The 121722-nt window shown below is 40.5% G+C and overlaps 1 protein-coding gene across 4 annotated transcripts; it reads right to left on the bottom strand.

Annotated features, from left to right (window-relative positions):
• Positions 1–25996: 25996 nt before the first annotated feature.
• On the bottom strand, positions 25997–96928 carry LOC132824914 (ras-related protein Rap-1b). 4 transcript variants are annotated; one of them, XM_060839782.1, is made up of 9 exons: positions 96808–96913; positions 70814–70879; positions 53474–53603; positions 52168–52236; positions 51631–51687; positions 48818–48958; positions 33841–33984; positions 31269–31382; positions 25997–27322 (listed from the first exon to the last, which is right to left on the bottom strand). In XM_060839782.1, exons 3-8 carry the CDS (start codon positions 53528–53530, stop codon positions 31296–31298), a joined length of 555 nt encoding a protein of 184 aa, XP_060695765.1. In that variant the 5' UTR covers positions 53531–53603; positions 70814–70879; positions 96808–96913; the 3' UTR covers positions 25997–27322; positions 31269–31295. The 4 variants fall into 4 exon arrangements, with proteins under 4 accessions (XP_060695765.1, XP_060695764.1, XP_060695768.1 ...); XM_060839781.1 differs by having other exon boundaries at positions 53474–53562; XM_060839785.1 differs by lacking the exon at positions 70814–70879 and having other exon boundaries at positions 53474–53562; positions 96808–96928.
• Positions 96929–121722: the final 24794 nt, after the last annotated feature.

The raw sequence follows: 121722 nt of genomic DNA, 5'->3' as shown, positions 1-121722 counted from the left end.
CAACTATCCCCTGTCTCCTGCGCACTGATATTATACCTTAATGATGCCCAACAATCTCCTTTGTATTGCCACTCTGGAGGCCACAGTGCTGACCACCTCCAACAACCTCCCCATCTGTTGCTTATCATGCCCTTTGAAGCATTTGGGCACATTCCTCATATGTCTTGAGATCACACTCCAGCTATGACTGTCTTTGTCCCCACCTCTTCAAATGCATCTCGCAGCCTTCACTTGCCCCCACCTCAGTTGGATTCACCATTTAAATATAGTGGCTAAACGAGCATGTCAGAGGCTAGGGATCTTGCAACGAGTAACTCAACTCTTGACTCCCCAAAGCTTCTTCACCATCTACAAAGCACAAGTCAGGTGTGTGATGGAATCCACTTGCCTGGATGAGTGCAGCTTCAATGACACTCAAGAAGCTTGGTATCATCCAGGACAAAGCAGCACACTTGATTTGAACCACATCTACAAACATTTACTCCTTCCACCACTGACGTTCAGTAGCAGCAATATGTACTATCTACAAGATGCAAGGCTGAAAATCACCAGGACTTCTAAAACAGCACCTTCCAAACCCATGACTACTTCCATCCAGAAGGACAAAGGCAGCAGGTACATAGGAACAACACAACCTGCAAGTTGACGTCCAAGCTACCCATCATCCTGACTTGGAAATATATTGCTGCTTCTTCAGAGTCTCTGGGTCAAGATCCTATGATTCCTGATGAAGGGCTTTTGCCCGAAACATTGATTTTCCTGCTTCTCAGATGCTGCCTGACCTGTTGTGCTTTTCCAACACCACTCTAATCTAGACCAAGATCCTACAATACTTGCCCTAACAGTATTGTGGGTCTACCTATGGCTCATGGACAGATAGGAGGTTACCAGCACTCAGACCTCCACAGGGGGACTATGAAAGAGATGGGTCGGCATCATTAAAGTAGAATGTAGAATTCCAGTAAAGCATTTTATAAGGTTCCCCAGGGTAGTCTTTTGCACAAAATATGGAGGCATGGGATTGAGGGTGATTTAACGCTTTGGAACAGAAATTGTCTAGCTGATAGAAGACAGAGGGTGGTGGTTGATGGGAAAGGTTCATCCTGGAGTTCAGTTACTAGTCATGTACCGCAAGGATCTGTTTTAGGGGCCACTGCTGTTTGTCATTTTTATAAATGACCTAGATGAGGGTGTAGAAGGATGGGTTAGTAAATTTGTGGATGACACTAAGGTTGGTGGAGTTGTGGATAGTGCTGATGGATGTTGCAGGTTTCAGAGGGACATGGATAAGCTGCAAAGCTGGGCTGAGAGGTGGCAAATAGAGTTTAATGTGAAAAGTGGGAGATGATTCACTTTGGAAGGAGCAACAGGAATAAAGAGTACTGGGCTAATGGTAAGATTCATGGTTTTGGAGATGAGCAGAGAGACCTCAGTGTCCATGTACATAGATTCCTGAAAGTTGCCACCCAGGTTGATAGGGTTGTTAGCTTTTATTGGTAGAGGGATTGAGTTTCAGAACCATGAGGTCACGTTGCAGCACAACAAAGCTCTGGTGTGGCTGCACTTGGAGTATTGAGTACAGTTCTGGTCACCACATTGTAGGAAGGATGTGGAAGCTTTAGAAAGGGTACAGAGGAGACTTACTAGAATGTTGCCTGGTGTGGAGGAATGGGCTTATGAGGAAAGGTTGAGGGACTTGAGGCTGGTTTCGTTAGAGAGACGAAGGTTGAGAGGTGACTTAATAGGGACATATAAGATAATCAGAGAGTTAGATATAGTGGACAGTGAGAGCCTTTTTCCTTGGATGGTGATGGCTAGCACAAAGGGACATAGCCATAAATTGAGGGGTGATAGACATAGGACAGATATCAGAGGTAGTTTCTTTACTCAGAGAGTAGTAGGGGCATGGAATGCACTGCCTGCAACTGTAGTAGACTCACCAACTTTAAGGGCATTTAAATGGTCATTGGATAAACATATGGATGAAAAGGGAATAGTGTAGGCATCAGATCAGTTCCATAGGTCGGCGCAACATTGAAGGCCGAAGGGTCTGTACTGCACTGTATTGTTCTATGTTCTATGTTCTAATGTCAGTGCTCAGGAGGCAAGGAGGACAATTGGACATGAGATGGGATGGGGATGAATGGAAATTGGTTGGGCTAATCAATGTTCAAGAAGGCAGCTCACCACCACCTTCTCAAGGGCAACTAGGAATAAGCATTAAATGCTGGTCCCAGCAGCTCGTACATCCCAAGAGTGAGTAAAACAAAACTCGCTAGACTGTAGTCAGAAATACCTCCTGCCTGTGAGTGGCCTGAGCAGACAGCCAACTGTGGTCCAGGTCCTGGACTAAATGCAGACTGTGCCCATGACTGTGCCCATCTAGTACCCAGTTACAGCACGGTCAATTAGCACATGCTGCAGTGTTAGATTGATATTCAACACCTTGGTGTACTGTAAAGCAAGACATTACCCACTCCTCACCAACAGATTCCTACTGATAAGCAGCATGGTTTTGTGCCTGCATCAAAGAGCATATCAATACAGCATTACTGATGTCCTGCTTGTTGTCAGTGCTAACAGGCAGGACACGGCTAGGCAAGTCAGGCTGAGATGCTGTGAGCATGCAGGTAGGTGCCAAGAGAACAAGTGAGCAGCTCTGCGATGCAGCCTGATCCAATCTGACCATTGGGAGCCAGTCCTTGTGCACAAAGTTGGCTTATAACAGCCTTTTAATCTAGTCGCTGGCATGCCCTGCAATGGAATGGAGAGGTTCCATGATGCTAGTGAGAGGTTGGAAAATGTTGAATATTGTCATTTCTCAACATCTGGCTTGTTTGGCATGTTTGCTGAGAAAGCAAGCTAAATATTAATAAGGTAAGTTGTGGCATTAATAAGGCATTTAACAAGCTAAAATTCCCCTTAATTGGAAACTTGCCACACTGCTCGGCAAAAAGCATAAAGGGTGTAGTTAGCTGCTCACCTCATCATGAAAGGCTTTGCCAGACTTCTCATCTGATTCTGCCACAAATTTTGCCGTATTCCACAATGCTCAGTCCCCTACATGATCCCACCCACAGGAGCTGCCATGTTTGTAGCAAGTAAACTGCAATATCCTTTTGTCTGATTACACAGTTATTCAGTTCTTTTCAAAGATACAATTCTGTGCACACTGTAGGGGAGTCCTACTCAGTAACATAAGATATTTGAGCAGACATTGAAAATCAGAATTGGTGTGCAGTCAGATTTTAATTATGCCAGCAGAATGGATTTGTGAAATAAACCCATATAATGCCATTCACTTGTCATCAGGTATTGCATAATTTATGGAATGTGGCTGTCAAAATTGCTGAATTCCATATACACACTTCCAAAACAAAAGTAGTGGCAACCAAATACAAGTGAATGATAATTACAAATTATTGTCTGTAATTTTCCATCTGTGAAAATATTTATATGCAAAGTAATTGCAACTTGATGTCTCAGTGTCAAGTCACGACATTCCTTCAGATTAGTATTCAGAGCGATTGACCATAAGACCATAAGACATAGAAGTGGAAGTAAGGCCATTTGGCCCATCGAGTCCACTCCGCCATTCAATCATGGCTGATTGGCATTTCAACTCCACTTACCAGCGTTCTCCCCGTAGCCCTTAATTCCTCGAGACAACAAGAATCTATCAATCTTGGCCTTGGAGACATTTAGCGTCCCGGCCTCCACTGCACTCCGTGGCAATGAATTCCACAGGCCCACCACCCTCTGGCTGAAGAAATGTCTCCACATTTCTGTTCTGAATTGACCCCCTCTAATTCTAAGGCTGTGTCCACAGGTCCTAGTCTCCTCACCTAACGGAAACAATTTCCTAGCATCCACCTTTTCCAAGCCATGTATTATCTTGTACGTCTCTATTAAGTCTCCCCTCAATCTTCTAAACTCCAACGAATACAATCCCAGTATCCTCAGCCGTTCCTCATATGTTAGACCTGCCATTCCAGGGATCATCCGCGTGAATCTCCGCTGGACACGTTCCAGTGCCAGTATGTCCTTCCTGAGGTGTGGGGACCAAAACTGGACACAGTACTCCAAATGGGGCCTAACAAGAGCTTTATAGAGTCTCAGTAGCACATCTCTGCTTTTATATTCCAACCCTCTTGAGATTGAGCGCATTATTGCAGGGTAGATAGTTCAAAGAAAGCTATTAGCACATTTCAGTAGTAATGTCAAATTCATCCTGTTGTCTACTTGGTTCAGCTAAGGAATAAATTTGTTCTTTTAAAGGCAATGGTCCTGAGATAGCTTTAACCCTTTGCAGTAACCTACACCGTTACCATTCAATTGTTGCTTCAAGACAGCAAAATTGCTCCAAACCTGATCTCCAATATTCCATTAATGTGGGGCATCCAAGCTGCTGTACATAATCAATGTTCAAACATGGTCTCTATTTAAACTTTAATGTTCTGCTCCACTAGTTTCTACTGTTTGAATTTCACAATTTGAAAGTTTGGGATTGTCTCCTGCAAATTACTTCTCATTAATTCAAAAGAACACATAAAATAGGATGAGCATAGTCATTGAATCAACTTTAGCTTTTTCATCAAAACAGCCATCCATGGTTGCACCTTTTTTGAGAAAAAATCCAAAGCTTTCTCCTCTGCCTAAAGGTCTGTTCCAATTGTTGATAACTCTGTGTCAAGAAGAATTCTCTGAATCTAAGATTAGCTTTTACTAGGTTCATTTCTTTTCATTGTATCTTACACCTATATTTTAATTATTTTGGTTAACTTTCTCAGTTGAGCACGTACTCCTGTAAATCATTGCTCAGGGACTTCTTTCTGTCCTGAAAGATCAAGTGGTCTCTCGTCTTCCCTTGTAACTCAGACCTCCGCATTAGGGTTTGCTCCACTGCCTGCAGCATTTGAAGACTTCCCTTGTTTTGGTCAGATGAAGCTTGCATACTGTGTTCAAGGTACAGCCTATCTAGAGCACTGTAGTTTGTATTGTACTATAATGCCCTGACTTGAATTTAACATTATATTTGGTTTTTAATTGTTGTTTTTGGATTGTTTCTTAGTCCAAAAAATGGACTGGGCTGACTGTTGGTACTAAAATGACAGTCACTGGTCAACCACCAAGTAGATTTTAAAGCATTTACTCACAGGATGTTGGTGTGTCTGGCAAGACTAATATTTAGTGTCTATCCCTAATTGCCCAGAGGGTAATTAAGAGTCAACCACATTGATATGGCCCATGAGGCAAAATGTGTGGTGCTGGAAAAGTACAGCCAGCTTTTTGCTCCAAACATTTTGACTCGATGTCCAGCATCTGCATCCTCACATTCTCCCTGATGTGGTCTGGAGTTACATGTAGGTCAGAGTGGCAGTTTCATTTCCATATTCTTTATCAAACTCAATCATCTGTCATGATGGAATTTGAATCCAGGTCCCCAGAACATTAGCTGAGTTCCTAATTAATAGTTAGCGATAATACCACAAGGCCATTGCCTTGCTGTGCCTCAGCTTTGAGTTTTTCAGGTAAGAAGACTGAAACCATAGGTTTGGCAATGTTTAGCAACAGCTTGCTGATCATGGAATTAATGATTCCAGGGTTTACAGATGGCAGATCAAATTGGAGAATTTCTGTATTATTTCTGTACATCATAGGCACAGAATAAGTCAAAGAGGGCTCTTCCCTTTAGAATTATCAGAAAAGCAAATTTAATATGTATTAGCAGCATGGACCTACTCACTGCAATTGTATTCTGTGCAAAAACCTGCCTCTCTGGGAGGCATTGCTGTTTGGGAGGAATTCTGCCAGTTTAGCAGGAGAAATTCCAAGACATTTAATGAAAATAAGAGCAAGATGATATGAGGTGGATGCTGTGTGTGTATGATTGTAATGAGGTCAGCCAGGTAGACCTCATAGAATAGGAGTTCTTTGATTGGGGCTGTTAATCTGGTCCAATGATGTGGGAGCTGGCTGATCCCATTGTGAATGGCAGTGACCACATCTGTAGCAAGTGTTGGTTGCTGGAAGAACTCCGTATCAGAGTTGATGATCTGGAATCTGAGCTTCAAACACTGCGGCACATCCGGGATGGGGAGAGTTACCTGGACTCTTTGTTTCAGGAGGCAGTCACATCTGGGAGATTAAGTAATTCACATTCAGCTAGTGATCAGGGACATCAGAATGTGACTGTAAGTGAGGCAAGTAGGGGGAACCTGAGTTCAGGAGTGCAGGAGCCTCAGCCCTTGACCTTGTCCAACAGGTATGAGATTCTTGCTCCCTGTACGGATGAGGAAAGGGCTCTGGACAGGATGAGCCAACTGACCAAGGCACCATGGTGCAGAAGGCCATTCAAGTGGAGTGAGCAAATAGACAAGTAGTGGTTATAGGGGATTCTATAATTAGGGGGACAGATAGTATCCTTTGCAAGCTGGATCTGGAGTCTCGCATGATGTGTTGCCTGCCCGGTGCCAGGGTGCGGGACATCTCTGACCGGCTTGAAAGGATATTGGAGCGGGAGGGGGAGGATCCAGTTGTTGTGGTCCACGGTGGTACTAACAACATAGGCAAAACTAGGGTGGAAGACCTGTTTGGGGATTATGAAGCACTAGGAAGGAAATTGAAGTACTCAAGGGTCATAATCTCTGGATTACTGCCCGAGCCATGTGCCAATTGGCATAGGGTTAAGAAAATTAGGGAAGTAAAGACGTGGCTAAGGGATTAGTGTGGGAAAGAGGGATTCCACTTCATGGGGCATTGGCATCAGTTTTGGAACAGGGGGAATCTGTACCGTTGGGACGGTCTCCACCTGAACAGATCAGGTACCAAAGTTCTAGTGAAGAGGATAAATAGGGTGGTCAGTAGGACTTTAAACTGCTGAGTTGGGGGGAAGGGAAAGTGAAAGCGACAGGGAGTATGGAGTTAAATGGAAAGATAAGCAACAGGATAGCATATGTGCAGGTGGATTTAAACTCGAGGCAGACTAGGAATGCAGCAAAAAGGAAGGATAACTTAGGACATCTTATGACTTCCAAAATCTCTAATGATAAATTTAGCATTAAGGCACTTTACCTGAATGCTCATAGCATTCATAACAAAGCAGATGAACTGATGGCACAGATCATAGTGAATGATTATGATGTGGTAGGCATCACAGAGATGTGGTTGCAGGGGGGTCAGGACAGGCATTTAAACCTCCAAGGACTGTCAACTTATCGAAAAGACAGGGAGGTGGGCAGAGGGGGTGGGGTTGCCTTGTTAGTTAGGAACAAAATTAAATCTATGGCACTGAATGACAAAGCGTCGGATGATGTGGAGTCTGTGTGGGAGGAATTGAGGAACCACAAAGGCAAAAAAACCATAATGGGAGTTATGTACAGACCTCCTAACAGTGGTCAGGACCAGGGGCGCAACATGTACCGGGAAATAGAGAAGGTATGTCAGAAAGGCAAGGTCACGGTGATCATGGGAGACTTCAATATGTAGGTGGACTGGGTAAATAATGTTGCCAGTGGATCCAAAGAAAGGGAATTCATGGAATGCTTACAGGATGGCTTTTTGGAACAGCTTGTCATGGAGCCCACAAGGGAGCAGGCTATTCTGGACCTAGTGCTTGTAATGAACCAGACTTTATAAAAGATCTTAAAGTAAGGGAACCCTTAGGAAGCAGTGATCATAATATGGTAGAGTTCAGTCTGCAGTTTGAAAAAGAGAAGGCAAAGTTGGATGTAATGGTGTTACAGTTAAATAAAGGTAATTATGAGGGCATGAGAGAGGAACTGACAAAAATAGACTGGAAGCAGAGCCTAGCGGGGAAGACAGTAGAGCAAAAATGGCAGGAGTTTGTGGGTATAATTGAGGACACTGTACAGAGGTTCATCTCCAAGAAAAGAAAGATTATTCGGGGAGAGATTAGACAGCCATGGCTGACAAAGGAAGTCAGGAAATGTATTAAAGAAAAAGAGAGATCCTATAAAGTGGCTAAGAGAAGTGGGAAATCAGAAGATTGGGAAGGCTACAAAAACAAGCAGAGGATAACAAGAGAGAAATAAGGAAGGAGAGGATCAAATATGAAGATAGGCTAGCCAGTAATATTAGAAATGATAGTAAAAGTTTCTTTTGATACATAAGAAACAAATGACAGGCAAAAGTAGATATTGGGCCACTTCAAATTGATGCTGGAAGCCTAGTGATGGGAAATAAGGAAATAGCAGGAGAACTTAACAAGTACTTTGCGTCAGTCTTCACAGTGGAAGAGATGAGTAATATCTCAACAATTAAAGGGAGTCAGGGGGCTGAGTTGTGTATGGTTGCCATTACAAAAGAGAAAGTGCTAGAAAAGCTAAATGGTCTTAAAATTGATAAATCTCCTGGCCCTAATGAGATACACCCTAGGGTTCTGAGATAGGTGGCTGAGGAAATAGCGGAGGCATTGGTTAAGATCTTTCAAAAGTCACTGGAGTCAGGGAAAGTCCCGGATGATTGGAAGATGGCTGTTGTAACCCCGTTGTTCAAGAAAGGATCAAGACAAAAGATGGAAAATTATAGGCCAATTAGCTTAACCTCGGTTGTTGGCAAAATTCTAGAATCCTTCATTAAGGATGAGATTTCTAAATTCTAGGAAGAGCAGAGTCTGATTAGAACAAGTCAACATGGATTTAGTAAGGGGAGGTCGTGTCTGACAAACCTGTTGGAATTCTTTGAAGAGGTGACAAGTAGGTTAGACCAGGGAAACCCAGTGGATGTGGTCTATCTAGACTTTCAAAAGGCTTTTGATAAGGTGCCACATGGGAGGCAGCTGAGCAAGGTGAGGGCCCATGATGTTCGAGGTGAATAACTGGTATGGATTGAGGATTGGTTGTCTGACAGAAGGCAGAGAGTTGGGATAAAAGGTTCTTTTTCGGAATGGTAGCCAGTGACAAAGCGGTGTCCCACAGGGTTCAGTGTTGGGGCCGCGGTTGTTCACATTATATATTAATGATCTGGATGAAGGGACTGGGGGCATTCTAGCGAAGTTTGCCAATGATACGAAGTTAGGTGGACAGGCAGGTAGTACTGAGGAAGTGGGAAGGCTGTAGAAGGATCTAGACAGTTTGGGAGAGTGGTGCAGGAAATGGCTGATGGAATTCAACGTGAGCAAATGCGAGGTCATGCACTTTGGGCAAAAAGAATAAAAGCAGGTTGAGTCCGTGATGAAGAAAGCAAATGCAATGTTGTCATTTATCTCAAGAGGGTTGGAAAATAAAAGCACCATTGTGCTACTGAGATTTTATAAAGCTCTGGTTAGGCCCCATTTGGAGTACTTCGTCCAGTTTTGGTCCCCACACCTAAGGAAGGACATACTGGCACTAGAACATGTCCAGCGGAGATTCACACGGATGATCCCTGGAATGGTTGGTCTAACATACGAGGAAGGGTTAAGGATCCTGGGATTGTATTCATTTGAGTTTAGAAGATTGAGGGGAGACTTAATAGAAATTTACAAGATAATACATGGCTTGGAAAGGGTGGACGCTAGGAAATTGTTTCCGTTAGGCGGGGAGACTAGGACCCATGGACACAGCCTTAGAATCAAAGGAGGTCAATTCAGAACAGAAATGCGGAGACATTTCTTCAGCCAGAGAGTGATGGGCCTGTGGAATTCATTGCCGCAGAGTGCAGTGGAGGCCGGGATGCTAAATGTCTTCAAGGCAGAGATTGATAGATTCTTGATGTCACGAGGAATTAAGGGCTACGGGGAGAATGCTGGTAAGTGGAGTTGAAATGCCCATCAGCCATGATTGAATGGCGGAGTGGACTTGATGGGCTGAATGGCCTTACTTCCACTCCTATGTCTTATGGTCTTAATCAGAGACCCCTGGCTGACAGATAAGAGCATGAGTGAGCATTGCTCTCTGAGGAGGGCGCTGCTTGTCACTGGCCACTCGGGTGTTTCCTTGTTTCCTGGTGGTGGAAACTGAATAAAGATTCGTGCACCTTGTCTCCTTCTATGAGTCTCACACCTGCACACACACACAACATGGGTGCGGGGGAAAAAATAAGCACTGCTGAAAATGTGTTGCTGGAAAAGCGCAGCAGGTCAGGTAGCATCCAAGGAGCAGGAGAATCGACATTTCGGGCATGAGCCCTTCTTCAGGAAGGACTGAAGAAGGGCTGAAGAAGAGCTCATGCCTGAAATGTCGATTCTCCTGCTCCTTGGATGCTGCCTGACCTGTTGCGCTTTTCCAGCAACACATTTTCAGCTCTGATCTCCAGCATCTACGGTCCTCACTTTCTCCTAAAAAATAAGCACTACCTGGTTAGGCGGTCGCGTGGGGGTAAAAAGGGGAGAAAAAAGAAAAAAAAAGGGAATGGCCGCAGGCCGTGGAGGGGGTCATTAGGGCCAACTGCCTGCCCCTCTTCCACGGTTACGTTAGAGCCCGGGTGTCTCTGGGAAAGAAGCATGTGGTGTCCACCAACACCCTGGAATTGTTCAGGAAGAGGTGGGCACCACAGGGAGAAAAAGAAAGCAAAGAAAAAAAAGACCAGGAGTGAGCATTGCCCTCTGAGGAGGGCACTGCTTGTCACTGGACACTTGGGTGTTTCCGTTCTTCCTGGTGGTGGAAATTGAATAAAGATTTGTACACCTGTTGTCTTTCACTGTGTTTCACACCTGCACACAAACAACATGGGTGCGAGGAAAAATATAAGCAAAAAAAAAACCAGGAGTGTCAGACATCCTGTTCAGTTAGAGCTGGCTCTGAAGGAGCTGGATCATTGTCAAGGACTCTCCCAAGTGTAAATAAAGGGTGTCTTGGTAACAGGATACCAACCTCTATGAGTTATTTCAGTGTGGATCATTGAGCAGCTTCCCTTATTTGCTAATGACCACTGTGCTGAATTGCTGCTGGTTGTTTGTAAGTGTCCCTGTGCTGTGGGTGTTCATATGTAGCTCTTAGAACATAGAACATAGAACAATACAGCACAGAACAGGCCCTTCGGCCCACGATGTTGTGCCGAACATCTATCCTAGATTAAGCACCCATCCGTGTACCTATCCAATTGCCGCTTAAAGGTCGCCAATGATTCTGACTCTACCACTCCCACGGGCAGCGCATTCCATGCCCCCACCACTCTCTGGGTAAAGAACCCACCCCTGACATCTCCCCTATACCTTCCACCCTTCACCTTAAATTTATGTCCCCTTGTAACACTCTGTTGTACCCGGGGAAAAAGTTTCTGACTGTCTACTCTATCTATTCCTCTGATCATCTTATAAACCTCTATCAAGTCATCTCTCATCCTTCGCAGTTCCAACGAGAAAAGGCCGAGAACGCTCAACCTATCCTCGTATGACCTATTCTCCATTCCAGGCAACATCCTGGTAAATCTTCTCTGCATCCTCTCCAAAGCTTCCACATCTTTCCTAAAGTGAGGCGACTAGAACTGCACACAGTACTCCAAATGTGGCCTAACCAAAGTCCTGTACAGCTGCAACATCACTTCACAACTCTTGAATTCAATCCCTCTGCTAATGAACGCTAATACGCCATAGGCCTTCTTACAAGCTCTATCCACCTGAGTGGCAACTTTCAAAGATCTATGTACATAGACCCCAAGATCCCTCTGTTCCTCCACCTGACTAAGAACCCTACCGTTAACCCTGTATTCCGCATTCTTATTTGTTCTTCCAAAATGGACAACCTCACACTTGGCAGGGTTGAACTCCATCTGCCACTCCTCAGCCCAGCTCTGCATCATATCTAAGTCCCTTTGCAGCCGACAACAGCCCTCCTCACTGTCCACAACTCCACCAATCTTCGTATCATCTGCAAATTTACTGACCCACCCTTCGACTCCCTCATCCAAGTCATTAATAAAAATTACAAACAGCAGAGGACCCAGAACTGATCCCTGCAGAACTCCACTTGTAACTGGGCTCCAGGCTGAATATTTACCATCTACCACCACTCTCTGACTTCGACCGGTTAGCCAGTTTTCTATCCAATTGGCCAAATTTCCCTCTATCTCATGCCTCCTGACTTTCCGCATAAGCCTACCATGGGGAACCTTATCAAATGCCTTACTAAAATCCATGTACACTACATCCACTGCTCTACCCTCATCCACATGCTTGGTCACCTCCTCAAAGAATTCAATAAGACTTGTAAGGCAAGACCTACCCTTCACAAATCCATGCTGGCTGTCCCTAATCAAGCAGTGTCTTTCCAGATACTCATAAATCCTATCCCTCAGTACCCTTTCCATTACTTTGCCTACCACAGAAGTAAGACTAACTGGCCTGTAATTCCCGGGGTTATCCCTATTCCCTTTTTTGAACAGGGGCACAACATTCGCTACTCTCCAGTCCCCTGGTACCACCCCCGTTGACAGTGAAGACGAAAAGATCATTGCCAACGGTACTGCAATTTCCTCTCTTGCTTCCCACATAATCCTAGGATATATCCCGTCAGGCCCGGGGGACTTGTCTATCCTCAAGTTGTTCAAAATGTCCAACACATCTTCCTTCCTAACAAGTACCTCTTCTAGCTTACCAGTCCATTTCACACTGTCCTCTTCAACAATACGGTCCCTCTCGTTCGTAAATACTGAAGAAAAGTACTCATTCAAGACCTCTCCTATCTCTTCCGACTCAATACACAATCTCCCACCACTGTCCTTGATTGGACCTATCCTCGTTCTCGTCATTCTCATGTTTCTCACATACGCATAAAATGCCTTGGGGTTATCCTTGATCTTATCCGCCAAGGATTTTTCATGCCCTCTCTTAGCTCTCCAAATCCCTTTCTTCAGGTCCCTTCTGGCTATCCTGTATCCCTCCACTGCTCTGTCTGAACCCTGTTTCCTCAACCTTACGTAAGCCTCCTTCTTCCTCTTTACTAGACATTCAACCTCCCTTGTCAACCAAGGCTCCCTCACACGACCATTTCTTTCCTGCCTGATAGGTACATAAATATCAAGGACACGTCGTATCTGCTCCTTGAAAAAGTTCCACATTTCTACCACATCCTTCCCTGACAGCCTATGCTCCCAATTTATGCTCCTCAAATCCTGTCTTACAGCATCGTAATTTCCCTTCCCCCAATTGTAAAATCTACCCTACACCTATCTCTCTCCATAACCTAGGTGAAAGTCACAGAATATGGTCACCATCACCAAAATGTTCACCCACTAACAAGCCCATCACTTGTCCCGGTTCATTACCGAGTACCAAATCCAATATGGCCTCCCCTCTGGTTGGACAATCTACATACTGAGTTAGAAAAGCTTCCTGGACACACTGCACAAATACCGCCCCATCCAATCTACTTGATCTAAAGAGCTTCCAATCAATATTTGGGAAGTTGAAGTCGCCCATGACTACGACCCTGTGGCTTCTGCACCTTTCCAAAATCTGTTTCCCAATCTGTTTCTCCACATCTCTGCTGCTATTGGGGGGCCTATAGTAAACACCCAACAAGGTGACTGCACCTTTCCTATTTCTGACTTCAGCCCATACTACCTCCAAAGGCAGATCCCCCTCAAACTTCCTTTCTGCAGCCGTTATACCATTTCTAATTAGCAATGCCACCCCCCTCCTTTTTTACCACCCTCCCTAATCTTACTGAAACATCTGTAACCAGGAACCTCCAACAACCATTCCTGTCCCTCATCTATCCACGTTTCCGTGATGGCCACAACATCGTAGTCCCAGGTACCGATCCATGCCTTAAGTTCACCCACCTTATTTCTGATACTCCTTGCGTTGAACCTTATTTCTGATACTCCTTGCGTTGAAAGGAGTCAGTATTCTTCAGAAGTTCTGGGTAAATCCAATCAACATCAGGTTCCTTGCCTGATTTGGTTGCTGCTGGGGCACCACTTCCTCTTGTGTGTAAGACCTGAACAGTCTGTCTGCTGTAAGGCAGTTTTGAGAGATGGCATCTGCACTGTTTTTAAACAGCCACTTATCTTTCTTATTGTCCAGTATCTTTAAATGTACTTGGAGCTGTGAAGCAATGGCAATAGATTTGATTTTGGGATATCAATGTAGTTGTTGCTGGGCTGCTTCCAGGTGACATAGGAGTTTCCATGTCTTTCAGCTTGAGTGTATGCAGTCAATTTTCTGTGCTGTTTTCTCACATCAAGCCATGATGATTATTACTGGGACTTCGAAACCAACACAGTTTGAGTGCCTTCCTGTGCAAGCGCACCTCCTGATGCCCACAGGAAATACATCCTCCTCAAAGAACACCACTGGCTGACAGCTAGTGAGGTATACAGTATACACGCATGCACACACATCTCAGAACTAAATTGTAATATACGTTCTCATCTGAAATCCTGTAGTCCCTAACAAAACATATTCAACATCCTACAAAATGATGAGTCTCAACTCTTGGTAGCACAACACCAAGTGGAACCTGGCAACTGACTTCGATGGCAAAGTTCCAGGTATCAAAGCTTTATGGAAAATCTGGTCATCCCTCAACACTTGAGGTTGACTAAGAAAAATGTAGACACTTGCTCCACCATTGGAACTTGAGGAACAGCTAGAATCTGTCACCCAAGTCGGACCATCACATATTTACTGAACTCCTGCCCTTAGAAATCTAGCACCAGCTGCAGCACAACCATTCACATGGCATTTGCTGAAGCGAGTGAATGGATTGTTTATCTTGACATCTAATAAAAGTGCTTCTCCAGCCGTACAAATGCTAAATATTTAAATGTACCACAACAAACCCTAAACTAGTTACCCACCTTCTCTAAATTTGCAATAGCTAAATGTTAGCTACTGAAATTTTTTGTCTGATGTTCTCTCTGAAAGATCATAAGACGATAAAATTTTGGAGCAGAGGTATGCAATTCAAGCCATTGATTCTGCTCGGCGATTCATGGAGATCATGGCTAATCTGATAATCCTGAACTTCACTTTCCTGCCTTTTTTCATTAATCCTTGCTGCCCTTACTGATTAAAAATATTTCTATCACAGCCTTGAAAATACACTACAACCTAACATCGACAGCCTTCTGTGGTAAAGGATTCTTACTCTGAGAGAATGTATTCTTCCTCCTTTATTCTGAGATTATACCCTTTAGTTCTGGACTTGCTTCCACGCCCTTCTCCCGCAAAGAAAAACAGCCTTTCTGCAACCACCCTGTCTAGTCCCTTTAGAATTCTATATGTTTCAATAGGATTGTCTCTCACTCTTCTGAACTGCAATGAATACAGGTCCAAACTACTCACCTCTCTCATAAGATAGTCCCTCCATACCTGGTACAAACCCAGTGAATCTTCTTTGGATTGCCTCCAATGTCAGTATATCTTTCCTCAGATAAGGGATCCAAAACTATTCATAGTACTCCTTCTGAAATCCTGTAATCCTGAACAAATCATACTCTGTACCCAACAAAGTTACAAGTCTCAACTCTTGATGGTACACTATTTGATTGATGCAGACAACACCAAGAGATACCTGGTAACTGACCTGATGGTGAAGTCCCAGGTTTCAAAGTTTCATGGAAAATCTGATCAACTCTCAACCACTTGAGGGTCAATTTTATTTGATTAAGTGGCCTAAAGTGCCATATCAAATATCTTTTGAAAATCAAAATATATTACATCCAATGATTTCTTTTTATCTAAATAAAAACCAAAAGAGCTGCGAATGCTGGCAAGATTTTCCCCATTCTCTTTAACTTGTTTATATCCTTACATAGACTCTTTGTCTCATTCTGACTCTTTGCTTTCTCACATATTTTTATGAAGTCCACAAAGTTGGCAATCATACATCAATTTTCCTCTGGCAAGTCATTAATACATATTGTAAATAATTGTGAGCGCAACACTGATTCCTGCTGCACACAGGGTGCCAGCTTCACAAATGCCTCCCAATATCCTAACTCCCTGTCTTCTATTAGTTAGTCAATCTTCAATCCATGCTAATATTCTATCACCATCACCATGGGCTCTTATTTAATTAAGTAGCCTCATGTGCCATGTTGCATGCCTTCTGAAGATCTAAATATACCACATCCACTGGTTCCCCTATATCTATCCTGTTCATTATCTCCTCAAAGAATTCTAGTAAATTTGTCAGGCATGACTTCCCCTACATGAAGCCATGTTGATTCTGCTTGATCATACTATGTATTTCTAAATTTTCTATTATTCCATCCTTTATAAGAGACTCCAAATAAGAGAATTAAGTTAACTGGCTGAGAGTGTCTGTTTTATATCTCCTTCCCTTTTTAAATAGACGTGTTATAGTGGAAAACTGCCAATGCCACACAACATGGAAACAGACCTTTTGTCCAACTAATCCATGCCGAACACAATCCCAAACTAAAATAGTCCCAGCTGCCCGCTCCTAGCCCATAACCCTGCAAACCTTTCATGTTCATGCACTTATCCATATGTTTTTTGAACATTGCAATTATGCCACATCCACCACTTCCTCAGAAAGTTCATTCCATAGGTGACCAGCCTTCTGTGTAAAACATTTGTCTCTCATCTTTTCTAAATCTCTCTCCTCTCACCTTAAAATGTGCTCTCTAGTCTTGAAATCCCTTACTTCAGGGAAAATATAATTACCATTAATCCTTTTATCTATATTGATCATTTTCTCTGGAACGATTCCATAATCTACTGATTCTAAATTTGAATGCAGCCATCAAAACCTTTTTAAATCACTTTGCTTTTAAAAATAAACTTTATTAGATCTGTTCTGAGGGAGGGTCACTGGACCCGAAACGTTAACTCTGCCAGAAAAGCTCTGCAGGTTTGGCAGCTTCTGTGGAGAGAAAGCAATTTGTTTTTGTTTCTGATTTACAGCATCTGCAGTTCTTTAGGTTTTTATCATCCAGGATCTGTTTGGTTCCTGTTGTATTATTCTAGAGAGTAATGTGCGAATAAGTGAACCATTTGATTCAAAGTGAAATAAGAAGGGATCAGACCAAATGGAAACATAGAACATAGAACATAGAACATAGAAGGATACAGCGCAGTACAGGCCCTTCGGCCCTCGATGTTGCGCCGACCGAGTCCTACCTAACCTATACTAGCCCAATAACTTCCAAATGCCTATCATGAGAGGCATGGATAGGATGAATAACCAAGGTCTTTTTCCCAGGGTGGGGGAGTCCAAAATTAGAGGGTATGGGTTTAAGATGAGAGGGAAAAGATTTAGAAAGGACCTGAGGCTTAATGTCTTCATGCAGAGGGTAGTGTGTGTTTGTGGAACAAGGTACCAGAGGAACTGGCGGAGGAGGTCACAATTACAACATTTAAAAAGGTATCTAGATGGGTTTTTGAACAGGATGCTGGAAAATCTGACTAGTTCAGATTGGGATGTCTGGTCAGCGTGGATGATTTGCAACAAAACATCTATTTCCATGCTGTATGACTTGATGACTCTTAATTTCTTCATACTCTCATTTTCCTTCCAAAATGTCATGCCTAAAACTTGATATAAACTTCCAGTTGAGACCAATCCAGTAGATTAGAAATGTTCACTCTAAATTTCTTGCTTTTGTACACTATTTCTCTAAGCCCAGAATCCTGTATGCCTTTCTCAAACTATCATGCCATCTTCAATGAATTGGTTTACATTGACCTTCTTCATTCTTCTTACCAAATGTATAACCTTGCATTAAATCTTATCTGCCAATTGTCACCAATTCCACCAGCTGAAATCTTGCAGTTAATAATATTTCCAGGTTTTGCATAATTTCCAAGTTTAGCAATTGTGACCTGTGCACTCAGTAGCGTAGAGCTTTTCAAAGTGTGGATTGCAATCTCCAATGGGCTTGCCAGCTGAAATTTTGGGGTTGCGAATGCAGAGCAACAATTACTGTCATGAAGCTCAGCGTACAGGTACTAACAATTGCACAACACTTTTCGATCGTTGAAGTTTTTCACAGCAGTTACTGCGGCCTAACTACCTGATCATGGATGCCTGACTCTAATACCACTGGGAGATAGAGCAACAAACGCAGCACTGCAGTGTGACGTTACTGTCTGGAGATAGGGTCGCAGCAGCTGTCGGTCTGTCATAAATATGTTGGGGCAGATTGCAACATGTTGTGGGGAGTTGATAGCCTTGTAGTATTATCGTTTGACTACTAATCCAGAGACTCTGGGTTTGAATCGCACCATAGCAGATGGTTGGATTTGAGTTCAATAAAAATCTGGAATTAAGAGTCTAATGATATTGGAAATCATTGTTTATTGTCATAAAGTCCACCTGGTTCACTAATGTGCTTTAGAGAAGGAAACTGCTATCCTTACCTGGTCTGTTCTACATATGACTAGAGATCCGCAGCATTGTGGTTGACTATTAACTGCCCTTTGGGTGATCAGAAATATCCAACAATGGTAATGCCGCTGAATACCAAGGGTCAATGGGTAGATTTTCTCTTACTGGAGATAGTCATTGCAATGAATATTACTTACAATTTGTCAATCCAGACTTCGGATATTGTTCAGGGCTTGCTTCATTTAGGCATCAACTGCTTCACCATGAGGGGTTGCAAATATACTGTACATTATGTTATCATCAGCGAATACCCCTTTTTCTGATTTTATGGCTCTCCAACAATCACAACCACCTTTCTTTGTGCCAGATACAATTCTAACCAGCAAAGACTTTTCCTCCTAATTCCCATTAACTCTATTTTTGCTAGGGCTCCTTGCTGCCACATTTGGTCACACTACCATTGATGTCAAGGGCTGTTACTCTCACCTCATCTCCGGAACTCAACTCTTTTGTTTGTTCTTAAAGCAAGATGATGATGAGGTCAGGCACAGAATTGTTCTTGGGGAACCCAAACTCAGTGTCAGTAAGCAGATCATTACTAAGCGCTTCTTGATATCTGTTGATGACACTTTCCATCGCTTTACTGATGATTGAGAGTAGACGGATAGGGCAGCAATGGGGGGGGGGGGGGGGGGGGGGGGGGAGAGTTGAATTTCACCTGTTGTGTGTGTACAGGACACACCTGAACAATCTTCTACATTGTTGAGGGAATGCCAGTCTTACAAATATATTGGAACAGATTGGTTAGAGGTGCAGCAAACTCTGGAGAATGTCTTCAGGACTATCGCTAGAATATTGTCAGGTTCCATTGCTTTTGCAGTACCCAGTGTCTCCAGCCATTTCTTAATATCACGTGGAGTGAATCAAATTGGCTGAAGACTGGCATCTGTGATGCTGGGGACCTCTAGGAATGGCCAAGATGCATTATTCACTTAACTTTGCTGGCTAAGATTGTTGGAAATCCTTCAGCCTTATTTTTTTGCACCGATATGCTGGGCTCTACCATTATTGAGGATGGGGATATTTGTGGAGTCTTATCCTCCAGAAAATTGCTTAATTGTCCATCACCATTCACAACTGGACATAATATGACTGTTGAATGTTCAGATTCATTTGTCCTGAAATTGCTTAGTTCTAGCACATGCTACTTATGCTGTTTGAGACACTAATCGTCCTCTGTTGTAGCTTCTCAAGGTTGACACCTCATTTTTAGGTACACGTGATGCTGCTCCTGCACTATTCATTGTCAGCAAACCAGGGGATCAACCCTGGTAGAATGCGGGTATACTTGGCCATGAGGTTGTGGATTGTGCCAGGATATGATTCTGCTGCTGATGGCCCACAGTGTATCATGGATGCCCAGTCTTCAATTTCTAAATCTGAAATCATGTAGCATAATGACAGTGCTTCCAGTATGACATGTCTTCTCAGTGAAGATGGGAGATATTCACTCTTACTGATACTCACAGACAAATGTATCTGCAGCTACCAGACTGGGGTCAAGTATGTTTTCCCTCACCACCTGATGGGTAGTCAGTCCAGCACTCATGTTGTTTAGGACTCAATCAGCTCAGTCAGTAGAGGTGCTGACAAGCCAATCTTCGTGATAAAAACTGAAGCTTATATTTGATCTATGGAATGAGGCTTCATGGGGTCTAGAATCAATGTTGAAGACTCTCAGGCCAATTCCTGCCTCCCTGTGTACCACATTTTTATTCAGTGAGAGGACTATCAAACAAATGCCAGTCTCCTTAAATCAGTCTTAAAAGAACCCAAGGAAAAGTCCAGCAAAATTAATGATGGTGGACAAGATAGCTGAAAATCATATCCCTTCCCACATTTTGTTTTCTCAACTATCATTTTGGTCAACATTTCTAGTTTGAAAAAAAAAGACGATGCTATGAAGACCTACTAAACCCTTCTGTGAAATGACAGCATTGATATTCATAACTGAGAGGAGCTTGCTACCAATCATTCATGACAGTAAAAATTTTTCCATTAAGCTGAATTATGCTTGCAGTCCAAACACCTTAATCATGAGGCAGAGCAGTGGTAGAGAAGGAACCAAACCCAATCAACAAAGGGGCTGCCCACTGTATTACTGATACATATTCCAAAGCAAAACATTCTGTGAATAAGGCATATGAGCTGGGCAACATCACTAAGAAGTATGTTTAAATAACAATAACGATGATGTATTATTAAATATGGTTCAAAAAGTAGGTCTTAAAGATTAACATTCCTGCTCAAGATTCACAGTTGGGATCGTGAAGGAACAAAAACAATAGAGGTTAAAAAAGCAACCACAACAATGAGGTGGGTGATATGCTTGAAGCATGTGCTATGTACAAACAAGATGGGTTGAATGAAAGAATCAAAACAGGGAATTCACAATTCTGATTATAGATTAGACCCACAGTCAAATGATAAGAAAACAAAGCTGTAGACAAATTGCTGAAAGTTCAGAAAAATAGGACAGTAATCACTTGAGAGAGCAACTACCCTAACATTATCTGGATCAAAAGTATAGAGGATAGAATTCTTAAAATGCATTCAAGAGAATTGCAGAACATACTCAAGGTAATGACTATCAGTGGAAAATACTTCAGTGGTGGTGATCAAAATAGGTTTAGATTTAGCTTAAAAATTGTGTGATTACAAAAAATAAAGACAATATAAACATTAAGTTTTTAATTTCAGCAAGTCCAATTTTGCTGCTTTGAGTTTTGATAGGACTCAAAGGAAAATCTATATGAACATGAGTTCAGAACAAATATTCCTATTAAGAAAAATAATGTGACTCTCCGATTGACATCCCTTGATGTCAAAGAGCAAACAAGTAGGCAAAGTAACAATTCAATAAACAAGGGTTTAAAACTATAGAAAGCTGAGAGAAGCACAGGTAGTGTAGAAGTGAAATCAAAAGAAAATTAGTAAAACAAAATGCAGAATACTGGCAAATAAAATAAAGGAAAACCTAAAGGTATATTATGAATACATGAAAATCAAGAGTAACCAGGGAAAATGCAGGACCAATCAGAATGGAAAAGGTAATATGTGGAGACAGAAGACACGAACACAGTTCATAATGAAGACCTTACATCTGTTTTCATAAAAAGGGGACAAAGCAAACACCATAGTTCAAGAGGACTGTAATATGCTTCATGGGATAAAGAGCAAAGGAGGAAACATTAAGGTGTTTAAGATCTTTGAGAGTGAATAATCACCAGACTCAGATGAAATACATCCCAATGTCCTGGCTTCCACCGTGCAGAGTCAAACAATAGTAAAGGGACTATTCTTCTCTCTGGATGCAGGCATCAAGAACTGCTCATGCAGTTGCTTTAGCAAGTTGGGTTGAATAGCCTGAGTAATGATAAGTCAGTCAACCAAACTTTATTATTGGAATAAATGTTTAGACTCAGTATAATCTTTTAGAACAGTTTGGATTTGATCATGGTCAACGAACTTGAGAGAAAGCTGAATTTGAGGGATTTATTTTGAGGCCTTAACAATTGATGGCAAGTTTGATTTGGTCCACAGATTTTAGAAAGGGCACTGATTAGGTCCCAAATGGCCAGCTGGTCAGAAAATCAGAACCATATGGGATTCAAAAGGAAGTGGCAAGTTACATTCACAATTGGCTCATTTGCAGAAAGCAACGGGTATATTGGTTCACAGGTGTTTTGTGACTGGAGGGCAGTTTCTTACAGGACTTCAGAGCCAAGAACATTATGTCTTGCCTGTTTGGTATATCTCAATAATTTAGACATAAATGACATCTGACCATACAAAATTTATCTTTGTGCTTGGTAGTGAGAAATAATATTATAGACTGCACAAAAAAAAATTAGGGATGGTAAGATAGGCAGAGATTGGAATTCAATCCAGATAAGAGGCAATGCTTTTGGGGAGGAAAGTCATACTAAGTAGAGTGCCTTGAAATACATATCCACAGATCAGTGAGTGACAGATAGTTAAACCTGAGGCCTGGAATAAAGGGGAGATTGCAGCTGAAAATGTGTTGCTGGTTAAAGCACAGCAGGTTAGGCAGCATCCAAGGAACAGGAAATTCGACGTTTCGGGCATAAGCCCTTCATCAGGAATGAGGAGAGTGTGCCAAGCAGGCTAAGATAAAAGGTAGGGAGGAGATTGTGCTAGGATAACATTAGACTGGCTGTACTGGTGAACTATTTATAGCTTTGGATCATGCATTATAGTAAGGATTTGATTACACAGACAGTGCAGAATGAGATTTGAGGATTTTGCAGGGCTGAAGAACGTTATTTTTGAAGGAAGTTTGTTGGTTTGTTTTCTTTGCGGAGGAGCAGAGGAAATGAATAATTGAGATGCATAGAACTGATGGGCCAATTACCTTTAGCAGAAGGGTCACTAAGTAGAGGGGAGTGGATTTAAAATAACTGACAGTAAAATTAGAGGGGACTGGAAAAATATTTGCATCAGATATCTGCAGCTGACTGCCTGAAAATAAAGACAAAAAAAATCTCAGTGCATTTAAAGTCTATTTAGACATACTTGAAGTGCTGTAAACTACATAGTAGTGGACCAAAAGCTAAAAAGTGAAATTAAACTTGATAGCTCTTTTGCATCTGCATGGACATAATGGACCAAACACCTTCTTACTATGCTGTAAATTCTAAGACCAGAGCAGAGTTCGAAAGTTAAGCTGGGAGTGGTAGAAGATAAACAGGTAACAAATAAGTTAAGTTTTGATGATTATGTTGGAACCCCAGATGTAAACAGTAGACGAGACTAAAATATTTGCAAAGATGCAACTAGCCTATCCCTTAACCACCTCCCCCTTCCACAAAATTCTCAGCATAAGACCTAGGAGCAGAAGTAGGCAGTTCAACCCCTCAAGCTTATCCCACCATTTAATACACACATGACTGATTTCATCTTGACCTCAATTTCACTTTCCTGCCCAATCTCTGCACCCCTCCAAGCCATTACTAATTAAACATTTGTCTACCTCCTCCTTAACTTTACTCAACGTCCCAGCATCCACCATAATCTGGAGTAGTGAATTCCGCAGATACATAAACTTTGGAGAGAAGTAATTTCTCTTCATTGGTTTTAAATCTGCTATCCCCTTGTTGAATACTGTGGAGCCGTAAAAATGGATTTTTCTTAGTATTTATTAAGTAGCATGAAATTTCACTTAACTGCTTTCAGAGCAGTACCTAACTTTTCAGAATTCCAGCATATGAAAATGAAATTATGAAAAAATAGAGATCATGATGCCCATTGAACTAGCATTAACAATTCATCTATTGCCAAACGCACCTTATTATCAGTGTGTTGTTTTTGAAAATGAGTAGAATTTGTTCACAGAAAGAATGATAAAGTAACCCATAAATGTAGGTGGACAATGGTCACTCAATGTCACAAGTGTTTCTGTCACGGCCATTGGTCAAAAGGGGTCAGACAATCGATTGACAGAGAAAATAACCTGCCCCTTAGAAATATGACATAAATGCAAGCAGCAGAGGGGAGTTCGTCGAGGGCAGATCTCATTGAACTGGCCCCAGAGACCAGTCTTCAATGAGCAGTCCTCACCAGCCAGATGGAAGACAGACCAGAAGGAAAACCCAGGCAAGTGTTTCCTAACACCTTGGCTGGAGCAAAATTTGCCCCTATCACTTGAACAAAACCGAAACATTCTGCACCAATGGCCCATTTGTCCTCTGGTGTCAGTGAACCATTCCCATTTGTCACAGTTGTATACTTACCTTATCTAATTAATTAAGCAGCATCAGTTTAGGTCTGACACATTAAATTCAATAAACCTATCGAAATTACTTACAAATTATTGACTGTGACTATGATCCCTAAGATCAACATCTTTATCCAAAACCACGTTCTCTTATTCTAGATTGCCCCACGAGAGGAAATATTCTCTCTACATCTACATTGTCAATCCCCTTTCGCATTTTATATATCTCAGTTAAATCTCCCCTCATTCTTCTAAACTCCAATTCAACTATTTCGCTCCTCAGATGAAAGGAAGAAAGTTTTACACAATATTCCAGGAGTGGTCTCACTGATACCTAGTACAGTTGCAGCAACACTTCCCTACTTTTATATTCTACACCTTAAGCAATAAATGCCAACATTCTATTCGCCTTCGTTGTTACCTGCTGTACCTGCATACTAACTTTCTGCAATTCATGCACAAGGACATGCAAATTCCTTTAACCTCATGTGCTCTGAAGTTTCTCTCCATTTCTATAATTGCCTTTCTTTTAACCAACATGGATAACCTTACAATTATCCACATTAAACTGCCAAACTTTGCTCCATTCACCTAGCCTATCTATATCCATTCGCAAATTTATTTTTTCATGGCAAATTACTTTCCCACTTATTTTAGGGTAATCTGCAAGTTTGGCAACAGTACTTTCTATCCCTGCATCCAATTCATTTAACACTGATTACAGTCAGAGTCCTGAGGACCAAATTTTGTGGCACCCCATTTCTTAGATCTTGCCAACCAGAAATAAGACCCATTTATCTTGACACAGGTTTCTGTTGGTTAGCCTCTATCCAAGCTAATAAATTACTCCCAACCTCATGTGATCTTAGCACATGCATTAACCTTTTGTACAGCATCTTATCAAATACTTTCTGGAGATTCAGCTTTAGGATATCTACAGGATCCCATTTTCCATCTTGCATGTTACAAGTTTGAAGAATTTTAACAAATTAGTCAAACCTGACTTACCCTTCATAAAACCATAATGACTCTGATGAATTGTGTTTTGCTTTTCCAAACATCCTGCTGTTACTTCCTTAATAATGGAAAAAAGTTAGAATCCAATGACATATTAAACTAACTAGTCTACAGTTTCCTACTTTATCTCCTTCCTTTATCCTTTCTGAATAAGGATTGGCATCATGAATGCAATTCCGAAACAGTCCATTAAAAAGTAGTTTAGTGAGCTAGACACAGAAATTGCTGGGTCTTGTCACCATTTTGATGGCAATGCTGATTGGCAGTTAACTAATTCATGACACTGGCATCTACTGAAAATGTGGGAGATTGTTTAAGGATGTCTGAGCAACAAAATCAAATCAAATATAACTTTTCAAATTAGTGGATCACCAGTTTCCCACAAGCACCAAACTGAATATTGTAGTAAAAGTTATAATTCAATTTAAAATGTAGTAGCCACTGAACTTTTAAAAACTTTTTGCAGTAATGGCCAGTTTCTGCAAAAAATAAATCTTGCTTAATAAATGAATCCAATTAAAAACGTACTACACCATTCTGCATCTTAAGTACAAGGGATGCAAGGATAAATGTTAACCCTGCAAAAGGGTAAATACTATACTTTTAATTAAGACTTAAGTGGACTGGACAATTTGTTATATTGTACAGAATCAAAAGACATACTTTTAATTAAAAATTTTACTTGGGATGAAATATTCCAGAAATCAAGGATTAACAATCAAGTTACCCCAGCTAGTATCATTTTTAAATAATTTGTGTTGTGGTAACGCATGAACTATGAACTGAAAATAAACTTGGAGCCTATACTCCAATACAAAGAAAAAAAATTGCAGCTTATCTTTTGTTTATAGATTGTTCCAAGTACTCTTCAAAAGTGTAAAAACCACCAACAAAAAACCACAGTAGATCATGGTGCTTAATATACACAAAATGTATTACATTTACAAAAGTTAAACGAATACTTTATTTACTTGCAGTTAAAACATGACAAAACATTCAAGTGGCAGATAATCATAATGCAAGCCCTTGCATGACAATCCATAATAGTGAATTGATACAAGGTTATACAAAAAAATTGCACCACTCTATGGAAATTAAGGCTTTTAAAGTTTACATTTGGCCACCTTAAAGCACTTGCAGCATTAAGTTGGTCATTTCAAATACTGTGGCTCAATTCCATACACAATCTTCTACCCAAAAGTTAATGCATACAAAGCATGAAGGCATTGTTAAATAAATCAGCGGAACTTGGGCCGTGAGACCAATTACACTCTAATAAAAATTATTTCTCATATTCACCATCAATACCCACAGTACTCTTCCACCAGGAAACATTTCAACAAAACATTACACATGAAACATAACCACTAACAGGCAATGTCTAATTTAATGTATATTTGGTACTGATAATTACAAATATGCATAAGCAAGCAGAATTAGTGAGAACCCACAGGTGTAGGAGCATATCAAGAGTGATCTCCAAGCTAACTTGTAAAGTTTTAAAATAAGTATTTTAAAATATATAATTCCTGTTGTCGACCCGCACTGTACAATCCTTTATAAACATTATCCATGTAAACAGAAAGGAAACATACAATGAAAGACTTGACATTTTTTTCTGAAAATGTTAACAGCTATTTGAAGGCAACAGTGTAGACCAAAGACAAAATATGATTAAAACAAAAACATACACTTTTTATACATAGAAATCACTGTTTCCACAGGTTTTACTGAAATAAAAACTCAAATACTTTAATAGCTGTTGCAATTATCAGAGCGCAGTTATACACTAAAACAATGATTTTGCATCTCAATTTTAAAAGCTACAAATATTGAAGAAGCAGTGTTAGCTGTGAGAAATCATCTATTCTAAAGATATCTTTGGACTTCCATCTTTATTATGCTAAAATAGTGGTGCTTTCAGGAAATTATATAACTTAATTGACAAAAAAGGGAATTACCAATATTTATTTACTAGTTTAATGCAACATTGGTGAAAGGAGTACTTGCTCCATGTGATCATCAGTAACACTGAATGTAGGTCCTAGGTTTAACAGTTTCCTACTATTAGGATGTTTAGAAGTAAAAAAAGCTTTCTGTTCTTGCAATGCTGAAAATATTATAGTTATTTTATGTGCAAAATGACTTGGGAGCTTTCATCCATTTGTTGAAGGGTACCACCACAGGAAAGTCCATTTTTCAGATGTCAATAGGTTTAGTAAAGTGGAATGCTGGCACTGTCAAAATGGGAAATAGTTCATCATATCTGCAATTTAAAAAAAAAGTTAAATTCATGCTATATCATCTCTAGTCTACAGACCACTTGGAATTAAGCACAGGCTAAATAATCTTTACTGACAGTTTAAAAGAAACTTCACAAAGAACATTGAGTCATCTCTTTGTTGACAAAATCAAAGTCCATCATTATCTCAACATTTCCTTCAATCTCCCTTTTCTCCAAAAAAATTTATCAAGTTGAAGTTATTGATGCTGTTCACTTGTTGTAATTAAATCCAGTTTAAAGCATGTGTTTCCAATGTAAAGAAATTTAAGATTGATGTATCAAATACTTTATTGTGTATGCGCAATTTGGATTTCAAAAAAAAACTTTCAAGTGACAAGATAATTACATCCCCTGTGGTATTAAGGGTGACAGCTCAAAAGGTGGTGCACGAGCAGAGAAACTTCTGCGGAAATGGATGCAGGCCATTGAAGGTGGCAGGACAGGTTGATATAACAGTTAATAAAACAGAGTGTGTCCTAGGTAAAAGGGTATAGAGTACAAAATTATGTTGAACTCCGATTGAATGCTAGATAAATCTCAACGGGAGTACTATGCCCAGTTCTGGGCATCACACCTTATGATCTGAAGACATTGGAGAGAATGAATGCAGCAAAGACTTGTGAGAATGACCCAAGGATAAGAAGTAAAGGCAGTTAGATCTCATTTCCTTGGAGAAGACAGATTGGAGTTGATACAGTAAATCTGTACTGTGTGCTCTAAATTGTACCCAGTTGTATGTTTTATTGAGCATAGTATTATAGTTAGTTTCAGTGCCCAAACATTAATTTCTATTGCAGCTCTACCACCATTTCTTCAATTTCTGGATCAGTGGTGCTAGAAGAACACAGCAGTTCAGGCAGCATCCAACGAGCAGCTCCCTGAACTGCTGTGCTCTTCCAGCACCACTGATCCAGAATCTGCAGTCATTGTATTGAAGAAATGGTGGTAAAAACAATCTAGTGATTGTCTGTCTTTACTTGTTTTCAAAAAATCACTATCCAAGGTCAAAAGAGTGCCCCCAACCAGCGACATCAGAGCAGTAGGCAACTTAACCCTTTGAGTCTGCTCAGTTTGTCCAAATCTTGAATTCTCCTCAAATGTTCTTAATACACATCTCAGCTAGTTGTGTCATTTATGGCCTTTTTCAAATTTGTTTGTGGGATGCAAGTGATGCTGACAAGGCGAGCATTTATTACCCCCTAATTAGGAGCCAACCACATTAATGTAGGCCAGAAAGTAAATTTCCTTCCTGAATGCACATCAGGAAGGGGAATTCTTCACATTGGTGAGTAGGTGGATTTTTATGACATGTAATAATGGTTACAGGGTCACTATAAGGCCAACTCTTTATTCCATATTTGTATTGAATGCAAATTTCACATTTGCCATGGTGAGATTTGAAATCCCCCTCCCCAAAATATTGAACTGGCATTCTAGACCAATGACATTACCGCGAGATCAATGCCTCCCCAGTCATTGGAATTCCTAGAAATATTACATTTGGTCCCTGCACCCAAATTATTCATAATAACTGTGAAACCCCAAGCATTGATCCTTACAATATCCGTTAATCACAACCTGACAATGCCCCCACTTCATACTAATCAAAGAATCCCCAAATAGCGGACGGGCCATTTGGCCTACCCACTCCACACTGACTCGCCAAAGACATTCCACCAAAAACACAGCCCACAACTTATCCCTGTAACCCCGCATTTAGCACAGCTAGTCTACCTTGCAAGAGGTTTTCTTTCAATTAGCCAATCTTTGAACCATGCCAGCATATCACCCCTCATGGCAAATGCTGTAATTTTGTTTATTATTGTCCTGCATAGAAAAACACAGAAAGCTTTCTGAACCAGACCATAAGAAATCAGAAAAGGAGTAGGCCATTTGGCTCCTCAAGGCTGCTCTGCCATTCAACAGGATCATGGCTGATCCAACCAATGAATCCTCTACTGCTAATGCTCTTCTATTTTCCTTCTCCATCTGTGCAGGTAAACCACAGTTGAAGTTGGCTTTTGCTACACTGCTTTCCCTCAAAGAACCATCACATTCAATCTGTAACCAAAACTGTTTAGTGAGCAGTGTACACACAGGCATTGCCTACCAAGCATTCCTAGACTCATGGCAGTCATTCATTTCTCCTCTACCCATATGTTCTGAAACTGCCATATGACCACTCCTTAAAAGGTGCTGTCACTTAATGTTCAGCTTGAACAATGGAATTGTTCCTCAACGCAACTCAAACCTTTTGTAACAGGGAGCAGAAGGTTGAGGTTAGCAGTGGTGATAGTGGAGGGAAAACTAGGAAAACTGAGCTATTGCAAATAGATATGTAACTTTACAAATGTTCAAATCTTTAATATTAAATATTGCATGGGATTTACGTTATGCTTGCATGTGGTCAGGATAGTTTTAGGATGGATAAATCATCTTTAACTAATTTGCTAGCATTCTTTGAAGACGTAACAAGCAACATGGAAAATGGGAAACCTATTGATGTAGTATATCTGGACTTCAGAAGACATTTGAGAAGATGCTGCACAAATTGGCAACACACAAGCTAAGATCACATAGGCTTAGCATAATATAATAGCTTGGCTAACCAACATGAAGCAGAGAGCCAAGATGCAACTAGTGCAGTGGCACAGGGTTCAGTCTTTGGGCCCCAACTATTTACAAACTACATTAATGATTTTGATGTAGGAATAGAAAGTAATTCAGCAAATTTGCAGAATATGCTGAAATAGGTGGGAAAGTAAGTTGCAATGAATAATTAAGAAATAAGCAAATTGGTATGGATAGGTTAGGTGAACGGACTAAAACTTAGCAGATGAAGCATAACACGACTAAGTGCGAGGTTATCTATTTTCGTCAGAGGTTTTAAAAGGCAGCTTATTATCAGATTGCTTGGAAGCAAAAGGATGTGGCTGCCCTCATGCATGGAATGTAGGAAACTAATATGCAGATAACAGGAAGACAAATGGAATTTCGGAATTTATTGCTAAAGGATACAGTATAAAGTAGGGGAGTGTTGCTGCAACTGTACAAGGCATTAGCGAGACTGCATCTGGAGTACTGCATACAATTTTGGTCCCCTTACATGAGGAGGGATATAGTTGCATTGGAGGCAGTTCAAAGGAAGTTCACTAGATTGATTCTGAAGATGAGGGGTTTGTCTTATGAAAGCGATTGAGCAGTTTAGGCTTACACTCTCTAGAATTTAGAATAATGAGAGGAGATTTAATTGACATATGTAAAACGCCAAAGACGACTGACAAAGTAGATATATGGACAGAAGGTTTCCTCATGTGGGAAAATATAGAACAAGATATCATAGTTTTAGGATACGGGGTAGCCGACTGAAAACAGAGATGAGGAGAATATATTTTTCTCAGAGTCATGAATTTGTGAAATTCACAACTCCATTTTGTGGTTGATGCTGGTGCACTGAACAAATTTATGGAGGGAAACTAGAGATTTTTAAATGAGTAATGCGCTGAAGGGTTATGGAAAGCTGGCAGAATCGTGGAGTTGAGATTGAGGGGAGATCAGCCATGACCGTATAAATGGCAGACCTGACACAAGGGGCCGAACTGCCTACTCATGCTTCCATTAAGATTTTTTAAAGTTCCGTAAAAACATATGTATTAATATTAATGAAGGTTCCTTGCCTAATTCATTTAAAATGATAAAACAAAACCAAATTTAGTCAAAATTAAGGAATATTCTTCAGCGTGCTAGTTGATTGAGTTCTGTTTTGTGGTAAAAATGTGTGCACATAATTTAAAAAAAAAGTTTGCATTTATTACACAGAAGAAATTAATGATTAAATATGTGTAGCTAATACCATAGTCTACACTATTCACTTTTTTTTCTCTCTATCCTCCTTCTCCAAAACAAGCATGCAATCCTCTTTTTTCACCTGACTCGAAGTTAGAATAGATCTGTATTAAAGCAGCTGGCATTTTGAGGTTTTTTGAGGCCTTCCATAAACTGGAGATTTTCTGTTGATTTGTCGGACCAGATCGTAGAAAATCTGCAACACACAACAATTCCAGTAAGTTTTTAAATGAGGTCCATAATTTTCTTAATGTCCCTGTATGTCAGGAATGCTTCAATTTTTAAGTACAGTTGGTTCTGCTATAACATGTGCTTCCTCAATGCAAATTGGCTTTAACACAATTGAAGAATTTAGACCGTTATATGTAGAATGCGAACATTTCTTACCTGTATTGGCTATAATGTGATTCTGACCCCATTAGCTTAAATGGCAGGGCTACTACGCAATTTTATAATGTGAGATCGCACGAGAACAGAACTATCACGTTATATCAGAACCGACTGTATTAAAGTTATTAAAAAATGGCTTGTACCAAGCAAAACTTCTGCAAATAACACTTTTTGTCAATTACAGGATAGTTGGTCTATGCGTTTCATGTTCTTGATCAGAAACTTGTGCATTCAACTCAAGTTTGCTAACTGCATTATTCAGTTATAACTGCATTTATTCAGTTTATATTTTGATCCTAAATTGGCCACATAATTACTGAATTATCTTCACAATTAATGAAATATGCTACATGATAGATAGTACAATCAATGCCATTCAAACTTTGAAATCCTTTCTTCCATCCAACAACTGACGTCATGGCAGTAGTACAATACTTTAATATTGGAGACTTATTCTAAATAAACTAAACTAAAAATCTTTCACAGAGCCCTAGTGCTGCATAATGGACATTCATTGCTAAGAATGGAATACTTCAAGGAATAATCAATCCAAACCTCACATTATCTATGACTTAGATGATTTCAGACTCATGTACAACATTAATAAATGTTGAATTGAGGTGAACGATAGCCAGAAAGGTATGGGAATCACTAGTTAGATGTCAACTAAAGAAGCATATCCAATTCTAGATACCACACCTTATGTGTGTTTGTCAAGGCCTTACTGAGTGTGTAGCAGAGACTTACGTTAAAAATACCATGAATGAGGGTTTTCTGAAATATGGAAACACAAAAAAAACGGTATTGTAATCGCTGGAGCAGGGAAGGTTGAGCTGCTTTTAATAATAGGCATTCAAAATTATTAGCATTTTGATTGTAGATACAAAGAAATCTTCCACTGGCAGAGAATCAATAACAGAGATCATAGGATAATTAATTTAAAAATATGCCAAGGCATAGTGAGAATCAATTTCTAGGTCTCTTTCAGACACAGTCTTTTTCATTCTCGAATGGATTGAAAAGGGGTGGAGAAATCAGTTTCAATAAATTTCAAAAGAAAAATACACTTGGAGAACTTTGCAGGTCTATAGGGAAAAAGTGGTCATGGGACTAATTGGATAGCTCAAAGAGATAGGTTACAGTGAAAAAAGTCACACACCACAGATGGAGATTAAATTCACTAAGCAATAAATGTCATGAAACGATTGACTAATAAAGTCCTTCTTATTTAAATTTATGATATATCTCAATTTTTCAAACATTAAAAATATTATCACAAGATAGCTAGAATTGAGAGATTAATCAGCAATTCTTAATTTAGCCCGAATACAGGTACTCAACATTTTACTATCCAATCTCCGATTGCTTCTGAAAAAGGTTCCAGAAATTTCAGTTCCACTGCCTTTCTGGCAAAGTATTCTACTGTGCATGAGTAGGGGTGGCACGGTGGCTCAGTGATTAGTACTGCTGCCTCACAGTGCCAGGAACCCAGGTTCAATTCCAGCCTTGGGCAACTGTCTGTGTGAAATTTGCACGTTCCCCCAGTGTCTGTGTGGTTTTCCTCCCACATTTTAAAGATGTGCAGGTCAGGTGAATTGGCCGTGCTAAATTGTCCATAGTTGTTAGGTGCAGTAGTCAGCGGGGGGGTGGGGTTACTCTTCAGAGGGTCGGTGTGGACTTGTTGGGCCGAAGGGGCTGTTCTCACACTGTAGGGAATCTAAATCTAAATCATGAAGTATGCACACTTTTAAATTAGAACACGACACTCAAGTACAGTTTGCAGTACTGTTTATAAATTCCCTCCCAGCCACACTGCCCTGACTTGGAACTACATCACCAGTGCTTCACTGGATTTGTATCAAGGCCTTGAAAATCCCTTCCTAACAGTATTGTATGCCAAATGCACTGCAGCATATTCAAGGCAGCAGTTCACTACTTCCTTTTCAGGGGCAGTTATGGACAAGCAACAAATACTGGTCATGTCAAAAAGAATTCATTCCATCAAGATCAGGAAAACGTTTTGACAAGTGCTTCAAGGACTCAAATATGGATAAGATTGGAAAAATGAAACAATGGGCGATCCAGAATAGTAAAGGAAGACTACAAAAATGTAAATAGTCAAAAATGCAGATTTTCAGTACTTGTACATAAAAATAAGGCAAATATTAAGTGGTAAGATTTTCCTATTATGAAATAATTACTTGAATTACATAAAGTGCAACAAAGATGCATTAATAATCAGTGTTTCTGCACATTAGTCTCACCTCATTAACATTAATCTTTGACTTTGCAGAGGATTCTAGAAAGGCACAGTTACACCACTGTCTTGCTAGATTCTGTCCTTGTTCTTTTCCAACCACACGTTCTTCCTCTAAATCACACTTATTACCAACCAAAATCATTGGCACCTATATTAAAAGTGAAAAGTTGAATTACTGTTAGAGGTGTGTGCAGGTTTATGCAAATACAATTTTTAAAAAAATCACTTTTTTAGCCTTTCCCTATTTTAATAAACTTGGAGGTGCCGGTGTTGGACTGGAGTGGACAAAGTCAAAAATCACATGACACCAGTTTATCGTCCAACAGGTTTATTTGAACCCACAGGCTTTTGGAGCCCCCACTCCTTCCTCAGGCAGTGTTTCACAGGAGGCTCCACAGCATTGAGGATATCACCTAGAAAGGGGACAAAATATCTGCAAACCAACTTCCCAGCTCGGCAAACGTACCCACAACAACTGCATATTTTAATAATACAATGATGAACAATTCTGAACATTAAAAAACAGCACTTGTGGCTCAACATGCCATAAATTTTAATTCTATTTAATTTTTCAACTGCGCAAAAACTCTCATTTTTGGAACCAAAACTAAACAGGTCAAACATAGAATGATGACAACATTTTAAAGAGAGGCAACTGACATTTTAAAGAATGTACACGCTGTGTAATCTTAATATACAATACACACAGGATGACTTGTAGCCCATTTTTACTTTTACATAATTTCAACATATCCATTTTCCAAACTGAACATAATACCTTTAATTAGCACTTGTCTTTATAAGTACATTTGAATTAGTGAAATTATGAAGATAAAACCATATAGAAAAAGAGCAATACTACTGCTGAAAGCTATATGAATTATTCTGCAGCTACAACCTTTCTAAGACCTTTATCTTTGTTATGAAAAGAATGATTGTGTCAGCTGAAAATAATTGCTGAGATTAATTTACAGAAATATTCCTGTACCTTTAACTCACAAAGAATCATCAGTGACCATTGCCATGAGTTTTCTTTTACATAAGGCCATACAATTGTTTTGATGACAGTACTGTGCATGAGGTTTCCAAATGCTAGATGCTGCCATCGAGGTTAGAGGACTAATCATTTAGTTGCAAAATGTTTAACACATCCTCTGCATTCCAAAGACAATGTTCACACTGCTGGAAAAATCTTACCAGTAAAATGCTGCCTTCTTCACTAAGAGAATGTTTACACAATAAGGTATACTTATCGTAAAGAGTGACTTAAGGGTGATAAGTATTAAATAGGTTAGAAATAATTGCAACGGTATGTAATTCTACAAAAACCTATTTAAAACAATGCCACTTCCCACTTGGGAGAGGAAGCTCCACATCAACTCCACTTTCTTTCCCCATTCCTGTATCCTTTGATTCTCTTGATGATCAAAAAGATATCAATCCCAGTTTTGAATCTAGTCATTGCCTGAGCATCTGTAACTTCTTTGGGTTTTTCCACTCTTGGCCCCCAGTATCATCATTTATTAAGATTTGGCACAGATGCCCAAAGATCTAATAGAACTAGGAAACAGGTGATAGCGAAGATAATTAAGAGATAATTGAGAGAGAACTGGGTTCATATATGAAATAAAAAATAAAGTGCCGGTTGGATGCATCTTCCGTACTTCAGCCCTTACCCCCTCTCCTCCTTCCTGCAACAGTGACATGGTCCCCCTTGTCCTTAGCTGCCATCCCACCAGCATTCACATAGAGGATCATTAGCCACCATTTCCACCACCTTTAATAAGATGCCACAACCAGACACACATTCTCTTCCCCTCCTTGGTCATCCTTGAGCATGAACCATTCCCTCTGGGACCCACTGGTTCACTCTTCTTTCATTCCTCACAGCCACACCCCACAACCTCATGGTATCTTCTGCTACAACTGCAGGAGATGTATCATCTGTCTGTTTACTTCCTCCCTCCTCAGTATCCAAGTGCCCAAACACATCTTCCAGGTGAAGCAATGCTTTACCTGCACTTCATACAATCCAGTCCACTGCATTCACTGATCACAATGTAGTCTCCTCTACACTGGGGAAATGAAGCGCAGACTGGATGACCACTTTGCAGAATACTTGTGTTCAGTTTGTAAAAGAGAGCCTAAGCTTCAAGCTGCCTACCACTTTAACACATCACTCTGTTTCCTGGCCAACACCTGTCTCAGGCTTGCCACAGTGCTCCAGTCAAGTTCAGTACAAGATGGAAGAACAGCAGCTCATTTTCCACATGGGGACCCTGTAGCCTTCCAGACTCAATATCGAATTCAATACCTTTAGGGCTGAGCTCTCCCATGTCCTTACCCCTAGTCCTACCACCAGGCCTTGTTATCACATAGTCTATTACACACCACCCATTTTTAGCCACTAACAATCCTTATGAACTGCTATTCACCCTCCTAACCAGATTGTTTGCCTGTCCAACTGCTATTCTCTCTCTTTGGGCTCTATCATTTATGCCTTCTCTTCTCCTCCCACCCTATTTTCTATATATAAACCGATATTTTTCTAGCTATCATCAGTTCTAAGGAAGAATCACTTGACCCGAAACATGGACTCTGATTCTCTTCACAGATGCTGCCATAACTGCTGAGCTTATCCAAGAATATTTATTTTTGTCTGTGTATACTATTTCTCCACATTATACTGGAGTGTTCTGATGTGCAAGTTGAAAATAAAATGCTGATTGGAAAATTAAACCTGACCAACTTTATAACTTTTCTGATTAACAGTAGTAGCAAATGATGATTAGCTGTTTGCAAATCAAAGATTGAAGCTAAGCATTATTCTCCCCAAAGAGTCATTTGGAGAAAACTTCACAGATGTAAACAAAACTGAAGTATCCAAGAATGACTATCCACCCATTTTCTCAATATAAACAGTAGAAGAATAAAAGTAACCAGGTGGACGAGCATTACTTCTTTAGGGAGCAAACAAGGTTTGGCTTTGGTTCTTTCACCATTCAAAAAAAAGGGATAGAAAGGATTTTTTCCAAAATTGGAAACTGATGATATGGATATGAATGAAGATTTATACGAAGTTTCATGGATATCAGTCAAGATGGCGGTGGAGTAGGACACTCAAGCTGGAGCTTTCCATTTTGTTTCCTTCTCCCTCCCCCCGCCCCTTTTTTTTCCCTTCTTTCTCCATCCCTTTTATCTCTGGGCCTGGTCTCTCGGCGGTTCCCAGCTGGTATCTTAGCGGCTCACAGTGATGTCTTGACTCAGTGTCCGAGTGGATCCTGCCTGGAGATATTCCTGAGAAAATGGGGACAGTGCAGAGGCAGCAGTTTCAGCATCAGCAGCGATAACAGACAGCAAGGCGAGATATGCAGAGGGCACAAAGGCTGTTGAATTTTTAATGTGTTCCTGTATTTTCCTAGTTTAAACTATGAAAGACTTTAATGTAAGCTATCACCTATTTCTTTATTTTTCTACTACTCTATGAACTAATGCTTAAGATATTAACTCTCATTTCTCTTACAAAATTGTACTTAAGCAGTTTTTTGATATCTAAGATGGCACCATGCCTGGCAACATTATGCAATTTTCACTGTACTCCTGAACTTGTGTACATGTGACAATAAAAATCTAAAATCTAACATTTAACTAAAAGATGATTTACTATTTATGAATAATGATCAGATTTTAGTTAAGGAAGAACAAAGATAGTCTTGTAGAAGAGTACATAATGAAATTCAGTACACGGCCTGCAAGACTATAGAAATTCTACTTGGAAATTTCCTAAACTCTGCTGGCATTTAAAGTTAAAATATGAAGTTGAGACGTACTTCTAGTTTTGAAGCAAGTTAAACTTGCAGATCCACACTGATAGAGCAAATGTCAGAAACACTAAAAAAAATGCCTGGATAGCATTTCTTTTCAGCAGTCTTCATAGCACAATTTAGGCAACTGGCCATACAACAGAAAATGGAAGACACAACATTAATGGTCCGAACAGACTTTTTAGATACAGATTGCAGGTAAAAGTAAGAAAGAAGAATTTTAACTAAGATTACAAAGAACTGACACGCTTTTAACAATTGACAGATAAGGGAAACTGGAATTCAAAATGGAAGAATGAACCTCTGAAATGCCGAGTGTGCTGAATCAATGTCAAAGTATCATCACCACCATGAACTTCTCTTCATTCATTCATGGAATGTGGGCATCACGGGCTAGGCCTGCCCTTATTGTCCATCTCTAACTTCCCAGAGGGCGATTAAGTGTCAACCTCATTGCTGTTGGTCTGGAGTCACACGTCATGGTGGCTCAGTGGTTAACACTGTTGCCTCACAGCGCTAGGGTCCCAGGTTCAATTCCAGCCTTGGGCAACAGTGTGGAATTTGCACATTCTCCCCCTGTCTGCGTGGGTTTCCTCCGGGTACTCTGGTTTCCTCCTACAGTCCAAAGATGTGCAGGCCAGGTGAATTGGCCATTCTAAATTGTCCATAGTATTAGGTGCATGAGTAAGAGGGAGATGGGTCTCGGTGGGTTACTCTTTGGAGAGTCAGAGTGGCTTGCTGGGCCGAAGGGCTCGTTTCCACACTATAGGAATCTAATCTAATCTAATCCAACCAAGTAAGGACAATAGCATCCTTCTCTAAGGGACATTAGTGAACCAGACTGTTTGATTTATTGTTGTCACACATACTGACATATAGTGCAATGTATTCTGTTGCATGCTGTACAGGCAGATCATACTATACAAATTCCAAAATCTCTATCTAGAGACTCCTATAGGTTCACTCTTACTGCAGCTTCCTCCAATTTCATTCTTCCGTCTACAGTAATTTTCCTCCAGGAGTGTTCTTTAATTTATTTATTTAAAAAAAACATTAATTTTTACTTTTACAGATTAGGAACAGCCAACCGTTCAAGACAAATGGCCATTTTTCACAAATACAATTATTTATTACTTGAATTTTGATGACCAAAATGAAATTCTGCAAAGTTCTAAGGTAGAAGGAGGAAATATAGCAAAGCAAAATACTGAAGCTAAAAACCAGAAATAAAAATAGAAATTGCTAGAAATAGTAAGTTGGTCAGACATAGATCAAATAATTTCTCTCTTTACAGATGCTACCTGATCTGAAAGTGTCAGAATTTTCTGTTCTTATACCAAATGAAGCTATTAGAAGGGAAAAAAAAATCTATACAACACAGTTTCTACAAAGAATCATGAGTTATGTGCACCATCCATAGAGGGATATATTGAGACTTGAGTTCAAGTATTCTTCAAAAAGAAAAGCCACCGTAATCTCAGTATGGATTCTAGCAAAAACACAAATTAATGAAAACAGAGCAGAAGAGTGAAATGAGCACAAAGTTATCTCCCTCTCCAGGAAGAGAACAAAAAAAAAGCAAAGCTCTCTTTTTCCAACCAACTGCTGAGAGTTAGAATGATATCCAATAAACAAAGGATAACTTAACAATGAGTGACATGCAAGAGAAATAAAATAGAGATACTACAGTTTCTAAACACAGATTTTTATTCTGAACCTTTGACACGACAGTAGTAAAGATGAAAAATATAGCAGCAAGCTCAATTTTGCAGTGGGTGTTCCTGCCAGCATAAATTTGATCGAGCTAAAAAAGACCTGAATGTGAGTCTACTAAATGGAAATCCTTTAACAATATCAGGAGACAGATCAGCAACTGCTTCTTATTGCAAACACATGTCTTTTGACTGAAACAGTAAGACAGAAGGTGGATGGCCTATTTAAATCTCAGTTTCAGGCGAAGAACAGAAAACGTTATTGCAGGGCACAAAATGCTGGCTCCAGGCAGAAATACTCAATGTTATCTCGTGAACATTCTGAGGAAAAATGTAGTCAGAAGGGTAAGAACTGACTAGGGATCATCAACTTAGCTTTGTGTCGGGGAAATCATATCTCACTAATTTGACTGAGTATTTTAAAGAGGTGATAAAGAAGGTTGAAGAAGACAGAATGGTAGATGCTGTCTATATGGACTTCAGCAAGGCATTCATAGAGTCATAGAGATGTACAGCATGGAAACAGACCCTTCGGTCCAACCTGCTCATGCCGACCAGATATCCCAACCCAATCTAGTCCCACCTGCCAGCACCCAGCCCATATCCCTCCAAACCCTTCCTATTCATATGCCCATCCAAATTCCTCTTAAATGTCACAATTGTACCAGTCTCCACCACATCCTCTTGCAGCTCATTCCATACACGTACCACCCTCTGCGTGAAAAGGTTGCCTCTTTTATATCTTTCCCCTCTCACCCTAAACCTATGCCCTCTAGTTCTGGACTCCCCAATCCCAAGGAAAAGACTTTATCTATTTATCCTATTCATACCCCTCATAATTTTGTAAACCTCCAACGCTCCAGGGAAAACAGCCCCAGCCTGTTCAGCCTCTCCCTATAGCTCAGATCCTCCAACCCTGGCAACATCATTGTAAATCTTTTATAAAACATTTCAAGTTTCACAACATCTTTCCGATAGGAAGGAGACCAGAATTGCATGCAATATTCCAACAGTAGCCTGACCAATGTCCTGTACAGCAGCAACATGACCTCCCAACTCCTGTACTCAATACTCTGACCAATAAAGGAAAGCATACTAAACGCCTTCTTCACTATCCTATCTACCTGCGACTCCACTTTCAAGAAGCTATGAACCTGCACTCCAAGGTCTCTTTGTTCAGCAACACTCCCTAGGACCTTACCATTAAGTGTATATGTCCTGCTAAGATTTACTTTCCCAAAATGCAGCACCTCACATTTATCTGAATTAAACTCCATCTGCCACTTCTCAGCCCATTGGCCCAGACCCTGTTGTAATCTGAGGTAACCCTCTTCGTTGTCCACAACACCTCCAAATTTGGTGTCATCTGCAAACTTATTAACTGTACCTCTTATTCTCGCATCCAAATCATTTATGTAAATGACAAAAAGTAGAGGGCCCAATACCGATCCTTGTGGCACTCCACTGGTCACAGGTCTCCCGTCTGAAAAACAACCCTCCACCACCACCACCCTCTGTCTTCTACCTTTGAGCCAGTTGTGTATCCAAATGACTAGTTCTCTCTGTATTCCATGAGTTCTAACCTTGCTAATCAGTATCCCATGGGGAACCTTGTCGAACACCTTACTGAAGTCCATACAGATCACATCGACTGCTCTGCCCTCAATCTTCTTCGTTATTTCTTCAAAAAACTCAACCAAGTTTGTGAGACATGATTTCCCACGCACAAAGCCATGTTCACTATCCCTAATCAGTCCTTGTCTTTCCAAATGCACGTACATGCTGTCCCTCAGGAGTCCCTCCAACAACTTGCCCACTACCGAGGTCAGGCTCATCGGTCTATAGTTCCCTGGCTTGTCTTCACTGCCCTTCTTAAACAGTGGCACCACTTTTTTCAACTTCCAGTCTTCCAGCACCTCACCTGTGACTATCAATGATACAAATATCTCAGCAAGAGGCCCAGCAATCACTTCTCTAGCTTCCCACAGAGTTCTCGGATACACCTGATCAGGTCCTGATCGCTTGAGAGTTTCAAGACATCCAGCACTTCCTCCTCTGTAATCTGGATATTTTGCAAGATGTCATCATCTATTTCGCTATTGTCTATATCTTCCATATCCTTTTCCGCAATAAATACTGATGCAAAATATTCATTCAACAAGGTTTCGCTTGGTAGTTTGGTTAGCAAGGTTAAATCATGTGTAATCCATGGGTAGCTTGCTAAATTGGATACAATAGCTTGAAGACAGGAGACAGAGGGTGGTACTAGAGGGTTGCTTTTTGGACTGCTGGCCTGTAACCAGTGATGTGCCACAGCATTGAAGCTGAGTCCATTGCTTTTTTGTCATTTACATAAGAATTTGAATGTGAATATAGGAAGTATGGTTAGTAAGTTTGCAGATACCACCAATTTTGGTGTCGAGGTTATCTCAGATGGGCCAAAGGACTAAGGATTGGCAGATGGAATTTGATTTAGATAAATGTGAGGTATTGCATTCAGTAAGACAAACTAGGGCAGGACTTAGAAAGTTAATGGGAGGGCCCTGGGGAATGTTGCTGAACGAAGGGACCTAAGAATGCAGATGCATAGTTCCTGAAAGCAGAGTCGCAGGTAGACAGTGTTGTAGGTAGCGTTTGGCATGCTTGCCTTCATTGGTTAATGCACTGGGTAATGGAGTTGGGACGCCATTTTGCGGCTGTAGAGGACATCGGTTCAGCCATTTTTAGAATACTACATTCAATTTTGATATCCTTGCTACAGGAAAGATGCTGTTAAATTTGAAAGGGTTCAGAAAAGAGTTACAAGGATGTTGCTGGGATTGGAAGGTTGAATAGGCTAAGACTTTAATCCTCAGCGTGTCAGCGGCTAAATAGTGAACTTATAGGTTTGTGAGATCATGAGAGGCATGGACAGGGCAAATAGCCAAGAACTTTTTCCCAGAGTAGGGAAGTCCAAAATAGGGGACATAGGTTCAAGGTAAAAAAGGAAGGATTTAAAAGGGCGCTGAGGGGCTACATTTTCACAGAGTGTGATGCGTGTATGAAAGGAGCTGCTAGCGGAAGGGGTGGAGGTAGGTACAATTACAAAATTTAAAAGGCATCTGGATGGGTACATGAATAGGAAAGGGTTTAGAGGGCAATGGTCCAAATGGGACTATATCAGTTTAGGATAACTGGTCAGCGTGGAAGAATTGGACCGAACAGTCTGTAAACTCTGGGTTTCTGTGAAAATGTCTTTAGCCACCTCACAAGGAATGCCTCAGTTAATTCAAATCTTTGTTATAAAGGAGATAAGACTGTTTATCGGGTTATTAATGTTTAAATGGATACCTGTAATAGTTTTTGACCTGGATGCAGCAATAAAAATGTGCAGTTTCCTAAAGTCACTGGAATTTATAATTGTCTTTAAGATGTTTGAAAATAATTTTGAAAAACCTTCACCAATTACACAGTTATAGAGAGGTACAGCACGGAAACAGACCCTTTCATGCATTCAGTTAAAATTTCTTAGATAATAATGACCTGGAAGCAGTATCAACAAGAAAACTAAGAATGAAGCTGTGCAACTGGCAGACATGAAGATATGAAACATTATCTGGAAGGTGACAATGATCAGTAGGGATACAGACACAAGGGAAAGGCTGACATACATGCTTCTTCTCTTCACAAGAATTTTATCATTGTTGGGAAGAGGTCAGTTTTTACGTTTGGCAGACTAAGCGAAAGATATACTTAGGAGGTAGTGTGGGAGTTAGCTCAAAAACGTCTGAAACCTAGATAACATTGTGATTACCTTGAAAATTCTAAAGAGCTTGGTGTTTCTCAGAAGTGACCAAAACTGTGATCCTGGATGTTACTGGTTGGTCAGATGAGAAGGAGTCTGAAATTATACTATCAGGACAATCATGACTTGAGAGGGCTTGTAGAAACATCCCTTGATGACATCATAACCCAATAAAACAAAGGTGAAAAGCTGCTGTCACATTGTGTGGCCTACACAAAGGTTTGTGTTTGTGTAAGTAGTAAATGTTATACCAACTGTTTAAAATTATTATATAGAGTGCATGACATACATATATTTTAATACTTGTTTTAATGTTTGAATTTTAAATTAGTAACATATAGGTTTTTTTATGTGGCTGAAGAGTTTAATAATCAACTTGAGAGTACTTCTGCAGCCATGGTGGTTTCTTTTATAACTTCACAGAGGGGTTGCTTTCAGAACTAATTGGTTATGTACAAATGGAGAGTTTACAATCAAGCACATAAAAGATTGAGAAAGGGTAAAATTGAGTAAAAATCCATAAATTTCAAAGTTTAGGTCAACACCCATAGCTTGAAGATAAAGGATTTTAGTATTAATATGGCTGTACTACATAAATCCTTGATGAAGATGGATGTATACTACTGTGCTCCCGTGAAAGGGAGATGATGGCAAAACAGATCACCTTAGAGTCAGGGGTTTAGTTACACTTCCAAACCAGAGGTGTTTGAATTAAACTGCTAAGAAGTTTTTGAAACCGAGAATGCTTAAACTTCAGTGCTCGGAAGCTCCAGGAAAAAGCTTTCACATATTCCAGATTTGGAGTTGACATCACACAGTTAAATTAACTTTGAGGGGTGAGAGGAAAAAGATTATTTTGTCTAGTGTAAGCACTGTCCGAGGGATCAAGTGCTGTACAGGGGTATAGTTGTGATTAAAGGATTATATTTTAGCATGTTTTCAAAATCTCTAAAGCGGAGTTGTGGGATTGGGGTTAATCTATTTTATCTTTATTTCTTTTGCGAAACCAAATTCTGTTTCATGGTTAAAGCAAACCTGCACACAGTGTGCTTCTGCTTCATTGAGAGATCACCTCATTTGTAAGCAAAAATAACCAAAATAAACAAGTCAGATTTCAGTCTGGGATCTGATTTGACCAGTAATAACGTCAGTTTGCAGTATAAAGTGAAATTTACAGTATTTTTCATTTTAAATATTAACTTCCTGTTAATTTGTGTGTAATTTTCATTGGTTCTGATTCCTGTTAAAATAAAAGCTACAAAAAGTGAAATCTTGTTGGTAATATCTTCACTTGTGGGATCTTCAGTAAATTGGGTTAAGTTGACTTGGATTAGATGATACTTATCTAAGAGTGCCAAGGTAAACTTGCAGGAAGATTTGTGAGATAATCATTACTATTAAGGCACTAATTAATTTAAAATTAGTTGTATCAGGACATATCGAAAAAGGGGAACAGCAGAAATAAAAAAAGGGGAACAGCAGAAATAAAAAAGGGGAACAGCAGAAATAAAAAACGGGAACAGCAGAAATAAAAAACAAATAATTTCAATTCTGCATAAAACAGCTGAATTATTTAGAGTTAGAATGTTGCTTATGCAATAATATAGTTCAAAATAATCCTGATTGTTTTATTTCTTTCAGCAAATGACAGCACAAGTCAATGTGGCAAACTATATCACAATATCTTAAACTTCAAAGAGACACCTCTTCACGAGTTACCATTTGTCTGGAACTTTTAAGTTCAAAGCTGAGTAAAACTCGGCGGATAAAATAGATGTAAGAGAGTCAATACTAGGTACAGATTTGAAGAGCATAGGTTAATGCGGTTCACAGCTTAGTGTTGAGAAAGCCAAAGTGGTCGAATGTCACTCAGACAAAATTATAATCCATCTATATTATGCTCTGGTTAGACTATAATCTGAGCACTGTGTTAAACTCTGGTCACCTGGAAATACAGGAAACAGTCGAGCAATGAGTGGGAAGGAGCCAGGTTCAGAATTGGACTTTACAGACTGTAAAATGGACAGTGGAAAGGTCATTTTCGGATATTTAAAGTGGAGATGGTAAAGGTTAGCCCTGAATTCCACAAATAAAACTGTGCAATAGGATAAGTGGATATGAACTCAAATGAACAAAATGTAACTTTACAATGGATAAGAAGGTTCTTTTCTCCATACAGATAAATCAACACTTAGAATGGACTCCAGTGTAAGAAGAAAATGAAACCTTGATTTATTTAAGAACCAACTAGAGCATGTATTTAAGAGTGCAAGGTTTTCTTTTCTGGGTGTATAGATTAATTACAATGTTAAGTGGCCTATTTCGTTTCAAAGTATTTTGTGCTCTGAAATTTGTATACAATACTTAAAAGGTTACTTAGGCTGGATTTTCTTTCATCCAACACATTTAAGTAATCGCAAAAATATAAATGAACAGGAGGCATAGCAAATTCACAAAAAGTAATTCTTCAAAATACATTCTGACTAAACAAAGAAAACTGAACAATATTTCAACTTTGTTGGAAAATAAATATAAACAAGATTCTTTGGATTTAGAGACTGCAGCTAATTTCTATACACATGGTGCAAGAGCTCCTAAGAATAGCAATCCTCAAACATGTCAAAATTTCCAAGTCAGCATCTATTTCATTTCCAGACAAAAATTCAGTCGATTCAGTGTTTGTATTTTGAGTAGTATAGTAAAATTTCAAAACCCCTTCAACACAATTGTTTTCTCCCAGATGCACTTTGGCTCTCATGTTATTCAGTATGTCATGACACACATACTGCATAAACACAGTAATCGCTTGCACTTACATTTGCTCTTTCTTATGATCAATAAAGGTATCAGTTCTTCACCATTGTGCCCTTTTAACTAGAGTCCTAATTCCCTTAGTTCACAAAAATCTCCAGTACTTCCTCAATTAAACTCTGTTATACCTCATCCTCTGAATATCTCACATTCATTCATATTAAGAGGCAAATGTCAATATTTTGTCATTTTTTCTCTTGTTCAGCTATATTGGCAGAAGCACCATCTGTGGTTTAACATCCTTCAAAAAAGCCTCAACTTTGTTTAGTTTTTAAGAGATAAGCATATGCAGTAAACCACAATTAGAAGATTTAATTTCTCAGCACAAATTCCATTTCCTGTCAGGTAGTTTGACTGCCATAAAAGTCACTGATTATTACAGCTGTCAATTAATTTTTCAAATTTATTACACTCAAATATATTGATATCAGTACAAGTTTGGCTGCTGCTTGAGTAGATGAGGAAAGGAATCTGGAAGATATTGGAGAACTTCATTTACACCAAGACATGAAAACCATTCTCAAGCAACCAAAAACAGACACTGCTGGAAAAACTCAGCAAGTCAGGCAGCATTTGTGGAGAGAAATTAGAATTAATGTTTTTGGTCCAGTGACTCTCCTTCAGAACTCTTAGTCAAGCAAGTAGATGGGTGCAGATCACTGATCCAGGTGCCATCATACTGTGGAACAGTTGCTGACTTTATGCTTTAGGATTAATCCTAATACTAGAGAAGCACTGTAATGTCAAAGGTTGACTCCATTTTGTAAATCTGCAGATTCTGACAGCATAAAACTGTTCATGAGCTAATGAGTGGCATTTAAAGTAAACACATTAAAAACCTACTAGTTGAGATGATGGTACGGAAGAAAAGGTTACATAATAATCTGATAGAATAAATCATTTTGTGTTCCTCAGAGCAAATTTCTTTCCCTCTGAAGACTATGCTTCAAAGTTTTTCTTAAACACGTGTTTAAGAATTTCCTCCTCTTTTGTTTTCCTTTACAACCATCATTTGGCAAAACTAGCTTGTCAATGACTTTTTTCAATATGGAGGGTTTTTGAGGGCGGGGCCATGTTTCATGTTGGGGGAGGGGAGGGGAGAAAGGAAAGAAGAGATAGACTAATGGGATTCTCCACAAGATTAGACTACCTTTTTGTGAGGATGCAGGAAGATAAATATGCAACTCTACATCAGGCTCAAAGCGTAACAAGTCAGTAACAAGTCATAAACAGCAATCGGGGAAATAAAATAAATATGATGCCTTTGTATTTTGGTTCAATAGAACTGGCTGCAACTTGTGGTATGCAAAAACATGTCCCTTCCAAAAGTGCTATGTGAAAAATGGAGGCCTTGGTTCAATGCTCACATCTAAAAAGGTACAAAGTTCAGCTAGAGTATTTACATATTTCCCACAGTCTCACAAAGTTATGGTAAACAGATTCAAAACAATGGAAGCACAAAGTGCTTGAAGTAGTCAGCTGGTCCAGCAACATCTGTAGAGGAAGAAGTGGAGTTAACATTGCATATCAAAATGATTCTCCTGAACTTTCTGCCTTTATTTCAGATTTCCAGCACCTGCAGTACTTTGAACTCACCAAAATAACAGAGCTGTTCTACTGGGGTCTATTAACAATAAGTCAAGGCTTACATCTCCCCAACTTCAAAAATCATTGGATAGAGAGGGTGTCCTTTATAAAGAACAAAGTTCATTCCAAAACAATTTGAAAAATAATACCATGAACATCTTTGTGTTATTTTCATGTCAAAATCAAGTACATTCAGGATTTTTTTTAGGTAACAGTACTCAACTGAATCAAGTTATTTGTATTATGTAAGCATTGAGAGCACTAAGTGCTGAAATGACTTGAAACTGTGCTACTTAATATCTTATTCATTATCTCAACAAAAGAATTTCCTCCACCATTATGGTAGAATTTCACATTCAAGATTCAATCTGAAGTCTGGACTATCAAGAGTGCCTGAATGATTATAAATTAGTCTATGAGCAGCTTATTCAAATAGTACACATTAAAAATTTGTTACATTTACTGTGTTATTTTGAAGGGTAAAACAATGGGCTGAATTTTATAGCACCTGCAGAGACCAATATGTGGCAGGGAAGCTTTATGGTGGCATGTTATCACAGTATTGGGTGCTCCACCAGGTGACTTTTTTAAGGACTGAAACCCCAAATGCAGCTCTGTAACTTCTAGGTGGGTATAAAATCCAACAGGGACCCCAAAACAGCTGATGTATTGAAGCCGTCGGCTTGCCTGGTCTTGAACAGGAACAGGAGTGCCTGGCAAAATCGAGTGCGTTGATACTAGTATTTATGGCCATGTTCCAGGGTGGGGCAGGTTAAGTGGTGGAGTTGACAAAACATGCTCTCTTCCACCCTATGCTCTTCAAACCATATGATGATCAGCTCTAACAAGGGTGTGACTGGAGGAGCTGTTGGTGGCTTCTCCAACATCATAACCTCATTTCTAAAGTGGTGCTAATAACATATAAACTAACCTGGTTATATCCCCTTTCCAATCTCATTCCCTATCTTAGATAAAATCTAGTTTCCACTTTGACAACACCAAAGAAAGTTCAGAGATCTAAACATGAACAATACCCCACTAACTTGTGGCATTATACAACAATTTTATCTGTACTGCATGGATTCAGAAGTTTTTGGCTTTAAATTAGCCTGAAATAGAAACTGGAAGTGAATTTTGGATCTCTCTTAATTTCTCTGCTTTTTCATATTTAGCATTTTTATTATTGATTGCATCAAAACAAAAGTCAACCCAGAAAATTTTTTAATCAGGATTTCCAGGAAAGAGCTAGTTGCACATACTTACATCATCAGTGTCTTTGACTCTAAGAATTTGCTCTCTTAGATCCTGCAAGTCATTAAATGTCGACTGTGCTGTTATAGAATATACTAATGCAAAACCTTGACCATTCTTCATGTACAGATCTCTCATTGCTGTAAATTGTTCCTGCAAATAAAGTATATCTAGTTATGTTTACAGTTTGAGTTTAACTTGATTAATTTAAATTAATTAAAAAACTACAACTTTTACATATTTACCCCCAAAGCTTAAATAACTCAATCATAAGTTATAGGAGTAGAATGAGTCCATTGAGTCTCTTCAAGTCTGCTCCACTATTTAATCATAGAATCCCTAAAGTGTGGAAGTAGGTCATTATACCCATCGAATCCACACCAACCCTCTAATGAGCATCCGACCCAGACCCAGAACACACCCCCCCCCACCCGCCACACCAACACCCACCATCTCCATAACCCTGCATTTCTCGTGGGCATTCCACTCAGTTTGCACATTCCTGGATACTATGGGCAATTTAGCATGGCCAATCCACCTAACTGCACATCTTTGGACTGTGGGAGGAAATCAAAGCACCCAGAGGAAATACATGCAAATACGTGAGAAAACGTGCAGACTCCACACAGTCAGTCACCCAAAGGCGGAATCAAACCTAGGTCCCTGGGACTGTGAGGTAGCAATGCTAACCACTGAGTCACTGTGCCGCCCCTAAAATCCCAGGGCTCATGATGGATCAGGCCAATAGGTTTCTCAACCCCATCCTCATGCTTTTCTCTGGAATCCTTGATCCCTTCACCAATCAAGAAACTATCCATATCTATCTTAAATGCACAGTGACTTGGCCTCCACTGCCTTGTGCGGCAATGAGTTCCACAGAATCATTAATCCCTGGCTGAAGAAATTCCTCCTCATCTCAGTTCTATAGAGCTGCTCCTTCTCTTAGGCTGTGCCCTTGCATCCTAGTGTCTCCTACTAGTGGAAACATGCTCTCCATGTCTACTTTTTCCAGGCCGTTCAGTAGTCTGCAAGTTTCAATGAAATCTACCCTTATCCTTCTAAATGATGAACACAGACCCAGAGTCCTCAACCGCTCTTCACATGCACTTCATTCTCCAGATCAATTTTGGAAATATTCTCTGGATCCCCTTAAAGTCAGCACATCCTTCCTTATATATAAGACTCAAAATTGCTCATAGCATTCCACATGTGGCCTGACCAAAGCACCTTATACAACCCCCTCAGCTGTACCACTATTGTTGTGTTCTAGCGCTCTTGAAATGAATGCTTTTACTGCATTGGCATGATCTAAATGAGGATATTTTACTCGTTTCAATGATGGCCAATTCAGACTGAGAAGTTTTCCAGCTTTCCAACAGTTCTTAGCTTGTAATGATAGGGCAAGGTTTAAGTTATTTGATTTTAGAATCAGTTTTGTTGAAAATTAAATGTTAGCCATTCTGTAGAAGCGCAAAATGAAGAGTCAGAAAAAGCACATTAAAAATAGAGAATGGGCTCAGAATTGAAAAATGACATCCTGTGTCAATTGAATAATTATTCAACAGATTAAAAACATTCCCAAACCACAAGTTCATTCAGTCCACAAGATAGACTTTGGTATCAAAAAATATAGAATGAAATTGATAGTTAATCTAACTGAAGAGTGATAAAGCGTTAAATTTAAAGTAAACAGAAAAATAAATTTCAAGACAATGATGTTTGCAAATGCTTGAAAGAGTACAAAAGAAATAAACTCCAAAATGATGGCAGAAAGGAAGAAACAAACTGAAAAATGAAAAGAAACAGAGGCCTGAAATAAAAAGAACAGACGAAAAGGATTGTAGCTCCAGAAATAGAAGTAAAAAACTGATGGCAGGAGGTATGACTTTAATGATACAGGGACAGAAATCACAGGCCCTGGTGCTGCACATGGCTCACAATACCCCAATCACCCCGGCAGAATTCTGTAGCAAAAGATATCTCCCCACCACCTTCTCAAGTTTTATTAGGGGCCTCAATAAAACTGACCTTACCAGCTATGCCCCACAATTAATGAACAAATAAGAAAAATTGATACATTCATTGACGAATTTTCAAAAGCACTATACTCAATATATAGTCTACACATAATATGGATAGTGGCAAAGGTGATATTTCGACTTGTCTTGGACGAAGCCTAGTTGACAAAACAAATTCTGAGCCATCATAAAAATTGTTGGAATGTTCAGCCATTCAAGTTATTTAAGGTAAAATATAAACGAGGTATTGCATGTTATTCAAAGCTCAACTTTTGTGAGAATGTTTTCAGAAACCATCATTACAAAGTAATTATTAATATATCCATTAGCAAGACAAGGGACATTTTCATTTAGAGTCATTAAAATCTGGAATTTGCTACCACTGAAAGTGGCTGAGACTAAGAATGTATTGCCTTCAAAAGGAAACCAGATGAGTACGCAAGAAAAGGAAACAAAATACAGATTCAATCAATAAGCACATCGACCTAGACCCAATATACTGGTCACTGCAGCAGACAGCTGGAACTGACAACCAGAAGCGGCAGGTACAAATCACTATAAATGCCGGAGGAAACATCACAGAAGCTCTTCACAGGAGAGCTCCCAAGCACTGAGGATGTCACCTAGACTGGGGACGAAATGTCTGCAACACAAATTCCCAGCTCGGCAAACAGAACCACAACAAGGGAACAAAATGCTCAAAGATGAGTCAAATGGAATGGGAGGAGATCGATTTCAAAACTAGCAGAGATTGGCTACTCCAAACTGATCACTCTTTTCCATATATTCTATGTAACTGTATCTTACCGTCCCAGCTGTATCCAGGATTTCAAGCATGCATTGTTGTCCATCGACTTCAACTTGCTGCCATAAAAAAAGATATTTATTGGAACCAAAAAGGATTAGTCAAATTGTTTTCTATTTGATTCAATGTAGAAACAATGTTGAATTAATTATCAAACAAATCAGTTTTATCTTAAATGTCAAATCTGCATTACATGTTCTACTTTACAGAACCTTGTAAAGTTTAAGAAGCTTGAAAAATGCTGTGGTATAAAGGATTCTGTACAATATGATTTGTTGAACACAGATCCCTAAAAATAAATATTCATAGCACAGCTATTAACTATATCCGCTTGACGAACCATTCTCTTCTTCTTGACAAATCATTTATCACTAATCAAGTTTTATTTGCAACACAGCTATTCCGTGCAGCTCAGAAGACTGCCTCGTGCGTGTGGAGAAAATCTTCAGAGAACTATCTGTCCTGGGAAGTGATGGAAGTACTGTATCCTGGCTTTAGATTTGGAGACATTAAGCTTTTTGACTTCATAATAAACTCACCTTTCTATAAGAATCCTCTATTGTCGGATCATATTTTTCAACAAATATTCCTTGAACAAATTGTACAGTCTGCAAAACAGTGCAATTGACTCAACATTACTATGAAAACAGATGATTATACAGAAGTCGCACTTCACAGATTAATGTCAAGTTATAACATACAATAATGACCTTTAATTACAGCTTTAATTCCAGCATTTGAGAAAAATGGAACATGTGAAAAAATGTTTTCTGATGTGAGTACTATATGCTGCTACTCTTGACCTACAAACTAAGAATAGCCCCAGGTTCAACCTTTAGGATAAGTCGAGTTATGGAATTGTGAAAATGTTAGATGCAGGTCATGCAGTCTGGCTTGCTACAACAGCAACTTAACTAGTCTCACCCTCCCAGGTTATCTCTGTAGTTTGCTCTTCAAATAATTATCACATTCTCTTTCAAAAGCTATAACTGAATGTGCCCTGCACCACCTCATAGGCAGTGCATTCTTGACCCTACTCAAAAGGTTATTATGCTGTCTCTTATTTTTAACTAAAAAAAAAACCTGGTTCTCAAGCTTTCTGCCAAGAGGAACAGTTCTCCTATTTACCCTGTCCAGATTCTTAATGATTTAGCACACTTTTATCAAATTTACTGTCAACCTGGTCTTCACCAAGGAGAACAGTCTCATCTTCATCAACCTTTCCACGTAACTTGTGTTTCACTCCTGGAAGTATTCTCAAAGCGTTTCTGCACCCTCTGAAAATTCATTTGGTTCATTCTTACAGCATGATGACTAAAATTGCACACAATAATCCAAACCAAAATTCACTATAGTATCCTGTTTTAGTACTCTGCGCTGTATCAACTTGTAAAGTCCTTGACCCAAGATGCCTAGTAACCGTTCGCTACCGCTTAACCTCTCAATGCATTCTGCCACCTAGGGTATTTGTGCACATATACCCTAAATGAACTGTATCCTTTCCTCATTTTCCCTATCAAAGTATATTGTGGCACACCTTTTGGTTGCAATTTTCATCTGACACCTATATGCCCGTTTCACAAGCCTGTCTATTCTCCTGAAAATTATCAACACTACTATAATTGTGACTGTATCTTTTCCAAACAAACGTGTGCACATATCAGAATCACCTCTCAATAAGAAACAACGAGGTAGGTCCATGATTAATTAACCAATTAGAGTTTGATTTACACATAGCCACTGGAGTTAAATACAAGGACTGCCAGCAACAATGGACCCATATAATGAAGGTTGAAAGGAAACTGGAGATAGACATAAATATTTCTTTTCAATGCTTTGACTCACCAAAGCTGACTTCCCAACTCCTCCTGAACCGAGGACCACCAACTTATATTCGCGCATTGTGTAGCGTTTTCTGTGTGTACAGTTATCAGCTGCATCAAAATAAGTTTCACGATTGTTAGATAAAATGTTGCTGCAAAGAAAGATTACATGCTAATTTCAGAATAAAGTAAAACCTGCTACAGTATGTTACAAGGATTACACTACAACACAGAAGCATGCTGTACAGGCCAATAGGTTTGTAAAAGTGGTACACAAGCCTTCTCAAAAACATCTATCCAGAGCAGCATAATGCAATTTCTGTAGAAATTGCAACAGAAGTTCAGGATGGATAGCAGCATCTGCAGAGAGAAACACGGCTAATATTCTGAATCTAGGTGAACTCTCGAAGATGATTCATACTGAACTGGAATGCTAATTTTGTTTCTCTTTTCACAGAAGCTGCCAGACTTGAGTTTCTCCAGCACTGTTTTTATTTCAGATTTCCACAACCACAGTATTTTGATTTTAATTAATCTATTGGTGTACCCTAGAACTCTGTGGGAAGTTAGAAAAATGATTGTTGGGCTCCTTGTGGAGATATTTGTATCATTAATAGTCACAGGTGAAGTGCCAGAAGACTGGAAGTTGGCTAACATGGTGCCACTATAAGAAGGGTGGTAAGGACAAGCCAGGGAACTATAGACCAGTGAGCCTGACGTCGGTGGTGGGCAAGTTGTTGGAGGGAATCCTGAGGGACTGGATGTACATGTATTTGGAAAGGCAAGGACTGATTAGGGATAGTCAACATGGCTTTATTTGTGGGAGATCATGTCTCACAAACTTGATTGAGTTTTTTGAAGAAGTAACAAAGAAGATTGATGAGGACAGAGCAGAAGATGTGATCTATATGGACTTCAGTAAGGCATTTGACAAGGTTCCCCATGTGAGACTGGTGAGCAAGGTTAGATCTCGCAGAATACAGGAAGAGCTAGCCATTTGGATATAGAACTGGCTCAAAAGTAGAAGCCAGAGGGTGTTGGTGGAGGGTTGTTTTTCAGACTGGAGGCCTGTGACCGGTGTAGTGCCACAGGGATCGGTGCTGGGTCCACTACTTTTTGCCATTTATATAAACGATTTGGATGTGAGCACAACAGGTATAGTTAGTAAGTTTTCAGATGACACCAAAATTGGACAGCAAAAAAAGGTTACCTCAGATTACAACAGGATCTTGATTAGATGGGCCAATAGGCTGAGGAATGGCAGATGGAGTTTAATTTAGAAAAAGGCGAGGTGCTGCATTTTGGGAAAGCAAATCTTAGCAGGACTTGTACACTTAATGGTAAGATCCTAGAGAGTGTTGCTGAACAAAGAGATCCTGGAGTGCAGTTCATAGCTCCTTCAAAGTGGAATCACTGGTAAAATAGGATAGTAAAGGCAGCTTTTGGAATGCTTTCCTTTATTGGTAAAGGTATTGAGTACAGGAGTTGGGAGGTTGTGTTGTGGCCACTTTTGGAATATTGCATGCAATTCTGGTCTCCTTCCTACCAGAAGGATGTTGTAAAACTTGAAAGGGTTCAGAGAAGATTGACAAGGATGTTGCCAGGGTTGGAGGATTTGAGTTATAAGAAAAGGTTGAATAGGCTGGGGCTGCTGTTCCTGGGGCATCAGAGGGTGACCTTATAGAGGTTTATAAAATCATGAGGGGCATGGATAGGATAAATAGATAAAGTTGTTTCCCTGGAGTGGGGGAGTCATAGGTTTAGAAGGCATTGGTTTAGGGTGAGAGGGGAAAGATATGAGAGAGACCCAAGGGGCAACGCTTTCATGCAGAGGGTGATACGTGTATGGAATGGGCTGCCAGGGGAAGTGGTAGAGGCTAGTACAATTGCAACATCTAAAAATCATCTGGATGGGTATATGATTAGAAAGGGCTTGGAGGGATACGGGCCAGGTGCTGGCAGGTGGGACTAGATTAAGTTGGGATATCCAGTCGGCAATGACGAGTTGGACCGAAAGGTATCTTTCGGTGCTGTACATCTCTATGACTCTATTCCTACCTCCACACATAGTGCTATCACTTCAACTGTGTTTGAAAGTTCCACATTATAATCATTCCAAGAAGCAAAAATGTGTCACCTGAATATCTTACAGGATTTATTACCATTTAAAAAAAATAGCTTGCACTTTTGGTCTCTTCCACAAATGAAAGCTACTTCTCTATGGCTGCTGCATTAAATGCTTTCATAATCTTCAAGGTTTTGATCAGATCACAAACGGTCTGCCCTTTAGAATTCAATTTATAGTTCAATCTTTGCTGATTATACGACCGCTCAATTCTGCTCATATCCATGTACATTTTTTTCATTTCTTGCCTGTGCCTCTAATTCTTTGTGACATAATTAGGTGACCAAAACTATTCTCAATATTATAAAACACAATGTATCCAAATCTTTATGGAAATGTAGTTACGCTTATCCAATCTATTAATTTAGAATAGAACTACAATATGTTGGTTTTATGGCATTAATAACATTTATCATTTTTAGTGATTTGTCTGTCTGTATCCTCCAGATCCCTTTGTGCCCAATTAGGCCTATGCTAACGAATCAGATTTCAGTTCCAGTGTATCTCTAAACTGTGCGAGGTGATGCATTTTTCTAGAAAGAATAAGACAACCATATACTCAAATTACAAGTGTAGAATACAACATGCATAGACAAGATATCCAACTAGTGCTTAATGCTACATTTAACATATGCCTAACATTATGTTGCAATATACACAACTGTGGCTATTAGACAGTTTCTATTAGACAATACTTTCCTTAGAATACAATTTCTTAAATAATGAAAAAATTTCTTATATGTTTTGCACTTTGTATTTTTGGATTATCAAAAGCTTTTGACAATGTTGATCATCTGTCTTTACGCAATAACCCACTAAGGACCTCAAACAAAAAAATCAGATATCATCTTCAAGAAATCACTTTGTACAACCTTTGGCAACCCCCGTCAAGGTGGTTACACAAAACATTTCTTACAATCCCTCCCAAGAATTTTCCTGAAACACATGTCAAATTAATTGAACAAATTTATCAGTTTGAACTTGTTCGAATGTCATGAACTTTTATCTGATCCATAGCAATCATCTTGAGTTCAAGTGAGTTATTAAAATGTCAACCAGCACAACTTACACTTTTTGGAGCAACCTTGGTAAATATCACCTTGGGCATCTGCTCAATTTAATTCAAGATGGGTTAAAGCAGCTAATGGCACAGAGGAAGATGACGTGATCTTTAGTGGTAGAAGATTAATTGGATCAGAGACTCAACTTCAGATCAAGTATCATGACAAGATGTCAACAGCCTGATTAAAATGGACAATAGTTCGAGAGAGGTGAAACCACTGGTAATGGTATTACCCTTCCAGTGGAGTGAAGGAAAACAGTTTCATTCTTGCCAACACTGAACTAGAAGAAACGGCACCTCATCCAGTATGGGATACTGGGTTGGCAATCTGATAATACAGGCAGAAGGGTCAACAAATATGGACGTGTGTATAAATGTTGCACTGGATCCAATGTGCACAGATGCTTTTGACAATGATCATCATAGAGATGTTGAGGTGACCAAGGAGATACCCTTGCTAGATTTTGAAGGTAACAGTCATAGGCAGGAAGACAAGCCATGACTGAAGATGCTACGGCTACAAATGAGTGCATCAAGAGTAGGACCAAATAAGGGTATTTTCACTGAGCTGGAGAACTGGAATTAGACAATTGCTGACCATATCAAAACGTAGTTTAACAATTGAGGAATACTGCACCCCAGTAAGTCTGAAAATTCTATCTCCTTTAATTTATCACATTGGGCCTCGCCTTTTGTCAGTTCTCAAGAGGACTTTCCTCCCTCGCCTGAGCAGCATTTCACTGGAATTGTTTTTTATCTTGCATGAGTCCCTTAGGGTGGTTTTAGATGAAGAAATGTATTCAGTAACCATAAAAAGTGATGGATCTAAACTTTTAATAATTAAATTTATTCTCACCAATTCAGTGATTGTGCACATTGGTGGCTAGACCAGCATTTATTCCCCATCTCCAGATACCTAGGGAAGGTGGTTCTAAGCTGCTTTCAAGGATTGTTTCAGTCCATGGGGTATAGGTACAATCACAGTGCTGTCAGGAAGGGAGATAAAATAAAACAAATAGAGCCAGCGACAGTGAAGGAACGGTGATGCAGTAACAACTCAAGATGGTGTGGCTTGAAGGGGAATTTGTAGGTGGTTGTGTTCCAACGCACATCTGCTGCCCTCTCCTTTGAGGTGGTACAGGTCGCGGATTTGGAAGATGCTCTTGAAAGTGCCTTAGTGAGTTTCTGCAATGCATCTTGCACATGATCCTTACTGCTGCTATTCTGCATCACTGGTGGAGGCAGTAAATGTTTTAGGGGTGCATAGGAAATCAATTAAGCAGATTTTGTTCCAGCTGGGGTCAAACCTTGAGTATCGTTGGGAGTTACACTCACCAGGCAAGAACAGAGTACCATTGCATTTCTGATTTGTACCTTGTAGTTGATGGACAAGCTTTGGGGGTGAGGAAGCAAGAATTACTGCAGAATTCCACGTCTGCTCTTTTAGCCACGGTATTTTCAGGGGAACCTCGATTATCCAAACGAGATGGGTGGGCACTATTTTGTTCAGTTAATTGATTAATCGATTAAATGCCTTCCCTCTGGGGCTCGGAGTTTTCTGTTAAGTCTGCTCCCCGTTCAGGAGGCTAGGCAGCAGCACACTGCACGAAAGCCTTGGCCCATTCCCCCCCAATGCTGTCCAACACCGCCCCCTCCCCCGCCTGCCCCCCCAACCCCATCCAACATCACCCTCCCGCCTGCCCCCCCCAACCGCATCCATCCCTGTCCACAACCCTGTCCACAACCCTGTCCAACACTGCCTCTCGCCCCCAACTCCACCCCCCCTCCCCCACAGCTGCCACCAAACCTTGTCCAACACCACACCCCACGCAACTCCCAACTCTGCCCCCGCCCCTCTCTGGGGCAGCTGGACCAGACACCAACAAGACCGTTTCTGCTACTGTCTTTTGGAAAGTGAGTCTGCAAATAACACGTATGCGCACACGCACAAACACAACTTTTGACTGCAACTTTTTGACAGGTTCCACCTTTGCCCTATACAAGACAATGTTGAAGAGATTATCTGGGGAAGTGATGTTTAGAGTTTACGCCTGTGCAGAACTCCACGTAAAGTGTGTGGGAGGAAAGAGCGAGAGCAAGAGCGAGAGCCAGAGCGAGAGCCAGAGCGAGATCGGGAGCACCAGAGAATGCGACGTGAGCGAGCGAGAGCCAGAGAGAGAACTGGCATGAGAGAGCCAGAGAGAGAGCGAGTGAGAGCACCAGAGAGAGAGCGAGAATGAGACACAGAGAGGGAGAGAGAGAGAGAGAGAGAGAGAGAGAGAGACAGACACGCAGAAGGGTGGGAGGTCACTCTTTTAGAGACAGTGCCTGCACTCCCATCAGTCCAGGACTGTTCTCGGCAGCACTTTTAATCAATAAAAAAAAAGCCACCAGTGTTGGACACACGCCTTTGATGTAATGTTTCCGCGAGATCTCCTTCGGATAATCCAACTTTCTGTATATGGCTCATCAAGTTCAATTTCTGGTTAATGGTAATCTGCAAGATGTTGACAGTAGCAGTTCAGCATTGATAAATGTCATTGATTATTATGGGGATATGGCTAGATTCCTTTTGCTGCAGATGGTCATAGCCTGGCACTTAAGCAGGAAATAATATTTGCGCCACATACCAACCCAAGCCTGAATATTATCCAGGTCTTGATGTACAGTTATTGAAAGTCTCATCGCTGACCTTAATGATGGTTGAGCATATGATATGATACAGATTAACTCCTTCAACAATGTGCTGGCACTCTGATGATTCATCTCCAATAGCCACGGCCATCCTTTTTTATGCTGGGTATAATTCCAATTAGAGCAGAACTTGGCCTGGGATTCTCCATTACTCAGTTTTGTTAGGGATCCTCGATACCATACTCAGATAAATGCTGCTTTGGTGTCAATGCAACATTAGAACGATTTCTTTTTCTTTTTAACAAAAGGAACGCATTTAGAATCCCTATGACAAGTGCTCTGGAACCATCCCTTACAATACTATTTGTGGTTTCTGGATAGCAGTGAAACAAGCTTGTCATACCCTTCTTTTGAGACTTTTCCAGTTTGCAAATAGCAATACACCTCCAACATGCGACCTCATGTGCCAAAAGCTTCAACTCTTTTATGGCAACCACAATTCGCACTTCTATGGTAAGCTCAAAATTGTAAAATTACTCATGTCACACATGCAGTGAATCCAAAAAAAATGGAAAGTAAAGTGAGCAAGTGTGTGGGGGTTTGGAAATAGATTTAAAGAAAAACTGGAAAGACAGATCATAATGGAAACATTTTAGCATTCTTGGATTAACGAATTTAGATAAAATAACAAGTTCCTGCTTTGAAAAGCAAATTTTAGTCCAAACAAATTCTCTCTTTTGAGAAATGTTAGTTGCATCTGTATATCCTTAAATTGATCATCTGCCTAATTTAGCAGAATATTAAACTACAAATGGCATGTACTGTAAAAAATGCATTCAAATGTAATGATTAACTGCTCAGTTGAGAAAGCCCACTGTTAATGCACTAATATCCTCACACCCTAATTACTAAGAATTTTGCTCATTGTTAAGATGGAACTAATTATAGCTTATTAAAGAATCTTCTGAATAACCCAACAAAAGATGTATCAAGCACAGTAGTGATATTAGACTGAATCATGCATTGACATTTCTTACTGCGTTGATCTTATTTCTAGAAATGAGACTTTTATGGAATACAAATGTAAATGACTTCATGTATGACAGCAAGCTTTTAAAAGTTTCTGAAATTAGATATGGGGCAAAGAACAATTTAGAAACATGATGTAGAGGTGCCGAAGTTGGACTTGTGAATGTGTATAGGCTATGAGCAGATAGGAAAATAATTAGGTTTTCAGTTTCATGAAACAAGAGGTTCAGCTGAACTTGACTCTGATTAGATAAGAACTTGCAGTTAACAATGAAGTGCTGGTGGCAAGGGTAATGGGTCAATAAGGTGGAAAAGCATTCATTATGGAGAGTCATTTAACAACATGGGAAGCATTCAGTATGTAAGGTCAGTTTAAGAAGGCAAAAAGTATTCATTATGTGAAGCCAGTTGAGGTTAAGAGCATTCATTGTGTAACAGCATATGGCTTAATCTTTACTACTGACACTCGTTACTTGCAATGGTCACCCAATTAAAATGGGTGTTGCCTTGTCTGGATATTCCTCCCTGTAAAATGGCTACATAATTCATTAAGAATCTGTTGTTCCAGAGAGAAGGCCGAGAACTCATGTCTCTGTGCACATGGGTGTTCGTTCTCACTCCTTCCAGCACCTGGAATAAAGATGAAGGAGGTAAAGCATACTGTGTCTCTGAGCATTTTGCTTCGACTGAGGGGGAGGAATGGGGTGGACAAAGTCAGAAGTCACACCACACCAGGTTACAGCCTAACAGATTTTGAAAATCACAAGCTTTCTGACCTGATGAAGGAGCAGCGCTCCACAAGTTTGATTTCTAATAAACCTGTTGGACTATAACATGGTGTTGTATGACTTCTGAACTTAAAATAGAAATTTATTTCTGACAAACAAAAAACAATAGATGCTAAAATATGGTTATTTAACTGGCAACCTTTCAAGAGTGAAGTGGGCGGCATGGTGGTTGGCGCTGCTGCCTCACAGCGCCAGAGACCCAGGTTCAATTCCCACCTCAGGCGACTGACTGTGTGGAGTTTGTACATTCTCCCCGTGTCTGCGTGGGTTTCCTCTGGGTGCTCCGGTTTCCTCCCACAATCCAAAGATGTGCAGGCCAGGTGAATTGGCCATGCGAAATTACCCGTAATGTTAGGTGAAGGGGTAAATGTAGGGGTATGGGTAGGTTGCACTTCGGCGGGTCGGTGTGGACTTGTTGGGCCGAAGGGCCTGTTTCCACACTGTAACTAATCTAATCTAAGAAGTTTATTTTATTGCTTAGCGAACAATTCTGGAGACTTGGCTGAATGCCTTGACTCAAGACGTAGTTTAAAAATGAAAACCTAATTTCAAAAATTATAAATTAGATTCTTTTAATGTTGAAAGTAGTGTTAAATTTAACAGAGCATAATATTTTAAAAATGGAACGTGAAAGTTTTATTTTCATAAGTAGACAATTTGCAGTCAAACCAAGTATTACCTTTTGTTCCATGTCTTTTGTTTTCCAAATCTAGGGTTCTACCATACTGCACACTAAATAGGCTTTATGAACAAATTAAATTTCCATAAGCTGAAGTCTGTTTGTCAACCAAGCATGTAAGACTATACTTCCACCCTATTTTTCCGGTCCGAAGAATCAAGCTTTTACAGATATCCAGTGTATTATGCAACCCTTGTATTGCAAACTACAGTCAGCCTGTGTTTTCACCCATAAATGTATGCTTTACTCACCAGTACCTTGTAACTGCACACAGGGGATCAAGCAGGTAATACAGATTTTGTAGCGAAGACAGGTGGGAGGTTAAGGCACACACTGTATGTTGGATGTCACGACACTTCAAAAGATGAACATTCAAGCCTGGGTCAGCAGTCTGATAGTTTCGTGATGGAACAGAAAGTGAGGACTGCAGATGCTGGAGATCAGAGATGAAAAGTGTGGCACTGAAAAAGCACAGCAGGTCAGGCAGCATCCGAGGAGCAGGAGAACTAATGTTTTGGGATTATGCCCTTCATCAGCAATGTTTAGTGATGAAGTCAAAAGAGATGATGATAAGATAGAGCTTGATGACATCAATGTAAATTGTGAAAACTAATGCTGTTTTCAACTGATGTCAAGATGAGCATTTGGCTGAGAAATAGAAGTGAGCTTAGGATAGATCCTTGAGGTTTGCCAGATGCAAGAGTGCAATATCAGCAAAGAAGCAGGTGACCACGCAGGCAGATGGACACAGACACTTCTTTGGAAGGTACAATGCAAATATACAGGCACAACAATGTAAAGACCTATTTTATAATTTCAATAGTCTGGTTTCAAATTTATGCTAGTCAATCTCAGTGCAAACCATCATTTGGGCAACAAGTTTTGCTGAATCCAAGATTACCCAAATTATCATGCATCACTGTTTCGATCTATATAGTTGGCATTTTTCATTGCAGGCAACCATTCAAATCTCTGCTCAAGCCAAATTATTTTGCTTCTAATAGTATCAGCAGCAGTCATCTGATGCACCGATTGCACCCAACAGCATGCTTATTGAACTAAACCATACAGAACAAGGCAGCACAGATGATTGATGACATCTCCAAGGAATGTAATGTTTTTAGCTCACACTGATGGACCTGTACAATATTACAGTAAAAGCTTTATTAATTGCATTTAAATTAACTTGTAGAAATGATATCAAATACACAGACCTATGCTGCACCTAGGGAACTGAGACTAAGTGGAATCAGCAAGTGGCCTGAGAATATTTGGACTGAGGCAGGAATAATGCAGGCAGCAGTATCAGTTTACTCCATCCCATTTGATTTCATTCCACAAAAAAAAGATTACTGTAAGAACATTAATTAACAATTTGCCAGGCCCGGACCAGATTTGTCCTCAGCTGCTTTGGGAAACGAGAAATGCAATTGCTTCGCCACTCGCCAAGATCTTTGCATCTTCGCTCTCCACTGTAGTCGTACCGGAGGACTGGAGAGAGGCAATTGTAATTCCTCTCTTCAAGAAAGGAAATAGGGGAATCCCCGGCAATTATAGACCAGTCAGTCTCACATCTGTCGTCTGCAAGGTGTTAGAAAGGATTCTGAGGGATAGGATTTATGACCACCTGAAAGAGCATGGCTTGATTAAATGCAGTTAACACGGCTTTGAGAGGGGAAAGTCATGCCTCGCAAACCTTATTGAATTCTTTGGGGATGTGACTAGAAAAGTTGATGAGGGTCAAGCTGTTGATGTGGCGTATATGGACTTCAGCAAGGCATTTGATAAGGTACCCCATGGTAGGCTCATTCAGAAGGTCAGGAGGAATGGGAAACAGGGGAATTTAGCTGTCTGGATACAGAATTGGCTGGCCAACAGAAGACAGCGAGTGGTAGTAGAAGGAAAATATTCTGCCTGGAAGTCTATGGTGAGTGGTGTTCCACAGGGCTCTGTCCTTGGGCCTCTACTGTTTGTAATTTTTATTAATGACTTGGATGAAGGGATTGAAGGATGGGTCAGCAAGTTTGCAGATGACACAAAGGTTGGAGGTGTCGTTGACAGTATACAGGGCTGTTATAGGCTACAGCGGGACATTGACAGCATGTAGAGATGGGCTGAGAGGTGGCAGATGGAGTTCAACCTGGATAAATGCGAGGTGATGCATTTTGGAAGGTCAAGTTTGAAAGCTGAGCACAGGATTAAGGATAGGATTCTTGGCAGTGTGGAGGAACAGAGGGATCTTGATGTGCAGGTACATAGATCCCTTAAAATGGCCACCCAAGTGGACAGGGTTGTTAAGAAAGCATATGGTATTTTGGCTTTCATTAACGGGGGATTGAGTTTAAGAGACATGAGATCTTGTTGCAGCTCTATAAAACTTTGGTTAGACCGCACTTGGTATACTGCGTCCAGTTCTGGTTGCCCTATTACAGGAAAGATGTGGATGCTTTGGAGGGGGTTCAGAGGAGGTTTACCAGGATGCTGCCTGGACTGGAGGCCTTATCTTATGAAGAGAAGTTGACTGAGTTCGGACTTTTTTCATTGGAGAAAAGGAGGAGAGGGGACCTAATTGAGATATACAAGATAATGAGAGGCATACATAGTCTCTGGCTATTGACTCTACTTCCCAGGGCAAAAATGCCTAACACGAGGGGTCATAGTTTTATGCTGGTTGGAGGAAAGTAGAAAGGGGACGTCAGAGGCGGGTTCCTTACACAGAGAATTGAGAGAGCATGGAATGCGTTGCCAGCAGCAGTTGTGGAAGCAAGGTCATTGGGGACATTTAAGAGACTAATGGACATGCATATGGTCACAGAAATTTGAGGGTGCATACATGAGAATCAGTGGTCGGCACAACATCATGGGCTGAAGGGCCTGTTCTATGTTCTATGTTCTAACCAGCTTCCTTTGCATTGGACATGAACAGACCTGCAAAGGAGTATCTGGAGTTTGCACATTCTCCCCATGTCTGCGTGGGTTTCCTCCAGGTGCTCCGGTTTCCTCCCACAGTCCAAAGATGTGCAGGGCAGGTGAATTGGCCGTGCTAAATTGCCCATAGTGTTAGGTGTGTTAGTCAGAGGGAAATCGGTCTAGGTGGGTTGCTCTTCGGAGGGTCTATGTGGACTGGTTGGACTGAAGGGCCTGTTTCCACACTGTGCGGAATCTAATCTAATCTAATCAAATCAACTAACAGCGTAAAATAAACTTTATTTTATAGAAATATCAACTGAGCGTGTTCATTTTTTACAACTTAATTCTATTTTTGGTGTAGGTGTCACTGGAAATGACAGCATTTCTCATCCACCGCTCATTACCCTTGAACTAAATGACTTGCCAAACCATTTCAGAGAATTTTCAAGTGTCAATCATGTAGCTCTGGGTCTGAAGTCAAATGTAGGGCGGAAATGATAAAAAAAAGGCTGATTTCCTTCCCTAAAGGACACAAGTGTAGCAGATGGTTTTCAAAGGTGGCATTCAATAACAACCTTCTGGTCATTACCACTAAAACTAGTTTGCAATTCCAAAATTATAAACTAAATTTAAATTCTACCAGCTGCCATGGTAAGATTTGGACAGAACTCTAGACTATTGGTTTTGTAACATTATCACCACTTCCCCAGGCAGGTGTACATGTTAAGTCACTATCTGTAGAATGGTGTACTGGTAATTAGCCCCTCTTTTCAAAATTTTATGTACATCGTTACAGTTACATTATAAACTTTTTAACGTTGCAACATCTTATGGTCCCAATTAGTTAACAAATGAATAATTATTACATTTTAGTCCTCCAATTTTCATCAGGTGAACCAGAGATTGACCTGACCAGATTATTTAAGCATAGTTGTTCCAACCTCTTACAAGGAGGTTGTGTGATGCATATGTTTGACAATGTTAGAGTAAGTAATTTTTGCTGTGACAGCAACTCTTATGTAAAATATGTGCCATTTTTCAAAACATATGTATCTGTATTTGAGCCCCAAGTATAAAAATGTGCTTTAATCAAATGGATTAGCGAGAGACTACGGTGTCACTCAGTGAGCCATCAATAAAATGTGGCAGATATGGGATTCTACCTCAAAAAAAATCAGAAGCATAAAATCTTGACATGAAAGTTAAGCATTTTTATACTATGACATTGGAGCACCTTGAAACATTTAAACAATGGTAATTTAAATAAAAACTCAGAACAATTCAGTCCAAAGATGCGCAGGTTAAGTGGATTAGCCATGCTAAATTGTCCTATAGTATCCAGATATGTTCAGGATAGATGGACTAACCACGGTAAATGGGGGTTTTAGGGAAAGGGTGGAGATGCTCAGTCTGGGTGGGATGCTCTTCGGAAGGACAGTGCAGACTCCACGGGCAGAATGGCGTCAGTATGCAGTAGGGATTCAATGATTATATGAAATTTTCTTGTAAAAAAGTAATTTCTGTAACGTAAGTCCCAAATGCATCAAAAAATGAAATCCGTCACGCCATAACTCGAAGAAATTGTCACAATCAAATGCAATGACCCCAGACACAAAAAGTTAATAATTATGGATAGCTACCTTGGAAATTTCTGCTTTAAGGAATGTGGATCCTGTCCACCTTCTAAATACTATCAATGCTAAGTGTCCACTAATTAACAGCAGAGTTATCAAGGTTTTCAAGGGTCACTATTAGGAGTGCCTAGCTTTAAAAGTATTCATTCTAAGAAGTCAGAACTGAATTCTACCAGTTTCCTGGAAGCAATGAATTTTAAAAATTCACTTATTGAACATGGATCACTGGTCAGCCAGCCCTTATTGCCTGACCCTAGTTGCCCTTGAGAAGGTATAGAGCTGCCTTCTTGAAACGTTCCAGTCCATGTGCTCTAAGTAGGCTCACATTGCTTTTAGTGAGGAAATTCCAGGATCTTGACACAATGAAGGAATGGGTGATGAGTAGCTTTCAGGGGAATTTGCAGGTGGAGTTCCCATGCATTGCTAGAAGTATATCACTGGAAGATGGGGTGTTATGGCTCAGCAACATTCCAAACAGTTTTTGCCATGCAAGTATGGTTGCTTAACAAGAGGAGAATTTAGTAAAATCTGAAAAAATTGAAGTTGACATCGAACTGCAGGACATCTGAGGAATGGCAATAAGTAAGACTGATTCCCTCATGCTCCTCAGTCTAAAAGGTTGGTAATGACTCTGTTTGCCCAAACACCCTTTGCAACTTTCAGCCATCCAAGTTGCAAACAATAAAACTGATGAAGATACACAGAATTTTAAATATGACAACTTTGCTTCCATGCACCCAAGTCTAGCAAAGTTGCTAATAATGTACAGTGCTAGTCTAGTGATTTAAGTTTGACTTTAAAATGCTGGGCAGTTTGCAAAAAAAAAACTGAAGCAGCAATTAATTTCAAAGAGAAAGTCATCCAAAATAATTGCCCTTAAGATAAATCTAATTGAAGTCAAAGTTTGGATCTTTATATTTTATTCCTTTGAATCTTAAAAATTTTGTATTGTTATGATGCTTGTGTTATAAATTTTTTGGGTCCAAAAATAGGGTGACATGATGGTACAGCAGCTAACACAGCTGCGTCAGCACCAAGGACCTGGTTGGATTCCAGCCTTGGGCCAATGTCTGTGTAGAGCTTGTACGTTCTCCCTGTGACAGAGTGTTTCCCCTGGTTTGACCCACAGTCTAAAGTTGTGCAGGTTAGGTGGACTCACTATGCTAAATTGCTCCATAGTGTGCAGGCGAGGTGAGTTAACAATGGTAAACGTGGCATTACAGGGATAAGATGGGATGCTCTTTGGAGGATTGGTACAAACTCTATAAGGAATGGTCTCTATCTGCACTGTAGGGATTCTATAAAAGCCACGCCATGCACAGCAGAAAATTACTCTGACAATCAACAGAAGGATTTAGATGAGGAGGCTGGAAAAACACAGCAAACCTGGCAGCATTAGGGGCGGAGAAGTTGATGATTTGGGCATAACCCTTCTTTCAGGTCATACTCGAAACATTGACTTCTTCGCCTCCTGCTGTTGCCTGGCTTGCTGTGTTCTCCCAGCTTCCTTCTTGTCTACTTTGGATTCCAGCATCTGCAGCTTTTTTCTTGTCTTGACAGAAGGGTGTAGCAGGATACTGAATTACACCCCAGCTTTCTACTGCATTAAAAAGGAATTTTGGCTGGAAAACATCCAAGTAGTTCTTACATATTATTACATTTCAAATGCAGCAATTTCCTTCCTCCTCATGAGTTATGTAGGATCAAAAATAAGTGGTGAAGATTATAGTGAAACAGAACTGATCCATCAGTCAAAAAACACAAAACAAACTTTTCCTAACATAAACATAATTCAAGTCCTAACTTGCTCTATTAGGCACTAAATATGGAGCTTTACATTTTATACTTCATTACATGTACTATAAAGGGTTCAAACTCTGATTACTAACAGTAATTCCTGGCATATATCATTAGTCAGCAAACAAAGTCATCCTCACTTTCTGCACCCTCACCCCCCACCCCACCCTGTCAGACCCAATGCGGAAAAATCCTATTTCTTTTTTTTGGTGGGGAGCTTGGTTGGTTGTGAAACAGAAGAGATAGAAAACATTTCTTTCTTCCCCCACTCCTTAAAAAAAGTGAAGGAGTTTTTACTAAAATATGGTGGGAGGGAAGTTTTTTTTTGTAATTCACCATTGGAACTTTACACCTACAAAGATGTAAATTGCCAGTCACAAAGACCTAGAAACGGTTCAAATTCACCAATGGTAGTGTTCCATTACAGTACTCAGCCCTGTGAAATTTGAGCTTGTGTCACTTTTGTTTAATCTAATACACGGGTAAATGAAAACACAGAAACAGGGATTTAAATCATCACTATCAAATTACAATATCAGGTGCTCTGCTGCACAATACTGAAGTCCACAATGGTGAATTGGATATGGGTGATGATAGATGCAGGTAATATCACAGCAGTCACCTGTTGTTCACTCCACCTGAAATTCAGTTTAGTTGACTTCAACAGAACTATTTGGCACACTAAATTCTGCAGCAAGTGACTCATCCTCTGCCTCCCTAAAGCTTTCCCATCACCCACAAGGAATAAGTTACAAGCTTGATGCAATATTCTCTACTTGACTACAGCTCCAAAGACAGTAGAGTATTTTTTTAAAAAACCAGAACAAAGCAGCCTGCATGACTGACATAACCGTAACCATTCACATCCTTCAATACTGGTGTCCAAATGTTTTACTGTTGCAAATGTGTTGCTGGTCAAAGCACAGCAGGTTAGGCAGCATCTCAGGAATAGAGAATTCGACGTTTCGAGCATAAGCCCTTCATCAGGAAATTCCTGAATGAAGGGCTTATGCTCGAAACGTCGAATTCTCTATTCCTGAGATGCTGCCTAACCTGCTGTGCTTTGACCAGCAACACATTTGCAGCTGTGATCTCCAGCATCTGCAGACCTCATTTTTTACTCAAATGTTTTACTGTGTACCATCTATAAAATACACTACAGCAATTCACTCAGACTTCTTCAACAGCTGTTCACCAAGCCAAACTTCCACCAATCAGAAGAGCAAATGAATTAGAAATCATGCCCTTTAAGGTTACCAATGATTATGACTTGTACATCACCAGTGTCACTGTTGTTGGGTCAAAATCTTAGAACTCCCACTCTTGGAGCACCAGGGAAACATGTTCATCCTGAACTGCAGCAGTCCAAAGACATAACTTTCACCACATTCTCTAAATAATTAGGGATGGCCAATAAATATGGGCTTTGCCAGTGACACCCAAATCCCACAAATGAATATTAGGTTGCTCTGTCCTGCATGCGAAGAAGTGCTTTCCTGATTGGATGGTGCAAAAGGTGGCAGACTAACACTATCCTCAGCAATACCACAAGTGCAAATCCCGGAGGAAGTAACTAGCAACAGATCCTGAAAATATATAGCAGGATTTGGAGTGGAGGGGAAGTGACCAAGAACCCCTGGTAAAACATTTCAGGCTACAATTCAAACGTCCTTTTCAGATGCAGACAATTGCAATATTTTTTCTTTTATTTGTTCATGGGATGTGGGTGCCACTATCTAGGCCAGCATCTATTGCCCATCCCTAATTGCAGACAAGTTAGTTAAGAGTCAACCACCTTGCTTTGGGTCTGCAGTCCCACGTAAGGCAGACCAGGCAAGGATGGCAGATTTCCTTTCCTCATATGGCCTTTAGCGAAGCAGGTGTGTTTATTGTTTAACAACAATTAACAGTGGTTACATGGTTGTCACGAGTCTTACACTTCTAATTCCAATTTTGTGAATTCAAACATCACCATCTGCCATGCTGGGATTCAAAAATATTAGCCTGGGGTTCTGGATTATTAACCTAGCAACCTTGCCACCATGCTCTTGCCTTCTATTCAATTTGATATCTACGGTAGTTATCTCTGTAGTTCAGTCAGTAACTGGTATCTGCAAAATCAAATGTATCTCTGGCATACAGTATTACAACATATCATACTAACCAAAAAGAAAGCTAAAAGCTGCCATTCTATCTGAAGAACTACTGATTTTACCCATGAGCCCAAATGAAAAATGAGGTTGCACTGACTAAACAGGATAGCTGCAGAAAGTCAGTCACACCTAAATTTTAAATTCCAAAGTAAAATTCTGACAACTTCCATGAGGGCCCAATTTCCTACTGCAGATGATCAGTTTCCAAAATCATTTTCCAAGCTGTTTTTTTCATATATGTTTCAATGGCAGATGGGTCTGGGTTGTCATTAACCAGGAAAATTTTGTTATAGAACAAAAAACTGCATCACAACAATATTATCTTTTATATTCCCAGCACCTATAATGTATTTTGACTAGGAGATGGTTCAAACTGCCTTCTAAACTTTATCTAATCAACAGCTCAATATACCTCTATAAATGAAGTGTGAATTAGCATGGTTTAATGCATTACATGTTCATAAGTGTAATTTGATTCTGCTTATGGAAATTCTGGCAGTTCATATTTAGAAAACAACCACTAATTTTATCATGTGGCTTAGTAACTCACAGCTTGTTCGTCAATGCAGTAGGTTTAGCGATGCAGAATCTGGATTCGGACCACTAGCCCTTCCACCTACAAAATTATAGATTTAATACATCAATGAGATGTATAGCGTCAACGAATAAAAATTCATTCTCACAAACATAAAATGAACAATAAAACTATGCAGACATTTTAGCGACAGCTAACAAACCTTGTCAAAGTATGCACTTTCCTGCAAGATTTGTGACATCTCCTTTCTCAATATCCCGTATAAACAAATTTAAAAACACAAAACAGAAAGATACAGCATTTCTTATGATGAAGGGCGACTGCAAAATTAGAGTAGGTTCTTGTGGTACCAGTAATTCTCACAGTCTAACACACGTGCTCCTCAAGATGAAGCAACATTACTGGTCAGATGGCCGATAGAGATTTTACAAACATAATACAGTAAATCAAATAATTCAGGTTCACGTTTCCAAGCAGCTTCAAGAATCAAAAGTTTGCAGGGACAATTTTCCAAAAAAGATGTTAATCCATTATTTTGGACTGCTATTTTGAATTGCAAAGTTGCAACAGTTATAAAATGAAAGGCAATTTTAAGATAAAATATTCACCTTTTGTATAAATTAAAATTGGTAACTATGCACTCAAAGTAGTTCTAACTGGTTCAACTTTCATTTTAAAAATTAGGAATTTAAACAACGTGAGCCGGACTAAGATTTTCTTACAGGAGACTACAGAGCATACTTTTTCTATTGTTATCGTAAATTTGCTCAATTTCTAACATTTATAGGAAATTTAGAGTTTTTATTACTGGTCTAATATTCCAAAGGAGAAAGATGTGATTAGGATACACTAGCAGCAACTGCCGAAACACTATTTCTAACCTGATTTCCTGCCCCAAACTGGTGCAAAGAGGGTGAAACAAAGTAGATTCAATGCAGAGCAAATAAAATAACAAACTTGTTGCACAAGGATACATAAGAACATTTGGAAGCAACTTTTTCTTACATTTTCTTCCACTTTTTACCACTGCGCTTGTCTTTAGTTTAGAAGGGTGTCACCCACATGCCACCATCACCAACTGTGTAAAATTCATTTTCATCTTAGTACAAGGGGTATGCCACTCTGGTCAATTATACAGACATACGCATTGCTTGGCTGCTGTATTAACCTTGCATGAACAAGCATTTTGATCTGACAGCAGGCAAGAAAACTTTCATTTTGCAAATTTGTAATGCGGTTACTTCCCTTAATGCCAAGAGAAATTCAGGAAACAAAGCTGTGTTTACTGCCAGTTGTGGTTCAACACAAAACCATCTAAAAGGAAGACTTGCCTTACTAACTGTTAAGATGGGTGTCAAAACATGGAAATGTATGGGGAAAACCTATTATTAAAATGCGTTGCAGTGGCAATGCATCAACAGTAGTTTACAATTTATCCTGGAAGACAGCAACCACAATGTCCTTCAGAATACTCTGCAGAAATCAAACAATCTTAAGAAGCTTTAGGCAAGCAATTTTTTTTCAGGTTAGAAAAGGTCAATGTTACATAACTTCACACTCAATACAGCATCCTCCAGGAATAGAAGCAAGCTGAATCACCTTCACTGCACTTGGAACAATTGCAGCTGAAACATTTATTCCCCACATTATTTTCCATTTGCCAAATACTGCCCACTCGCTTTATCTGTCTCTATCCCTCTACAGACTCTGTCATCCTCACCATTTGCCTTTCTATTTATTTTTGTCATCCACAAACTTGACTACAGTATTCACTTTCCTCATCCAAGTCATTAATACATATTGCAAATAATTCAGTCCACAGAGCTCTGTAGGACATTACTAGTTGCCAGCCTGAAAATGCACCCCATATCCCAATTTTCTATCTTCTATCATTTTGTCACTCCTCTATCTACCTAATATAATACCTTAAACACAGACAGCTCGTATTTTATTAAATAGCCTCATGTGTCGTGTTTTCTGAAAATTCAAACATATTACATCCACTGCTGCCCCTGCAGTGGATTTGTCATGCTTCTATTTAATCATAGAGTCATACAACATGGAAACAGACCCTTTGGTCAACTCATCCATGCCGGACAGATATCCTAAATTGGTCTATCCCTATTTTAACAGCATTTAGCCTCTATCTTTCAAAACTCTTCAAATTCATGCCCTCATCCATATGCTTTTAAAATGTTGTAATTGTGCCCACTTCCACCACTTCCTCTGGCAGCTCATTTAATCCATGCACCACCCTCTGCGTGAAAACATTGCCCTGCAGGTCCCTCTAAAATCTTTCCCCTTTCACATTAAATCTATGCCCTCTGGTTTTGGACTCCCCTACCTTGGGAAACAAACCTTGGTTATTCATCCTATCCATGCCCCTCATGATTTCATAAACCTCTATAAGGTCACCCCTCAGCCTCCGATGATCCGGAGGAAAAAAGTTCCAGCCGATTCAGCCTCACCCTTTAGCTCAAAACCCCTAATCCTGGCAACATCCTTCTAAATCCTTTTTGAACACTTCCATGTTTAACAACATCTTGCCTTTGGCAGGGAGACCAGAATCAAACAGGTATTGTAAAAGTGGCCTAAACTAATGTGTTATATAGCTGCAACATGATATACCAACTCCTAGAATCAATGTCTGGATCAGAGGTGCTGGAAGAGCACAGCAGTTCAAGCAGCATCCAAAGTGCAGCGAAATCGACGTTTCGGGCAAAAGCCCTTCATCAGGAAGAGCACAGCAGTCAATGCACTGACCAACGAAATCAAGCATGCCAAACGCCTTCTTCACCAATCTGTCTACCTGTGACTCCAGGGCTTTCAAGGAACAATGCATCTGCATCCCAGGTCCTTTTGTTCAGCAACACTCTCCAGGGCTAACCATTAACTATACAAGTCCTGCCCTGATTTGCTTTACCAAAATACAATACCTCACATTTATCACCCATTGGCCCATCTAATCAAGGTCCCCTTGCATTTGGAGATAACCTTCTACGCTGTCCACTACACCACCAATTTTGGTGTCATCTGCAAACTTACTAACCATACTGCCTATATTCACATCCAAATTATTTATATTAATGACGAAAAGCACTGGACCCAGTACTGATCCACCACCAGTCACAGACCTCCAGTCCAAAAAACCCTCCACTACCACCCTGTCTCTTATCTTCAAGCTAATTTTGTATCCACTTGGCTAGCTCCCCTCCAGATTCCACGTGATCTAACCTTGCTATCCAATCTATCATGCGGAACCTTGTTGAATGCCTTGCTAAAGTCCATTTAGACAACGTCTACCGCTCTGCTTTCATCTTCTTTGTCACTTCTTCAAAAACTCAATCAAGTTACTGACTGTACTTTATCAAGGAATTCTAGTAACTTTGTCAGGCATGATTTCTCCTTCATGAAGCCAAGCTGACTCTGCTTGATCATATTATGTATTCTTCAATGCTCCTCTATTATATCCTTTATAATAAAGAGGGTTTTGATTTATGCATGTTGGAGTTACAAATGCCATATGATCTTCTACAGGGATGTGATTTTAAAGTCATGACATACTGGCATTTCCCATACTTAGAAATGGCTACTTTATATCATCCTGTACTATATTATGACTTACACACAAATCGAACTATGAATGGACTCCAGACAGAACCTATTTGCAACTCAGGGACTGCTCATGGCCTCTAACATTTTCCCAGTAACAGACATTATGCTAACTGGCTTATAGTTACTTACTTTTTGTCTCCTTCACTTTTTAACCAATGGTGTTAAATTGGCAGTTTTCCATTTGTGGGACTTAAGATTCCTGGAAGATTATGATCAGTGCATGCACTATCTCCATAGTACTTCCTCTTATATCTTAGGCTGTATCCCTTTGTTATTGTGCCGCTATTGTCTTACCAGACCATAGGAGCTGCTCTCTTATTAGAGAGAAGCAACTGGTGGTGATTTAACCAGAGGGCCACCAGACCTCGGGAGAGGGAAGAAGTTGAGAAGGAGAGTCTTTCATGGTAACCCTCAAACTGGTGATGGAAATTTAACGAATGCTGTTGGCATCACACTGTTCTGTAAACCAACAATTCAGTCAACTGAGCTAAACTGACTCTATATAAGATATGCATTCATGTAATCCTTTCAGAACCACTCGACATTTCAAAGCACTTTGCAGTCAATGGAATAGCTCTGAAGTATAGTAACTGAAATAACATGGGAACCAATTCATTTCTTGCCAAGTTGCCATGAAGAGATAATTAGCAGGTAACCTGTTTTGCAACTTTGACGACTAAAGGTTGCACAAAACACAGGGGATAACTCCTCTGCAATTCTTTGAAACAGTGTCATGGGTCTTTTTTTAAACCTATTGAAGCATTTGAGGCTGGATTTTTGTACTCAAGTCCTGGACTTGGACTAGAGCTCAGAACCTTGTGACTCAAAGGCAAAAGAACACCAGCTTCGCCATAGCTGACACACATTCAGAAAGAAAGCTAGACAGGTTAATGAGTAAAGGTGATGGAAAGATAATTATTTTGATCAACTTGTTCAGACATGTTACGATACACTTCTGGGCAGTTGAAACTTTAATTTTGATCTCTATTTCAGAGGTAGGGATACTACTACTGTACCACAAGATCCTTGGGAAAGCTTTATTTGAAAGGCTGTCACGAGCCGCCTGTGGAGCAGACACTAGTTGAGCTAAATGGTTTGTTTTATGTTGTATATTCTGTGCGCTCCTAACAGTATCTATATTTATTTCACCAAAGCAGGCCATTAACTGTTCAAACTGCCCACTAGTTATTCTTCAAGGTCTTATGCTTATAAAACCCTTCTTGACCTGAGTTTTCCCCAAAGTGCTTTGTAAGGAATGTGTACATTTGAAGTGTGGTCACTAAGTAACTAATCTACTATACATATCCATTTGTTCAACATCAACTACCTAACTTTGCTTTCAAATTTAAACCTTTCCAACAGATGAAAATTAAATTTAACCGATTTCCCTTAAAAGTAGTCTAAGGGAATGTTTTAGCTCCTGCTTTCTCTCTGGGGTCACATATATTGCATACCTCCTAGAATTCAATGGACTTCGGAGGTACACTTCTGCTAATTGCTACCATCCTATCTAGCTCTACAGGTGTTGCCTGGCTTCTGGTTTAGTTTCCAACTATTCTCATGAGGAATAATCAGGTGGAGTAATGTCATCACTATTCTTCTGCTATCTAAACCTACCTAGGGGAAATTAGTTACGTCAGTGAAGAGGACAGCAATGAAGATTCTGAAGGTCCAATTAACCTCCAGTATGATTTGTCAAAACAAGATAGACTTCCGTATTTTGGAATGTGTGGAAAGTTGACTATAATCAAAGACCTGAAAATGTGTTGCTGGAAAAGCGCAGGTCAGGCAGCATCCAAGGAGCAGGAGAATCGACGTTTCGGGCATGAGCCCTTCTTCAGGAATCTTGAAGAATCTTTCCTGAAGAAGGGCTCATGCTCGAAACGTCGATTCTCCTGCTCCTTGGATGCTGCCTGACCTGCTGCGATTTTCCAGCAACACATTTTCAACTCTGATCTCCAGCACCTGCAGTCCTCACTTTCTCCTATAATCAAAGATGACTGCATAAATCCACTTCACAGCAACTACATCACCATGTGGACCACTTTATACACTCAAATATATAAATACTGAGTAACTTTTATTTTTAAATCTCCAAGCTGGAATACTTAAAATAGAAGATAAGGTTGAAGTATTTGCAACAATCTTCAGCCAGAAGTATCAAGTGGATGATTCACCTCAGTCAACCTGGAGATCTCAATAATACCAATCTTCAGCCAATTAGATTCACTCCAGGTGATGTCAAGAAATAGCTGGAGGCTCTGGATATAGCAATGGCTATGCATCCTGACAACACACAGATAGTTCTTCTTTAACACAATAGTTGTGCTCATTAATGTGAATCTACTCATAGAATCCCTACAGTGTGGAAACAGGCCCTTCGGCCCAACAAGTCCACACCGACCCTTCGAACAGTATCTCACCCAGACCCATTCCCTACCCCATTATCCTATATTTACCCTGACTAATGCAGCTAACTGACACATCTCTGAACATTACGGGCAATTTAGCATAGCCAATTCATCTAATCTGCACATCCTTGGATTGCTGTGCAACCCCGTGTTATAGAAAAATTGTGCCTTTCAAACAGCTCTTCAAGTATTGACGATGTAATCATGTGACATACAGCAAATATTTTAAAAGTCTGCACTTTAGAAACAGCATCCCCGATTTCTGAATGTTATAGCAAATTTGCATTATCAAAATGTGCGTTATAGCAGAATGACCTGAATAGTCCTGAAGATTTTGTGCTCCAGAACTTGCCACACCCAAAGTCAAACTATGTCCTGTCTCTGCAGTTTAAAAAAAACCTAAAACTGAAGATGATCAGTTTTATTAACTCATTATTTGTTTATGCTGCTGCTTTTCCATATTTAAGCTTTTGCTTTCAATAGATCGAAAACTTATTAAAGTGTGAATCAATCATTTAGTGCCTCTTGTAAGCAAGTGCAAGTACCAAGAGTGGAGAGTCATGCATGCATATGGATAGGTTTTAAAGGGATTAGTTTTTAACTACTAAAGGTATAGTAAAGTTTTATCAGACCATACAATTGTTCTGTCATTACAGAGAGAAGATGGATGATCATTTAACCTGAGGGTCACCACACCTCAGGCGAGGGGAGAAGTTGAAAAGGAGAATTCTTCATGGCACTTTACGTTAGTGCAGAAATTGAACTCACGTTATTGGCATCACATTGCTTCACAAACCAATCATTCAGCAAACTGAGATAAACCAACTGCCTTTTTAATTAATAGAATTATATGTCAACAATTCATAGTTGATTATTTGTTTGTAATAAGAAGTAATTCTTGTTAAGTAACCCGGTTGGTGCTTCTGTCAACTTGGGTCCAAAACTTCCAGTAACTTCGAGAATTTTTTTGCACACTTATAAAATCTTGAATTTTTGTGATTTCCAGAAATAGTGGGGCTTGATTTCTAGTACACTTCCCCAGTCAGGTGTGAAAAATTTTATCAAGCAACATTTGCTTAGCAATAATGTGGTCACTGAGGGTCAGTTTGGGTTCTGACAGAGTGTCTCAGCATCTGACCTCATTACAGCCTTGGTTCAAACTGGGAGAAAAAAAGCTGAACTCCAGAAGTGAAGTGAGAGTAATTACGCTTGATGTTAAGTTCACATGTGGCCAAACCTGGTATCAAGGAGGCCGAACAAAACTAGAGTAATTGGGTATCAAGGGAAAAGCATTCCACTGGTTAGAATGATATCTGGCACAAAAGGATACAACTGTGGCAATTGCAGGCTATTCATTTTAGTTCCAGGACCTCTGCAGGCGTCCTTCAAGGTAATGTCCTAAGCACAACCACCTTCACCTATTTTATCAATGAACTTCCCTTATAATGTCAGAAATGGTGATATGCAATTATCAGTGAACAATGTTCAGCACCCATTTGCAACAATTCATAGTGAAGCAGTTCACATGCAAATGTAACGAGACCTGGACTTCAGCCAGGTTCAAGCTGACAAATGGCAACTGACAGTCATGCCATACAAATGCCGTACCATGACCATCTCCAAAAAGAGGGAATTCAATGTCACTTCTATCACTGAACCCCACTGTCAACATCCTTGGGTTACGAGCAACCAGAAAAAAACTGCATGAGCCATCTTAATAATATGGCTACAAGAGTAGGTCCAAAGCAAGGAAGCTTGCGGAGAGTAGCTCACCTCCTGATCTTCCAAACACATAACTATGACCATCTAGAAGGCCAAGGGCTGAATACATGTGAGCACCACCACCTGCAAGTTGTCAGTAAAGCCACTCACCATTCTAGCTTAGGAATGGTCAATGTCTATGGATGCAAATTCTGGCATTCCTTCATTAATGGAAGTGTGGGTGGATCTATACTAAATAGACTGCAGCAGTTTAAGGTGGCAACTTATCACACCTTTTCAAGGCAATCAGGGATAGGCATTAAATGCATCCACAATGTTCTGGGAAAAAGATTCACAGATTTTGATGTGGTTGAGAATAGAAGTGAACCAAACAAACAGTCAAGGTAGGCAGGGACAAGATAGCACTAATAAATTAAACTGCATTTATTTTAATGCAAGGGGCCTAAAAGGGAAGTCAGATGACCTCAGGGCATGGTTAGGAACATGGGACTGGGACATCATTGCAATTACAGAAACATGGCTCAGGGATAGGCAGGACTGGCAGTTTAATGTTCCAGAATACAAATGCTACTGGAAGGATAGAAAGGGAGGCAAGAGAGGAGGGGTGTGGCGTTTTTGATAAGGGGTAGCATTACAGCTGTGCTGAGTGAGGATATTCCCGGAAATACATCCAATGAAGTTATTTGGGTGGAACTGAGAAATAAGAAAGGGATAATCACCTTATTGGGATAGTATTATAGACCGACCAACATGCAGAGGGAAACTGAGAAACAAACTTGTAAGGAGATCTCAGCTATCTGTAAGAATAATAGAGCAGTTATGGTCGGGAATTTTTACTTTCCAAACATAGACTGGGACTGCCATAGTGTTAAGGGTTTAGATGGAGAGGAATTTGTTAAGTGTGTACAAGACAATTTTCTGATTCAGTATGTGAACGTACCTACTAGAGAAGGTGCAAAACCTGACCTACTCTTGGGAAATAAGGCAGGACAGGTGACTGAGTTTGTCAATGGGGGAGCACTTTGGGGCCAACGACCATAATTCTATTAGTTTTAAAATACTGATGGAAAAGGATAGACCAGATCTAAAGGTTGAAGTTCTAAATTGAGGAAAGGCCAATTTTGACAGTATTAGGCAAGAACTTTCAAAAGCTGATTGGGCGTAGATGTTCTCAGGCAAAGGGACAGCTGGAAAATGAGAGGCCTTCAGAAATGAGATAACAAGAATCCAGAGAAAGTATATTCCTGTGAGGGTGAAAGGAAAGGCTGGTAGGTATAGGGAATGCTAGATGACTGGATAAATTCAGGGTTTGGTTTGGAAAAAGAAGGAAGCATATGTCAGGTATAGACAGGATAGATCGAGTGAATCCTTAGAGTATAAAGGTAGTAGGAGTATACTTAAGAGGGAAATCAGGAGGGCAAAAAGGGGACATGAAATAGTTGTGGCAAATAGAATTAAGGAGAATCCAAAGATTTTTTACAAATACATTAAGGACAAAAGGATAACTAGAGAGAGAATAGGACCCCTCAAAGATCAGCAAGATGACCTTTGTGCGGAGCCGCAGAAAATGGGGGAGATACTAAATGAGTATTTTGCATCAGTATTTAATGTGGATAAGGATATGGAAGATGTAGACTGTAGGGAAATAGACGGTGACACCTTGCAAAATGTCCATATTAAGGAGGAAGTGCTGGATGTCTTGAAATGCATAAAGGTGGACAAATCCCCCTATGATCAGGTGTACCCTAATACTCTGTGGAAAACTAGAGATGTGACTGCTGGGCCTGTTGCAGAAAGATTTGTAACATCGATAGTCACAGGTGAGGTGCCGGAAGACTGGAGATTGGCTAACGTGGTGCCACTGTTTAAGAAGGGTAGTAAGGACAAGCCAGGGAACTATAGACCAGTGAGCCTGGCATCAGTGGTGGGCAAGTTGTTGGAGGGAATCCTGAGGGACAGGATGCACACGTATTTGGAAAGGCAAGGACTGATTTGGGATAGTCAACATGGCTTTGTGCGTGGGAAATCATGTCTCACAAACTTGGTTGAGTTTTTTTGAAGTAGTAACAAAGAGGATTGATGAGGGCAGAGGGGTGGACATGATCTATATGGACTTCAGTAAGGCTTTCTTTAAGGTTCCCCATGGGAGACAGGTTAGCAAGGTTAGATCTCACGGAATACAGGGAGAACTAGCCATTAGGATACACAACTGGCTCAAAGGTAGAAGACAGAGGGTGGTGGTGGAGGGTTATTTTTCAGACTGGAGGCCTGTGACCAATGGAGTTCCACAAGGATTGGTATCGAGTCCACTACTTTTCGTTATTTATATAAATGATGTGGATTGAGCATAAAATGTATAGTTAGTAAGTTTGCAGATGACACCAAAATGGGAGGTGTAATGGGCAGTGAAGAAGGTTACCTCAGATTACAACGGGATCTTGATCAGATGGTTAAAAATGTGTTGCTGGAAAAGTGAAGCAGGTCAGGCAGCATCAAAGGAGCAGGAGAATCGACGTTTTGGATATAAGCCCTTCTTCAGGAATGAGGAGGGTGTGCCAAGCAGGCTAAGATAAAAGGTAGGGAGGAGGGACTTGGGGGAGGGGCGTTGGGAATGCGATAGGTGGGAGGTGGTTAAGGTGAGGGTGATAGGCTGGAGAGGTCGGGAAGAAGATTGCAGGTCAAGAAGGCGGTGCTGAGTCTGAGAGTTGGGATTGAGAAAAGGTGGGGGGAGGGGAAATGAGAAAGCTGGAGAAATCTGCATTCATCCCTTGTGGTTGGAGGGTTCCTAGGCGGAAGATGAGGCACTCTTCCTCCAGGCATCATGTTGCCATGGTCTGGCGATGGAGGCGGCCAAGGACCTGCATGTCCTTGGCGGAGTGAGAGGGGGAGTTGAAGTGTTCAGCCACGGGGCAGTTGAGTTGGTTGGTGTGGGTGTCCCAGAGGTGTTCTCTGAAACATTCCACAAGTAGGCGGCCTGTCACCCCAATGTATAGGAGGCTACATCAGGTGCAGCGGATGCAGTAAATGGTGTGTGAGTGGAGGTGCAGGTGAATTTCTGACGGATAGGGTAGGATCCCTTGGGGCCTTGGAGGGAGGTGAGGGGGGAGGTGTGGGCGCAAGTATTGCATTTCTTGCAGTTGCAGGGGAAGGTACCGGGAGTGGAGGTTGGGTTGGTGGGGGGTGTGGATCTGACAAGGGAGTCGCGGAGGGAGTGGTCTTTCCTGATTGCTGATAGGGGTGGGGAGGGAAATATATCCTTGGTGGTGGGGTCTGTTTGGAGGTGGCGGAAATGACGAAGGATGATATGATGTATCTGGAGATTGGTGGGGTGGTAGGTGAGGACCAGTGGGATTCTGTCCTGGTGGCAATTGGAGGGGCGGGGTTCAAGGGCGGAGGAGCGGGAAGTGGAGGAGATGCGTGGAGAGCATCGTCAACCATGTCTGGGAGGGAAATTGGGGTCTTTGAAGAAGGAGGCCATCTGGTATTGGAACTGGTCCTCCTGGGAGCAGATGCGACGAAGGCGAAGGAATTGGGAATATGGGATGCTGTTTTTACAGGAGGCAGAGTGGGAGGAGGTGTAGTCTAGGTAGCTGTGGGAGTCAGTCGGTTTATAGTAAACGTCCGTGTTGAGTCGGTCGTCCGAGATAGAAATGTAGAGGTCTAGGAAGGGGAGGGAGGAGTCTGAGACGGTCCAGGTAAATTTGAGGTCAGGGTGGAAGGTGTTAGTAAAGTGGATGAACTGTTCAACTTCCTCATGGGAGCATGAGGTAGCGTCAATACAGTCATCGATGTAGCGGAGGAAAAGGTGTGGGGTGGTGCCAGTGTAGCTGCGGAAGATGGGCTGTTCCACATATCCAACGAAGAGGCAGGCATAGCTGGGGCCCATGTGGGTGCCCATGGCTACTCCTTTGGTTCGGAGGAAGTGGGAAGATTGGAAAGAGAAGTTGTTCAGAGTGAGGGCCAGTTGTCAGTCAAAGGAGGGTGTCAGTGGAAGGGTACTGATCAGACTTGATCAGATGGGCCAATGGGCTGAGAAGTCACAGATAAGAGTTTAATTTAGATAAATGTGAGGTGCTGCATTTTGGGAAAGCAAATCTTAGCACGATTTACACACTTAATGGGAAGGTCCGAGGGAGTATTGCTGAACAAAGAGACCTTGGAGTGCAGGTTCATAGCTCCTTAAAAGTGGAGTTGCAGGAAGATAAGATAGTGAAGACGACATTTGGTATGCGTTCCTTTGTTGGTCAGTGTATTGAGTACAGGGGTTGGGAGGTCATGTTGTGGCTATACAGAACATTGGCTAGGCCACAGTTGGAATATTGTGTGCAATTCTGGTCTCCTTTCTTTTGGAAAGATGTTGTGAAACTTGAAAGGGTTCAGAAAAGATTGACAAGGATATTGCCAGGGTTGGAGGATTTGAGCTATAGGGAGAGGCTGAACAGGCTGGGTTCCTTTCCCTGGAGTGTCAGAGGCTGAGGGGTAACCTTATAGAGGTTTATAAAATCATGAGGGACATGGATAGGATAAATAGGCAAGTTCCCTTCCCTGGGGTGGGGAGACCAGAACTAGAGGGCATAGTTTAGGGTGAGGGGGGAAAAAATATAAAAGAGATCTTTTCATGCAGAGGGTGGTATGTGCATGGAATGAGATGCCAGAGGAAATGGTGGCAGCTAGTACGATTGCAATATTTAAATGTCATCTGGATGGGTATATGAATAGTAGGGTTTGGAGGGATATGGGCGGATGCTGGCAGGTGGGACTACATTGGGGTAGAATATCTGGTCGGCATGAACGAGTTGAGCTGAAGGGTCTGTTTCCATGATGTACATCTCTATGACAAAAAATATTTGTTCACTCTTGCTGCCATTTTATCATTTCCCACAATAAGGTATCTTGTCTCTGCTTCTAAGATATCAAATTTGTTTCAGCTATTTTATTTTTATAAACGGATAAAAGCTCTCATTATTCGTTTTGGTATTGCTGGCTCGTTACTGGAAATAGTGCAACACAAATCTGATCACAGTTAAATGTCAAATGTCATTAACTTTACACTTCAGATACTGGGTGATACTACGCTGTTAAAATAAGAGTTAATTTAACTCATCATGATCACAAATCACCTAGTAACTCCAAGCGAGGGCAAGATCAATGGCTAAATAGACAAGTCAAACATATTGCTGCCCAAATGAATAGGGTTTCTTGCTGTTTGACTCACCATTCAAATACATTGAAGAAATGACATTCCTGTATTTGCACACAGATAGGAAGTAAACTCACCACAAAACATTAAAGCTTGTCCACTTCAATCTAATAGCATTATCAGTCAGACCCTCTCCATGGCACTGGAAATTAACTGTAACAATGTAGGGTCTCATTGGTTTGTCTTTTAGTTGGAGATAGTTTTTAAAAAGGGGGAAATGTGTTTAGGTATTTTACTTTTGTCTTTTTCAGACTTTCAATCAGTTTTCTGTGCCTGATTGGCTCGCAAATTTAACCTACTCTGTATGCTTGTTTGCTCCAGGACGGGTAACTACTTTGCAGAATACCCAATTTCTTTCTGTAAAAATGACCCTGGGCATACCACACCACCATGTTCCTATGATAACATTTCAGTTGGAGGTCTGCTGCAGCGTTACAGCAGGCCACAGCATAAGCTTGAAGAACATCAGCTTGTTTCCACTCTGCAACTTCTAGGTCTCAACATGGAGTTTGCTAACTGTACAGCCTGATTCCATCCTTCTGTGTGATTTTACCCACCCCCACACACAGTCCTGTTATGACATGGGCTCCTTTTAATACAATCATCCATTTTCACCTACTTCTAGTCCTATTATCTCATCATAAGAGCTTGGTCATGGTATCAGCATCGGTAGCGACTGTTGTCCTATTCCCCCCCTCAAGTCGAAGCAAAACGCTCAGAGACACTGTGGTTTTACCTCCTCTGTCTTTATTCCAGGCCCTGGAGGGAGAGAGAAGAATCGTCCATGTGCACAAAGATATGAGTTCATGGTCTTCTCTGGAACAGCAGATGCTCAATGAACTATATGGTCATTTTACAGGGAGGAGCATCCAGATAAGGCAACATACATATTAATTGTGTGACCATTATAATCGGCAAGCATCAACAATAAAGATTAAGCCATCTGCTGTTACACAACGAATAACTGAATTCACATAAAGAATACTTTTCACTTTATTAACTGACGTTACATACTGAATGCTACCTCCCCTTGTTAAATAACTCTCCGCAATGAATGCTTTTCCATCTTGTTAACCCATTACACTTGTCTCCAGCACCCCATGGTTAACTCTAAGTTCTTATCTGACCAGAGTCATGCTCAGCTGAACCTTGTTTTACAAAACTCAGAACTTAACTTTTTCTCTGCCAGTTCATACCCGATACACATTCTCATTCCCTCCTTTTTCATTTCATGATAACCAATGACATTACAGCTTTCATAAGACAGACAGCCAGCATTTAAGCAAGTTATTGATAGAGAACATGCAGTGATTATAACAGCAAAAATTACTAGTCTATTACAGTAAATAAAATTTGAAGAATTGTTCCATGCGGAAAAAAAATCGCCTGTGAAGCTCTTAAATTCACAGTCCTTAGTGACCACTCCAAGTCGAGTGGAAATGAGCCAGTTCTCCAAAACCTCCTTCAGTAAAGTCCAACCTGAAAACAAAGTTCGGTCTATTCTTGCATTACTCCTTGGAGAAATCTGATTTCTTGGATAATGGCAGTTAAATGCTTCACAAAACTGATGAGACGTCCGTCCTTGCTGAGCTGCTTCAGGTAGAGGATACCAGCGCATCTGAGCTTGCAGTGCAGCAGCTGCAGGCTAGGTGAATGCAGCATTCTTTGCTGCTTCTACTCCCACTCTGCTGTTAAATGTAACAAAGCCAACTAGCTGTTGTGATGTTAGCTTGATCAGTGAACCTTCATATCCTTTAAATGACTGAAAGAGAAGGTAAAGCTCACTTGGCTTAATGTCCATAGGAAGGCCACTGACAAAAGCATACCGACCTCCTCTTCACTGTTGTTAACTTTTTCACTCCTCACCCTCAAGACTGGGGAGCTGATTGAATCTGTTGGATCAGGTTGTGGTTGGTGCGTGGTCCAAGGCGCACTTTACTTGTGAATGGAGAAACTCTAGAGACGATGTTAACTGCTGAAAGTATCTTTACATTTTCCCCTCTCGTTCCTTCTTTGCCAAGGTGGTAATTAGTATGAAGACAGTTGCAAATTTAACTGCACTAAATTGTATCTGCCTATTTCAACATTCTCAGTCATCTTGAAGTCTGTTTTTCTGTTGATTATTTATGACATTATCAAGTTTAATATAATCCAGAAACGTCTAAATTGTACTGCCTAAACAATTATAAACACCAATCAATTAAATCCTCGGGTACCCTATTCCGGTTAGTCAAAAATTATTTTCCTTCAACAAATTGATACTTGGCTAATGTGAAAGCTGTCAGGAAAAGTATTTCAAAAGTCTGGAACACAAGAAAGCAACAAAATGTTTCCTGTGCTTTAGCAATTGAAGAGGCAGTTTCAGTTCAGATTTAAATTTCAAATATTCAAGGGAAACAAATGCTGAATATTTTTAAATACGTTCTCCAAATGAAACTTCCTAAATAAAACAGTCGAAATTACGGTGGCAATTTTGGTAGAGATCAATATTTTTTGAATTTGCAATATGAAGGGGCCAATGCAGTCTTAATAATAATTCACAGAACTTAAACAGCTCAGCCTTGAGTTCTAATATTCTCTAGAAAATCTTAAAACGTCAAACTAAAATTGCACTCTTCTTTTGGCTGCATTAAAAACACAGCAAAGATATTTTAATACAATACTCTCATCTGGTCACTGACCCAACTGTTGTTTTAAAACAGCAATTGTAGAATTTCAAACAAATCAAGGTCTCAAGGCACTCGATTTATTTAAGGTTACAAGTTTGATAATTTTAAAAAGGACATAATGTTGTCCAATTTCAATGTAAAAAAAAACCTACCACATTACATATCCCACCAAACACATTGAATTGAGATACTGATTCAAACAAGGCAAAACAGTTACTTCTAAGGATCTTCCAAACCAGTATTTTAACAAACCAAAATTTTTAAACATCAAACACTCACAGCATAGCACAATTTACATTGAAACTCTCTCTTTTCAATCCAAGTATTAGTACAGCCTTAGTTCCAGTGTTTTCTCTTTTTTTTGCATCCTCTCACTGAAATTACATTTCTAAAAAGAGAAAGCTCTCACTGCAGACCACATGGCACCACAATCCAAGCCACTCTCTTCCCCCAGAACAATGACTCCCAGAGCCTCAAATTTTGCCATTTGGGGACTTTAACCCCTTTCTCACTTTGCTTGAATCTCACTGACACGCAGAGAACCCGAATCCCACTGAAACACAGAGCACCCAACCCTAATTAAATACAGAAAACTTGAATCCCAATTAAATACAGAAAGCTTGAACCTCAGCACATTGTGGAGGGCTTGAAGTTCAAATCAACTCACCCAGTACACTCGAACTCTAGTGCCACTCAGAGGACTGTAAACCTCAACTAAACCCTCACCAGGGAACTCTAACTACAGTACTGCGCAGAGGACTTGAACCTCAATCACATCCCCCTCCCCCTACACAGCGGAGAGGACTCAAACCTCTGCCTGCCAGTGCGCTTACGAAACCGTGTCTTTCGACTGAACTAGTTAATGTTCGAGAAGTCCATAGAATAGATAGCGATCAAGAGAGGGGACGGTCTCCGGAACTCAGGAATATCGAGAAGGATCCTGCCGACTACACCAATATTCTCATCCTGCTTCCCCCCTCAGTCAAAACAAACTCTCAGACACTGTAGCTTTACCTCCTTCACCTTTATTCTTTCATCTTTATTCCAGGCCCTGGAGGGAGAGAAAACAATCACCCATGTGCATAGAGACATGAGTTCACGGTCTTTTAGATTAGATTACTTACTCCCTTCTCTGGAACAACAGTTCCTGAATGAATTATATAGTCACTTACAAGAGGAGCATCCAGATAAGGCAACAATTGGGTGACTGTTACAATCAGCGAGCATCAACAGTAAAGATTCAACTATTTCCTGTTACGCAACAAACTAAATTCACATAATGAATAGTTTTCATCTTGTGAACTGACGTTACATAATGAATGCTACCTCATCTGGTTAATGGCTCTTCCTAATAAATGCCTTTCCACCTCATTAACCTATTACCCTTGCCTCCAGTGCCCCATTGCTAACTAAGTTCCCATATGATCTGAGTCATGCTCAGCTGAACCTCGTTTCACAAAACTCAGAGCTTAATTCTTTCTCTGCCTGCTTATACCGTGTACACATTCTCATGGTGAGTAGGCCCAGCAGCACTGACACAGGGCAGAGGAGAGTTTAGGTTCCCGAAGGCATCTGCATCCAGCGCAGATTCATGGAGGCGGTGATGGAAGCGAGTTTGGGTCCATTACAAGACCTGGCTGCTTCAGCATTGGCAAGATCCAGCGAGGACTTATCATGGTAAGGGCATCAGTGGAGGTGCGATGGCACTGAAAACAGTGGCTACTTTTTGTCAGTAGCAGCAGTGTGGCAAAGGGGACCTATGCCTGGCCATTACGCCAGAACACCTCCACTGATGCCCTTACCACGATAAGTCCTTGCTGGACCTTGCCTTCTTCTTGAAGAAGGGCTTATGCCCGAAACGTCGATTCTCCTGCTCCTTGGATGCTGCCTGACCTGCTGCGCTTTCCCAGCAATACATTTTTCAGCTCCTTCCCTAAAGGATACTAGTAAACCAGATGATGGGTTTGGCAATGGATTTGTGAACATCATTAGACTCTTAATTCCAGTTTTTTAAAAACTGAATTCAAATTCCACCATCTGTCATCAAACCCGGATCCCCAGAACATTATCTGGGTCTCTGAATTAACAGTCCAGCAATAATGCCACTAGGCCATCACCTCCCCATTAAAAAAAATGATGGAGATGATGATGAAATAGGAGGGTAAGCTTGCTTACAAGATGATTGCAAGAGTTCTGTTTCGATATATAAAAGATGAGAGAGACAAGAGCGGGCATTGAACTGTTAGAAAATGAGGCTAGAGAAGCAGTAATTCCGAACAAAAAAATATGGCAGAACAGCTGACTAGGTATTGTTCATCAATCTTCATAATGGAAGACACCAGTAACATCCAAGAACTTCAAGAGAGTCATGGGGCAAAGGTGACTGTAGTGGCCATCATTATGGTGGTAGTACTGGGAAGCTGGAAGTTCTGAAGGTGGATAATCATCTGGAATAGATGGACTACACCCCAAAGTTCTGAAGGAGATAGCGGAGATTATTGTGGAGATATTAGGAATGATCTTTGAGGAATCACTGGGTCAGGGAGAGTCCCAGAAGACTGGAAAATGGCTAATGTAATGCACCGGATAAGAAAAGAGAGAGGCAGATGATGAGAAATTATAAGCCGGTTAGCCTGAACTTAGTTGTTGGTAAGATCTTAATGTCAATTATGAAAGATGAGATTGCAGAGTACTTGGACATGGATGCTAGAATAAGCCGAAGTCAGCATGGCTTCATTTAGGTGACCATAGCTAATAAACAGGTTAGAATTCTTTGAGGAGGTAACAAGCAAGTTAGATAAAGGACAGCCTGTGGATGTGACCTACAGTATTTGGATTTGCAAGGAGGCATACAGGGGTTGATAAATAAGAACCTGTGGCACTGGGGACAAGCCACTGACGTGGATAGAGGATTGGCTGACTGGCAGAAGGCAGAAGATAAAGGGGCCTTTTTCATGACGGTAGCTAGTGACCAGTGAAGCTTCATAGGAACCAGCATTGGGACCAGAACTAATCATGTTATACGTTAACGAGTCAAAAAGCGCGGTGCTGGAAATGCACAGGCCATTAGGAATTGAATTAATGCCCAAACATCAACTCTTCTGCTCCTTGGATGCTGCTCAACCTGCTGTGCTTTTCCAGCACCACACTTTTTGATTCTGATCTCCAGCATCTAAAGTCTTCACTTATTAGGATCTGAATAAAGCAACTTGCTAAATTTTCAGATGACTCAAATTCAGTTGTAAGGGACAGGTAGGGTTGAGTAGGCAGGAAGCTGTTGAAGGACTTGGGAGGAGGCAAAGAAGTGTTAGCTGGAATACAGTGTGGAAAGGTTTGGGGCCAACACTTGAGGTCAAGTCACCATTTATTTAGGACAGAGTTAGATAGATTCTTGATTCCTAAGGGGATCAAAGGCTACAGGGAGAAGATAGGAGAAGGAGGTTGAGAAACATCATCAGCCATTATTCAAGTGGTACAGCAGACTCAATGAGTTGCTCCTATGTCTTATTTTACGTAAATGCCAGACATTAGTAGATTAGATTAGATTACTTATAGTGTGGAAACAGGCCCTTCGACCCAACAAGTCCACACCGACCCACCGAAGCGCAACCCACCCATACCCCTACATTTACCCTTTACATAACACTACGGGCAATTTAGCATGGCCAATTCACCTGACCCGCACATCTTTGGACTGTGGGAGAAAACAGGAGCACCCAGAGGAAACCCACGCAGACACGGGGAGAACGTGCAAACTCCACACAGTCAGTGACCTGAGGCGGGAATTGAACCCGGGTCTCTGGCGCTGTGAGGCAGCAGTGTTAACCACTGTGCCACCGTGCCGCCCCACAATGTTGAAATGTCAGAGAGAAAAGAAAATCACTTGCATCCTGCAAAACCATGATTTTCATCTGGAACTCTGTTATACACCAGCAAGTACATTACCTTTTAATCATATAAATAATAATCACTGTAACTCAAAACTGCACAGACATTAAATGATTTCCAATCCACACATCACAAGTCAAAATATATTAAAGGAAATACAACTTAAGAGACTGCACTCAAAATATGACATAAGCAGAGGTCGATTTAAGTTTGTATAATAGCTCTTACATCAAGACCGTCTTGGAGCACACTGTAAAATGAAACAGTGATAATTTTTTAAAAAATCAAAGATAGCATTTGGTAGTGAAAATGCTATGAGGAAGACTTTGCAAGCAGATAGGAAGATAGAGAGACAGATGGGTTTAAGTCCTGACTGCAGCAAGGATTTTTTTTGAAAAAGACAGCAAAATAATCAGAAGCAATTTGATCACAGAGATAAACAAATTTAAGAAGATATACAACTGAAAGTTTGTATAAGAGGTGGTGCCAGATTACAGGAAGTTTTGAACACAAGAACTTGGAAGCTATCAATATATTAGGCATGGAAAGCAAACGAGGCAGAATGGTATGACAACTGAATTTTGGGCAGAAGACACATAAGCTAGTGTTCCATATAAACACCAGACCAACAGAAAGCACTTTAGAATTGCTGAAAAAAAATTTTGTCAAAGCTTTATTTTTTCCACTTATCAGGTATATCAAAGTAAAGAGAAAAAACATTTTTTACTCTAGGAGAGGAGAGTGCTGATTGGTTATTAAGTGGAACCTGATGGGTAGAGGCATTGCCTTTTTTGATGTTGAGAATTGATGTTCATCACATTGTGCCACATTAGATGCGTACACACCAGACATATGAATCCAGTGTTAATTAATTGTACTAGCACTGACTGGTCAAATGAAGCCCAATTCTGTTGTGTTTATTCTGAATGCCATAATTACTTCAAATTCTGTTTTAATTGGTCTGAGTTCAGTAAATTACAGAAAAGCAGAACACACCTGCGTCAGTTTAATGGCCTGGTCATGGGTCTCAGAATGTCCTTTTATAGTACAAGCACAGTATTCCTACCCCTGACCAGGAGGCCCTGGTTCAAGCCCCATCTTCTCCAGAGGTGTGAGATAACATCTCTGAACAGGTTGATTAGAAATCATCTCATAGATCTCATGTATCAAGAACAGATCTGATCAGTCAACTGATGCCAATTAAAAAGAAAGAATACTAAAGCTGGTTAATGACAATGAATATTCAGTGATCCCACCTGTCTGAGATGGCTGAGATTGTCCAGTGCTGGTTACATATTGATTCTGATCACTATACTGATTTGCACTGAGTGATAGAAGAATTTCTATTTGAATTTATGAAAAGCAGCTTGCCTGCAAACTTCATATCTGATGTACAAGGATGCTATCCAATAAACTCTACCATTTGCACACTAGAAATTCCATACCATTAAGTGTCTTAAACAGAAGTGAAAGCTAGCTGAAGAGAAAATAGAATTTTTCATCCTAATATGAAGCTCTGACTTCCATTTAATGTGCATCTAATCATAGATTCCCTACAGTGTGGAAACAGGCCTTTCGGCCCAACAAGTCCACACCAACCCTCCGAAGAGTATCTCAACCAGACCCATTCCCTACCGTATTATCCTATATTTACCTCAGACTAATGCACCTAACCGACACATCCCTGAACTCTATGGGCAATTTAGCATGGCCAATTCACCTAATCTGCACATCTTTGGATTGTGGGGGGAAACCACACAGACACGGGGAGAACGTGCAGACTCCATACAGACAGTTGCCCAAGACTGGAATCGAAACCGGGTCCCTGGCACTGTGAGGCAGCAGTGCTAACCGATATATTCTAATATATTTCAGTATGTGATGGTCGAGTCACATCCTTAAATGTAGTGCAACATAAAGTGAATTGTTTGAAAAGATTACAATTAAACCAATTCCATAGTTTTTGGCTTTAATCTAGAGCCAAAGGAAACAAAACAGCAGATTACAAATTTTCTATCATACCATACTACATCTCCCTCTATCTTTGTCCAATCCTTGCAGTCTATAGTATCCAACGTCCAGTCAGCAAATACACTAAATAGGTTACTGCTGCAATTGAGTTAGTTGCCAAGAGTTCCACAATATTCCTGGTTAGTGCCACTTTTAATCACATTTGTGAAGGGAGAACAGTGATGTATAAATAGTTGAGGGAATTATTAATAGGCAGAATACACAATTTGCAAAAATGAACAAAGGAGTTAATGTCATAGAATTTTGACTCAAACACAGCTCAATGATTAAACAAGATCCTGCCATTTCATTAACATAGTATACACACTGTAACTTAATTTCATAGATTTAAATCTATTATAACACCACTTGGCTTTGCTGCTTAGAACATACTTCCACCTTTAGCAATTTTATGAAAGCAGTATTGGAACAAAAGCAAGGTAAAGCTCATTAACATGTCAAACAATGTGCTTTTATTACAACTTCAAAAAGCACATCAAATTGCAAAATTTGCATTTTTAACAACCATTTGTTATTTGGCTTCTCTCAAGTGAGGCTGAATTATATTTAAATTAGAGATGTGTGTGTGTTGTGAGCTCATGCCTCTGAGGAAATGAGCTAAAAGTGTTAAACTAATTTAGTGAAGTTGGCATCCCTGAGGCCTGATTGATTTCTATCCACTATATTATTTTTGAGGTGTATGAAAATCAAGGGCCTAAAGGTTAAATGGTATCGTTCTAGGCCACTGTAACACCATAGTCTTCATACATTCCACAAACGAATACCATAATTTCATAAACAATAACCTTTTAAACACTCAGTTACCTACTGGGGAATTTTAAAGAGAATCACAAAAATCAAAATTGCTCATTTAAAAAATCTTAAAGGCTATTATTTAAGATTTGAGGTTAAGAAATGTCAAGCATTCATAGAATCAGAGTCATGATACATATTTCCAAAACGTAAGTATCATAGAAAATTTAACTGAATCAGCATGACCTGATGGTAAACGGCACGTGTTTCAAATATGTTAACAGTGCCTCAATCAAAATTTTATATACTAGAAGTGCAGGAAATTCAATTATAATTAAGAACATTAACAAGAATGAGCCAGATATATAACTTGACATTGGTGGCATTCACACTATTCCATTTGTACACAGAATTATTTGAGTACATTAAACTATGCAAAAGGTGCAAAGTTATTTATGATCATACAAGTTACTATTCACTCAGAACATCATCACTTCACTTTAATACAAATGAATCAATGCATTTGTTATAATGATTCTAAATCTAACATCTTGAAGATCATAAAATTACATGACATAGGAGAAGCAGGCTACTTGGTCCCTTGAACCTACTCTGGCATTCAATAAAATCATGTCTAATCTGACTGCATAGGCCTCAACTCCTCATTGCTGATTTCCCCGCCTCCCGTTATCAGAAATCTAACATAGTTGCACACACTCAAAACTGTTCTTGAGGAAAGAGACTTCAGAAAACAAAAGTTTTTATTTCTGAATTAAATGGGAGACCCTTATTTTAAATTGTAATCGCTGGTGCTATATTTGCCCAAGCACAGAAACATTCTCAGCATTTACCCTATCAAGACTTCCCACTCTCCCATGTCACACAAATCAAGTGTTTCAATAAGATCACTTCTCATTCCTTAAAATTCCCAATGAGTAAGACCAACCCTGCTCAATCTTGCCTCATAAAACAATCTCTTCGCCCTAGGAATTAAATCTTCTTTGACCTACTTCCAATGTTATTACATAAAAGTGAATGAAACTGTACACAGTAATCTCAATTGTATTTTCACCAATCCCCTGTGCAGTTGTTGTAAGATTTCCCTATTTTGAAAATCCATCCATCTTGTAACAAAAGACTAACATTCAATTTTGCTTCCTAATTACTTGCTGTATCTGCAATTTATTTTGGTGATTCATGTACAGGGCCATACAGATCTTTCTGTACCAGGGCAATCTTCCATTTAGTATTTATGTATCCCCCATCCTTTCTGCCAAAATGGACAAGCTCACATTTTCCACATTATAATTCATCTACTAATTTTTGTACACTTGCTTAATCCATCAATATCCCTTTGCAGACACTTTGTATACTTAATTCCTATTTTTTGCAATGGATTAATCTTCAGACATCTCTTTCAAGTCTAAAAAAAACTTAAAAACAAACTTAATCAAGTACACCTTGTTTTTTATTGTTCCATTTAAGAATGATCTTAAAAGCTAACTTTCGCAAGTGTGTAATAATTGGCAATTTGCTTTTACATTAGATTGGAAAACCTCTTAGATCTTATCCATCATAACCCATTGTCCAGACATATTTTCAAGCTGGTAATCTATAAAAGGTAAAGAACTCCCAACAATATAAATTTTGTTCAATTAAATAGGAGGAGACAGAAACCAACAGCAGGTCAAAATCCTGGAATTGTGGATCTATCTATAACACAGGGACTACAGCATTTCAAGACGACAGCTCACCTCCACATTCTAATGGGCAACTAGGGATGGGCAATAAATAAATGCTGGCTAGTCAGCAATGCCCACTTCCCTGTGTCTCTGTCAAAAATTACATCCCTCACCCTGATAACCGAGGCTGAGCAGATTGTTCTCCATCTTTGTGCAATATTTGACAGAGATGAGTTCCAGCATCAGAACCCCATCATCCTGAAAGTCTATTTCCATTTCCATAACATCACCCAATTCACAGTAGCTTTCATAATCTAGAGGTCATTCATTACACTGCCCTAATTTACATAAGAATATTTACATTTATAAAACTCTTATGGAATGTGATAATTGTTATTGGCAAAATTAACATGTATTGCTCATTCCAAATTATCCTTTTTCTCACTTCCCTACATTAGCTCCTGGTTAAGTAATGCCTCCATTTTATAATTCTCAACCTTGTTTTCAAATCCTTTCAGTCTTAACCCTCTGCTTTTCTCATCTGACAACCTTACAACCTGCTCCACCATTTCTAACTTCTAGCATTCTCAATTTTAATTAGACCATTACTGACAGTTATGTCAGTTACCAAACTCACCATATATTCAAGAATTTTTGTTTGATATCATCCCAATGTTGGGATGTTGTACTCCTCAAAGGAACTACACAAATACAAGCAGTAGTGTTTCAACAGTTTCCAAGGTGGCTCAGAGTAAATAAATTCTCAACTTAAGTTGATCCTTCAGCTATCACATTCTTCACACAGGAAGTATACAACTTGTCATGCCTTCATCTGACGACTTACATATTTCACACATTATTTATGTTAAAATGACAGGAAGTGATTTCGATAATGAGTTTGGCAAAACTTTCTCTCATTCTCCAACAGAAAGAAAAGCGTTACATTTTGATGTATTAACTTTGACAAAATCGAAGGCCAGTTTTGCAATGTTTTTCAAACCTTTCCAATATATCTGAGTAGACGTACACAACTTTAAAAAAAAAGCCAATACTCATTTCCACCACCCCAACACACATGCACGCAAACATGGGCATGTTTAAAACAAGACAGGCTTTCAGCGAGTAACTTCCTTTTTGTTGGGCGGGGAGGAGAGAATTCAAGAAGTGTCCGATTTGAAAAAGATTGAAGAGCTAAAATGGTGCTAAATAATTAATATTTCAGCATTCGAGTTGGGATGCGGCTGAACGTTTGTGTGAAACAGTGCAGAGAGCCTGTGAATCAGCAGCATCCGCCCTGGCCACAGGATCCGCCTCAGGGGATACTATCCCACTAAGGTGGGGCTCCTGCTTTACATTAACTTTAACAATATACCACAGTCAATTAGTGTCGACAACAGTATCTATAAAACACATACCGGGGGAGGAAATCAAGCAGCAGAAGGGAAACATTAATTCTGAATAAAAAGAGAGGCAGCCGGTTTCTCCAAAGAGTCCGAAACATCTCCAATGAATTAAAGTACAAGTTTTCGTTTCCGCTGCTGAACTTCAATCCGGCCCCGGGGGGTGGGCGGTGGTCGTGGCCCCAGGGGGATGCGCCGAGGTCGCAGCCCCAGCCCCGGAGGGATGGGCGGTGGTCGCTGCCCCCGGGGTGGGTGTCGGCGGACACCGGTCGATCTCAGTTTCCTCTCTCCATCCTCCCCCTCCCCCTCCCCCTCCCCCGGATCGGGGCCCAGCAACGGGCATGTCCGACGCCAGCGGCCCGGGGTCGGGGGGCGGGGGGGGAGACGCCACTACCGCCGACAGAAAGCGTTCCGCCATCTTACAGATAGCGGCCGCCGCTCGTCCCATCCATCCCAGCCCCGCGGCCCTTCCCCTTCCCCGCCACCTCCGCCGGGCCGACGCCCTCCTCCGCTCCCCCCCACCCCCGGCCCCGCACTCGGTCTCCCGCAAACCCACCCACCCCGGGTCACCTCAGTCATTCCCCCCACCCCCCGGGCTCCCACACCGGGCTTATCCGCCTGAGGCCCGCTCCCGCGTCGCCCTGGGCGCTCTCACTCACCGGGCGCAGAAAGGGAATTGCTGTCGCTATCTCTCGCTGCGATATTGCGGCCGGCGGTCGCTCTGAAACCGCCTCCGCTCCCGATTCCGTCAGCGCCGCCGGCGGCCGCACACAGGCTCCCCTGACGTCAGGCGCAGGCGCTCTCCCACCGTCTCTGTCCATCCATCCCTCTCTGTCCTTCCATCCCTCTCTCAAACTGCACTTCCCTCCATCCCTCTCTCTGTCCATCCATCCCTCTCTCAAACTGCACTTCCCTCCATCCCTCTCTCAAACTGCACTTCCCTCCATCCCTCTCTCTGTCCATCCATCCCTCTCTCAAACTGCACTTCCCTCCATCCCTCTCTCAAACTGCACTTCCCTCCATCCCTCTCTCTGTCCATCCATCCCTCTCTCAAACTGCACTTCCCTCCATCCCTCTCTCTGTCAATCCATCCCTCTCTCTGTCCATCCATCCCTCTCTCAAACTGCACTTCCCTCCATCCCTCTCTCTGTCCATCCATACCTCTCTCAAACTGCACTTCCCTCCATCCCTCTCTCTGTCAATCCATCCCTCTCTCTGTCCATCCATCCCTCTCTCAAACTGCACTTCCCTCCATCCCTCTCTCTGTCCATCCATCTCTCTCTCAAACTGCACTTCCCTCCATCCCTCTCTCTGTCCATCCATCCCTCTCTCAAACTGCACTTCCCTCCACCCCTCTCTCTGTCAATCCATCCCTCTTCTGTCAATCCATCCCTCTCTCTGTCCATCCATCCCTCTCTCAAACTGCACTTCCCTCCATCCCTCTCTCTGTCCATCCATCCCTCTCTCTGTCCATCCATCCCTCTCTCAAACTGCACTTCCCTCCATCCCTCTCTCTGTCAATCCATCCCTCTCTCTGTCCATCCATCCCTCTCTCAAACTGCACTTCTCTCCATCCCTCTCTCTGTCCATCCATCCCTCTCTCAAACTGCACTTCCCTCCATCCCTCTCTGTCCTTCCATCCCTCTCTCAAACTGCACTTCCCTCCATCCCTCTCTCTGTCCATCCCTCTCTCAAACTGCACTTCCCTCCATCCCTCTCTCTGTCCATCCATCCCTCTCTCAAACTGCACTTCCCTCCATCCCTCTCTCTGTCCATCCATCCCTCTCTCAAACTGCACTTCCCTCCATCCCTCTCTCTGTCAATCCATCCCTCTCTCTGTCCATCCCTCTCTCAAACTGCACTTCCCTCCATCCCTCTCTCTGTCCATCCATCCCTCTCTCAAACTGCACTTCCCTCCATCCCTCGCTGTCCATCCATCCCTCTCTCAAACTGCACTTCCCTCCATCCCTCTCTCTGTCCATCCCTCTCTCAAACTGCACTTCCCTCCATCCCTCTCTCTGTCCATCCATCCCTCTCTCAAACTGCACTTCCCTCCATCCCTCTCTCTGTCCATCCATCCCTCTCTCAAACTGCACTTCCCTCCATCCCTCTCTCTGTCAATCCATCCCTCTCTCTGTCCATCCCTCTCTCAAACTGCACTTCCCTCCATCCCTCTCTCTGTCCATCCATCCCTCTCTCAAACTGCACTTCCCTCCATCCCTCTCTCTGTCCATCCATCCCTCTCTCAAACTGCACTTCCCTCCATCCCTCTCTCTGTCCATCCCTCTCTCAAACTGCACTTCCCTCCATCCCTCTCTCTGTCCATCCATCCCTCTCTCAAACTGCACTTCCCTCCATCCCTCTCTCTGTCCATCCATCCCTCTCTCAAACTGCACTTCCCTCCATCCCTCTCTCTGTCAATCCATCCCTCTCTCTGTCCATCCCTCTCTCAAACTGCACTTCCCTCCATCCCTCTCTCTGCCCATCCATCCCTCTCTCAAACTGCACTTCCCTCCATCCCCCTCTCTGTCAATCCATCCCTCTCTCAAACTGCACTTCCCTCCATCCCTCTCTCTGTCAATCCATCCCTCTCTCTGTCTATCCCTCTCTCAAACTGCAGTTCCCTCCATCCCTCTTTCTGTCCATCCCTCTCTCAAACTGCACTTCCCTCCATCCCTCTCTCAAACTGCACTTCCCTCCATCCCTCTCTCAAACTGCACTTCCCTCCATCCCTCTCTGTCCATCCCTCTCTCAAACTGCACTTCCCTCCATCCCTCTACTCAAACTACACTTCCCTCTATCCCCCTCTCTGCTCAAATGCACTTCCCTCCATCCCTCTCTCTGTCCATCCTTCCCTCTCTCAAACTGCACTTCCCTCCATCCCTCTCTCTGTCCATCCTTCCCTCTCTCAAACTGCACTTCCCTCCATCCCTCTCTCTGTCAATCCATCCCTCTCTCAAACTGCACTTCCCTCCATCCCTCTTTCTGTCCATCCCTCTGCTCAAACTGTACTTCCCTCCATCCTTCTCTCTGTCCATCCCTTTGCTCAAACTGCACTTCCCTCTATCCCTCTCTCAAACTGCACTTCCCTCCATCCTTCTCTGTCCATCCCTCTCTCAAACTGCACTTCCCTCCATCCCTCTATGTCCATCCCTCTCTCAAACTGCACTTCCCGCGATCCCTCTCTCTGTCCATCCATCCCTCTCTCAAACTGCACTTCCCTCCATCCCTCTTTCTGTCCATCCATCCCTCTCTCAAACTGCACTTCCCTCCATCCCTCTCTCTGTCCATCCCTTTGCTCAAACTGCACTTCCCTCCATCCCTCTCTCAAACTGCACTTCCCTCCATCCCTCTCTGTCCATCCCTCTCTCAAACTGCACTTCCCTCCATCCCTCTCTGTCCATCCCTCTACTCAAACTGCACTTCCCTCTATCCCCCTCTCTGCTCAAATGCACTTCCCTCCATCCCTCTCTCTGTCCATCCCTCTGCTCAAATGCACTTTCCTCCATCCCTCTGTTCAAACTATACTTTCCTCCATCCCTCTCTCTGTCCATCCCTCTCTCTGTTCAAACTGCACTTTCCTCCATCCCTCTCTCTGTCCATCCCTCTCTCTGTTCAAACTGTACGCCCCTCTATCCCCCTCTCTGTTCAAACTGAACTTCCCTCCATCCTTCTCTCTGTTTAAACTGCACTTCCCTCCATCCCCCTCTCTGCTCAAACTGCACTTCCCTCCATCCCTCTCTCTGTCCATCCCTCTGTTCAAACTGCACTTCCCTTCATCTGTCTGTCCATTCTTCTCTTTAAACCGTACTTCCCTCCATCACTGTCTTTATCCATCCCTCTCTCTGTGCCAATTCCTCTACAAACTGCACTTATCTCTATCCCTCGCACTGTCCATCCCTTTCTTCAAACTTCGACTTTCTACATCTATCTCTCATTCCAGCCTCTTCTCTGCCCAGACCGCTCTTCAAACTGCACTCTTCTCCATCCTGTGTTGGAACTTCACTAGGTTGACACCTCATTTTAAGGTATGCCTAGTGCTGCAGCTGGCATGCCTTCCTGCATCCTCCATGGAACCAGGGTTGATCCACTGATTGATGATAATGGAAGAGTGAGGGATATGCCAGGTCATGAGGTTTCAGATTGTGTTGGAGTATGATTCTATTGCTGCTAATGGCCCACCGAGCCTCATGAATGCCGAGTCTCGAATTGCTAGATATGTTCAAAGCCTATCCATTTAGCTTGGTGATAATGCCACACAACACAATGTAAGGTATCCTCATTGTGAAGGCAGGACTTTGTCTCCACAATGATTCTATAGTGGCCACTCTTCCTGAAACTCTCATGTACACATATCTAAGGTAGGCCAATTTTTGAGGACAAGGTCCAGTATGTTTTTCCCTCTTATTGTTTCCCTTACTGTCTGCCGCAGACCCAGTCTGACAGCAACGTCCTTTAGGTCTTGGCTGGTTCGATCAGTAGTGCTGCTGCCAAGCCATTATTGGTGGTAGACATTGAACCCCCCACATTCTATATCATTGACATCCTGAGGACTTCCTCCACCTGAATGTTCACCATGGAGAATTACTAATTCAACACGCAAAGGGAGGACAGTAAGCAGCAAAAGGTTTCCTTGTCCATGTTTGACTTGATAACATGAGATTTCATGGCATTCAGAGTCAACATTGAGGACTGTAGGACAGCTCCCACGTTTGCCTGTCTGCTTGTTTTGTTCTGCCAATGGGACAGGACATATCCAGGAATAGTGATGGTGGTGTCTGGAGCAATGACCATCAGCATGACTATGTCAGGCAGTTGCTTGACCTGTCTATGAGACAGCACTCCTTTTTTGCATTTTTGCAACAGTTTGGATGTTAGTAAAGGAGGATTTTGGAGATTCAACAGAGCTATGTTTGCCAATAGCTAGGTCTGTCTGGTTTTGTACCTTTTTTGAGACTTTCTAGCATTGTATATAATTGAGTTGGCTTGCTCAGCCATTTCAGAGGATAGTTAAAACTCATCCACATTACTCTAGGTCTACAGTCACATATAGAGCAGACCAGAAAGGGATGGCAAATTTCCTTCTCCAAAGAAATGTTTGGGTTTTTCTGACCATCAACAATGATTTCATGATAATCATTAGATTTTTATTGAATTCAAATTCCAGCACCTTCTGTGGTGATATTTAATATCGGGTCCCCAGAACAATACCAAGTGTCTGAATTCTATTCCACTGACAATGCCATGTCATCACCTCCCCAGGTATACCTATTAATGAGGAGGCAACCTGGTATAGTTACAAGGTAATACCACCTGTATGCCATACACTGAAGGCAGCATGAATAGACAGGGTTGAGTGATGTCACAACCAAGGGATCGGGTCTGAACTCTCCAATTGTATCAATCCAGTCATGAATGGTGATGGATCAAAAGCTAAAAGCTAAATTGCTGTCGCAACTAGTATGCTATAAACAGAATGAAACATTTCATGTAATTGCAAATGTTTAGGAAAGGTGAAAGGGAAGCTAATGCAAATATTGTCACCTGTGCATGAAGTGGATCTCGTTCATTAATTCAGCATTAAAGAAGCTCATACCTCCAACCAATGGAACAGAAGGTGATCAATATAACTACAATTCTTATAAGGATTACATCATGTAGGCATCACATATTGTTAATCACACACAAAGACTTAAATTATTTGGTAGAAGCTATTAGCTGTCAGCTATCTATGGAATTACTTTCTACTGACCAAATGATATCAGATTCCATCACTCTTATAGTTAATACTCAAGTATTAGTAATGCTGAATGATATACTGAATTGTCTATGTTGCCGTTTGCTGCTCAATTTGTTCTTAAAATTGTAATTTGTTATTTTGAATATTATCTTGTGTATGACTTCAAGCATGTTTTCTTTCTTCACAAATTTACACAAAAAGATATTTCACTCACTTAGCAGCTTGGGCTTAACCAAATTGAGGATTAATATAAATGGTATACTACATGCACTGTTCATCCCTTGACATTTGCTGGGAAGTCAGGATTGGGACTAGAAATGAAGGATATGCTTTGCTCCTCAGTACATATTATTTATCACAGTACTGAAAGTCAGCTTTCTTGTAACAAAGACAATTCCATTATTATTATTTGAGGTGAGAGTGATTGCCCTTGACATCAAAGGTAGTATTGACGAATGTATGATATCAAACAGCCATAGCAAAATTGGGGTCAATGGCAATCAGGGGAAATCTCTACTGATTGGAGTCATACCTAGCACAAAGAAAGGTGATTGTGGTTGTTGTAGGTAAGTCATCTCAGCTCTAAGACATCTGTGTGGAAGTTCCTCAGGGTAATGTGTATTGGCCTAACCATCTTCAGCACTTTCATCAATAATCTTCTCAACATCATAATGTTGAAGTAGGAATGTTTTATGCTAATTGTACAATGTTAAGCACCATTTATAATATGTCTGATGTGGATGCATTCTCTGCCCATTTGCACTAAGACTTGGACAATATCCAGACTTGGGATGATAACTGGAAAGTAATATCAAGCAATGACCATCTCCAACAATTGAGAATTTAACCATCATTCCTTGGTGGATCGCCCATTATCAACATCCTACAAATTAGCATTGTCCAGAAATATTTTAAAATACCTAAAAAATTTAGCACTTCTGTGTTGAGTAACTTACCTCCTGTCTCTCCAAATGCCTGTCCACCATCTACAGGGAACTAGTCAGGCATGTCATGGAATACTTTCCAGTTGTTCAGATGAGTGCAACTTCAACAACACTCAAGTAGTTTGACACCATGCAGGACAATACAGCCACTTAATTGGCACTTCCTCCACCATCTTCAAATTTCACTCCCTTCAATGCTGATGCACAGTGGCAGGAGTGTGTTCCATTTACAAGATGCACTTTAGTAACTCACCAAGTCTTCTTGAATAGCAACTTCTGTACTGTCCATCTCAATCACTATAAGGTTTATGGGAACAACATGCAAATCATATATATGATCACGTGTTATTGATAGATTTTTATGATGGTAGTTAAGATAAAATGTGGGGGAGGTGGTAGAGTAGTGGTTATGTCATTGGACTATAATCTAGAAGTCCCAGGATAATGTTCTGGGGATATGAGTTCAAATCCTTCCATAACAGATGGTCTGATACATAAGGATGAAAATGGAATAGTGTAGGCTGGATGGGCTTCAGATTGGTTTCATAGGTCGGTAGTACCGAAATGCCTGTCCTGCTCTGTAATGTTCTACATTCTAATTTCAATTCAATAACTGTTAGTCTTACGTCAATTGTTGTAATAAGCCATCCGGTTCACTAATGCCCTTTAGGGACGAAAATCTGCTGCCCTTACCTGGTCTGGCCTACATGTGACTGCAGACCCATAGCAATGTGATTGACTCTTAACTGCCCTCTGGGAAATAGATTCTGGCCTAGCCAGTGATATCCACATCCTATGAGCAATTTTATTTCTTTAAATTCTAGGACAATAAGTATTGCTACTATGTAACGTTGCTATGATCTGGTGAGGAGGGGCAAATTTGTTCCTTTCATTTTAGCATCCTCAATTGGCTGTAAAAAGGTTTTAAATTTGTTTTTCAGCATGCATCAGATTTTAAATTTACTTTAATTAAAATGTTCCACCAATCAAATTAAGGAGCCAATTGCAAGGTTTCCTTGACAGAAAGAAAGAGAACTTTATTCCATTCTGGCCTGAAAAAAAAATGCACATGAAACATACATACACACAAACTTGTGTAATGTTTTAGAATCATAGAAGTATACAACATAAAAACAAGCTCTTTGGCTCAACTCATCCATGCCAAGCAGGTTTCCGAAACTAAACTATTCCCATTTGCCTGTGTTTGGCCCATATCTCTCTCCTGAAGAAGGGCTTATGCCTGAAACGTCGAATCTCCTGTTCCTTGGATGCTGCCTGACCTGCTGCGCTTTTCCAGCAACACATTTTCAGCTCTGATCTCCAGCATCTGCAGACCTCACTTTCTCCCCATATCTCTCTCAACCATTCCTATCCATATACCTGTCAAAATGTCTTTTAAATGTTGTAATTGTACTCACCTCCTCTGGCAGGTTGTTCCATATACACACCTCTCTCTGTGTGAAAAGGTTGTCCCTCAGGTCATTCTTAAATCTTTCCCCTCTCAGTATAAATCTATGCCCTCTCATTTTGGGCTATTCCTTATCCTGGCGTAAAGACGTTGGTTATTCACCTTATCTATGTCTCTCATAATTTTATAAACCTCTACATGGTCACCCCTCACCCCTCATTGAAAAATGGGAGAGTCTCCTGAACAAAACAAGTATTAAGGATAGGCAGTTTAAAAGTTTCTTAGAGACCTTCAGGTATTAGGTTTTAATGTGAAATCATGGTTGTTTCACTGATGATTTGCACTGTTAGTAGTAGCAAAATCTGCAGATGTTGGGTTGGTGAATGGATATTTCTGCAATAATAAAAACAAAGAACTGTAAATGTTGAAAATTTGAAATACAAACAGAAAGTGCTCGAAAAAAACTCAGTAGATCTGGCATCATCAATACAGGGAGAAGCTGAGTTAATATTTCGTAATATTGTTCTGACGATGCATACTTTAATTTGAATTTTACCAGGCCTTGTTTTTTGAGAGGCTGAGACAAAGTTCAAAGAAAGAGAGCTTTTCAATTCTGCTGGTATGAATCTAATAACATTCTATCTCTCTTGCTAAAAGCTGATGCTTGAAATATAGTTCTCTTGTGTATTCTCATATCTGACTTCACTGTTTCTTGAAGCTCAATAATTTGCTTTCAGCACAAGTTATGAACTTCCAAAATGATTTTAATCAACCAGGAGCTACAGATCTGAATTTTGCCTTTTTATGGCTTCATTGTCTAGTAAGTCTAATCACTGCCTTTTTATAAAAACATTAATTTGGGTTCAGACTAATTCTTGTTTATTAATAATTTCATGACATTGGCTCAATCTGGTCAGGTGACCAATGCAGATATCTTAAATTGGTGCTTTCTTTCTTTCAGTAAAACATTAATCCCTGAAAGGTTCCAAGTAACAAAAATCAGATGATGGAAGTCTAAAATTTATAATCCAGTTTTCCTACTGTCATAATAAGGCGCAGCGTATTATTCTACTGCAATGTGAGTTTGTATCTTTTTAAGACTCAAAATCTATTTGCAATTAAATTCTTTAGTAATATTACAGTAATAAAAGAATACTACATTATTATTACGTGGTTAGCACAGTGATTAGCACTGCTATCTCACAGTGTCATGGACACGGGTTTGTTTCCAGCCTTGGGCAACTGTCTCTGTGGGTTTCCACATTCTCCCCAAGTCCATGTGAGTTTTTTCTGGGTGCTCTGATTTCCTGCCACAGTCCAAAGAAGTACAGGTTAGGTGGATTGACCACACTAAATTGCACTAAATACTGTAGTGTCCAGGGATGTGCAGGGTTAGCCACGATTAATATGAAATTACAGGGATAGAATAGAGGGAGTGGGTTTGGGTGAAAATTTCTTTGGAGGGTTGGTGCAGGTTGGATGGGCCAAGTGGACTCTTTCTGCACTGTAGGGATTTTCTGATACTCTGAAAAGACTTCAAATGAGAGACAAGCATGGGAACGGTCACATACACTATAACGATACAAAGTTTCTGCGATTCACTGGATTACAAAATTATGCTGTACTGCATTTTACAGATTCTGCAAATTCTCAGGTCAATGTGTCCACATTTTCAGTCTATTCAACAGTAAGAATAACTCCTGAAAAGTTTAATATTTTAGTACTTTTCATTAGAAAAACACAGTCTGTAAATTAAACATCACAAATTTAATTGAATCGGAGAATAGCATTCAGAAATTGGTAAAGCAAGTAAAGATAAAATTAGATCTAACTAAAATATTGATGCATCAGTCTCAAGGGTAGTAACAGAGAAGATAATGTATGATATAAAATTAAATGAGGTGTTGCCAGTATTGTACTTTCTGGTTTGGTTTTTCAATGACATTATAATAATTCATCCATGAAAGTAATAGTTGCTTACTAATCATCTGACCTCCTTTTATTTGTCTCCTTTATCTCCAACACAATTGGGAAGCATTTTTATCAAAAGGTAGTTGTCAGTTTAAATCTATTTCAAAACCCTGTTGATGTTCCTAACATTGGATGCATACATTGCCTTAAAATTCATTGCAGCTGGGACAAACCTTAATTTACTGGTACATGAACATTTGAGTCTAAACAATATTTTCCCATGTTTTAAACATACTTAATTACCCCTGAATTAAATATCTCACATGGCCATTTCAGAGGGCATTTAAGAGTCAGTTACATTATTCTAAGTGTGGAATCTCATGTAGGAGAGCATGTTTCTTTCATGAAAGTACATTAGTGACCACTTCAATTTTAGTTTAACATCAATGATAGCTTCACTGCCACCATTATTGAATCTAGTTTTCAATCATTACTTGAATATAATTCAAGCAGTGCCTTGGTAGCATTTGAATTCACCCCATCCCATGGCATTAGCCTGGGAACAGGATAACTAGTGCAGTGATATTAACAATATTCTACCACCTCCCCTCTTGTCTTTGGGCCAGCTTGGAACCATATCTACTATTGACTTGGCTGAAGGAATAGTGTTGTAAATCCAAGTTTTAAGACAAGTCCAAATTATGTTGCACAATAAATTCCCTAAACAAGTCAGAATTTAAAGCGAAGAAGACATAATAACCAAGTTGACATAACCATGGCATTTGAAGTTCAATGTAGGAAATGTCAGCTTGAATCACTACAGTTTGGATAAAGTATAACTTTGGATCACAGAAATAAAAATCATTTAATGGAGAAAGGCTAGGAGATGGGTTATATGTGCGTGTCTGTAATTAAAAGCCAGTGCAAAATATGACCAAAATATTAATGGTTTATCTTAAAAGGGTTGCAATTCCAAAGTAGAGATGCTTCAGTTGTGCAGAACTTTAATCAGAACCTATAATATAATCTGTTTTGGACAATTAACCTCAAGAAATTGTTACGACATGGGGTAAACCCTCCTGCTAAATTTAAAACCAGCAACACAGAAAAGATTTATCCTGTGCAGTAATCTGTAAAAATTTGAGTGGCCAAGAACTATTTAAAGTAAAAATTAACAGCTTTATTTCTTAAAGTATAACAGAGAATAATTAACTAACCACTATTTACAATTTCCTCCTCTAACATATCTTTTACCTTCACTTCTATAATACTAGTCTGATAAAACTCCAATTAAGATTTACAAAACCACACTTCTTATCCCAAAACCAGGCAGCTTTCATTTTTTCTATTCGGATCTTCCTGTGTCTTCTTTTCTTTTCCTTAGGAATTTCTTCATCATAGGTTACTGATTGAAAAGGTACTTTTAAGAGAGCTATTTTCAGGCAGTCTGTTTATATGCTGGGCTTGTCAGTTCTCCTCTCAACTGTTCAATTTTTCCTGGACTTATACCCAAAACATCGGATTGTGTCATTGGTTTTTAAGATTGTCAATATACTCAATTCAAACTGGATTGGAGTTTGATATTTTTCGGGGTATAATTTAAACTGATTGGCCAAATTCGAATTTGTTTTTGTCTCCAGGCAACGAGTTAATCGAGTTGTTCGACCAAGTGTTACATTGTTGCCTTATTGAGAACACTTTGTGCTGTGTCCTGTAGTTCTGCTGCTTTTAACTCTCTTAAAGTACATCCACATCTTCTTAACACCTACCCCCTTAAGAAAAAGAAAAATGAAAAGTTGGCATTATTTCTTTCTCTATTTTTAAAACACATTACCCTAACATACAGATAACTTTAATATAAGTTCACCTTAACATTTTCCATATAACCAATATATATTAAATAAAGACAAATCTTATCTAAACTCTATCAGTTAAATCCGCGATAATGCATCTGCAATTATATTCTTCCAACCTGCAACATGTATGATTTTGAAATGAAAAGTCTGTAACATAAGACTCCAATGAAATAGACTCAAATTCTTATCTTTAAATCCGCGATAACGAATTTGATTTTGTCTCAAGGCAAAAAGCTAATCGAATTGTTTGACCAAGTCTTACATTGTTGTCTTACTGAGATCGCATGGTTTGGGCCCGTAGTTCTAAAGTACATCCACATCTTCATAAAAAAATATATATTTGGTCTTGTAGGGTCACAACATAACATCACTAGAATGATGCCAAGCTTTAAAAAGTTAAATTACAAGGACAACTGCAGAAATTTGGCATGAATTCCTTCTGTTTAGAAGGTAGATGAGTGAATTAATTAAGGTTTATGGATGCTTAAGAAATTTGATAGGGCAGATGGAGAGAAGCTATGTCTGAGGAAAGAGTAATACAAAACAAGGAGACATCTTTGTTTTAGAATTAGAAAGACAGAAAGTGCTTGCAGAAGGATTTGAATCTAGTTCAAGACCAGCCAGCAGTCATGATTTTCAGTAGTCAGTATTTGGATCCTTGTTATCAATAACTTTTTGAATGATCTAGAAACAAATATCAGAGAAATAATCTTCAAGTTTGCAGGTTGTAACAAGGAACATGGAAGTGCAATGGTAATAAATGAATCTCAACACTACAAACTACTGTCGATGAGCTGATGTATTAGACTTGCATTTAGTAAATTTTAAATTTTAATACAACCGACCACATCACGTTGCTCCAACAGCTCTCTGCTGTGGAGGTAGGAAAGTAAGTTTGGTAAAATAAATTGTGAAGAGGACATAACAAGGTTGAAAGAGATATTGATAAAGTAGTGAGCAGGCAAAGATGTGGCAAATGGACTCTAATGTGGGAAAGAGTAAAGTTATACATTTTGACAGGAAGAATAATAAATAATAACATTATTTAAATGGTGAGAGATTACAGAGCTCAGGTGATGAGGAATCTGGGTGTCCTCATGTACTTATCTGAAAAGATAAGTATGCATGCACTCCAAATAAGTAGGAAAGCTAACAGAACGTTATCATTTATTGTGAGGGAAATTGTATACAAAAGCTGGTAGATTATGCTTCAGTTATACGAGGCACCAGTGAAACCACATCTCAAACACTGTGTACAGTATTGTCACCTTTTTTAAGAATGTAAATGCAATGGAGCTAGTTCAGATGAGGTCCAAGAGAATATTACATGGAAAGGACGGATTGTCTGATGAGTCGAAGAGTGTGGTGCTGGAAAAGCTCAGCTGGTCAGGCAGCAACCAAGAAGCAGGAGAATCGACGATTTGATCATAAGTCCTTCATCAGGAATGAGGCTTGTGGCCCAAGGGGGCTGGGAGATGAGGGGGGTGGGGCTTGAGGGAAGTTAGCTGGAAATGTGATTGGTAGAAAATGATGGGGGTGAAGGTGATAGGTCGGAGAGGAGGGTAGAGTGGATAGGTGGGAATGAAGATGGACAGGTAGGACAGTTCAAGAGGCTGGTGCTGAGTTGGAAGGTTGGATCTGGGATAAGGCAGGGGAGGGGAAATGAGGAAACTGGTGAAATCCACATAGATCTTCTGTGGTTGGAGGGTCCTAAGGCAGAAGATAAGGTGTTCTTCCTCCAGACGTTGGGTGGTTAGGGTTTGGCAGTGGAGGAGGCCCATGACTTACATGTCCTTGATGGAGTGGGAGGGGGAGTTAAAGTGTTCAGCCACTGGGCAGTGGGGTTGTTTAGTGCGTTGCAGAACGTTCAGAGAACATTTGTGGGACACATGCAGTAAACAACCCACTGCCCTACCCTACCACTCTGCCAAGGAAATGCAAGTCCAATGCCGCCTGACCGGCTGTGCTTTTCCAGCACCACTCCTTCAACTCTGATCTCCAGCATCTGCAGTCCTCAGTTTCTCCTACACGGTGTCTTATGATGAAAGGTTGGACAAAGTAAACTTGTACCTGCTGGAGTTTAGAAGAGTATGAGATGACTTGATTAATACACATGAAGTCCTAAAAGGTCTTGACAGGGTAGATGTGCAGAAGAAATTTCATCTTCTTGGTGAAACTAGTTGGGACCTGTTTAGAAATTTATGATAGACATATTCAAAAACATTCAAAAGACAGAACACATAGGGATAAACTATTCCCACTTGTGAAAGGATCATGAATAAGAGAGTTAAGACTTAAATAAACTGGCAAAAGAAAGAAAAGTGACATGTTATTCCTGTCCTACAGGGTCACAAGATTCTGTTGTGGGTGTTCATAGACCGAATAGACTAGTTCTGGATTCACAAATCTTTGGGCACACACGGAAAAATGTCCTATGAATTAGTGGGATCTGCAGGACAGGATTGGTTTCCTTTCCCTGCCATTTCTGTGAAATGATCTTTCTTATCATTCAGGCATTTAGACTCAAAGCATGATGCAGCTTGATTACGATTTTGACTGATTTCTAGCAATCTCTTTCCAGTTATTAATGTCAATCCCTCCAAATTTCAAAGAGAGCTCCAGTGTATCTTTATAACGTTTTCTTTGAATTTTGGCCACTTTAGAATTGAGAAAACAGGACTTGTTAGAGAGAGATTATTTTCAATCATCTTAACGCAGTATCTGGTCTAAATTGTTGATTTTACTGGAGTTTTGTCTGAAAGTTTATGGAACTGGCTTCATGGTTTTGCAATCCTCTCATTGAATCTGGAAGGTGCGGGGAAGTCAATTGCTGGTACAATTTTTCGAGACCTTTTATGATAGTTACAACTGTCATACTCCTTAAGTTAGAGAAGGTGGTGTGTGTTTGGAGAGAAGGAGAGTTATTTTGCCTCCCAAATTTGTAGGAGCAGTGCATGGTGTCTTCCAACTAGCTTTGAAGACTTCTGCTGAAATATCACATGGCTGCAGACCTTATTGTTTTTCTCACTGGTTGTAGGTTTACCCATTAGAAGATGATTCACCTGTGATTTTTTTCCACAGGATACTGGAAGCAGCCCAAAGCAGCCCACTATAGATTCGTAATTGAAGAATTGTTAGAAATGTTGTTTCCAGGTTTGACTGATGGAATTGTCATCCTGAAAACAGAGAGAGAAAAAAAAGAGACAGTCTCCTGTCAGTGAAATGGAGTTTGTTCATTTGACCTGAAATTCACGTGAAGTGTCTCAGCCTGTGTGCACTAGCGAATGTTTGACATGAAATAGAAATGTATATTGTGAATATAATCTGTAAGTGTAAATGTAATGAGGCAATCCCGTCATGCTACGTACCGTATTGAAAGAAACTGAAATGTGTTGCAATTTATGTAATGTTAAGTGTGAATTATATGCATACTTCTACAAATTGTTTATAAACAAAGTAGATCTTATGAAAATAGCTTTAAAACTACAAATGAGCAAAGTAACCCTTAGCCTGCAGTGCAGAACTTCAGCAACCCCTCTCCCCCAAACAAGGTGACCAAACTCAACAGAAACTGGTATTCTTTCCTCTCCTTCCATTTCAATGGCAAAAGCATTGATCCTGGTCTCTTCTAGTTTCCTGAATGTTTAATAGGTAAAGGTACCTCAGTCCTTAGCTCTGATTCAGTGTGTAGCTATATTTGGTTATGGTATGTAGATTTCTATTTCTATTGGTAGTGGTCCTCTTGCTCTTTGTCTTTGTGGGGTGTAGCTTTCTCTCCTGTCAGCTTCCTCTCCATCTCTGAGTCAATATGAAGCTACCCTTCTCTTTCTGTGTTTTACACAATGTTATTGTTCTCTCTGTCAGTTTGTATTGTTCTCAGTATACATGTCTTTCTTTCTGTCAATGTGTATCTTCCTCTGTCAGTGTGTAGCTCTTTTCAGGCATATGCCTGAAACATCGAATCTCCTGCTTCTTGGATGCTGCCTGACCTGCTATGCTTTTCCAGCACCACACTCTCGACTCTGATCTTCAGCATCTGAAGTCCTCATTTTCTCCCAGTGTGTAGCTCTCTCTGTCTCTGCATTAGTGCAGTTTTCTCCTACTTTATGAGTATAGTTCTCTTGTTCTTTTGGACTGTTAATGCTGAAGTGTTTTGTTGTATACACAAATAGTAATGAGAACAATTTGGACTGACCAGAGGGTGGAGCTTCCTGTGAAGAATTGTTACTGAGGATTGTACAGAAGTTTAGCACCCTTTGCAGAATTACTTTTCAGAAAACGGAAATAAATGCATGAAGAGTTTGAATTTGAGCCAGCAATATGAAATTATTACTACACCAGGTAAAAAAGTCATATGGGATTATTTTAATTGAACCAGCTAGTCAAGAAATGGTGATTTGGAGACAGCAGGGTGGTTCTAGGATTCCCAACTCAGGCTCGACATAATCCAGGATATGTCATGGAAAATTACAGCATGCCTCCATGTGTGAAGTTTTGCACTGGTCCAGTTTCCCAGCTACCCCACCTTAACACCCCACTTCCCTTGACTGTTGTCCCAGATTCAGGTTTTGGACATTTTTTTTGGCTTCTCCTTTCTCTCCCAAGCAACAACTGACCTTTTTAAATGTTGAATTTTGGCTTCCAACATGAGTTATGTTCAATGTTCCAACATTAGAACATTGTGTTAGAGAACGCAAATAAAATACTTAGTTTGTACTGAGTGAAGTGCATCAAATGTGGCAACAACAATAAGTGATGTGATGTAAAACACTATAAATTCCTTGGACAGTCTTCCTAATTCAGAGATGTGAATAATTTAACTAGCAGCTTTCACAGGCAAACAAATTTCAGCATGGAGACAGAAAACTGTGTCTGTCCATCTTGCCTTGGACTGATCTACTTGAAGTAGCACATGTTTGAAATATCAATATTTAGCTATTTTAATCTCGCTCCCTTTCTAATAGCAAAAACCACCAGAGCCTGTATACTCCACCCTAACACAACTTGCAGAACATAACTAAGACAGAAGTGCAACCACAGAATTGTAGTACAGTAAGGCCTAGGTCTGCTCCTGTTGGTGGGCTCACTCAGTCCTACTGTACAATTTACATCTTGGTCAAATTGAGGATCTGCAACTTTCTCAGTACAAAGTGAATGCTTTGCTTTTTAAAATCTCCCAGATTGCTTTTAAAAGCGAATAGAGGTTGAGATCATGTCCAGTACTCTTTGAGGCATTTTAGGAGTATTGACAACCCCAGACTAGGCCATGGAATGCTTTTACCAAATATCACTTTGGCAGCACTGAAGAAACCATTTGTCAATGAGTTATTGGATATCCCACATTCTTTCTATCTGTTGTTTGTTCTTTACTTTGTGGGTTTAATACTGAATCGCTACCTTCAGCTAAAGCTGTGTTTCTGTTGAGGGTGGTTAATTTTACCATAGAACATAGAACAATACAGCACAGAACAGGCCCTTCGGCCCACGATGTTGTGCCGAACATCTATCCTAGATTAAGCACCCATCCATGTACCTATCCAATTGCCGCTTAAAGGTCGCCAATGATTCTGACTCTACCACTCCCACGGGCAGTGCATTCCATGCCCCCACCACTCTCTGGGTAAAGAACCCACCCCTGACATCTCCCCTATACCTTCCATCCTTCACTTTAAATTTATGTCCCCTTGTAACACTCTGTTGTACCCGGGGAAAAAGTTTCTGACTGTCTACTCTATCTATTCCTCTGATCATCTTATAAACCTCTATCAAGTCACCCCTCATCCTTCACTGTTCCAACGAGAAAAGGCCGAGAAATCTCAACCTATCCTCGTACGACCTATTCTCCATTCCAGGCAACATCCTGGTAAATCTTCTCTGCACCCTCTCCAAAGCTTCCACATCTTTCCTAAAGTGAGGCGACCAGAACTGCACACAGTACTCCAAAGTCCTGTACAGCTGCAACATCACTTCATGACTCTTGAATTCAATCCCTCTGCTAATGAACGCTAATACACCATAGGCCTTCTTATAAGCTCTATCCACCTGAGTGGCAACTTTCAAAGATCTATGTACATAGACCCCAAGATCCCTCTGTTCCTCCACCTGACTAAGAACCCTACCGTTAACCATGTATTCCGCATTCTTATTTGTTCTTCCAAAATGGACAACCTCACACTTGGCAGGGTCGAACTCCATCTGCCACTCCTCAGCCCAGCTCTGCATCATATCTAAGTCCCTTTGCAGCCGACAACAGCCCTCCTCACTGTCCACAACTCCACCAATCTTCGTATCATCTGCAAATTTACTGACCCACCCTTCGACTCCCTCATCCAAGTCATTAATAAAAATTACAAACAGCAGAGGACCCAGAACTGATCCCTGTGGAACTCCACTTGTAACTGGGCTCCAGGCTGAATATTTACCATCTACCACCACTCTCTGACTTCGACCGGTTAGCCAGTTTTCTATCCAATTGGCCAAATTTCCCTCTATCCCATGCCTCCTGACTTTCCGCATAAGCCTACCATGGGGAACCTTATCAAATGCCTTACTAAAATCCATGTACACTACATCCACTGCTCTACCCTCATCCACATGCTTGGTCACCTCCTCAAAGAATTCAATAAGACTTGTAAGGCAAGACCTACCCTTCACAAATCCATGCTGGCTGTCCCTAATCAAGCAGTGTCTTTCCAGATACTCATAAATCCTATCCCTCAGTACCCTTTCCATTACTTTGCCTACCACAGAAGTAAGACTAACTGGCCTGTAATTCCCGGGGTTATCCCTATTCCCTTTTTTGAACAGGGGCACAACATTCGCTACTCTCCAGTCCCCTGGTATCACCCCCATTGACAGTGAAGACGAAAAGATCATTGCCAACGGTACTGCAATTTCCTCTCTTGCTTCCCACATAATCCTAGGATATATCCCGTCAGGCCCCCATCTGCAAAACCTCTGTGCTTGTTCAAGTCCTGTGATCTCTTAGTCTCTTTATGTAATCGGTCACAATGTTCCCTAATAGACAGACCAAGGACTTCTTTGCAGGTATTTATTATGCTTGAATTTAGCACTGAGTAGGCACCTATGGACTGTAGGCACTGATTTGGCACAGAGTGGGGCAATGATTTGCTGGCTGAGAGGAGTCACCTTGGAAGATATTTGAGGTCTTCAATGGCAATGTTCTTGCCACTTTGCTTCTGTTGTCTCCATTACTTCGGATTGGGGCTTATGTAGATGATAGATAGTCAAGTCAGTGATCAGAAGTTGTCCATACCTATTATGGTGGGAAGTTCTGCCGTCCTTTGCTCAAATGTGATGGAGTTGAGCAAGCACTAGTGTTTGGACTGTGGTGTTGTGTGGTCGTGTTTGTTTTGCTGATGGAAAAACATTGTTGATTATCATAAAATCATGTCATATATATTTTGTCAGAATGGGGACACTGTCAGAGTTTGCTTTTCTTTACCGCTAATGGAGTCAGGTGTTACTAGGGGACATAGCTTTAAATTAAGGGGTGGTAGGTATAGGACAGATGTTAGGGGTAGATTCTTCACACAGCGGGTTGTGAGTTCATGGAATGCCCTGCCCGTATCAGTGGTGAACTCTCCTTCTTTATGGTCATTTAAGCGGGCATTGGATAGGCATTTGGAAGTTATTGGGCTAGTATAGGTTAGGTAGGATTCGGTCGGCGCAACATCGAGGGCCGAAGGGCCTGTACTGCGCTGTATCCTTCTATGTTCTATGTTCTATGTTCTCACTCCTTCCTTGCCCGTCACACTCATCCAGAGATTTGTGGTCTTTCCGACTTTAATATGGAAACCACCACAAATTATCAGTTTGGCACCGAGATTAGGGGGCTGGATTATTTACAGTTTGTATAGAATGCCTACTTGGTTTCATCTATTGTTGCCTGAAGGGCAGGAGCATATGTGTTGATGACATAGACGTGTTGCATTCTCATTAAGGTGAGCTGGGCAATCATAGCACTCAATTATTCCTGAGGAGGAGTCACTGAGGTACCAGACAAGTTTTACTTTTACAAAGCCCATTGGGTGGAGGTATCCAATTTCAGTCATTACACTTGAATGTGTACATTGTGTTGTATGTGTGCTCACTCAGAAATTGAGCTCTGGGCCATGAATGAATTGTTTCCAAAGCATATGAGAAAATGGATTTTTGGCACCCAGAAAACTATGGACTTTTTACAATTGCCTCCCACACACAATACCTTGCCAGTCAATTAAGGTTAATGTGAAGTCATAGAACATATAGAACATAGAACGTCAGTGCGCCTTACAAGTCTTGCAACTCTCGAAGTTGCACCAACCTATGAAATTAATCTGATGCCCACTAACCTACACCATTCCATTATTATCCATACGAATGTCCAATGCACATTTAAATGCCCTTAATGTTGGCGAGTCTATTACTCTTGCAGGCAGGCCGTTCCACATCCCTACTACTCTCTGAGTAAAGAAATTACCTTTGATATCTGTCATAAATCTATCACCCTTCAATTTAAAGCTATGTCCCCTCATGTTAGCCTTCACCGTTCGAGGAAAAAGGCTCTCACTGTCCACCCTATCTAACCCTCTAGTTATCGTATACATCTCAATTAAGTCACCTCTCAACCTTCTTCTCTACAACGAAAACAGCCTCAGTTCCCTCAGACTTTCCTCATAAGACCTCCCTCCCATACCAGGCAACATCCTAGTAAATCTCCTCTGAACCCTTTCCAAAGCTTCCACATCCTTCCTAAAATGCGGTGACCAGAACTGGACGCAGTAGTCCAGGTGTAGCCTTACCAGTGTCTTGTATAGCTGAAGCATGACCTCGTGGCTCTGAAACTCAATCCCCCTGTCAATAAACGCCAAAATACCAAATGCCTTCTTAACAACCCTATCAACCTGGGTGGCAACTTTCAGGGATTTATGCATTTGGACACTGAGATCTCACTGTTCACCTACACTGCCAAGAATTTTACCATTAGCCCAGTACTTTGCATTCCTGTTACTTCTTCTGAAATGAACTACCTCACACTTTTCCGTATTAAACTCCATTTGCCACTTCTCAGCCCAGCTCTGCATCTTATCTATGTCCCTCTGTAACCCACAACATCCTTTGTCACTATCTACAACTCTGCCTACCTTAGTGTCATTCACAAATTTACTAACCCATCCTTCTACGCCCACATCCAGGTCATTTATAAAAATGACAAACAGCAGTGGCCCCAAAACAGATCCTTGTGGCAGACCATTGGTAACTGAGCTCCAGGATGAACATTTCCCACCAACCACCAACCTCTGTCTTCTTTCAGCTAGCCAATTTTTGATTCAAACTGTTAAATAACCTTCAATACCGAAACTCCGTACTTTGTGCAATAGCCTACCATGTGAAACCTTATCAAACGTCTGACTAAAGTCCATATACACCATATCAACTGTTTTATCTTCATCCACCTGCATTGTCACCTTATCAAAGGACTCAGTAAGGTTAGTTAGGCACAACCTACCCTTCACAAAACAGTATTGACTATCCCTAATCAAATTATTTCTTTCCAATAATTATAAATCCTATCTCTTATAACCTTTTCCAACACCTTACCCACAAGCTCCCTGGCCTATAATTACCAGGGTTGTCCCGACTCCTCTTCTTAAACAAAGGAACAACGTTTGCTATCCTCAAGTCTTCTGGCACTATTCCTCTCGACAATGATGACATAAGGATCAAAGCCAAAGGCTTTGCAATCTCCTCCCCGGCTTCCCAGAGAATCCAAGGATAAATCCCATCTGGCCCAGGGGTCTTATCTATTTTCAAACCTTCCAAAATTGCTAAAACCTCCTCCTTGTCAACCACAATTCCATCTAATCTAGTCGCCAATAACTCCGTATTCTCACAAACATTGCCCTTTTCCAACGTGAATACTGACAAAAAGTATTCATTAAGCACTTCTCCTATGTCCTCAGATTCCGCACACAACTTCACATTACTGCCTTTGATTGGCTTAATCTTACTCTAGTCAGTTTTTTTTACTCCTGATATACCTATAGAAGGCCTTAGGGTTTCCCTTGATCCTATCCGCCAACAATTATCATATCCCCTCCTGGCTCTTAGTCCTCCCTTAAAACTCTTCTGACTAACATAACTCTCAAGCCCCCTAACTGAGCCTTCAAGCCTCATTCTCACATAAGTTTTCTTCTTTCTCTTGATAAGAGCTTCAACTTCTTTAGTAAACCATGGCTCCCTCTCTCGATAACTACCTCTGTGTCTGATAGGTATATATTTAGCATTGACCCACAGTAGCTCTTCCTTAAATAAGTTCCACATTTCAAGTGTGCCCATCCCCTGCAGTTCGCTTCCCCATCCTATGCATCTTAAATCTTTCCTAATCGCATTATAGTTACTTTTCCCCTAGCTATACCTCTTTCCTTGCAGTATATACCCATCCCTGCCCATTGCTATTATAAACATAACCGAAAAGTGCTCACCTACCTCCAAATCTAACAACTGGCCGGGTTCATTTCCCAGTACCAAATCCAATATGTTGGCCTATCTACATACTGTGTCAGAAACTTTCCTGCACACATTGAACAAAAACTGACCCATCTAAACTATTTGAACTATGGTATTCCCAGTCAATATGGGGGAAGTTAACGTCCCCCATAACAACTACCCTGTTACTCTCGCTCCAATTGAGAATCATCTTTGCTATCCTTTCCTCTACTTCCCTGTAACAATTCAGAGGCCTATAGAAAACTCCCAACAGGGTGACTTCTCCCTTCCTGTTTCTGACCTCAGCCCAAACTACCTCAGTGGATGAGTCCGCAAACATTATCTTAGCTGCTGTAATATTACCCTTGATTAATAATGCCACCCCTCCCCCCACCCCCTTTAACAATCTTCTCTATTTTTACTGAAACATCTAAATTCCAGAATCTGCACAACCATTCCTGCTCTCCTGTTTGCACATGCCTGATTCCTAGAGGCAGCTGACTATTTAAATAGGAGTCCCTGGTGTCTGGAATTTGGAGTGCGAAGATTAGATCCAGGGATGTGTAGGCCTGCTTTCACTGCATTTCTTTTGAATAGCCAGCACACCCCTTGGAAATTTGAAATTCCTATGTGGGTATGGTAGGGTACTTCAAAACTCCTCTGGTTGCAGGGATATTAGATATCCTTTCATGAGGGAGGGAGAATCAGGTGTTGTTTACTGAGGAGAAGCTTGGGGAATTGTAAAATTTGTCAAGACTTGTCATAACACAAGTTTTGGCCTATCAAGAACTGTTAATTTTTAAAAATATATATAAATGAGGAACTTTTCTCAATAGAATGTACTAGGAAGTAGAGAACATTAAGTAATAGAACTTTTTTTTTGCATGTATATTTGTGGATATTTAGTAAGTATTCATAGCAGGTGAAGGGAGAACGGATAGTGCAGGAAAGTAGATGCTATCTTGCATGTGGGGTAAAGGTCTTTGGGAGTGGACAGAGATCTTTGGGGTGCACGGGATGGATGGGTGGGGCATGCAGGTGAAGGGAGTGAAAGATGAGTATGAAAAACGTTTTAAATTTCTTCCCTTTTGGAGAAGCTTTGGATCTTGTCCCAAGACATCTTTGTTGAGGCAAGGCCTCAATCATTGGCAATGTGAAGAGGTATGATTGTGCACAAAGCACTGAGATAGCCAAGGCTGTCAAGAAACTGTTCAAAACAATGTTTAAAAATTGCTAGGTAATTCAGAGTACCTGTTCACACCAATTATTATCAAATTTGTGCTGCTTGATTGATTCCTTAAACTATCATTTTCACAGTGAGCATTTGAGCATTTAGATGGAACACTTCCAACTGCTTTATTGACTGTTAAGCCAAGGGAATAAACATTCAAGTGATATATTTGTTTGCACTTGGGATTGATTGGAGGAATTTCAATGTATTAAGATTTTTGTTATTAATCAGAATATTTTCTCCTAATGCTGAAATTATCAATAGATACTGTTAACATGCCTCCTGAGATTCGCCCATGGTAGGTACTGGATGAGTTGTCATAGAGAGGGAAGAGAGATCATGTGACTTTGGCAGGTAATTTCAAGATGGTATGAGATTGCACGTGTTCAACTTCTGAGATTAGACTCAAAAATGTTGGCGAGACTGGCAAAATTGAAGCAGCAATTATTCTTTAATATCTGTGGGTGTGGGTGTGGGTGTCAAAAATAACTGTTCTTTTTAAAATACATATTATTATAAAATGTAAGTAAAATATTAGATTCCTTATTCCTGTGTCCATGAAATTATTGAGGCTGAATTATATAGGCTTTTGATAGACAAGGGAGTGAGGGGTTATGACAGTAGACAGGAAAGTTGAGCTGAAACCACGATTAGATTATGATCTTATTGAACATTGTAGCATGTTTGAAGGACAAATGATCTACTTCTATTCACAAGTCCTAAGTCCTCTCTTCCTATGTTAAGCCTGCATAGGTTTATAAGTAAATATCATTATAGAATGTGCAATGGCATAATTTCGCTGGTGTGAAAGAATGTAACATTGGATAGCATAAATTAATTAACTTTTTGAATGCTGCAAACTATATGTAATGTTTGAGACACATATTACATTATTCAATGAATACACATATATTTTACATCATTTTATTTAATAGAGAAAATGTAAAAGCAAAAAGCTCAGAATAAGAATTTAAAAAGAAAAATCTGATCATAATAAATAGAGAATGGGAAGGCACAGATTCAAAATAATTAGTAAAGAAGCAAAAGTAATATGAGGAAACACATTTTTACAGAGAGAGTGATTAATGTTTGAATTGTTGAGTGTGATAGAGCATTCAAAATAGCATTAGATCATTATTTGAAAAGGAACACTGTGCTGGATTACAAAGCAAATGTTCACAAGGAGAGATGATCTTTTGGAAAGCTGGTACATACAAAATGGGCTGAATGGCTTTATTCTGAACAGTAATAGTTGTGATCTGTAAATCATAGGACTGAATTATACCAAAATTTGGCAAAGTGTCACGCTTCTATGGTGCAGCTCACAAACTATCACATGTTCAACAGGAGCAGAAATACCTGCCAATGTCAAAATCTTCTGGGATTTCCATGGCTGGTGTCATACTTAAACCTCAACTGTACACCTGGTTGATTGTTGCATGTGTAGGAGTACCAATCCAAGTTGCAGAATGGGAAGAATTGCCCCAAACCCTAACTCTATTGCAGGTGACAGACGTAATTTGGCACCTACAATTTGCAGACGGAGACCTAGTTGTCCTGGTGGATGGGGTGATAAGGACAAGGACCATCCTCTTTAATCAGGACTATGTGGGGAGACTTTGGTACCAGTCCTTCACAAGCTGGCCTGAAGCTTCCCCCAGAGTCAGTCCATGGTCAAGAGGAATTCTTAGAAATACAAGAAGAAGGTTTAATAACCTTCTGTGCTTCACCAGGGTAAGTACCACCATCTTCTTGCTGCTACCACAGTCACTACAACTCTGTTAATGCACTCATCTTCCAACAAGGCTTACGGCTTACCACACTCACTGTTGCATGCGGCATCTTCTCTTAATTGCTCACACCTACCCCACTCCCCAGACCCTTCCTGTGCTCTGCTTTTCCTGTGTACTCTGGCAACTTCACCGCCCATTGAGACCTATACCAGCTGTAACAGCCATGCCAGACACTTTAATCTCACTCACCCCCACCATGT

The sequence above is a fragment of the Hemiscyllium ocellatum genome, chromosome 19 (assembly GCF_020745735.1).
Source record: "Hemiscyllium ocellatum isolate sHemOce1 chromosome 19, sHemOce1.pat.X.cur, whole genome shotgun sequence".
In the NCBI taxonomy this organism is placed as follows: domain Eukaryota; kingdom Metazoa; phylum Chordata; class Chondrichthyes; order Orectolobiformes; family Hemiscylliidae; genus Hemiscyllium; species Hemiscyllium ocellatum.
This window is presented reverse-complemented; position numbering and strand designations above follow the sequence as displayed.

Coding starts and splice junctions, on each gene's coding strand:
- LOC132824914 (XM_060839785.1), bottom strand. CDS start 53,530: ATGCGCGAATATAAGTTGGTGGTCCTCGGTTCAGGAGGAGTTGGGAAG. Junction 52,237..53,473: donor GAGTTGGGAAGTCAGCTTTG/GTGAGTCAAAGC, acceptor ACTGTTTTGCAG/ACTGTACAATTTGTTCAAGG. Junction 48,959..51,630: donor TCCTGGATACAGCTGGGACG/GTAAGATACAGT, acceptor CTTTATTTGCAG/GAACAATTTACAGCAATGAG.